The 144,179-nt window shown below is 42.6% G+C and overlaps 2 protein-coding genes and 3 long non-coding RNA genes across 7 annotated transcripts; 1 reads left to right on the forward strand and 4 right to left on the reverse strand.

Moving 5' to 3' along the window:
• Nucleotides 1-13,197: 13,197 nt before the first annotated feature.
• On the forward strand, nt 13,198-23,397 carry LOC146433061 (uncharacterized). The gene is made up of 3 exons (XR_014853911.1): nt 13,198-13,419; nt 20,447-20,598; nt 23,306-23,397. It is a non-coding gene; the product is annotated as an uncharacterized LOC146433061 (long non-coding RNA).
• Nucleotides 23,398-37,218: 13,821 nt separating this feature from the next.
• On the reverse strand, nt 37,219-80,329 carry SI (sucrase-isomaltase). The gene is made up of 48 exons (XM_085068956.1): nt 80,182-80,329; nt 78,678-78,798; nt 77,351-77,424; nt 73,563-73,683; nt 73,364-73,473; nt 72,556-72,707; nt 70,956-71,131; nt 69,474-69,569; nt 68,726-68,838; nt 68,060-68,185; nt 67,461-67,592; nt 67,183-67,302; nt 66,467-66,580; nt 66,160-66,244; nt 65,431-65,548; nt 64,876-65,047; nt 64,172-64,288; nt 63,561-63,715; nt 63,168-63,252; nt 62,365-62,421; nt 61,880-62,004; nt 61,419-61,507; nt 60,130-60,179; nt 58,565-58,735; nt 57,939-58,088; nt 56,439-56,648; nt 55,526-55,680; nt 54,348-54,516; nt 53,376-53,472; nt 52,867-52,979; nt 52,655-52,780; nt 51,811-51,939; nt 51,599-51,706; nt 51,437-51,499; nt 51,045-51,170; nt 50,320-50,404; nt 49,184-49,322; nt 45,692-45,825; nt 45,202-45,236; nt 44,994-45,110; nt 43,696-43,844; nt 42,915-42,999; nt 42,768-42,824; nt 42,015-42,139; nt 41,726-41,814; nt 40,427-40,476; nt 39,037-39,207; nt 37,219-37,877 (listed from the first exon to the last, which is right to left on the reverse strand). Exons 2-48 carry the CDS (start codon nt 78,796-78,798, stop codon nt 37,815-37,817), a joined length of 5,424 nt encoding a protein of 1,807 aa, XP_084925082.1. The 5' UTR covers nt 80,182-80,329; the 3' UTR covers nt 37,219-37,814.
• A 2,922-nt stretch (nt 80,330-83,251) lies between these two features.
• Nucleotides 83,252-94,736, reverse strand: LOC146433063 (uncharacterized). The gene is made up of 3 exons (XR_014853979.1): nt 94,367-94,736; nt 86,301-86,405; nt 83,252-83,927 (listed from the first exon to the last, which is right to left on the reverse strand). It is a non-coding gene; the product is annotated as an uncharacterized LOC146433063 (long non-coding RNA).
• A 15,371-nt stretch (nt 94,737-110,107) lies between these two features.
• On the reverse strand, nt 110,108-114,973 carry LOC146433064 (uncharacterized). The gene is made up of 2 exons (XR_014853980.1): nt 112,432-114,973; nt 110,108-111,809 (listed from the first exon to the last, which is right to left on the reverse strand). It is a non-coding gene; the product is annotated as an uncharacterized LOC146433064 (long non-coding RNA).
• A 4,537-nt stretch (nt 114,974-119,510) lies between these two features.
• SLITRK3 (SLIT and NTRK like family member 3) lies at nt 119,511-126,312 on the reverse strand. Of its 3 annotated transcripts, none has more exons than XM_085068959.1 (2): nt 125,762-126,312; nt 119,511-122,605 (listed from the first exon to the last, which is right to left on the reverse strand). In XM_085068959.1, exon 2 carries the CDS (start codon nt 122,585-122,587, stop codon nt 119,753-119,755), a length of 2,835 nt encoding a protein of 944 aa, XP_084925085.1. In that variant the 5' UTR covers nt 122,588-122,605; nt 125,762-126,312; the 3' UTR covers nt 119,511-119,752. The 3 variants fall into 3 exon arrangements, with proteins under 3 accessions (XP_084925085.1, XP_084925084.1, XP_084925083.1); XM_085068958.1 differs by lacking the exon at nt 125,762-126,312 and adding an exon at nt 124,236-124,643; XM_085068957.1 differs by lacking the exon at nt 125,762-126,312 and adding an exon at nt 123,537-124,229.
• Between the last annotated feature and the right edge of the window lie 17,867 nt (nt 126,313-144,179).

Genomic DNA, 144,179 nt, shown 5'->3' on the forward strand with positions numbered 1-144,179 from the left:
GCTCTGGGGACAATTCTGGAATAATTCGGGTTGGGAAAGCCCTGTGGACATCACCCAGTCCAAGGCAGGTTGTCGCTGTCGAACCGCTAGCGGAGTGAAGAAACCAGACAGAATCTCAGGTTGGCACAACTCTGAATTTATTATTTAATTTTAAAAGTTATATAGATTTTCACAGGTCGTCCGGATTGGGTCAATTCAAAACCTCCCCCTAGGCTGATTGGCCAGGCTTGAACCGCCGATCTTCCAAAGACCATTTCAATAACATCCAAATTTATCTTTGTTTATAAAAACACAGGGAGAAGAAAAGTTCCACAGGAAAGGTCTGTGCTGCCACAGCAGGTGACACAGGAATGTGTCCAGGTGGGGATGGGATTTCTCCACAGAAATAAACTCCTCAGCTCCCTGGGCAGCTGTTGCTGGGCTGTGTTGCTCTGAGGCTGTTGCATAACTTTGCCTAGACATGAAAAAAAAATTGCTTTTATGGGTGTTGTAGAATGGTTTCTTGGTTAACTGGGCAGCTGTTGCAGTGCTCTGCTACCATGGTGGAAAGAACTTTTTCCTCATGGTGAGGTGGAACTTGTGTTTTAAGGTTTTAAGTTAAGACGCCTTGTCCTGTTGCTGGGCACCATTGGAGAGCCTGGTGCCATCCTCTTGATATTCCTTAAAAATATATGCATGGATTGATGGGATCCCCTCTCGGTATTTTCCAGACCAACCAGGTCCTAAAATCTCTCCTCAAAAGGGATTCTCCAGACTCTCATCATCTCTGTGGCTTCCCCTGGATCCTCTCCAGCTCCTCCTTGGCCATCCTGAACTGTGGAGAGTAGAATTCAAAGTGATATCCCAGATGTACCTCAGCAGGGCAGAGCAGGGGGGGAGCAGACAGAGCCAAAAACAGCTCAAAAAAAAGAAGGGGAAGGAGAAAAACCTGATCCAAAGTGAGAAATAACCACCAAATTTCCCAGCAGGGAGAGATCCAGCACAGAGTTCTCCCAGCAGGGATGGTGGGGAAGCAGCTCTGCCCAGGCTGGCGAGGAGCTGATAGAGAAATAATGTGATTTTGCAATGATATTTTTAATACTGAGAAAGCATCACTTCAGAACCGAACCCTGAGCTGCATGATGAATGGTTGCAGTGATTCAGACACAGGTTAAGCACCTGATCATCCCAATTTCCAGGAGGAGTGATAGATGCCTGCTGACACAGCTGGCCATGGGATCTTCTCAGTGCTAATTATTGCACTAAACACGGGATAAGGAAGGCAATTTGTCTCTTTGTCTCACCCCTTCATGTGGGGCTGAATTCTGTCCCTGATGTGTAATCAGTGCAATTCTGTCAGATTGGAGCAATTCTGTCAGATTTATGTCTAAATAGGTGTTTCAAGGACATGATAAAATCACCTGCAGTGGTGGAAGCCATTTATAAACACCAGCTAATTAGGGAAACTTTATAAAATTTTATTTTTGCTCTAATTTTCTTGTACAGAGATGTCATCCCTCGTTTTTACCCCCATTTGAGTACCCTGAAGGAGATTTTTTTGGCTGTAATTCTGAGGTATCTACTCACAAAGGGTGTGAAAGATATCATGAAGTGAGAAAAAAGTATCTTCTCAATAATGAGTTTGTCTCTAATTGTGAATATAAAACTGGATTGGGTTCCAGTGATGTCCCAGGTAACTAAGAGAAATATGAAGTGTCACAAAGACTTCCTTGATATTTGAGAATCTTCCAAAAAGAATTGTTCATTTAAACCATGAGGCTTTTTTTTTTTAATTCTAGTTTAGGGATTGTTAGATGGAGATACACCAACTTTGCAAAAATGCTGGAAAGTAAGGCAGGATTTTAGTCACAAAATGCTGAAAAACTGCCAAAAAATCTATGTTACTTCAGCTTTCTGTTCCATCCAACACCTGATAATCCTAAGGTGTTTGGGGTTTTTTTCAGGGCTAATATCACACAAATAATTGTGTCATATTATTTATTGTGTAATATTATTGAAGCTCTCTTTTAGCTCCAATTAATCTATTTTATCCACTCTGAAAGGACTATGGAATAATTAAAAAACAGACAAACCAAATTGTTGAGTTTTCAGTGAGATGAGCTTCCTCCTGGATTCCAAAATGCTGATTCCAACCGAGATGTTCTCTTTCAAACCAGCTCAGGTTTTCCTGGCTGTTTTCTTTTTTAATCACATCTTTAGCAATAAAACCTTTGCTTGTTGACTCACTGCTGGCAATATTTGCAGCTCATAATGCCCAGGCTGGAGAAATCTCTGCCCTGCTTTTTATCTGGTTGTCATCACGGAATTTAGAATGGTAAGTAATGAAAATGTTCATATTTATGGATTTATTTGTTTACTTTTATTTTTATTTTATTTTATTTTATTTATCTTGCAATAATGGTAGAATTTGGCCCTGTTGTTCTGATGCTGTTGCATAACTTTGCCTGGAAATGAAACCAAAAAAAACCTGGTTTTATGGGAGTTGTAGGATTATTTCTTGAATTATGTATTAATAACTTTACCTGGAGGTGAGGTTCTTGCACTTAAATTGCAAAAGGACAGCAGCTGAAGGAAGGACTAGAATTAATAAGATGTCCAATGTGTTCACATGGTTCTTAGTGGATAATTAGTGCTTGGGAGCAGCAGGAAGATACCAGACAGTAAAAAAAAAAACTTTATTTTTTTTGCCACATTCACCCCAGGGTCAGGATGGGGTTTTTGGACAAATTCTTCAGACATCTGCTTTGAATACACCTGAGCTGGCAGGACCACCCTAAAAAGAAAAGCAAATATCAAACAATTTTCCCTTTTGACGTGAAATCTTCCTTTTTTCTTGCAAAACAAGACAAAACGAAACACCAGCCAGAACGAAACAACACAATTACACCCCGAAAAAGGGTGGAACAAGCAGAGTTTCCCCCTGGGGGTGGCAGAATTCCTCCCCAATCCCTGCAGCTCAGCTCTGCCTCCTCCAGAAAGGAAAATGCACTCTGGGTTGGTTGTTCACTCCCAGCCTGGCACCAGATGGCTTTGGGCTACCTGTGGCTAATTTTCCCTCCTGATATTGGGAATAAAACAGATTGGAGGATTCCTGGGAAGGAGCTGGGATGAGCAGAGCAGACCTTCTGCACCCCCTGAGCACGAGGTGTGCGCTGAGCTCTCTGCTTTCTCTCTTTTTTTGACTCATCCACAAGTCTGGTGTGATTTATCCCTTGATTTTCCCTGAAATCCCTCTGTGCTCGTGGGGAATTCCTGCAGGAATTCCTGCAGGACACCAATGGGTTCCCACTCCCTGCAGCTCTCAGGGTTGTTTCCTACACAACCATCCTACACAAGCATCACCCTCCATTAAATCCATCACCTCCCTTTGCCATAAAGCAGGGATTTATGATAATTTGCTTTTTTAATTTGAGATTTTAATGCCAGCAGTGTGTGGCTTTTGTGGGAAGAAAATGAGTTTATGGTGCTGAATTTGGGTTTGATGACTCTACCCAAAAAAACCCAAAAAAAACCCCCAAAAAAACCCCAAAAACCCCAAAAAAACCAAAAAAACCCCCAAAAAAGAGCATTGTTTGAGTGTGGATAATGTCAGGGTAGGGTTGGAACCAAAACCTTTCTGCCTGGAGCTCCTGCTTTGTTCCTTCAGCTCCACAAATGTCACAACTGTCAAGAAACACAAATGAAAGTCCTAAAAACGTGAGGTCACCCCGAACATGCCAGACTTCCTGTACCTTCAGCCAGCAGTGAATTGATGCTGTATAAAAATATAGCTCTTAAAATAAAAATATTAAATTTTCGACAATTTGTCCAAAACCTTTGGGCAGAAAGGGACTTACAGAAGTCAGGCTGAGAAAGGAAAGTCCTAAACTTTGCATTAAACTGTGAAAACTTTGTCTTTTCTGCTGTTGTTTGGCATCAGATTTGGTGTGAAAGGCAGAGAGTTGCAATTCCTGTTGTAAAATGAGCTCATTTTGCTCTTCCTGACCCTAAAGCCTGTGCTGGTTTGTGATGAGAGTAAAGAATTCTGTCCATATAAGATTTTTTACTCTTTTTCTGCCCTCACTTTCTGTTTCTTTCATCAGCTTTTTTTTTTTTTTTTAATTATTATTATTATCCTAGAAAGGAGATTTTTGTGGAAAACACTTTGGGCTGCTTTTGTGGGGATGGAGAGAGGGAAATGATGAGTTGTTTTGTTTTATTTTATTTTATTATTTTATTTTATTTTATTATTTTATTTTATTTTATTATTTTATTTTATTTTATTTTATTTTATCCTATTTCCACTTCTTAGCACAACCAAACTTTTAGCAGCAAATGGAGACTCCATGAGGATATAAATAGCTTTTTTTTTGAGAATTTGTTCTAACAGGAAGCACTGAGAGTGAAGGGAGGAGAGAGAATCCTTCCTGCTTTAAAGGTGAGGAGAATTGGCTGCAAAAGGGATAAGAAATTAAAAACAAGAGCTGAGGATACATCATTAGTTGAGAATTAGGTAATCTGCTGCATCCCAAGAGCTGCTCCAGGAGCTTTTCCTGCTCATTAATAATCCAAACTCCTGAAAAGATGGAAATATGGAGCATTTAACCCTTTGCCTCCCAGCATGGCAGTGCCCATGGCAGATCTGCTGCTGGGAGATGTTTTGTGGTGTTGAGACCTTGAAAAATCCTGAATTCAACTCAAAAATTCCCTCCTTCCTTAACGCCCTTCCTTTAATTACCCTGTAATCTCAGATTAAAAAACCTCCCAGGAAAATCTCTGGCTGCCCTGAGCTCTGAGCTGATCCAATCCTGAGCTGCAATTCATGAAACAGTTCTGTGGAAAAGGGGAGAAAGCCATCTGTAATCAGCTAAAACTGCTGACACAGTGCTCACAAGAGGTTCTTTCCCAGAGGTTTTTATTGCAGTTATATAAGAAATCATCGACTTAGGGAGTTCAAAGAAACTTTCCAAATAGATCTTTTTTTTTTTCTTTTTTTAGTTCTATTTTTGAGCAGTGTAGCAGGAGACCATGAAGGCATTGCTCATCATAATTAGAGCTGGGAAACCTTAGGAAAACATGCCTGGGGGAAAGGGAGACTGCTTTATTTACAGAAAGCTGGGAGAGTATTTTTTAAAAGGGAGGAAATGTTTAAAATCCGAGTTCAAGTGGCCACTGACTGAAAATCCTGGGAATTGGGGCTTTTATCATGAGAATGACTTATAGGGAATGATGGGCAGAGATGAAAGGTATTAAATTCCCACTTGCACAAGGGATAAATCTAGATTTTTGTGTTCTCTTCCAGCAGGAAATTCCAGGCTGGAAGCAGTGGGGTTTTGCCCTGGGTTGGACCAAAGAGCAGGGCTGTGGAAATGAGCTGGGAAATGGTTGTTTCAAAGCTCTTTTACCTTTCTTAGGGAGTGAGACATGGAGAAAACTCCACTTGGGAGGGACTTGAATTTGTTTTGTTATTCTTGTTGCAAAAATTATTTTATTATATATGATTATGGTATGATTATTATGTATTGTTATTATTTATCATTATATTATTATATTATATTAATTATTATATTATTATATTATATATTATTATATATTATATAATTATATCATTATATATTATTATATTATATATTATCTTATTATCTTATTACCTTATTATTATATTATTATATTCTATTATTATATATATTATTATATTCTATTATTATTTATTATTATATAATTATATTCTATATGCAAAAATTATTGAAATTATGTTATTCTTGGTGCGGCAAACACTTAAATAATATATTTTTTTTTTTTTAATTTTCTGTTGTTTTCCTGGCTCCAGCTCTGGTTCCTTTAATCCCAGCCTGTCCTGTGGCTCCTACATCTCTAAATATTCTATTTCTAACTGGAGCAATGCTCCTGCTCCATGGGCAGAAATGCCCTGAGACATGATTTCTTGCACAATACACCCCAAACGACATCCTGACCTGCAGAGCTGCAGATTCATTAATTTTGGCAGAAAATGGCAATTTCTGCTTTGAAAAGATTGATTTCCCCAGAAAACACTGAGATGTTGTCATTAACACCTATTTAGAGATCTACAGCAAGGTGCACCTGAGTTGTTGATACAGGATTAACTAATTAATGTTTTTTTAATTTGATTTTTATACAGGAGGCCCTGAGAGCACATCCACAATAACCACTGAACATCAGCTAATTTTTATTTTTTCCCCCCCAACCATCCATAAATAAAACTTTTAGCCTAAGGGGAAAAAATCCAATTTTCTCTGTTTCAGGGAAAGCTCTGACTACTCAATGAACCTTTGCAGAGTCAAGATCAGCTCAGCTCGTGGAAGGGTTGTATTTTTAATTTTATTTATTTTATTATTTTATTTTATTTCAGTTCTAGATGCAGAAACAACCTCACACGGAAGTCGGGAAGAATAAATATATTTTAAACATTGAAAAGACCCAGGATGAGCATTTCACAGGCTCATGGAATCCCAGAACGATGGAGCTGGAGGTTTTTATTCTGGTATAAACATCACTTTTTAATAGATCAGCTGCTCGAGGCTCTGTCCATACTCAGCAATCCTGCTGGGAATGCAGGAAATGATGGATTTAACCCCAATATTTATCATTCTGTAACAAGGAATTCTTTTTCAATCATGAACTCATTCGCAGCTCCTCTCTGTAAATATCAGGTAACTTAATTTTAAGAACGAAGCAACTCAGTTTCAACCAGATCCTTTTATTCCCCATCCAGGTTTAATTTTATCTACTTCTAGTTGAAATGTGACAATTTCAAATTTTGCTCAATTCTGGCGTTTCAGAGGTTTGAAATCTGCCAGCATTTAACAATTATGTGACAAGGAGTGAAACTCCTGTGCCTGTTGACTTATAACTGTGTTGGCATGAAGAATTCAGCTTTAAAACTCACACAGAGCTGCAAGAGGGTCAGAAATAACCTCAAGATTCAGTGTCAGTGTCAAGGACTGGCGTGATTATTCCGTAGATTAAAAATTCTTGGCGCTAATGTGGGGACATGAAAAGAGAATCTGTCTGATGGATGATTTATCTCCATTTTAGGCCTGTGTTCTGCTTAAATTTATAAATTTATAGAATTTATAAATGTGACTGTTGACATCAAGGGGATTCTTCAGAGTGCCTGGCATTTGCAGAGGTGAGGAATTCTGGAGAAATTGGAATTTCAGGGAGCAGTAAGGGGATGTTCTGTCACTCTCATGAGGAGCCAAGAGTGGAAGGACAATTTTTTTTATCTGGGACTCCAAAATTTATAAAAACTCTGCCATTTATCCATCCCAGCATCTCCACATCCCAACCTCTGGGAGAGAGGGAAGGTTCTTCCCATTCCACCTGTCCCACCTCAATGTGGGATTGCTCATGTTGGTAAAATCCTGGATTTGGGGATGGTTTTTCCTATTCCAGCTCTCCCACCGCCAAAATGAAATTATTCATGGTAAAATCCTGGATTTGGGGGAGATTCTTCCCATTCCATCTGTCCCACTTCCACATGGGATTGCTCATGTTTGGAAAATTGTGGATTTGGGGAAGGTTTTTCCTATTCCACCTGCCCCACCTCCAAAATGAAACTGCCCATGTTTGTAAAATAAACTATGGTTTTGGGGAAGGTTCTTCCTATTCCTCCTGTCCCACTTCCAATGGGATTGCTCATATTGGTAAAATAAATAATGGATTTAGGGAATTTTCCAATTCTAGTAGAATGGGAATAGAATATTTAGTAGAATTTTCCTATTCTACCTGTCCATCTCCAAAATTGAAACTGTTCATGTTTATAAAATCCTGGATTTGGGGAAGATTTTTCCTATTCCACCTCCAAAATAAATCTGCTCATGTTGGTAAAATCGTGGATTGCTCACATTGGTAAAATAAATAATGGATTTGGGGAAGATTCTTTCTATTCCACCTGCCCAACCTCCAAAATGACACTGCTCGTGTTGGTAAAATATGCCATGGATTTGGGGAAGGTTCTTCCTATTCTACCTGTCCACCTCCAAGATTCAAACTGTTCATGTTTATAAAATTGTGGATTTGGGGAAGATTTTTCCTATTCCACTTGCCCCACCTCCAAAATGAAACTGTTCATGTTGGTAAAATCATGAATTTGGGAATCTTTCCCACTTCTCTCACTTCCCTCCCCAGCTCAGAGCTGTAAAACCTCGATGGCTCTGGAAGGGATGCTCAGGACTTTGAAGAACCAAAATCTGGCTGATTCCACCTACATTTGGGGCATTAACCAGTGGGATAATTGCGATTATTCCTTCCCCAGTAATTCCTGAGGTGTATCAAAATAACAAACCCTCATTTCTGCAGGGGGAAGGTGAGGCTTTGGGAGGCTAGGGGTGTTGCAGGGGTGTGGGGTGAGGTGTCCTCCTGAGCAGAATTCCAGAGGTTTTCCTCCTCCATCCCGACAGAGATGATCTGTGGTGATGCCTCCTTGAAAAATCAACCCAAAAATCCCTGCAGCACATGCTAATGTGCTCTTCTAGCTACGTGTTTTTCATCAGAGATATTTTAGGAATACTTCAGCTGTTAAAACCCACTCCAGGTACCTGTGCTAAATATGTTTAACGAGCTCTGCTTGTTAAAATTCATTTGTGACAGAGATGGGGAGGAAGAAAGGAAAAGGATCTGTTAATTCTGGAGCGCTGTTGAAACAAAAAAAGAGCTTTTTTCCTAGAGGTTTTCTAATTGCTGAGTAAAAATGCTGTCAAGGTTGGTATTTTTAAAAAGGGTTGGCAGAATGCACAAGGATTATTGAAATGCAGGTAGATTTTCTGGATAAATGGAGATGGTTTGGATGGAAGGACAGGCGAGTGTCACATATTTTATTGGGTCACCAGTATTAACACAGCAACTTGCTACAGACAGAATATTCTGTCCTGCACAGAAATATTCTCACACTGAAGTGTGGCTATGAACTGAGCAAACCCCAAACTGTGGAGATCCTGGGTGGATGCAGGCGAGGAGAGCTGGGCAGAGAAATTGCTGTGTGAACTCTGCCAGCACCAAGCGCCCTGAAACTCCTCCCTGGAATAGAGGTCAGCACTCCCTGACAAAACTGCTTCATCATAATTTCCCTTACCCACTTCCCAGCCTTCTTGACAGGAAAGAGAATGAGGTTGGTGGCTCTGAGGGATTCTGAAATAGAGATGTCACTGCTTCGGGGCCACCTGATGGAGTCTGTGTGCAGCTCTGCAGTGACAGTGTTCATGCACATCACACTGCAGGCCATTCGTTAAATTCCATTTAAACACAGTGGATTTATGCCAAAAAAAGTGAATTCTGCTGGGAATGTGTATAGAGATGGGCAGAGCAGCAGGTTTGGGTTCTGGGAGTGGGAATGCCTGCTGGGGCTGGAGGCACAGCAAATGTCACCGAGGCCACTTCTCTTCAGAAGGAGCTCTTGGAGCATCCCCAGATGGCCTGGGGGCTCCTGGAGTCTCTCTTGCACCCTGAGCGCAGAAACTGAGGGCAGTGGTGATGTCTGAACAGTGGAATTACAGTGTGGCCCTCAAGAACAGCTCTGGAAAAATGAAAATAACGTCTCAGCGCTCCACTTTCCCACTTCAGTCCCATCAGCTGTGCAGATTAAAGGAGTTATTTCGCTCATCCCAGCTCTGCTAGCTCACATCTTGGGCTCACACGTGGGTCTGGAGGTCAGAGAGTTGCTGCTCTGGTGCTCTGTCAGCAGTAATGAATGTTCTGCAGCCCCTGCACTGCCCTGAGTGTTAGCAGATGTAATTAATGCACTCTGCAGCTGCCTAATGACGCAGCAGAAGGAATGGATTCTAGCTCAATCTCCTGCCTGCTTTGCCTCCGAAATCTTAACAGGATTAGAGCACCATTAAAGAAATCCAGGGAGTTGTGGGAGCAGGTGAAGGCAGGATTGCTCTGGATTTGTGTCTGGGGCTTGATTGGCTGTTTAACTGATTTATGTGGAGATTCTGTTCTCTCTCCATACACCTCAAATCCCTTTCTGCTGCATATTTTGGCAGCTCCGTGCTGCTTGCTGTAGAAATTCCCCGGTAGGATCAATAGTTATTAGGACAAAATTGCTCAAAACCTGGTTTCTCTTTTACCTCACCCCCTGGCTTTAGAAAAATTGAAATAGTTTCATTTTTTTTTTTCTTTGCATCTTTTCCTGCTGCATTTTGATGGGGGATGTGGTTATGAGCTTGATAAACCCTGATAGCGTCAAATAAAGGAGAGGCAAAAAAAAAAGTGAAATAAAGAGTAGGCTCTTCAGTGTAATTCACAGGACTGGGGGAATAAAAAGAAACAATCACAGAGCAATCTTGCAAACTGCCAAAAGGATAACAGCATTAGGAGGAAAATGTTTATGACTAAGATAAAATTGGTGGGAGGCAGAGCAGGGATTTGGGCGAGACAACGGCAGTTTGATTTTTACAAAACCTATTATTTTATAAACCTCTGGGAAATAGTTGTGCTTCGATGGCAGAGGAAGATTTGAGGTCATGAGTAGGGGATGAGTGTTGGTGTTCCCTCTTTTCTCTGAGCAGTCACGGGGAAAGAGTTCCTGGGTTTTTTTGGAGATCTCAGATTTGGGTCTGGATTGTCCCTAAGATCAGAAATATCAGAATATTTGTTGTCAGTTTGGGAAGGAGCTCAGAGCAGCCTGGCATGGGGGAAGGTGGAAGGCACTGGGTGATAAAAAGGATTTTAGTTCCTTTCCATCCCAACCCATTCCTGGACTCTGTGCCTCCAGGTCATCACTGCCTCAGTGCTGGGGATTCTTTATTGTGAGTAATTCTCTTTGTTTCTTCAACAGAAGGGTTTTGATAAGTTCTGCTTTGGATTGATTTCTCAGATGTTCATATCCACTCAGCTGATTGTGTTTGAAGTGTGCAGAATTACATATCACAAAATAATCTCACCAAAATGTATAGGTTCTAGGAAACTCTCTGATAACCTGGCTAAACTCCTACCCAGGGTGGCAAAAACTTTGTTAACTCTTTGTGGATTTGCCAGTTGCAGGAGTAGTGCATTTGTCATGCAGGAATATAATAAATCAGAGTTTAAACGTCATGTTCGCTCATTCAGCTTTAGAAAACTCAAACTACTTAAGTGGTTAAAAAAAATTATCATTTATGAAAGCTAAGAAACGGGGAATTCAGGGATAATTCCAGTTCCTGGGAATGAAATTTGCACATCTGAGTTCACACAGACAAGAAAAGGAATGACATTTGTGTGTTCGTGTGCTTTAGCTCTTTTAAAGAATTCTATTTTATTATGTTTTCCTGTGTTAAAAAGTTTGGGGAGGTTTCCTGATTTTTTCACAATTTTAGGACTTCTCTTAATCACCACTTCTCATATCTAACAATCCCAGGCCCTGCCTATTCCATAACTCACTCAAATCCCTCTCCAGGTGTAACCACAACTGCAAGGTTAACAATTTTAAAATAATATTATAATTTACTTTATTGTGCATGGCATGGACATTTCTTTACACCAATACTAACATTCAAACTACGAAAAAATAATTTGGGGAACATCATTTCTGCAGCCATGGCTGGGATTAGAACAGGCAGAGCTTGTTAAATTCCAAGTTATTTGTCCATTTTGCTGCTTCTGACTCTGCACCACAGGAGGAGTTCAGGTTGTACAAATGGGCTTTTTGTTCAGCTGCAGGAAAATTCATTAAAGAGCAAGTCAATAAAAATGGGTCATTTTCATCAAGGTGATGTATTTCTCCTCAGTTACCATATTCCAGGTCAATGGGAGGAAATCCATAGCTAGGAGTGGAACTTGCATAAGGGACTTCTCCAGTGACTGGAGAAAACTGCAGAAATGGAATAATCAAAATTCAATGGCTGAATCCTTCCGGGGAGAAGACAATTCCTGTTTCTTGTCCAAACCTGGGATTGATGCAGAAATGATCTGTAGGATTTTTTGCTTTAGCCCCTCAGTGTAATGAATTAATTTGCTCCTACCTGGTGGAATTCTCTGCCCCTGTTTTGAGTGGATTTTCCATAGGTGATTCCATTCTGGGAATGAAGATGATTCCATTCTGGGACTGAAATGCAGAGGCAGAATTTGGGGATTGAGGTGGGAGGTGAAGTGGCTGAGGATGGAGGTTGATGTCCTTTAACTCCTCTGCTTTGGGAAATTTTTCCTTCAGGAATCTCAGGAAAATAATCTCAGCATGTCCCAGCCAGCCAGAGAAGGATCTGAAGGCATCCTTCAAGATAAATATAAGTATGTAAAATTAAACCATTTGTTTTATCTACACGAAATGATTTCAGAGAACAAGTTGAGAGTATTTGTTTGCCTGATGGAAAGGATGAAACCTGAGGTGAAGCTGGGAGAGCAGAGCTTGACTCAAACACATCTCTGGCAGAGAATTTCCCTAATTAAATTGTAAAGTTGGCACCTTTGTCAGTCTGGAGCATGGAAAAGAGAATAATTTATGAATCATGGCAATCCCTGTTGAATGGTACAAGGCTCAGCTCGAGCATTTCCTGCACATTTGGGGTCAGATCTTCACAAATCTGGGATTTTTTTAAACACAAAGTTTATTTTGAGGTTGGCAGCTTTCAGTGAGGAAGGTCAGGACAGTTCCACTCCATTGGTGTTGCTCTCCAGGAAGCACAAAATGAGTTATTACAATTAAAAATTAAAATACGTTAAAAATTTGTTGTTTGTTACTCATTGCTCTTCCAGTGTGATTCTAATAAAATAACAGCCACATTCCCAGCTATCCTGAAAATATGGGAAAGTGAGATTTGATAAGGTTTAAATATAAAATTTTAAATTTAATTGTGTAAAATGGAACATATCCGAGTTTAATTCGTGTACTCACTTTATTCAGGACACAAAATGCACGTGGATATGGGAGATATGAGGTGTTTTCGAATTTTTTTACTCAATTCTTTAAAAATTTTGGAATAAACTCCAAACAATTTCTATACATTAGGAGGAATTTCCTATTTTCCCAGTGAATGAGCTCACCCAAGAGAATCAGAAATTACTGCTGATAATTAAAACAGGCAAAGAAACATTGGGGAGGAGGAAAAAAAGGGCACCAAAAAATTTAAATTAAATCAATTAGAAAATTGCAGGCCCTGGGAATTCAGTGGTGTTGGTTTATCTGTCTCAGCTGTGAGAGGAGACAACAAAGCTCCTCTCCACTATTAAAAGGAGACACCTGGGTTTCAGTAGCTGCCCAATATTTATCACTGAGACCAAGATTTTTCTTCTTGTAAGGGGGAAAAATCTTAAGATAAAGATTTTTCAACTTGTAATGGGGGAAATTCTTCAGAATTGCAGCTCCATCTGCCTTTAAATCCATAAAAAAATGAAAATTTAACCTCTCTTCTTCACCACCTTCAAAAAACTTAATCTGGACCTGGAGCTTTGCCTGCCTCAGTACAAGTAATCAAGTTGCAGGTATGGAAATATTTTTTGGCATTTCACAGAAGTGGGGAATTCACCAGATTCCAGGGAATTGGAGGGAGCAGGGCTTGGATGGTTGGTGACATTATTTCCCTGAGGCTTTGGGACAAACTCAGTCCTGCAGCTCAGTGCAGTGACTTTTACAAGGTTTTAATAGGGGATATGGTAGATGTAACCTTAGCAGAGTTCATGTCCTTTACAGCATCAATAAGTGACAATAATTTAATGGGGACCAATTAATTTATAATTAATATTTATTAATTAGAAATAAATATTGATATAAACCAATCCTGCTGGAATATAAAGCAGGATTTATATTTATTTAACCTGGTGGAGGAGGATTTTACTGACACCATCTTTTGGGGTTGTAGATCCTTTCTGGTTTCAGAGGAACACTAAATAACATCTCCATTATACTTTTATTATTGCACAAGAGGAAAACTTGTTCAACACTCTTTTTGGTGGAGAGAGTTGTTACATTTCACTTGCTTTTGTGTGAGGAGAACAATTTCTCATCTCTGGTCTGCTCCTGAAAAATTCCCAGTGTGGCTTGAACAGAGAAGCATTTAATAATTTATATAATATCTATTTTCAAGCGTGTGCCTGAAGAAGAGCTGCTGTGTTGCTCAGATAGTGTTCAGTAAAAACACCCAGAAAGAGTTCTAATCCTCCTCACATCCTCCACCCTCCTGAACCCAGAATATTTCTGGAGATTGCAGTAGAATTACATGGGCAGGACCAAAGTTGAGTTTTGATTTCAGAGTTGTCACATCATCCTTGATTTCTGAAGGACAAATAACCATTTCCTGTGTGGCTTTTGGCTCTCCCTCTGCCTTCCCCAGTTTGGAATCTCTTCATCGAGGTTGGTTCAAAGAGAGGTGGAGAGATCAGTGATGCTAAAAGTGAAAATCTAGAGAGAGGAGTGAAACCAAAATATCCCAGAAAGATTTGGGTTGGAAGGACCTTAAAACCCTCAAGTGCCACCCCAGCCATGGCAGGGACACCTTCCACTGTCCCAGGGTGATCCAAACCCCAATGTCCAGCCTGGCCTTGGACATTTCCAGGGATCCAGGGGCACCACAGCTTCTCTGGAATGCAGATCCTTTTATAAATCCCACTGTTTGTATTCACCCTCAGTTGTTCATCAGATATTCCAGATGGGAATCATCCTCAGGCAAACACTTGGAATTAGTTTGTGTTGTTTCTAGTATTCCTACATGGTCTGGCTTTAGGGTTCTCTTAATAACTCTTTTTAAAAAAAAGTAATGTACAAAAAAAAATGAGCAAAACATCTTCAATACTCATACTATCCTTATGATCCTTATCCTAAGGAACCTTATCCTTACTATTTCACATATATTGTGACCTATTTTGGAGCTTTTTCCTCAGCTTTGGCAAGAATTCAGTTTTCTCTAGATCCTACAGCCTGCCAGGAAGCTTTTTTTGGTGTTAATTCCCTCTGAAATCAGCTGAGTGTGGCTAGGGAGTTCTGCAGGTTAGAAACCCATCTCCAGCCTCCTGGAAATCACTCCATTTCCACTGTTGTTGCAAAGCTTTTTTTTCCTCCATCCCCATTACATAAGTTAAATTAAGAACATAGGTCTAGTCCTAGTCATAATCAATTTTCTGATTATGTAGAGGAGGAAGAAGTGCTGGAGCATTAACAATTTTTAAAAGTACATTTAAATCATTACTCATTTATAGGGTTGCATTAATTCCTGAATAATGCAGCACTGGGGATGGATGATTCACAGCCATGTAGAGCCTTTTGTAGTCGTTTAGAGCCTCATTATTTGAATCTATCACTCACTGTTTTCCACCCACAGACTCTTCTTGAAGCCATGAGGCAAAAATCATCCTGCTGCAGATAAAAGGGAGAGCCTGGCAAAACAAACACAGCAACAATTTTAATTAGGCTAATGTTGCTCAATTCCCACAAGGTTAGCAGAGTGCACTTGCAGCCATTTCGGGCACAGCTGGATCAGAACTCAGTTATTTCTGATGGAATGAGGGTTGAGTCCAGCTGCAGCTCCAAGTTGGGATCCCAGCTCTTCCCCCCAAAAATTGGTTCTCCAGCCCCAGGAGGGTTGAGTCCAGCTGCAGCTCCAAGTTGGGATTTCAGTTTTTCCCCAAAAATTGGTTCTCCAGCCCCAGGAGGGTTGAGTCCAGCTGCAGTTCCAGGTTGGGATTTCAGTTTTTCCCCAAAAATTTGGTTCTCCAGCCCCAGGAAAAGTGGCACATCCAGGTCTATGAGGGATTTGCTGACTTTTAGCACATCAGACACCAAAATGAACATGAAATGAACCCAAACCAGGGCGGTGGAGACAGAAAGGAGAGAAACCAGGAGACACCTGAGGAGCCAAAATCCCCAGAGGGAGGAGGGAGGTTAACTCCAACCTGCTGACTCAGGTTTTTTCTCACTTTATTTCCATTTCATTTGCAAAAAGGAGATTTTTTTTTTCCCCCTATTTATTTCCTCAGATCATGACACCTCTGCATCGATTTTTTTTTTTTTTAATTTTTTTTTAACTTCTTTGTTTTCTCTTTTGAAAAGACGATCTTTTGTCGGAGGTAGGGCTGAGTTATTAATATATATTCATATAAAATGTGAGGCTGCTGAGGGAGGCTGAAGTGCTTCATCAAGCCAGAACAATGCTCTGGGTTTCACTGACTTCCCCACGGGGAAGATGAGAGAGGTCAGCGAGTTCAGGTGAAGTACAACCAAGGGAAAAGAAAGAAAGGAAAAAAAATCTGCTAAATTTAATATGAAGATTTTTTTTTGTAGATCTTTATGAGTTATTTTAGGAAGCATTTTCTAACTGATTAATCTCCTTGCAGTTGCCAGTTTTCATATAGAAACTACAGGAAATAGGAGCATCTGTATAAATACCTGTGGGCAGCTCTTGCTTGGAGAAAATTTAATTTTGCAGGCTGAGATTTTTTTTTCCTTCCTACCTGCATTCATCATCCTAAAATGTGAAGGATTTTATTCTTTCATTTCAGACTTCATCAATCAGTTTACTGCAAGTTTATCATTTTCCCAGGAAGTGTTTTTTGGTTTTTGGTTTTTTTTGGCTTTTTCGTCCTTTTTGGGTTTTTTGGGGTTTTTTCGGGTTTTTTGGTGTTTTTTGGGTTTTTTTGAGTTTTTTTGGTGTTTTTTGGTGTTTTTTGGGTTTTTTGGTGGTTTTTTGGTGTTTTTTGGGTTTTTTGGGTTTTTTTGGGATTTTTTGGGTTTTTTTGGTTTTTTGGGGGGTTTTTGGTTTTGGGGTTTGGTTTTTTTTTTTTTGTTTTTGGGGTTTTTTTTTTGGTTTTTTGGTTTTTTTTAAGAAAAGCAAACAGATTTTTTGGCAGCTGGACTGAAGAGAATCCCGCCTGGCTTTGTGCATTCAGGAGGAACTTGGGAGGTTTTGTGGGATTTTTTTCCCCAAGGAAAAACAAGTCATGGAGAAGTTCTATTCCTATCATTTGCATGGAAATGTTTGCTTCCTGTGGGACTGCAGGTAGTGAGAGAGGGGGAAAAAAGAGGGAATGCAATGGTAAAACACCAGGATATCCTGATTATTCCTTCAAAGATGGAAAGGACTACTTGTTACAGCCATTTGTGGTGGTCATGATGGGGTCAGTAAAAGTGTCATCACCTCGGAGCAGTGCTTGTGATTTATCTGCTGCTCAGCAAAAATTGGTAATGGGTTGTGATGTATTAAAAAATAAAAAGCAAAAAAAAAAAACCCAAAAAAGGGGAAAAAAATCCACCAAAACAAAGGAAAAATACCACCATGTCCCTCTGCTGGTGTCCCTAGTAGGAGTTATTTCATGGGGGGTTAAAGTCTCATCATTGATCTGGGCTTGCTTAGCTCTAATTTGTAATTATTCCTGTTCTTTCCTAATTGCTCCTCAGCCTCTGGAGAGCTGGGATATTTCACAAACTCGGTGGGGATCAGGAGTTGGGTTGAGGGCAGCTGGAATTCAGGCCAGAGCACTCAGCAGTCTGTTTGCGGATGGGGAGAGGATGAATCCATCTCTCCATCCCATCCATCCATCCCATGAATTTCCTGAACTCTGCAATGTGCAAACATTGAGTCCTTCATGGACACAAAAACATCTTCTCCCTCATTGGAGAGACTCAGAAGAGAATATTTTCACCACAGTTTTTGTGGTGAGGACAGATTGCTTTCCCTTTTTGCATTCTCATTAAAGCCTCGGTCAGGGAGAAGCCCTTTGGAATTTTAATGCTTTATATTTCTTGTAATTCACCACCTTCGGGCTGGAAGGATCTGACCTTCCCTCTGCTCTGTCATTCGACTGACTGATGACTTCTCCCCCCCAAATCTCCACCCGTTTTTTGCCACGTTACAAAGAGAGGTAATTAGGGAAGATTTTTGCCTGTCTGCTCATCATTCCTTGCAGAGCTGCTGGTCAGATGTGTCCTATTGTTGTGGTGAATTTGGAGGGATTAATCACCTCGGGTGAACCTAAAAAGCATCCTTTTTTGGTGTTCATTGTTCTCAGGTGTGCTAAATGAGGAGAAAATATGCAAGACCGCTTTTCAGGCATGAAAATGAATGCTCGAGACAGAAATTCTCTCTAGCAGAGGCTTTGCATGGAGCCTGAGTGTTGGCTGGGATTCCAAAATAGCTGTTTGCCACAACTCCATGGGCTTTCCACTCCAGCAGCAGATTCCCTCACTCTGCTGAGGAACTCACAGGGAAATTTAATGTGTTTTATGAACACCTCCTAACAGAGTTTTCAATTTATTAGAGCTGCTCTCGGTGCCTCTCAGCCGTGGGTGGTTACATGGGCATTGCAGTGGCATTAAGGGAGAATCTCCACTGACAAATTGTCCTAACCTTGGAGCATTGCTCAGGTGAAATCCTCTCCCTCCATGACATTTAAATTAAGCTGTTTGCAGCCTGCATTCCTGAGGAAAAGTCCTGAATCAAATCCCATTCCCGTTTGGCTGCACAGCTTTGCAAACCACTGCCTGCTAATAAAAACCTATCCCTGAGAAAGGAGATGAAGGTTTACAGGCACCTGTTTCTGAGCTTGCCATGTTTGTTAGATCTGAGTGCTCTGGGTTAATGGGAAACACTCCAAACACTCTGCGTGGACAGAGATTTTATTCATGCAGGGAAAAATCTGTTGGGAAGTTTAGTTCATCTTGCATTTGCCTGATGCATCCTCTGTTCAGAGCTTTTTGCTGGGTGGAAAAACATTCTCGTGTAAAAAGGGTTCTGCCCTGTGTTTGACCAACCTGATTTTCACTGGCCAGAGGCATTTTACCTGTTTGTTTTTTAAATAATGGTTCTGGTAACGTTTTGGGGCTGACACAGCTGTGTGAGAATAACAGAAATGAATGTTGTCATTAATTAATGGTATCGTTAATTAATGTTATCATTCATTAATATTATCATCAGCAGCACCTCTGCCTTGGAGAGGGGAGAGAATCCAGTTCAGCCCCAAGGCTGAGAGTGAGACCAACATTTCCTGCTGCTTTTGAGGGAAATTTCGGGGTGTTGGGCTGCTAAAATTCAATGTTCAAAGTATCTCTGGATGGCTTCACACTCACCAGTCTGAACCAGCACCAAACTGTGCCTCAGTGGGGTTTTTGGTGGAAATGGCTCAATGGAGCTTCAACCTCTTCCAGCCTCACATCTTCAGCCAGGATTCCACCACGGAGCTGCTTCTGCTCTCTTCTTACCAGTTTTAATACTCAGTAGAGAGGTAAATTAATGGTTTTTGTATTAATTTGATTGGATCCTGTGTTGCTCTGCCGGGCTTGAAAACTGAATTTATTCCCATTTAGAAATGTTTTCAATCTTTCCTGCTCTTTTTCCCCCCAGAGTTCTCAGAGGGTTCCCTTGAGGTGGTGTTGTCCTGTTTGTTGCTCAACACCAACACTCTCCTGTGTTGGTACCAGTGCTGCTCCCAACATTTTCTTGTCTGTAAAACTCTGGAAAAGCAACTTTTCCACATGCAGAGGTAGGAAAATCCTCAGTGCTGCCATGCTGGAGGTTTGTAAAACTCTCTTAGTGCTGAGGCTCCATTGCTGATCTCTTGGCAAAGCTGCAGTGGTGAGGTGAAATCTCTTTTCTTGCAACAAAGATTTACTGCAGCTCATGCCAGGCACACAGAAAATTTGACCAGAAAAATTACCTGGATAATCATTAAATTTCTGGAGTGAATTCCTGAATGTCTCCATGCTCAGAGGAAATCCAGGCAGAAGGACTTCCTAACTGCTGCCATGCAGAGGAGAATTTCCACACCACACCAGTGGGACTCACCCTCACCATCACAGCCACGTTTTTAGTCACATATGAAAAAATGTGACTAAAAATGTGACTCTTACATGAAAAAATTCTCAATTTAACTCTGCCTGAATAGAACAGGAAGGAGCAGAGCTGCTCAGGCATTAAATGTGGGTGTGAAATGCTTGGGAAATTCAAATATTTTCTCATCAATGTATCTTAGGTCTTTGCTCTACAACACACAAGCCTTGGCACTTCAATACCTGTAAAATTGTCTAAAGTTCGAGGGAAAGCTGAAGTTTTTGTAATTTGGTCTTAAATCTGAACACTTCTAATTTAAATCACTTCATCTTTGGAATTTATTCACCCCATAACTGCTTTTCAAAATTCAGTGATGAAGCTCCGAGACAGATAACAAAACCAATCAATCAGCTTGTCAGGCTGGGAATGAAAATGCTCTTTAGAAAGTGAAATGTTGAGGAGAACAAATAGGAAATTATTCCATGAACTTATGGACTTTGTTACTGAAATAAAACAGTTCTGAGGGACCACCTTGGACACATGTGGTTTTGAAAAGTTGTTTTAATTCCTCACTGGCCTAAAAAGATAGGAAAAAACTGAATTAAAATACCCTTTTGGATAAGACATTCCCTTAGGTCAGAGATTTGTGTTGCTGTGTGAGTTACCTCCTAAAGGTGAAAATCTGGAAATAATTCAGAGAGAGTTTCCAATTCAAGTTTTGTGTGTTTAATTCATTTTCTCTCCGGTTTTTGCAGTGGTGATGAGAACTCCTCTTTGTGTTGTCCCAGCAAGGATGAAATTCTTCCGGGAAAAACTGCCTAGATGTGAAAATTCCCAAAGAATTCAGCCAAGTGAGATCTCTCCTGCTTTTCCTGAGGAAATTCCCAGTGGAACTGAACCGTGGCAGGTTTGTCCCTCACTTGCACTGAATCTTCCTGGGAATTTGAGGAATTTTTGTCTTCAAATTTGTCTTTAAATCCTGACTTATCGCTTTCATTTAACTCTCTGGGGTATCTGCAGAGCCTCAGACTAAACTGCAGAGGGAAAACTCTGCTGTGGGCAAGGGGAGAGCATGAAATACTGAATTAAAAAGGTGCAGCTTTGGGCAGGTGGAGTTTTCAGACACTTACAAAGTGACACTGAAATCCAACTTTTTTGTGAAATCAAGCCCAATCTGTATGATTTAATCCCCGCTGGGCTGCAGCAGCAGCTCCCTGCAAAACAGGGTAAAATTTAGTGTTTCATTGCTTTGCTTACAAATTTAAAGCAATTTATTTAAATGGCTGCAGCAAGCATCTCTTGTCCCCTGGCTGATATAATTCCCTTCAATTGCTGCCTGTTGGAGGAAACCTCTCTCTTTACATTTCCCTTCCCAAATTCCATTTCTAACAGAGGATAACCCATTTTTTTTCCCCCTGCAACTTGCAAATTTGCTGTGTGTGGATTCCTGTGAGCTCCAGCAAAAGGCCATTTCCCATTGAAATGAGTGAGAAAAGTCACTGCTGGAGATTTATTTCTGCTTCCCCATTTTTCTTATTTATTCCCAACGTTCATGAGCTTCTTCCCATTGCAGGAGCAGCTATTCTGCTGGGGGAGCAAATTGTGCTATTTGCCTTTTTCCTCAGAGGAAAATGATGGTTTATTGGGTGAAGTGTGCAGGACAATGAGGAGAACTGGAGCTGAGCTATTCCCAGCTGAGGAGATCCATCTCGAGGAAATTGTTCTCAGCTGAAATCTGGGGATGATTTATTCTCATTTTTATCCTGTGTTTTGTTTCTGTGGCGTCAGAGGCTGTGGGGAGGAGAGGGAAGGTGTGGGCATTGCTGAGTTTGCTGCTTTGGGGGGAAAAAGTGGCAAATGGGCTTTTATTTTATTTTTCAAATGCCATATTAAAGCATATTTTCCCTTTTGCTTTGAGAGGAGATGTTTCCCTCTTGGTTCCAAACACAGACAACAAATTTAAAGGGGAAAAAAACCCATGGAGTTTGAGTTTGCAAATATTTCTGTGCTTGGTCCCAAAGCTTAGACCCCACATTTCTCTGGTAATATCTGTGCTGTTTCAAGGTTTCATTTGTTTCAAAGTAAACAAAATCCAGGTTTTTTCCTGTTTTTTTTTCCCTTGGCTGGCTTTGCTCAGCACTCCAAAGCTGTGCTGACATTCCATGAGGACACTCAGTCCCTATGGAATGTAAGTATCCATACATGTGTCACTGAGCTTATTCCATTTTTTTAATTTTTTTTTTTTTTAATGGGAAAGAATCAGGGAATTGTTAAGATTGGTATTATCCATCCTGAAATTTTCTTTGCATAATTCCATGGGCCACTGGGGAATCCTGGTGAGAAATTTCCCATTTCCTTTTTTTTTTTTTTTTTTTTTTTAATTATAGGAATACATTGTGGATAACTGTGACCATAAAAACATTTCTCCCAGACAATTTCTGTTTGTTTCTCTTCCTTCCAACTTGCTTTGCAAGAGGAATAACCTCTGTGGCAAACAGAATTCTGTGCTTTGCCCTGAGCACATCCCCTGTAAGCCTCATGTGGATTGCCTGGACTTGAGGAGAGCCCAAGAAAAATTCATTTCCTAAATCCAAATAGGCTTCTGGGTGAGCTGTGCTATCACCCTGCATCTCTGAGAGAAGTCGAAAAGTGGAGGGGCTGAGTTTTAAAGTAAAAAAAAAAAATTAAAAAAATCAACTGGCTTTGCTGGGTGGATATTGAGAAAGGAGAAATTCCTTGTAGTTCTGCAGGAGTTGGATTTCCTGCCAGGGCAGCAGAGCAGGAGCTTCAGGAAATGGTTTGTGTACAATCCACAGTCCAGATTTTCATTAGCAGCCTTGAAAAAAGTTACAGAATACATAGAAAAGAAATCCAGATATATTTTTGGAATTTCCAGAGCCTGAGCCAGAAAAGTTCACGACATCAGATGCTCCACTTTCCCCTTAACATTTAAAAAACAAAATGCTCCTGAAAAGTAGTAAAACTGGAGTCTTTTAATTAAAGGTGTGAACTGTAATTATTTCAGTTCTCACAGCGTTTTTGGAGAGAGCTGCAGTGTGATATTTCTATATACACACATGTATTGCAGACATTCTACACTCTGTGCAATCCATCCTCTTGAATTCTTTACTTCTCAGCTCTGTCATCTCCAGAACATCATCCCACAGCAATTAAAAAAATGATCTTTGTTAGATCCTCAAGGAAATCTGTCCCAGTGAGTTGAGGAATTGAATCAAATAGCATCAAAATGTGAAGGTTCTGGTGTGGAATTGGGATTGTGATCCTTGCAGGGTTTGTGGGGTTGTTGGGGAAGTTTGGTGTCTCTCTGGAAATTTATCCTGGAAAATTCCCTTACAGCCTGTTTTTCCTTCTCACAGTAAATACAGTTGAGAAAATTGGTTTTATTTCCTTTCTTTCAGGTTTGAAGTGCTGCTTCTCCCAGTGAGCTTTCAGGATCTCTCCATAGCTGAATTTTGGGTTGAGGCTTTGTCCTGCTGTAAAAACCCACCTTTTTATTTAGGGTCTAATTCACATATCAAGACTTTAATTCTGTTCTTTATTTTTTCTCCTTGAGTGTAATCTCTGAATTTGATTTATATTTGTATTTATTTTAGGTTTTCAAAGGGATTGCACCCCCCTGGACTTTGCTCCATCCCTCTGCCCATCCTGGGGCAGCTCTGCAGGTGAGGTCTCACCTGGGTGGGGCAGAATTCCCAGATATCCCTGAATTTGCAATGTGTGGCTAAAAAGCCCAAAAAGATGGGGTTTGTGCCTCCCAGGAAGGTGTTCAGGGATGGTTTCTGGTGTCTGATGAGCTGCAGCCTCTCTGATCAAGCTGGCTTTGTTCGAGGCAGACAGGCAGGCAGCTCCTTCCCAGCAAACAGCAAATTCCTCAGCAAATAGGTCACAGAATCCTAAAATGAGGAGAGATCTCGAAAGGAAAGGGAAAAGAATGAAAAAAACATTTCATCTCTCAGGCTGTGCCACCTCCATTGGTGTGGCCAAGGCAGAGAAGGGAGCAGAAGCTTCAAAAATGCAGATTTTTTTTCTCCATACTTCAGTGTTGCTCTATCAAGACGTTTGTGTGAAGTGTCTGTAGTTATATAAAAATAAAAATTCATAGCAAATATGTATTTTAATGTTTAACATGAGTATATAAAATATAAAGTGCATAATAAATATTTAAATATTATATATATATATATAATTTTAATGCACGTGCCTAATACCAGAACCTGAAGTTTTCAACCAGCAGGTTGTTTGCATGGATTCCTGTTGACTTACATGATAATAACTCCATAAAACCAAAGTAAATTCACCCAAAACTTTATTAAAAATATAATTTGAGTGCTGGGGCCACATATGTGATAATAATTGATGACCATTTGAATGCATTTTGCTTCTCAGTGATGCTCTCTGGTTTCTCATATTTTTCTTATTTCATATTTTCTTATTTCAGTTCTGAAATAAGTCCTCAAATGCTGATTGCTTTGCCAGGTGAGCCCCAACTGCCTCAGACAGCTGCTGCCTTGTTTTCTGTCACTCTAAACTATTTTCATTAGCTCCTGTAGCAAAACAAAAATCTTCAAAATGTCCTCGTGTTCTCCTGTTTAAAAAAAGGAGTACTTTGAAATGAAACACGGAAAGTAAAAAATAGCGATAGTTTTGCTTTGAAATGTTGAAACAAACAAAAAAAACAAACCTCCTTTTGATGTTTGCTCAAACTTATTTTCCCCCTCAGATGAGACAATGGTGGGAATTAGATATAAATAGTTCTGGTGACCTGAATCTGCATTTTCCCACAAATGTGTTCTCACACCTGCATGTTGGGTGCTCAGCAGGGTTGAAAATCCCATCCTGCCCAGAGGGAATGGCAGAAAAGTTCATGAGATCCCAAATATTGCTATTAATGGATCACATCTTTAAATAGCTGTTTATATTTTCCAAATGTATCTAAACCGCTGAGTCTTCATGTTCACTGCTGATGAATTGGTTTCCTACTGGGAGTTAGACTTCAAATTTGTTTAAATTTGAAGTTCTTTTGATGAGTTCTCTGGAAATTTCTGAATGTCTAAAAGTCCTCTTCATTCCCATCATCAGTGTGGGAAATAATTGTGTTTTCACAATCCTTTTTAATAATGCAAACTGCAGGATTTCCAATCTAGTACTTCCAACAAAATAATTTTCCAGCTCATTTTGTGCCCAAATTTTTCCTTTGCTGGGGATTTCCTTCCCGAAAAGTCCCAGTTCTGAAATCAATTCCTGTGTCTGTCTGTCCTTCCTTTTCTGCCTCTTCTTCTCCCTTTTCCTTTTGCCATTCCTGTTGGGAGATCAGTCCAGGCTGATCAATCTTTGGTTGAGTTTTCCCAGGACAAAAGAACCAACCAGCTCCATGGATAATGAGGATTTGAGTCTACCAGAGTCCACCAGGATGGTAAAAATTATTCCACTTTGATGCTGCATGAAGTCAAGTAAGTGTCAAAATTATTTTAAGTAGATACAAAATAAATTATGGGAAAAAAATTACCATACAGAGAAGATACTCAAATGATCTCTCCATGAAATATTTGGTGCAGGATTGATGGAATTTTTTTTTTAATTTTAATTTGTTTTTAAGAACAACAGGTATAAATATGGAAGAGGTATTTGTTCTGCAGGAGGAATTGCTGCACCCAGAGGTTCTGTGCACCAATTCTGATGTACTTTGTGATCTCTATTGACAGATCCTCTGTAGTTTCTGGGAAATCCTGTACATTTCTAGCTCTAATTAAGGCTACACATGCCAGGATAAAAGACTCATTTGTATTTATGTATATGAAAGCAAATCTCTCCTTTCAAAGCCAGATATTTTGCTGGCTTTCTATTTTTTGGTTTATTTATTTCCTTCTATTTTTAAGAACGTTTTGGGCTTTATATAATGTAGGTATCTGACAGCAATCCCTGGCTGAGGCTAATTTAGTGGGAAAGGCAGACATCTTTATTTTTAGAGGCTTGATCTGAGTAAATGTTGAAAAATGGATGGTGAGCCAAAGTTTTCTTTCCTTTCCTCTCGCAGCATTTCTATTCTTATGCTCTTTCAGAGGGTTTTTGCCTTGTTGTGAAGCCAACACACCTCGACAAGTGACAGCTGGCAGGGTTTTCTTGTTGAGGGGACACCCAATGACAAAAATACACACTGGGATGTATCTCCCAGGCACTCCTTGTTGACCTCATGTCGCTATTGAGCCGCTAGCAGAGAAAAAGACCTGGATTCTCAGCGTGGCATGAAAAAGAGAGATTTTTATTATTTGATTTCAGCTTATATAGACTTTTCAGAGGTCACTCAGATTGGTCAGTCAGAAACCTCCCCCTAGGCCTGATTGGCCAGGTCTGAACTGTCCAAATCTCGAGACACTGTTTTTAATAACATCCAAACTTTATCTTTGTTTATAAAACACAGGAGAAAATTCTCGTGGGAAGGACCTGTGCTAGCCACAGACCTCACAAAATATATTTTTAATCTGTCATCGATTGCGTTGCAAGGTTTTGATTTGCTGGAATTCTTTTCCATAGATGCAAAATCTTTTCAAAAAGAGATTGGTCAAAATAACCCCAAGCAGGCAGAGCCACGTGTGGAAATGTTGATTTGAAGGGACAAAAGGCAAGGGATGTCAGTCCAGGCAGCTCCAGATTTGCACATTTTGTGGCACATTTTGTGGCACATTTTGTGGCACATCTGTTTCTGCACTGTCACACATTTCTGGCCCCACAATACCTGAATTGAAGAAGGATAAAATGGAATGACTGCAAGGAGAAGAATTTTAGACATTGAGGCAACAACTTGCAACAGCTCTGAGGAATCACATTGTTTGAAATTCAGCTGTCAACCAAATGGTAGTTATTCAATAGTAATATTCAAACAATATTTTAAAGTAGAGTTATAAAAAAAAATATTTCCATTAAGATATTTCCCTTTACAATGTTTTTTTTGTGCTTTGAAGGTCCTCAGCAAAGCCTATCTCATTTTTGTGTGTGTAGAAATGGAGAGGACAGAGGGGGAGCACAATGTTCTTAATATTTATTCTTTGCTATGTGCAAAAAATTTATTTCAAAGTGAATTGCAAGGCGTGGACAGAAATTTTTCTGCTTTCTCCACTTTGTTTGGTGATTTTGGCAGTCACAGCCACTGTGCTCTATTATTCTATTATTTTTCACAGTTTATAATAGAAACAGAATTTTAAATCCATTTGGGCATCATCAGTGTGAGCTACTCAACGTCACAATTTAGTGCAAAAGTAAAGAGAAAGAGAATAAATAAAATTCTTTTTCTCCATTCCTTTCCCAGGTTGGCATTTTTTATATCAGTTTGTTCAGAATATGATCCAGAGTTTAGAAAATTGCATGCAGATTGGATCCACTCCATCCCAGAGCTGCTGGAATGGGATGGATCTGAGGGATGGAGAGAAGAGAAGCCACCAGCAAGGAGAGGGAGCTCAGTGTTAGCTTGAGCCACTGATCAGTTCTAGATTTTAAAATTCCCATCCCACATGCACACCTAGACATCTGTGAGATGATCCTTTCCCCTCTTACTTGCTTTTATTTGCGCAGTTTCAGGTTACACGAATTAAATAATATTTTCACGTATTTAAACCACCTGTCAAATCCCAGCATTTCAAACTCTCCCTGCTCAACCTGCTGCCTTAGGTTTTTAATTTCCTTCAAATGTCCTTTTTTTTTTTTTTTCCTTCCTAACAGCGAGAATGTGCTAAAATGTTTATCAAGCCTCTCTCTTTTCCCTGAGAAACTCCAAGGATAATTACATTTCCTAATTATCCTCCGCTGCCTGGAAGAGCCTTGTTCACCCTCTGGACCTGTTGTTCTCTTGCTGCTCTATCTCGTGCAGCAAAATTCTCCTCAGCTCCCCGAAACAACATTAATCCCATCAAAAGTGGCTCTGATAATGTCATCAGCGGTGACATTGTGTTCTCAGCATTCCTGCCTGCTGCCGAGGTGTAATGTCCTCTTAGGTGTAATTCAATTATGTCGAGAGGATTTTCTTGGTGGGGATGGGAAGGGAATATTTAGGTGTGAGATTGTTTAATTCCAGCCTGAGCTGCTGTTGGGTGATTGTTTATCTCCACCTCGTTGTCTGGAGTGTTAGGAGAGATCTTCCTTCTCCAAACTGAATCCTGAAATGGTTTGGGTTGGGAGGAATCTTCAGGATCATCCAGTCCGTGGGCAGGGACACCTTCTGCTAGCCCAGATGGTTCCAAGCCCCATCCAGCCTGGCCTGGAATCCTTGGAATAATGAGGCATCTGCAAGTTCTTCAGGGCAACCCTTCAGCTCCAAATTCTTCCACCTTCTCATCCTGAGCCATATTCCTAAAGCAGAATCTGATTCTGGACAGCCTGTGGTGGTTTGTTCAGCTCAGAGCTGTGTCAGGAGAACCCCAGGGAGCCCCAGAACAGGTCACTTGAGTAGAATCATAGAATGGAATAGAATTGAATCAAATAATAGAATTGAATAATTGAATTATTGATGACGAAGGGGCTGATGTGGATCAGGCCAGGGAAAAGTGGCTGAGCTGGGGAGGGAGAAGGAATGCTCCCATGGGATCTGCTCTGGGAATAAATATCTGGTGCACAATTCCTACCAGCAAGCAGAATTTTAGCTCATATTTGGCGCTCCTATCCCAAATTTTGCTGCTGCCTTTCTCCTGGCAATAACCCCCAACCTCACCAGGAGGACATCACCAGTGAGGTGAGTAAAAACACCATAACTTGGTCATCTGTCCATTTGATTAGCACAGTAAATTATCCTGCCCTGAGCTGTTATTTACAGAGCTCAGAGTGCAGCAACTGCTGGATAGATCACCTCAGGTTGCTTCATTGCCTATTTCAGATGCAAAGCAAACCATTGTTTTTTTGCATTATCTTCGTCAGATTTTATTGCTCTCATCGCTGGCGAGAGCTTGAATGTTGTTCTGCCGTGTCTGTGTGAGCAATAATTCTCCACGTTCTTCCCAGCCATCTCCTGCTTTTTGGAAGCCTGAGAGCAGCAATACTTGTACTCACTAAATCATTCATTGGATCTAAAATATTATGGAAGGAATGGCTTCATTTTTCATGGAGCCGTTGTCTTTTTTTTTCCTGCCGTTGTCTTTTATTTTCTTGCTGTTGTCTTTTTTTTTTTTTCTCCTGCAGGCAGCTCCTGTTAAAAAGACTTTCAGGAAGGAAATGCACGTTGCTGAGAAATTGGATCTGTTTGAACTTTGCTCGGGTTGTCTTAAGAAAAAAGGGAGGAGGTGGTGTGATCTGGAGGTGACACAGAGCTGTCCATGGAATTCCAGGTGGGTCTGGAGGTTGAGTTCCTTCCTGTTGATATTACGTGAGAGGAATGAGTCTGTACCTGATGTGTTCACCTCCTCAAACACGATAACTTCTGCTAAAAGAGCTAAATTTGGGTTTTGTAGGGAAAGCAAGCAAGTTCCTGGCATATGACAGACTCTGCCCCTCCTTTATCCCAGCTCTGCATGAACTTCTGTGGGTGGCGTTTCACAACAACGCGCTCAAAGCTCAGGTGAGCTCTCCTTGCTGTTCATTTCCCTCCCACAGAACTTCTGAAATGGGTGAAATGAGTAAGAGAATGTCTGGTGTTTAGAAAAATAAAAGATTGACAAGATGCTTTTGGACCTGGAGAGCCCCAAATGTTCCTTTGTCAGTCTTGGGGATTTGCTCTCTGTTGTGATTTTCAGAATTTGGGACTCAGTTTTTCACTGCCAGTGCAATGTTTTCAGCTCCTCACAGCTCCATAATTCCTTCCTTGCAGAACAGTTTATCAGGATGATGGAAAACAGTCCAACGTTTCCCATCTTCTGACTCTGCATAGGGAAAAAACGATTAATATTTGATGATAATCTTTCTGCAGGAGAGCAAACGCACTTCTCAAAGTGGAATAAAACACAGCACTGCTCAGCCTGCAGAGGAAATTTGGAATTTTGGAAATTTGTGTGCCCAAAACTTGGCGCACAATTCTCATTATTTTTAATAATTTGTTAAACTGCATGATCGCTGTTCCAAATAACACTGAATGCTCCATACATCATTTTTTTGATGGAAAAATATAACTTTTTCTGGCCTTTTCCCTTCAAATTTCTCATCATCCTCACGGCAGGATCATCCAAAGTCCTCAGCCTAGCCGTGGCCATCTGAGATTGCAGAGACAAAAAAGAAATTGTCAGCTTTCCCTTAAACAAGGCAGATTTTATATCCCCTCTCACCAAGCCATGAGGGTGGGCTGTAGCATGAAATTCGGCACTAAAATCTCCATCAGTGCATTTTGTTTTCTCTTATTGCCCTCCGTGGTGATAAGTTCATGGAGGATTGGTTTTTATGGGAGAGAGGAATAAAAATGGGGGGAAAAAAAAGCCACCAGAGCAGTGTTCTTGCATGTAAAGGTACAATTTTAAGAGCCCTCTGGATACAGATAGACACAGGATTATTGCTAAGTTAAAGGGGAAAAAAGCAGCAGAGCGTCTAATCTAGATGTTACAGGATTTCTGATTCTAATAAAAATATCTGGTAGGAGACTGTTAAATGTCTTTTAGTGTGATTTGTAATCATTTCAGCTGAAATTTCCAGTATAAAGCCTAAGGCTGTCTCGTGATTGCATTGAGAATGAATTTTAAAAGGGTTAATAAAAGAAGCAATATTTTTGAGATTTTTGTGCCACATGAGGAAAAACTTTTGGCAGCTGAAATAGTGGAATTTATATATATAAATCTATATTGAATATATAGAGAGAGCTCTATAAGAAGCATAGCAAATAGTCACTGATCTCACAATGCTGAGAAGAGAGCAAAACACCCATTTTTAGGAGAAAATTTAGGATTTATTGCTAAAACAACTTTAAGATTTGTTTAAAGCCAATGAGTCAGCAGAATCACAGCATCATGGCATGGTTTGGGCTGGAAGGGATTTAAATCTCCTCTCATTCCATTCCTCCCATAGCCCAGGTTGCTCAGAGCTCAATCCAACCTGGCCTTGAACACTAAATAAGTCAAAATTTTGGGATTTTCCTCCAAACAGAACTCCAGGCTGCTGTCCATTGTCCTGAATCCAGAGTTAGTTGAGCTGCTGAGAGATTCCTCCACACCTCTCCCTCCCACCTTCCCCCCCTTGGCTGTAACACATAAGAAATAAACCACAGAGCGCTAAAAACTCTGCAATTTCTGCCTTTCCAGCTTCCCAGGCTGCTCTCTGCTGGCTCTCCCAGCCCACCTTGGGTGCCTCTCCAGCTCTTTGTGCCTCCAGCCCTCTCAGACACATTGCTGCTGCTCTCCCCGTGCTGCAGGAGATCAAACTGCAGCTCATTCCCAGCTCTGGAGGAGGCTGAGCCTCCCTGACAGCCTCCAGCCACCAGAGGAACTTCACAAAATCTCTTTTTTCGTGGCTTTGTTTCCCCAGTTGTCAATTAGCGGGAGGGAAAGTGTCACTCTCGCCAGCAGCTTTAGTTCTGAGCCCAGATTTTTTATTTTTTTGGGATTTTTTTTTTTATTTGGGAGCGTCGTTTGTCAAGAAGTGTCACTCGTGGATGCTTGCTGGGGGTTTTTATGTCTCTGGAAATATTCTTAAAAGATGTTCTTTCATTATCTGGTGTGTTCGTTTAAACCAAGGGCTTTTGAAGTGATGTTGTTAGGCTTCGGGAATTTCTGAAGTCGACAACAATAAAGAAGGCTGGGAAGTTGAAATTCTTTGGTTTCAACAACAATGTTCTTTCTCTTTTTTTTTTTCTCCCCTTATTAGAATATGTGACTTAGGATTTAGAAAAGAAGGGGGAAAAGAGAAGTTTTCCCAGTTTTCACATTTTTCATGTACTATGAACAAACTTTTTTTTTCCCATTTGCAGCTTTTGGTGCTGATTTGATTCTCATCTCGTCCTGGAGAAAATCCAGGGAAGGGAATGGAGCTGGGAAGGCTCTGGAGGAGAAGATGAGGGAACTGGAAAGGAGCTCAGCCTGGAGCAAAGGGGGTCAGGGGGACCTTGTGGCTCTGCAGGGGACAGCTGGGGGGTCAGGCTGTGCTCCAGGGAACAGGGACAGGAGGAGAGGAAATGGCTTCAAGTTGCACCAGGAGAGGTTTAGCTTGGATATTTGGGGAAATTCCTTCATGGAAAGGGTTGTAAGGCATTGGAAAGGCTGCTCAGGGCAGTGGTGGAGTCATCATCCCTAAAAATGTCCAAAAATGAATGGCTGTGTCACTTGGGGATGTGGATTGATGGTGCTGCTGTTCATGGATTGGATGATCCTCAAAATCCTTCCCAACACTAAAAGTCTACAATTCCACATTTTCCTGTCTGTGCTCTTCCAGTAGGATGGCAAAAATCCCTTTAATTGTCGTGCAGGTGGAACCCCTGGGTCACCCTGTGCTCCTCAGGTCCTGTTCAAATTAAATATTTATAAGGTACCTATAAAGTAAATAAGAGTACAAGTGTGATCCTTGCTGTAAAGGGGCTGAGGGACTAACGTGGCTTTTTCTCTCCGTGTAAAACATTTCTTCCTGCTGTTGGCTTGGAAAATGCTGTGGATTTGCTGCAGCAGAATCCCATTTGCAGTTGCTGCAGACACTCAGAGCTGCCTCTGGTGAGCACCTGAGGATGTTCTCAGACTCATTTTGTAACAAGTAATTTTTTTTTTTTTTACAGGATACTGAAAACAACTGAGGGGTCTGAGGGGTTTTTCTGTATTAAAAAAAAATTAAAAATTAACACAAAATTTTAAAAAAATCGGGCTGCAGGAAAAGAAGCATTTATTTTGTCCTCATTCTTGAAGATAATTACTCAAATATTCAGAATGTAGTGTTTTAACCTTGCTACTGCACGTGTGCTAGTTAGATTTATTTTAGCTTTAAATGTGGATTTATATGGTGTTTATGGATTTTCATTAGTATTTAAAGTTACCTCAAAAAAATAAAGGAAGCAAACTGCTTATATTGATCCTACCTGGGTGAACAGGTGGCTGAAATACATTTGTGTGAATTCAGGGCATGAATATCCATAAAAACAAATCTGCCCAGTCACTGAATTTTTACAGAGGAACTTTTTACAGAGTCCCCATGATATGAAAATAATGTTCTTCAAAGATTTAATATTGCAGTATTTTATATTTTATGTAATGGGTATTATATATATATTATTTTTAATAGAAAAGAAATGAGAAAAAGGAGGAAAGAAAAATGAAAAGTGATTTTTTTTTTTTTTTAATTTATTTTTTTTGCCAACTAACTAAATATTTTCCTTTGACATAACCAGTTCTGCAGGATATGGAAATGAATGTCTGCAGATGTAAATATTTCCCATAACAAACCCTTCCTCTATGGGTTGATGCTATAGGTGAGTGTGAAAACCACATTTCCAGCAGATTAAAATGTTTCCTCTCAAAAAAATATTCTGATTTAATCCTCAGTATGGACCTTTGAATGCTGGGAATACATAACCTCAACTTCGACATTTTCACTACATAGTCATTATTTAAAAAAGCTTCTTTTAGTTTTGCTTCCCCTTTATTTAAGGAAAAAAAAATTCATTCTGACCCATAGATGCATTTGTATTCTCATAAATCAGCTTTATGGGGTGGTGGGAAGTGAATTCACTGCCTGACATCTAGGAGTAATAAACACAAAAAATGCCACAGGAATTATCTTGCAGGAGGTGGAGAATTCCAGCTTTTGTTATTCCCCCGCGAGGAAATATTGAATAAAAGGAAAATATGAATTACCTCTCCGGAGCTCTAATGGAAGACTCAGTAAGAAGTGCATTAGAATGCATTATGAGAGGCAAAAAGCCTGACCCAAAATTATCCTCATAAGGTATTAATGGATGGTTCTATTTCCCAGGTACTGAGTGTTGAAATCATGGAATATCTGGAGTTGGAAAGGACTCAAGCTGGAGCAGGTGGGATCTCACCTGAGCACGGCAGAATCTCCTCCTTCACCCTGCTGGGGTCGATCTGTGAGTTCCTTTTTATATATATTCAGAAGAATTTTGAATTATTTGCAAATGAGTTTTATTAATGGAAGCATCAAAGCACAAGAAAGAGGCGCTGAGAGCTGGATTGTCTCATTAGAGCTGTGCAAATGTTTGTTTTGTCTCACAGATGATCATTTCCAGGGCTAGAAATTATCCCAGTGTGTCTCTGTGCTGGGGTTTGCTTTGGGGTTAATTAGTTATTTTGGGGTTAATTAGTTATCTGTGGTCAGAGGATCCAGGTGCCAAAATAAAAGAGATTCCTCTTTATCCTGCCCATGGCAAGAGCTTGGATTGAGATGATTTTTAAAGTCATTTCCAACTCAAACCGTTCTGGGAATTCCGTGATCCACGTGCTGTTCCTGGGAATTCACAGAGCCTGGAGAAAAAGACTTAAACATCCTATTTTTCATCTGAGAGAATAAAGTATAAAAATCAGAGGTATTTTTCAATATAACACAGGGGGAGCCATGGCCTGGCTCACCTTAGCACGTAGCTTTTGGTTTATTTCCCTTGTCACCAGGTGAGAAAATACTTATTTTCCATCTGGGATATGACAGTGAAAGAAGTGGGGTGGGATGTGGGATGAAAGGATATTTCCAAACAAAAAAGGGTAAAAAAGTTAAAAACCACCTTTGGATGTGCCCCAAGCCTGCAAGTGCCACAGGAATGATAAATCACTTAGATCACTTTAAATCACTTGAAACTATTTGGGGACAAAGGGATTGGTGAGAGTTTGTTTGTCTGTGCTCTCTGAATGCAGAAATTCACTGCTCTCTTTGGAATTCATTTAGGAACAAATATTAATAAGGAAGGTGTTTACCTGCATCACTGTGCAGCAACAAATCATTTAATGGGAGCTCTTGAAATGAGGTAATTGATCGTTGAGGACTAAGATATGTACTGCTGATATTAAAAAAATAATAATTTTAAAGATTTTTAAATGTTTTATTTATGCCGTTTTCCTTAATTAACATCGTTGGTGTAACCCCACATTCCCCCAGTGCTGAATTTTATTTAAAACTCTACAAATATCTTCATCATTGCATTGCAGATCTCCGTGGTGGTTGCATTAAAAAACAGCAGAACAAAGCCAAGCCATCCCTGTGAAGGAAAAAAACAAAAGTTACCTCGGCAAAGAGAGGATTTCATTTTGATTTCTGAGGGGCTGTTATGCAAGAGCTGCAGGAGAAGTGGGACGAGGAGAACAAGGAGGGTCGATATCCAGAGTTTAAAGGTAGGCAGCTGATCAAAGGTTAAACACAAGAAAAGAAATGATTCCATTCAAGTTAAATATAGGACGTCGTAACCTAAATAGGTGCTTGGCTTCAATTAAAACCCTTAGAAAAGGCTTTTGTGCTGGGGGGAAGTTCTCAAAGTCAGGCAAACTTTGTTTTTTTACTGCTTGGAAAGATCTGTGGGAAGGGATTAGGCTCTCCAAAGGATGGGAGATCTCAGTTTTCACTCCCGAATGTTTCTGGTTAGAAAGGGGAGAGGGCAGAGCTGATGAGATCCAGTTAGGGTTGCACCATGCAGAGGTGGCATGGAAATATTTATTTCCTTTCATGATTGAACATGGTGGGATTGTGTGGATCAAAACAGGGGAGAGGAGATTTTGTGGCTCTTATTTTAAAGGATGTCTTTAAAATGTCTTAAAAATCTTTATGCTGTTCTGAGGGCAGAAAGTATCACTACAGATAACATTTATTAAACACAGATCTGACGCTGTAAATACTGATAAGAGCTGCTGTTCAATTTCCCATTAATCTGTTAAAAACAACCAGCAGAATTAAATATATTGGTGAAAGCAATAACCAGAGGTTACAGAAGAGCCCAACTCTTCCCAGGCTTCCCTTTGCTGACTTTGTTCAAACACATCCCAGTTCATTGCTCTCCAGAACAATCTTTTCCAGGAGAAAATAACCCGAACCAGCGAAGTTCTGCCGTTTTTAGGCAGCAGCTCTTTTGGATTCAACCCAAATCCACAACTCCAGTCCTAGACTTCTATCCAAGCATCAAACCAAGATCCCAAGGCCAGGCTGGACAGGGCTGGGGACAAACTGGGACACTGGAAGGTGTCCCTGCCATGGCTGGGGTGGCACTGGGTGGGATTTGAGGTCCTTCCAACCCAACCATTCCACAATTCTACAAAAACCAGAGCTGAGGATGTTTTTCCCCATGGATCCATGGCATTGGAAAGCTGTTAGAGCAGCTCCTGGACACAAGGATTTCACCCCAGCTCCTGTGGCTGTGTCCTCACGAGGTGGTTTGGATATTTAATATTTTCTCTCTCACACAGCAGATCCTTCCAGCTGTTCCCATGCTGGCAAAGAAAACCACAGACCTGGGGAACCTCCTCTAGATCAGAGTCTTTGCTCTCCTCCATCCCTGGGGTACTTTCAACAGCCAGGTAATGGCAAATAATATTTTTAACAGATACTTTTTGGCCATCCTGCTTCAAATGTCACTTTTATTTGCCTTTCCTGCATTGGGTACTCAATGTCAATTTTATCCATTTTTAAAAAGAGCTGGAATATTTCAGTATCAGCTGTCTCCTGGCCTGACCCTGAGTGTAGGGTTTGTTTCAGGGGAGGAAATGGAGCTCTCTATCTGCCTGGAAGGTCTCCTGAGATTATTGAAAGGAACCCACTGGTCAGGGAGCATTTCTAAATCACTTATTCCATAATTATTATAATGTGCATAATGCCTCATATGCATTAAACATTCAACTGAAATGACTCTGAGTGTGAGAGCAACCATACAATAAGGGGGAAAAAACCTTTATTTTACATAACAGAATTTAAAATTTTAATAATGTGAGTAATACACGTAGTGTGTGTTTAAGTGCATGAATTATATATGTATGTGCAGCACATACCAAATGTGTATTTAAACACTTAAACTTTCCACACTGCCTAATTTGAAGTGCATCGCATCGAATTAGCTTTTAACATTGCAGTTGCAAATAATCATCATTCCAAAAGTCATATTGGAATGTATTCACATTGGTAATAGCAGTGAAAACACCACCAGGCTTGACTTTACCCTTGGAATCACATGAGATCTACATCTCCAGCAAATGTAAAGAGGAACTTTTAAAATCTTCATCATTTATCAAAGAGTTCCTGGAAATTTTATTTACCAAAATGGTAAAATTACTCCTAAATTATAATTTTCTCTGAATTGCCAACTTCATTATCATTTCACAGTGAAGTTTCAAGAAATTCACCCCTATAATTTGCATTAATCCACCTGTGAGATGTTGGCTATTGAGTTTTTTACCCCAAAATTTTAAAGCAAAAAAGGTAAAGAGTGCAAAGCACAGTCATTGGAGTTTGCCATTACCCCCAACAGCAGTTTATTTCCATCAAATTTAATTCTAAATATATTTTCCCAGTCTCTTTAGTTCATACGCTGCACTCTTGGGATAAAAAGATCCTTTTTATGCTGAATTACTCTTACAGCAAACACACAACAACATTTCCTTCAGTGAAATAAACACACAGAGACCAACATTGGTTAATTAACTTGAAACTTTAGGTTTTATTTTACAACTTCAGGTCAAAACATGGGAGACACAAATATCTGGCTGAAGTCATACAAAACCCTCCAGTTTCAAATTATTTTTTCAAGTATCTTGGAATTTTATCGATCAACAACTTGAAATATTGTATTTTGCTAAATCAGTCATCTGAAAATGTTTACTTTTACTTCATCTGGCCCTAAATTCTTCTCTATATTAGTGACTTGCATGGGTTTAATTAAAATTCAGAGGGAAGTTAAATAGAGGCAAAATTATGGCTTTAAATCCCTTCAGGTAATATCAACTGCATCTTATTTACAAACCTTGTCAGACATGAAGTCAGACAGGAATTCTGCTCATAGAAAACAGAGTTTTCCCTTCAATTCTCAGTTCTCAAAGATTATTTTTTCCTAAAGTGCTGCTGCTGCCACTTGACTGCTTTATGTACAAAATACCTGGATAGGAACTGACTGCACTGCTGTGGTTTTTAAGGTAAAAAAAAAAATACTCCAGGATGACAAAAAGGCACTTTGAAAATTGATAAATAGTTTTCAAAACGTGAGAAAATGCAGAGGTGTGGCGGATGGGATTTTCCATTTTAGCTCCACTGCAGCCTGTAGTTCTGACCCAGCTGCAGCTGAAGTCCAGTGATGGTCAGGAGCTGAGAATAAAACACAAAAAATGCACATTTAGATAAATCTGTTAGGAAGATCCGTGGTGTTTTCTGTGCTCCGTGGAGATATTGGCTTCTCATTTGAAACTACAGTAGTTTATTCCTCTTTTTTTTATGTTTGTATCACTGTAAACACAGTTTAACCAGCACAGATTGGGGAGTCTGACCATGACCCTCTGATCGCTTCTTTTATTCACAGACTCTCTTAGAACTGAGGTTCCTTTCATTTTTAAAATATGGCAATTTTTTAAAGGCAGCAAAACTTGAAATATACTGTAGCTCAACAGTGCTTGTGATTTTTTTTTTTCCATCAAAAAGTCAACAGCAGAATGAAACAATTCCGTTCTCTTTTATATTTTTAACTCTTTTTTTTTTTTTTTTTTGGTACAAACATTCCATAGTTCTGGCTTTCCCCTGAAAGAGAGGAAGAACTAAAACAGGAGAGAATGCCGAATTTCAAAGGAAAGGTAGGAAAATCTCTGAAACAAGAGGCTGGACACTCTCATTGCTGTCTGGGCAGGCAGGAGCTGGTGATTCCCTGGAAAGACACAATCCAGGGAGGTGCAAATCCTCTGAATTTGGTTGAAGGTTTCCCAATAACTTCAGGAAAAAGTGGGATTTACCTTCCACTTATAAAAACTGGGAGCTGCAATGCCCAGAGCTGAAATGGGACTTGACAGAGCAAAACATGGTGGGAGAAAATCAGGGCTGGGAAAGGGAAATGTTGTCAGACAAGAACAACAATGGGGTCATGGAGAGACCATGAAAATACTCAGAGGTGCTTTCCCACACCTCCCAGGCTGCAAGGAAGCTGGTAGGAAACAAAATCCACTTTTTTTCCAGTGCCAGAAGTGGTTTGGGTTCCCCAGCAGGGATTTCTGTGCTTCAAAACTCTACCACCCATTACATATATTCTATATGATAAATTGTATTGTAGGATCATTACCTGATGGCAGCTTGTGCATCTCTCTGAAATGGGGTATGTTTTGAAAATGGTAAGTATAGAAATATTTGAATATGGGAAATATAGAAATATTTTAAATATAGAACTATTTTAACTATTGTATTACAGCTGAGTCTCCATGGGTTTAAGAGCACAAATTCAGATGTGAAACCCTTTTTTTCCGCCCTGCCAGCAGCATCTCACCTTCTTGGCGCTGTCGTAGTTGGAGGCGTGGGGTGACTGGATTGTGGCTCCATTCTGGGACACTGTCACCTGCTGGACTCTGCTGGGCAGCCCCAGGACTTTGATGTCAGTGAACATCAGGTTGTTGGGGTCAGTGTATCTCTGGTGTGTCACTGTGATATCCAAAACGTTCTGAAAGGAGGAGGAGCAACAAATGTCAGACATTGGGATCAGGCTGGTGCCAGTCCAGAGAAGCTGTGGCTGTCCCTGGATTGCCCTGGAAATGTCCAAGGCTAGGTTGGACAGGGCTGGGAGCAGCCTGGGATGGTGGAAAATTTGGAACGAGATGATTTTTAATGTTCCTCCCAACCCAAACCACTCCATCATTCTGTGAAGTCCACTTGAGCTTTCCATTTGCTGTCCTCACTCCAGAATTTTTTCCAATGTTTGTTTTCTAATACCTCTGTGTTCTTATTCCTTTTTCAAATGCCGAAGGCTTTGCTTTTAATCACTTTGCTAACCTGGCCACACCCTGAGCTCTGCTGTCTGTAATTGTGTCTTTAAGGAGTGAAGCAGCAAGAAGTTCTCACCCCCTGAAGGCACAGCAAATGCTGCAGGACAAACCTCTCCTTCCCTGCCTCTCTCACCTTCCAGGTTCTGCTCCAGGCCCTGATTTTTGCCCTCCCAGAACACCTTCTGCCTCCCCATCACCTCCTTCAGGACTCACAGAACTCCTCATTACTGAGATTTCAAGTAGATTATGGATTTTTAGGATATACCCAGATCTCACAGATATGGGCTGTGCTGTAATTCTACATATTTAGTGCTCAGAGGGTGAGTATTTCTCATTGTTGGTTGATTCAAGACCTCCTTAATTAGGCTTTTCCTTACTGAGTTTTTGTGAGAGCAGGAAAAGGTGCATTTATTTTATAATCTCCTTACAACTGCAAATATTGAGTATTAGCAAAACAAACTTTCTTCCTTAGCAATTAACACCCTTTTATTTGACAAAGACAGAATTAAATGAGAAGAAAGAACAGTGTGGATAAAATTAGCAGACATTGTGGCACACTGGAAAATAATGAAATTAGAAAGTGTTTTCTCCTACAATAGAAAGAGCTTTCCTTTTAAACCAAAAGTCCCTATAATTAGAGCCTAATTTATTTCCAGATATTCAGCTGGTTATGGTAAGAAGTGAAATCTGACAATTGTACTTAACAATACACTTCAGAATCACTCCTGAATTCATTCTTAATCACATTTCTTGTAGTCTAATCAACTGTAAGCACAATTTAATGTCAGGCTGGGATATGTAGACATTAGGAAGACCCAAATTAAAATACCCTTAGTTAAGAACATAATAGAATCACCTAAAGTGACTATTAAATAAATATGAGCCAATGTGACTCACCTGATTAGCAGTAAATGATGTTAGGAGGTAAATACCATCTTCATATGCATCTGTTATAAAGGAAGAATAAAAGAAATTAAAAGGGATAAAATGTCATTGCTGTTCACCTTCTTTAAGACATCAAAAATTCAGTTCAGGAATTACGTCCATAGAGAACTTACAAATACAAGGTATGTATTTATATGTAAATAAGGAGAAGTTGTGCATTTCCAGAAGATCAATGCTATTAGACATAAGGTATTTTCGGTGTATTTAATCTTTAAAGGAGAACATTTTAGAGGTAAGGTATAAAAGCAGGCAAAGAAACAGCAGTGGGAAGATCAGGGGTGTTTAGATGAGGAGGAGAAAAAATGTTTCTGTTTCTCACTGAAGTCATTCCCCACATCCCACTCCATTCACTGCCCAATGCCAGGTGACACCTGGCCATGCTAAAGGCTGCTGCATCCCCAAAATCGCTGCTGGGGATTTTCCCAGCCCTATAATTCAGCTGCCAATGCCCTCAGAGCAGTGCTGAGATCTGAGCAGGGAGGCTCCTGCCTTGCCACACTCACTGTGTGAGATATTCCTTGTGATCCATGGAAATTCCATTCATCACCAGATTCCCTGAACGTGGCCATGATTTCTGAATCCCAGGCAGTGAGGGGTGGGAAATCCCTCCAGCTCCACCACCAGCCTCCTGCAAACTCTCCCCTTATCCTTCTATGCAAAGCACATTTCCTGCACTCCTTGCGGGAATCTCCATCTGGCTGTTATTACAAGGGTAAAGCACTCGGGATGGGGAGGATAAATGACATCTCAGCATCTCTTATCTGCAGACAATTTCAATTTAGCAATGCTGAGGAAATTAGCTAAAGCTCTCCCAAGATCTATGGTTATGTTTCCCATAGGTTTGAGGACAAATCTCTGTTATCAGCCTTGCCTCAGGCCCAGGGCACGATTTCATTTATACAACGTATTAATTCTATAAATCACGGCGTTGTGGGGTTTAAATCAGGAGCAATCATGTTGCTGTAATGCTGAGCTGTAGGTTTAATTCCAGTTTTGCCTCTGAAGGGGGGGGGTCAGATGTGTCCCCCAGAAATGGGTTGATTTTGGGCAGAGTCCATCCTTCCCCTCTCTTGATACTCTGACACCCCAAATTTGGGTTCATCTCTCTCTAATTCCCATCCTTGGATTTTATTTTGTCTGTTTTAATTTGGGCTTTGAGCATCTCCCTCTCTGGGCAGCCTGTTGCAGTGTCCAGCCATTCCCACAGCCAAAAAAAAAGGGTTTTAGGAAAGGAAGAAGACCTGGACGTACCAATGCGAACCCCATCATCCCAGTAGAGGTGTCCTTTGGCAGACAGATCATCATCCAGAGCCACCGTCAGTCCCATCGGGTTTTTCCGGCTGTGGAAAACACAATTTCCCCTCAATTTCCTCAGCTAATCTCATTCCATATTTCCCAAATGGTAATTTTTTTACAGAAACGCTGTCCACCACCCAGTTGGCCATCTTCCCATCCCATACTATTAAAGGAGACCATTGGGGAAAAAAAAAACCAACAACAAAAAAGACAGATTAAATGTAAATTTTTCAGCAAATCTTACCTGTAATGGGTTGTATTAGCAGGTCTTTGCCAAGGCAGGATGTATCCACCTCGGATGTGCAGGTTGATGTGATCCAGAGGAGCTGCTACATTTTGGTATTCTCTCCTAAAGCCAGTTTCTGTATCCTACGTACAAAAAAAAAGGAATTTTTACAGGGTTTTTTCTTCAGAGTGAACTGATAATATTTCTCTAGACGGGTTAATTAGGAGTTGCTGCTTCAGGAGGAACATTAATAAGAGAAACGCTGGAATTTTGGCTCTGTAAAAGGCTGGCCTGACCGTGGGTGATGGCAGCTGAACCAAAGGGGCCAAGCAGGTGAAACACAAACCTGTGATTAATAAAGGCAGATTTGATTCTGCTCTTCCCATTGCCAGATCTTTTATTGTTTTCTGGGAAAAAATTACACAGCTAAACCTGTTTTTTCTTTCTCTATTGGAGCATTCCATTACAAAAACCTTCTGCGTATCACTTGAGGGTTACAGAAAGTGAAAAGAAATGTAAATTAAAGATATTACTTCACCTTTTCATTTACTGTAACTCTGGTCATGTTATTATACATTATTATAAAGGAATGGAGGATTTTTACTATTTTTTTTTAATCAGCTATGCAGGTTTTATATTTCTAAGAACTTATATTAAATGCAAATTAGGCAGGAGAGGGTTCCCACCTCCCTGCCACCCTCAGCACCGTGAAAAGACATAAAATATAAGCTAAAATATGAGTTTTAACATCCAATTTTTGGGATGACTTACCGTGTGGTAATCGTACCAGCGGGCGTCGGGGAAATAAGCGTGCACTGTGCGCTCGTTCTGCAATGAAACACACCAATGTTAGGCACCTCCAATCAGAAAGTGGAGCTTAATTAAACTGATTTTAATAATAAATTCCTGAAGCCCCACCGGTGCCAGCACAGGGCTGATGAGCAGGCCAGGACCCCAGAGGAATTGCTGATCGATGTCCCACGTTGTTTTGTCATGCACAAACCTGGCAGGGGAAACAGCAAGAACTGAGCTTTTCCAGAGCTCCTTCTTGGAGAAAACTTTGTCAGTAATTTGACCTACTCTTTCTAATAGCTATTTCCTCATTATTGCTGTTAATAACTGATTGATCAATTAATGGTTGCCAGGAATGGTAAAAATTAATGTTATGGTGACAGAAATGTTAGTGCTTAGCTTTAGGATTTTTTCCATTTCTTTGCTTTTGCTTTCCGGTACCTTGAGACAAGGAAATTCTGAAGGTCTGTTGTGCTTGGCCAGTATTTGTAATAATAAAATAATAATATAATAAAAGACTAATAATATAATATACTATAGTATAATATACTATAATAGACTATACTATAATAGGCTAATGCTATACTATACTACACTGTACTATACCATAAACACTATATATTAATAATACATTATTAATGTCTTAATGTAATAGAATTGATATAAATATTGGTATCATAAAATTTGGGACACACTGGGACAAACTTTCTAATCTGAGCCACTATTTTCTTGGACAGTTGCTTTGGAAAAAAGCAAATCGCCCCATGCAAAAAACTCAGTTTTTCCCAGCCAAGGCTTGGAGTTTTTTACTGAAAGGAAAAATGCTGTAACTCTGTTGTCAGGGGGTCACAACTAAAGAAGTTTTAATGGGAATTCTTGGAAAGGAGAGCAGAGGAATTGCACTTACTCGTGGAGAACAGGGCGGATGACAGTGCTGCCCTGGGAGTGAGCATCGTGCATCAAGGTGTAGAGATAAGGCAGCAGGGTGTATCTGATGGTCAGCACGTCCCTGGACATGCCTTGGAACGTGGCGTTCCAGGCAGCAGGATCTTGCCTCTGAAGGAGGAGAGAGTGTTGTTAGAGAAGGTGGATTGTACTGTCTGGAAAAGCTAGGAAAAAATCTACACAGCAAGACAAAGCCAAGGAAATTTCTCCTCTGAAGTAGAGCATCTTCATTTACTTATTCTTCAGTTGAGGAGCAAGTAAAAACAGTGGCTGTCACTGTCAGCCCTAGTAGGGGAATTACAAAGGAAAAGCTGATAAAAACCCAGGGGAAACAGCAAAAAAAGTAGAATGCAAAGTGTCCCCAAGGTGTGACACATCCTCTGTGCCCAGACAGTCCCAGGCACTCAGCTCTGATGGCAGGAGAGCTCCCAGGCTCTGCCAAATGGATGGAACAATACCTTGGCAAATTGGGGAGGAGTGGGAGCACCACGATAACCCTGAATCTGCATTTTGAAGGCTTTCAGAGGCTCTGGAAGGTGTGTGCTGAGAGATAAAGCACCAGCCTTTGACAAGGAGACTTTAATCCATTAGATATTTGCCATCTAAATAGCTCCACTCTGCTAGACCTGAAGCTTTCCCTGAAACAGAAGTGCTGTTTCCTTTTTTTTAAATTTTTCCCAGTTATCTTGTTTTACAGCTTTCTCCACTCCAGTCCTCAGCCTGCATTTAGGCAATTATTTCCCTTTCCTTTGAACAGAAATACAATATCTGATGGTGGCAAATGTGCAAAGCACAGAAATTCCTGAGTCTCACTCCAGCATCTTATTACAGAGCCCCATTTTCTTGTTTGTTGTATAATTATGGGCAATTAGGGCTGAGAGCAGCGAGGTCACTTCTGCTCCTTGAAGTGTGTTTGCTGTAAAAACTCCATTGCTGTAGCACATGGAAACCAAAATGGCACAGAGGGGAAAATATGGAGAGTTTGGTTCAGTGAAAGCAAAGTCAGAAAGTGTTTCCTTCAAGTGTCCAAATCCCCTCAGGGGCAGAAAACCTCCCAGGTGAGGGGGAGACTTACCGCAGAGCCAGCATAGAAATAATGACAATTTTTATTCCAAAAAGAGCCAAAAGTGTTTTTCCTTCTCCATTTTACTTAGAATGTGGGTTTTTTTGAGCCAGGCCAGTTGTGCATTGTCCTGGCTGGTTTTGCCTGGGTGTTGCAAAGGCCCAGCTGCTTACAGCTATTAAAATATTGTCACTCACGTTTGTTCCCTTCTCGTTGTGATTCCTGGAATAGGGGTAGAATGCACCCAGCTGCATCCAGCGAATGCACATCTCATAGTCGGCGTTCTTGAAGAAGCCACAGATATCAGCTCCAGTCTGAAATTTTTAGAACAAACCAAATGGAAAATTGTATTATCATGTTCAGCATCGGGGTAATTAAATGTAAGTTAATAACTCATGGACTTACATAAGATATTCCGAAGAGACTGAACTCCATCATGCCTGAAAAGAGAAATAAATCAGTGTTACTGGCTGGGTTTTTTTACATTATGGTTACACAGACAATATTTATTATATTGCTGAGTGAGAAAAAACCAAATACAAGCTCCACAGTTTCTCTAATGTGTTATATTTTCCTGCTACAGGAAGAGATGGGATGTAGGTGGACAGGAGAAAAGAAGAAAAGGAGTGGCAGGCCACAGGGCATGGAGGGCAAGGGAATTAAAACAGTTCTCTGGTGCAGAAGGAAGTAAGAAGCAAAAAAATGGAATTGACCACAAATTCTGGCTGCTGAACCAGCTTTTTCAGCCAAAATCACGTGAATACCAAAAGCAAGGAGGTGAAGAGAAGCACAGCAGGTTGGAGCCAGCTGCTCAGTGAAGCTTTAAGGTTCCCCCAACCCCAACCATTCCCAATTCAGTGACCCCACCAATGCCACCCCTTCTGCTGCCACCTACCAATGATGGATTTGTGCAGCTGATCCCAGGCTGCTGTGTTGTCCCCAAGCCAGTGTCCTGCCCATCTGCCACTGCTGGGGTAGGTGGAGCGCGTGATGACCATTCCTCTCTCATTGGTGGCGAGGTGCAAACCCCTGGAGGGGAAATACACAGGGCAAAATGTCACAGGGGGAATATTGCAGGAGGATTTGTTGCATTAGAGCCTCTGAAAAGAATTATTCGGGATTATATTATCATATAATATAAATATTAATATAATATAATACTATAGAATGTAATAGAATACAATACAGTAGAATATAATAGACTAGAATAGAGTAGATTGGAATACAATAGAATAGAATGGAGTAGAATATGGTGGAATACAGTAGAATAGAATATATTATTATATGTAATAATAATGAATATATTAATGTTACATAAAATAATGGAATTATTATTATTACATACAATAATGTGATTATTATCCACTGCATTATAAACATCCAATCCATACTTTTTTTTTATGGCCATTCAGTATGAGCCACAGAAAATCTCAGCAATGTTTGCCAACCTGCAGCTGCAAGCAGAGCTGGCAAACAAGGAGGAGTTCAAACACACTTTTCCAGCTCAGGCTCACTCCTGTGTGGGAAAACAGGAATGGAGCAGAAGTTTTCTAAGCCCATTTTCTAAGGGCTCTGCAATGTGTTCCAGGGCACATCGTTCCTTTCTTAAAATGCCCAAAAGCTTGAAGCAACAGCTGAAAATAATTTAGCAAAAGTCAAACCAAAAGGCTCACAAGAGTGAAAACAGAGATAGCAGGAATATTGGGTCTCTCAGTATAAGTTTAGGTGACTAAAAGGTACTGGAATAAAAATTTAAAAAAAAAAACCCAGAGTTGGGGATTTGTAGTCACTTCAGAAAGACCAAGGTGACAGGATATCAATATGAATATTAGTCAGAAAATTGCCCTGATTAAACCCCACTGCTCTCCAACGTGAGCTTCACCATAATTGCCCAAACTGCTGCTCAATAAGGCACTGTTTACTTATTTTTCTATAGGATTTGCAGCTTTAGTGACACCATAATTACAGCAAAGATACACAAGTCACTTAAATTACTGCAGCAATTAAACCACACTAATGTGCCTCAATTATTTCCTCCAAGACAAACAGCAAGTTTTCTAGGATCCTTTCTTTCTTTGTGAGATGCCATCCAGCATTTTCATTCTCTGTTTGCTTTCCCTGTGTCAATAATGCCTTGGAAGGGGCAGCTAAAATTTGAATTTAATCACACGACTTGAGTGTTCTGTGACTGGAGGCTCAGGCCTGGAGCTCCATGGCTCTATCCATGAAAAACAATTATCCAGGTCACAAAGGCTGAATTTACCTCCAAACAGCTCCTGTATTCACTAATAAGGGTTCTGGCTATGCAAAAAACCTCATTACAGAAGAGCAGCAGCAAGGCAATATCCCAGAATTTCTGTGTTTAATGGACAGAGAACTGAAATGACATCAGGTTACATAAAATATTGAGGCTCACTTTTCAGCTGCAGTCTTTTGTGAGTTTTGTGTGCAAATAATCTTTCTGTTTGGATGGTTTAGTATCAAAGTGAATTATTACATTTCTTCAGTTTCGCAAGTACTCCTTCAGTTACTGCCAAAGAATAAATTTGGGGTTGAAATATATGTATATATATTTTGCAGATAACATTTTCTATAAATTTCCAGGGTGAGAATATCTGTGTAAGCTGTGAAATTTATTGCAGTGATTTCTGTTACGGTGCCTCGCAAAAGAGAGGGGAATATTTCAGTTCGTACTTTAAACACAGAAACGATGGTGATATTCCTTTCCCTGTCAAATCCTTGTCTGTCCCATTGGGTTTGCACAGCAAGGTTCTGATAGCAGGGGGGCTGCAGGGGTGACTCCAGTGAGACATTCCTGAAGCTTCCTCATTTTTGATAGAGCCAGTGCCATCTGGGTCTAAGAAGGACCATCTTGGCTGAGCCCACCAGCAGCACTGAGTGATTTTGGGATAAGAGGTGTAAAAAAAGGGAAAATGTTGCTCCCAGCATTAGAGGAGCTGGAGAGAGGAGTGAGGATATGTGGGAGCAGCAGCTCTGCAGACCCCAAGGGCAGAGCAGAAAGGCTGGGATTGTCCTGCAGCCCAGGGAGCTCCATGGGGAGCAGAGATCCACCTGCAGCCCCTGGAGGAGCCCAGGCAGGGCAGGAGGATGCCCAGGGAGGCTGTGATCCCATGGGATGGCTGAGGGAAGAGGAAGAGAGGGAGGAGGAAAGAGCAGCAGAGACAACAAGATGAACTGACTGCAATCCCTGTTCCCTGTCACTCACCTCTGCTGGGGAGGAGGTAGAAAACAGGGAATGAGTTAGAAAAGAAGTGAAGACTGGAGGGAGTGAAGGTTTGGTTTTAATTGTTGTTATCCTCCCTGATTTGATCGGTTGCAAATTAAACTGATTTCCACAATTGAGCTGTTTTGCCTGGGACACTAATTGGTGAGTGATCTCTCCCTGTCCTCATCTCCATCCACAAATCTCTCTCTATCCTTCTGAGGAAGTGAGAGCTGGAGGGGCTTTGGAGCCCAGCCAGGGCAAAACCCACCACGTTTTGTGACGCCCAAATGCCATGGGATTGGGCTGACAGCACAGGGATCAGACATTCATCCCCTCCTGTCCTGCCAGCAGTTTCATCCCTGCCTTGACTGGCAGGGCTGCACACTCTGCCATTGGAGCATCCCCTGACAAACCCCAGCAGCCCTGGGATTTCCTCCCTTTATGGTAATATCAAAGTTACCAAGGGCTTTGAGGTCGTTAAGACCTGAACAGAAGATCTGTGCCTTGCTCGCTGGTTGAATTGTAAATGCAACAGCCCAGCTCCATTATCATCACATCGGTGTTATCTCAAGCAGGCTGGGGGACAATTCTTGGGGACAGATAATGACGTTTGCCTTGGAATTGGGGACAGAAATTCTTCAAAGTAAAGCTTTACGCACACACTTTGCATTTTAAAAGCCACCCTTCCCCCTTCCCACTTCATTTTAAATAGAGAACATAATCCAGTCCTTCTGAAATTCACACGATTGAAAAACTCTCCTCATTTTCCCTGCTGTAAAGTGAAAAGGGAAAACCAGAATCACCCTGGAGTAAACCAGGCAGACCCAGCAAACCTAGGAACACCAATTACATTATGTTTTAATTACAGCAATCACGTGCAGAAGGGGATGATTGCAGTGGAACCATGGAAGCACAGACCTCCCTCACCCTCTCCTGCAGCTCAGGGAGATCCTGACTGGAACAATTCCAGGAGCTGCTCAGCCCTTGGAACATCCAACTCCTCTCAGAGCTGGGCTGAGAACCCAGAGAGATCAGAACGAAGAGAAAGATCACTCAGGCATCTTAAACAAACCAGTGGGAGGTTCAGCTGTAGAAATGCAGCCATGGAATATCCCTTTGGAACACGTTTTGGAGATAGCATGGAACATGCAGAGCACTTACTCCAGGCTGGGTTTGGCTTGGGACCATCCATACAGACTGTGGACATCGAAGTGTCTCACTGGGGTTCCATCTGCAAGGTGTTGTTGACCTTCCATGCATGGAGTTTTGATGATCATTCCTTCTGTCCTGAATCCCAAATCTTGTGGAGGGGGAAGAAATATATTTATTATTAATAACAAGCATGTATTAATCATTTGAGATACTTTTTCTTAATTTTCATAATCTGTTAGGCATTCAGTCTCTTTTAGGCGTCTATATTGTCACTAATTTATTTATAATTATAAAAATAGCATTTCCAAACTGGAATGTTGCCAGTATTCCTCTGTAAATATCTGGGTCTGTGGATGTTTTAATAGTTCAGTTGCAGATGCTGTTACTACACAAACTCAAAGAATAATCAGAATATACCAGAAAATATTTCAAATCTTTCTAAACACTGTCACAGCAACCACATAAACAGAAAAATGGTTTTTCTGTGGTGGGGGTATGGTCTGGGTCTGAATATTAATTTCCTGGAAATTCCTGAGAAACCACTCATAAAACCTGAATACAGCAGTAAGCAGCCAGAGTATGCTAATAAACCATTAATAAATAATTCCTAATTAGTACTACTTTACACCAGTACTTCAGGAAAGCCGAGCTAAGAAAGCGAAGCATTTCAAGCATTTGACTGCTCACATAAATACTAATGAGAGGAGACACATGGATATTTTCTAAATTTTTAATTAATTGCATTATTCATCTGAGAAAACTGCAAAACAGAGAGCTCAATTCTCTGCCATGCCTCAAGCAAAGCACTTACACACAAAATAGGGATCAAAATCCATATGCAGCGAGGAGCTGGAAATAACTTTATTTTTACAAAGTGCTGCACAGCTCCTGCTGACAGAGCTGGGCTTGGAGTGTTCCATAATCTCAGAAATAAAGGAGTGAGGTGTTGTGGGTTTATAAACCCATCTTTATTTAGGCTTTTACACCCCACATAGCTGGTAAGAATTAATGTATTAATATAACATAATTGATATAAATATTAGTATAATAAAATTTGGGACAGACTGGGACAAACTTTCTAAAAATCTAGAAAGTTTCAAGAAAAAGAAAAACCTAGAACTGTTTCAAGGAGGGATCAGACTTACGAGGCATGTAGGGTGGGTTGTTCAGCAGGGCGTTCCTACAGCCACCTATGGCGCCATTCATGAAAGCTGCTGGTTCATTCATGTCCTAAAAACACAGAGAAAAACCCCACTGTTTTTGCTTCGAGCCTACAGAACACCAGAAATCCTGAATTACACGCAAGCAGCGTTTGCAGGATTTCTCAGGATTCCCTGTGGCTGCAGTCTCAGTTGGACATCCAATGATCCATAAAGGGTTGGCAAAAAGGCAGGAGAGGAACTTTCCATGAGGGTTTGGAGTGACAGGAAAAGGGGGAACGGCCTTGAGCTGAAGAAGGGCAGGGATGGATGGGATGTTGGGAAGGAATTCCTCCCTGGGAGGGTGGGGAGGGGATGGAGTGAATTCCCAGAGAAGCTGTGGTGCCCCTGGATCCCTGGAATGTCCAAGGCCAGGCTGGACAGGCTTGGAGCAACCTGGGATGGTGGAAGGTGTTCCTGTCATGGCTGGGGTGGGAATAAAAGATTTTTAAGATCTCTTCCAACTCAAGCCATTCTGTGATCCAACAATTCTTTGTTTCAAGGGAAGAACCTCCAAGATCATCAAATCCAACGTTTCCTTGGTGGGAATTCAACACCAGATACCTCTGCCAGAGCGGTGCAGCTATTGTAGGAATTGGGAATTGTGGTGCTCTCCACCTGTGTCTGGCAGAGAAAACCAACCCAGAAATCAGATTTATTTCTACACTTACAGTCCACAGGCCATCAAACTTGATGCCTCTCGTGGGATGGTTGTAGGCCTCCACGATTTCCCTCTTCCACCACTCCTGCGTGGAATTGCGGAAGAAGTCTGGGTAGGCAGAATGTGCTCCGTAGAGCTGTGAAAATAGAAGGAAAACAAGACAGATAAGGGGATTGAAGGTATTCCACAGTTAAAATTTTGGGATTAAAAAAAAAATTAAAAGGACAAAAAATAACTACTTATTCACTAATTTTTTTGGCTCTTCGGAAGGTTTAACCAATTTCTGCAACTTATTCCTCCCATAAAATTTATCAAGGAGTTTGCTGCTATTTCCATCAATTAATTCATTTAGTTAATAAATGTCTATATTTGAGTCCAGAACCAAACCGTGTCAATATTTACCGTTTGTTGTGTTTGCTCAGGCAGCGACTCGTTGACTGTGATATTGGGAAGGAATGACCACACCTAACAGGAAAAAAAAAATAATTCAAATAATCAAACTACAGTGAATACAAACTGAACCCAAAACCCACACAGGTTTAAATATTCTTCCTTGGACAGTACCTTGGTGAATAAAATCTCCTTGCTATCAGGCCATGTCATGAAGACCTCCTGCTCCACACCTCTGGTGTAGGTAGGATAATCGGTTTCGTTGGCAGAAATGGCTGGATCCTACAATTAAAAACACTTTTACCCTCATGCTCAAAGTTCAGGTTGAATATACCCTCCATTCTGCAAAGCTACAGTGGAATTCAAAAGCAGTATTTGACACTGACCAGGATAAGGACAAATCTCATTCCTTCTGATTTGATTTTGTCGACCAGAGCTGGTAATCCAGCAAAATCCTTGTCGAGGGTGAAGTCCAATTGCCTCTCCATGTAGTCAATATCTGAATATTGGACATCCTGCAGTTAAAAAAAAAAACAAACAAAAAACCAAATTATATAAGATGATTTTCTCCCCTTTTTTGCCAAATATTGAAAATCTGCCAAAATTAGTAAAATACAGAGCTTTTGATGTGTAAAATTGGAAGCAGTGGTAACTTCAGGCTGAAGTTGCTAAATGAATATTACACGACCTATCAGCAAGTCCAAAACAAAATAAACCTTTCATTGCTGCATCTAATCTGAGGGCAGGAATTGATTCATGAGAGAGAAAAATTCCTGTGGATTTGTCCATAAGTACAGCATGCAAATGTATTTCCATATCTATAAGGAAACTGTGGAAACAGCTGCTCTGTATCGAAACATTGATATTACTCTATTTTAAAACTAATCACATTCAATTTACAGCATAATTTGTCAGATCTTTGTGTTGTTCCAACTATCCCAACAACAACCTGGGCCAAATCCCAGCTGCCTTGACACAGAGCATTACAACAAGGAAATGCTTCTGCTTCATTATTTCCCCTTCTTATTTTTCTTGAGCATTGCTGCTTCCTGTTTCTTTGGTGTGGATGATAAAATAAAGCAGCTTTTAACACAGCCCAGAGTCTGTGGCACGAAATCTGCTCATCTCCACCGCAGTGGGGTTTTTCTGCTGGTTTCTGGTTTGGTGTTTAAATGGATTTAGTCAATCCTACGAAGCCGAAAACGCAAATATTGATTGTTCCCAACGCACATAGGGGATCTGAGCTGCCTTCATTTCCTCCACCAGCTGGGCGATCTCCTGGTCGTTGGCATATCCATAGCGGCACAGCTGGAATCCCAGGGCCCAGTAGGCTGGCATGAACGGGCGCCCAATCAGCTGGAAACGAGGAAAAATATTTTTGGTGAGGAGGTGAGGAGGAACCAAACCAACCCACCAAAGCCCAGGATTGCTCAGGGCCTTACATCAGTGTACTGCTGGACCACGACTTCGGGAGTTGGGCCCAAAACCATGTAGAAGTCCAGAATTCCTCCGGTGGTGCGGTAGGTCAGGGCAGGGGTGGGCTGGAAGGTCACGTCTGGAAGGGGAGGGAAGGGAATGAGAAAAGGACGCCTGGATTTGCTGCTGGTGAAAAACGCTGATTGTGAGAATGGAACACACTGAGGAAGATGGAGAGAGGCGGTTTAGGAGGGATTGGAGTGAGAGAAGATGGGGAATGGCTTCAGACTGCCAGAGAGCAGGGATGGATGGGATTTTGGGAAGGAATTCCTCCCTGTGAGGGTGAGGAGGCCCTGGAATGTATTCCCAGAGAAGCTGTGGCTGCTCCTGGATCCCTGGAAGGCCAGGCTGGACAGGGCTGGGAGCAACCTGGGACAGTGGAAGGTGACCTTGCCCATGGCAGGGAGGAGCTCTAATGTCCCTTCCAACCCAGGCCACTTTATGCTTTTATGGAATAAAATGAAGGTTTCTTTACCCATTGCATTGCTGTTAAGCAGGAGAACTCCGTGGGCATTGCCATCCTCTTCAAGACCCATATAGAATGGGTGATAACCATAGGAATTCATCTTGTACTGCAAATAAAATAAAATAAAATACATTTTACTGGGGATACATTGCAAACATTTGCTTATTAACATTTAGCAACAAATTTAATAAAAGATGAGACAATTGACAAACATAGCAGATAAACTTTAAATTTATACACCTAAACCCTAGCTAACCACAAGACACACCTGCAGAAGGTCACTTTGAACCTCACATTTTGAGTCACTCTTGGCCAGACTGGTCAGGCAGGAAGGAAAGCAAAGGTATTGCTGCACTTAAATCTCACTAATGACAAGGTGTTTCCTTAGGACAAAACTTTCCCTGGAAAGTTTTCAAACTTTCTCTGAAAGTTTTCAAACAGAACCAGATCTGTGTGTGCTCTGGAGGTGCAGGTGACATTGTTATATTTTATTTTCTCCAAATGTTTTCAAGCCTGAACTGGAAGTTAGAGCTATAACAAGCTGCTGCTATTTGATTGGCCGTTCCCTGAAAATTGTAAATGTTATCTCGCAGGAAATAAGACAAATAAACAGAGATAAGATTCCTGATATACCTCTGTAAGTGCTAAATTAATCCCCAAGCAATAGGAATTGTTCTGACTCATGTCTCATTTTCAAAACAATGGGGTGAGAAGAATAATTTAAAAAAAAAGTGGAATGTGCTGTTATTCCTAAGGCATTTGTCACCTTCCAACATCTGACTGAGCTCCACACATTGCTCTTGCAGGTCACAAATTATGAGTTTGCAGAAGACCTTTGCCATGGAGACACCACCCAAATTATAAATCACCATAAACACCATCAGAGCCAAAGCCCAAAACCAGTGCGTTCTAAAGTTCTGCCAAACATTTCCGCACTCATCAGTCCAAAAAGTCACATTTTCTCCTTCTTTCCCTACTCACGGTGGGAGGCTGGTCCCTGGTGAACATCCCCCAGGTCTGCCAGTTCATCTCGTGTCGGAAGCTGTGGCGCTCAGCCTCTCCCAGCCCATAGATGTACTGCGACGCCAGGCGGGTGGAAATCTGGATGAACATGTCACTGAAGGTGAAGGTGGGCAGGGATGAATCCCAGCTGGAATGGGGAGAGGAGAGGGAATAATAAGAATAAAGTGTTTCTGGAAGGTAATTTTTTTAGCTTTCTCTCTTTAAAAATCTCACTCCTTGGTTAAAGCGGGCAAAAAATGTTGTGGTTATCAAAAAAATCTTAAAGCACATGAAATGGGCAAAAATCAGTCTGAGAACTGATGAGCAGTTTAGGACACAAAGTCTTCTGTGTGTCTCAGAGAGAAGAATTATGCACAGGCATCAGGCACTGCAAGTTGCATCGTATTTTAGCAATTTATAGAGAAAATGCGTTTCAGGACACTACAATCCTGTTTTCCTCCCAGACTGAGTGCTGGAGCCACATGGAATAGAGTAAATAAAGGGCTTTTTACAGTTCACTGAACTTTTTGTGCAGATTGCACTGAAATTGCATTCACAGGTCACATTTATTATAAATCAGCATCTTTACAGTTAGAAACCAAACTGCAGCCTGGTGGGCTCTGCCAGAGAATTACATTGTTCCAGGAGCTTGAATTGCAGGTTGAATTATTATTTTGGTTGGCAAAAAGGAGCTTGACTTGAAATTAAGGTTTGAGTACTTTAAGAAATTAAATAAAACTGGTTTTCTTTGAATAAAAAACATAACACACACCGCTGCTAATGTCATTGCTCTCTGGTTTTGAGCTCTGACTTAATCAAGCAAAAAAATGAAGCTTCTGCCAGACTCATCTGTCAAGTTCCCAAAACCCATCTGCAAGTCAGTTGGGACAATACTTCTTTCTATTTTTTTTTCCTAACTCTTCCTCCAAACGGACCCAAATGGTCAATTGTTAATCATCAGCACTGTGGTCACCTGAGGAATATTTTAGGATGAGTAGAAAATCATTTTTCCCTCCCAGAAAACTGGGAAGAGCACAAGGAAAAGCCTTCAGAGCTGTCGGCATTCCCCACTCCAGTGTGTGCATGGAGAGAAGGTTTGGCTGGAAAAGAGCTACAAGAATTGGGAAATCAAATCAGAGCAGGTGGCAGTGGCTTACATGACTGTGCCTGTGCTTCTGCGGCGGATTTGGATGCCGAAGGGTTTGTGCTGCAGTAACACCTCGTAGAGCCGATCCTGGCTGGTGCTCGTGGGGGTTTTGGGGACATTCAGGGGCACAGGGACCTCATACCGCCGGTGCTGGTAGTCGTAGATCTGGGAACCAAAAATCACTTTGTTTCAGTTCTCTGAACTCTGAATCTGATACCAATTTTAAAACACTTGCTGTGGTATTTTCTCTCAAATGCATATTCTTGCACTGATTCTTTCAAAGGATTTTTCTGGGGGAAAAAGTCCCAGTCAAAAACCCTTAAGGATCTGGATTGGTTCAGGAATGGCTCATCTTATTATCTATAATTTAAAGTACATACTTATATTTTCAATATAGGTGTATATTTGTAAGTGTGATAAATAGTCTTCTGGTTCATATTTTACTCAAGTTTTGGAGAAACTTTCTAATGTTTTCCGTATTCTGAGAGTTGAAAGTAGTTAGTTTTAGATACCTGACCACTTAGCTTAATATTACTAAACACATGGCTATAAATTACATTTAAACAGTGTATAGAATATTTTAGAATGAAGTATAATGATGGATGTAAAAATAAACTGTAGAGTCATGATAACACTTACAGATAAATTTGTCTGAATATTAACATTTTCAGTTTCAAAGCTCCTGGTTGACACTACACCTCTACACAGACATTACACCTTTGATTCACATAATTTCTTTATAAAATTGAGTACAAAATTCTTGGATAAAAAAAGATGCAAGCTAAGAGCAATAACAAATTATAGGTTAGAAGGAGAAACGCATTTAGACAAGGCTGCTGCTGTCTGTGAAATAGAAATATGACCATAAAAAGCCCTTTGAGTTCCGTAAATAAAACATTTGGGGAATTCTGGGGTGGCATTACCTTGAACTGCAGCATGTGGTTGTGGTGATATTTCACCTCCAGGCGCAGGGTGCTGATTGGGGTGGTGTAATTGTCAGTAGCTCTGACCTTGGACTTGTCCAAGCTGAGCGTGGCTTCCATCCCCTCCGAGGAGTAAGTTATGCTCTCAATGGAGTAAGGATTGTTGGAGGTGAAGTAGCAGGAAGGAACACTAGCGTTTGATGTCACCTCCTGCAAACAGGAAGGAGTTTCAGGTTAGTGAGACAGCCGGGTTTTTTATTGGGTATTAGCATGGAATCCTGTTTTTATCAGAAATCTGTCAAGTGTAGACTTTTGGGGGGGAATTATTGCAATCCTGAATAAAGAAATAGTGCAGAATAATCTCTGTGTTGACCCAGGTATAATAAAGCCAGGCAGTGAAGGCTGTGCAGATAGTTCAGTCAGGAAACTGAATCCTCGTGCAGTGAAGGTGGATTTAATTCCCCCATCTCTGTGATCTTCAGATCAGTGCCTCACCGTGGTTTAATCTTGGTTTGTGGAAATTCCTAAAGCTTCCTCCCTTTTAATCCCATTGCCCTCTGGCTGCCTTCAAGGGGTTGTGCCCAAAACCCATTTCATACTCAGGCAACATCAGAGAAGATCTTTCCACTGGCTTTATTCACACAGATTATCCTTAAAATATCCAGTGAAAATTACATCCTACTCATCTGAGATCTCCTGACATTTCCAAATATCCAAAATTGCAAAAAAGAAAAAAAACCCCAAATTCTTTTAACAGTGGAACAAAACCAGAGCAGTTCACCAAACTGCATCAGGTGCTGCTGGTTCAGGAGCAGCCAGCATAGAACTTTGGATTTCATCCCAATGGGAAAGGACCAAAATGGACATTTGAGATTTAGAAGAACATGGAATAATTTAGTTGCAGGGATCCTCTGAAGTTCAACCCCACCAGGCTACATTGCTCCCACATGTTTATTAATAATTAATCATATTAATAAATAATCCATATGTTAAAGAACTTCATGTCAGAGGTTATGGTTTGGAAACAACTCCTTGATGTGGATATAAGCAATTAAGTTCCCTAATACATCAAAATTTTTGTGGAATTGAAGGATTTCCTCTCAAGCTGAGATGCAGAGGAGCTGGTTGGGTTTCAATGTCCCTCAGTGGCTGCAAAGGTGACACAGAGGGCTGAGCCCTGCAGGCTGTGGTGCCACTGAGGCACAAGGGGCACCTGAAGATGTTCTTCTTCTTTTTCATAACTCTAATATTATTTCTTTCCATCTTTCAAAAAATACCACATTTTCCCTCAGCTCCTGATATAATTTGGTATAATTTACATGCTTGCCAACTGGTGAGGTGAATAAACTCCAGCATTGCAGGCCAGCTGAGACCTGAGCCCCATTTTATTTAAATCTGACAAATCTCCCAGACTACTTTTATTCTGTAACAACCACACAGGAAAACCTTTTATTCTGGATTTTTTTTTTGTCTAATTAGTTTAGAGAAATAGTCACTTACTTCCCAGATGCAGCCGAGTTGTTCACATTTCTGTTTGGTTGGATCCAGGTTGGGATAACAATTGAACCTCTCGTTGACACTCACTCCTTGTGTCCATTTGATTGTGTAAGACTTGCCCAGTTCAAGCTGAAGTCCTTTTATAACAGCAACCTTATAAATATTAAACAAACAATTATTAAATGTCACATCCCATCCAGCTTCCCTTCAGTCAGAAGAGGTGCTGCTGCTCAAGAATAATACACTTAAAAATTGATAACTCACCAAAAAAGTGTAATATTTGATACAATCCCACCATTACAAACACACACAACTGATATTTTTACAGATAAAATCTGACAAATTAAGACTTTTAAAAAATGGAGTTAATCCCACAGCTTCCTTGGAAGCAATCAGGAATAAATACATGAACAACTGCATAACTAAACTGTCTGCTGCACTGAGAGCATAACTTGGATGCACTTTTACTCAGCAGAGTCGAATGCAATTGCACTTTTATTCTGTAATAAAACTCCCATTGTATTTCATTGAGACAACATTGGCACCGAATACTGTCCTTTGCAATATCGAAAATAAAGGTGATGTAATTTTAAATATGTTTACTTTCCATTTTCCTGTTATTGCTTTACCTTTCTTGCAGGATCAGAGGAGATTTCAAGAGGATAATTTTGCACCACGTTGTTCTGAGTCACAGTAACTTCTTTGATTCCCTGGGACAATCCCAATATCTTGATCTCCTCAAACTTCAAGTTGTTTGGATCTTGGTAATTGCTGTGTGTAGCAGTCATTTGTAGAACATTCTGAAAAATAATATAGTGGTCACAATATTTTAAAAATCTGCCAAAAATCATCCTGACTTAACATTTTTTTTCTATGAAGATTTTCACACTGGAGCATAAATAAGCCAATATCTTTCCCCTCACATATTAATTATTGCTCTGCTTGTTGTTATCATCATAAACTTTTTCTACCATGTATGAAATATGTTTCAGAGTGATGTTTCAGCTTTTTGTTTTTTGCTTGCTAGGGAAATAAGGAAAGGCTGGGGAGTGTCTGTGGCAGGGCAGGTACACTCCACCTGTCTGGGATCTCCCTGGGTTCCAACAGCCAAAGGTTCTTACTCTTCTTGAGATAAAAATAAACTTTCTATTCCGTTTCAGTAATTATTTTTAGATGAAGAGTCCAAGCAGAGGAACTGCACCACGGCTGTCACACCTGTGCAGAACTTCCTTATTGCTCTCCATGGGAGCAGTTGGGTTAATTTTTAATTCAATGTCATCAGTCAAGTGATGATTTGGCTTCAGGAGTTTCAAACTCCAGCGGCAGCCGTCATCAGCAAATGGTTCTTTGATTAATTATGATTTTAAAAACTAGCTGATTCATGAGATTCACTCGTGTTCCTCTGCATTCTCTCACTTGTTTTGTGCTCTTTCATCATGGCAAAGGAATGAATACCTTTACCCGATATTAATATTATTATTATTATTATTATTATTATTATTATTGCACAAATGATATGTTATCACGCTGTTTGCAATCCCTGTTCTGTGGTAGTTTCTGTCAATATTGGATGCAAACACTCTCAGCACTCCACCCTGATGTCAATTAACTCTGCAAAGTCACTTTCAGCTTAAAATAGCACAATAAACTTAACCCTGACGTGGTTTCTGAGGGTTCAGACAAGGTGTGGGTCTTCCTCCCTCTTTGGAGACATTCAGCTATATTTTCCCAGTATAAAAATATATATATTTTACATTGCCAGAGTTTTGAGAGTCACAAACACTGCATGCTCCTCCTTTATTACTGTTTAAATGCCATTTATGCTTCAGAGTTCTCTTGTGCAATAAACATTGCTGCTGAGTTTATTAGGTGGAAGGAAATAGGAGTTATGTAATAGTTGTATTTACTAGCAGAAAAAAAAAGACAGCAGATTTCATTCCACTTACATGACAGAATTTTGAACATAATTCCTCCATGGCTTTGGCAAATATTTTTTGAAATATTTGAATATTTTTAATATTTTTTTATATTTATATTTTATATATTTTTATTTGAATATTTTAATATTTGAAACAAAATATTTTGTTTCCCAGTGAATCTTACATGAGAATAAGGAGAGAGAAAAGAATGCTCTTGGAAGAAACAGGATAAAAATAAAAAATGAACGTAAGATAATTTAAAAACAAATACTTACATTGGAAACTTTGAATTCATAGTAAATGTAGGCCTTGTTTGTAATTGTACCTGAAAGATAAAGAAAGAAGTTACACCTGGAGTGGGGAAAAGAATAAAATTAAAGTAGAGCTGTGCCCTTGCTAGAGACCAAAAAATTGTTAATTATCAGTATTGCATTCAAAGCAACTCAAATATTTACTAATGTTTCTTTGAGGAGCTGAAATGTCTCTTTTTCCTTTGGCAAACCTCCCAGGAGTTCTAATTTTTCCAAATTTTTCCAAAAATTCCTTGAAGTCATCTCTTCTAAAATGTAGTGACTTTTATTCTACCGTTATTCCTTCTTAGCTTGTCTTAAGTATAAAAGTTTGGATCAAAGGTAATCCTGTAAAATACCCTAAATAAAGATTCTTCATACAAAAAATGATGAAGATGATGACGAAGATGACAATGATGACAACAATATTACTAATAGTACTAATTATATTATTACTAATACTATTACTACTAATAATAATTATAATGATCATAATAATGCCATGGAACAATAAGAGAAGAAATAACACATGACCAGGAAAAAGAAATTCAAAGTGTGGTCAAGCTGGCATTTTTTTCCATGTACAAATCCTGTCACAACCAGCAAATTGTAAATGGTTTCCCTTAAAAACTACAACCTGTAAGTTTTGGGGAGGCCATAAAATGAAATGTTTCACTGCTTTGTTTGTCAGCAGCACTGAGGGCAGTAATGGCTTTGTTATTTGAGGCCAAAGGAGCACATGGAGCTGTCAGCCACACACTGCAGCCACCCAAGGCAGCAATCAGCAGCTCAATCTCTGCTCTGGTTCTTAAAAGCATCCCTAACTTTAGCTGAATTCCACAAAGCAGAGGCTTGGAAGTTTCCCTGGGAGATGGGATTGGTGTAGTGCACAGGAAAAAGGAGTTGTGCAAGTGGAATGTATGAAGTTTTCCAATGTTGGTGCTCAGATATCACCTGTGGATGAGCAGTGGTTTGGCTAAATGTGAAGGGAAAACTCTGTGACCTCCTGAATATCTAAAGATTTCTCCTGAAAATGAAAGGTTTGACCTTAAACTAGAGATTTGAGTCTTTCTTTTCCTTGTGTTGAATTAAGTCGTGACTTTAATCTTCTTAATAATAGCCACAGTTTTCTTCTTAAAAGTGATGCAAACCTTTTGTTTCATGAGCAAGCAGAAACAGTGTGTTACAATGTCTTCTTTTCAGCAGGAACATTGAAATTTGAACATATTAAAGCTCTGCTAATCGTGTTTATTTCACTGTTGAGGAGTGCTCACCTGTAGATTCTCCATCATCCCAGAACAAATCTCCAGAAGCTTCATTTTTGTCATTCAGGGCAATGATGAGTCCCATGGGATTCTTGCGGCTGTGGAAAGAGAGATTTATGCGTATAACAAACATCTAAACAGCCTTAAACATCCTCCAAATTCATGAAAGAATGGGACACCCAGCAGGGTCACAATACTTGGAGAATTGCCTTAATTAACTTTAATCCTTGGTTGCCCATTATTTTCAGGCAAATGGATTAAAATACACTGCGAGTTTACAAATTTCTATGCAAATAAACCCACAACTTATCACTAAAGGTGTGAAGTGAGATTTGGCTCACAGCAATTCCCACATTTTCGGGTGAAAATACCAAACACAGTGAGCTGCCACTTGTTTGTAACCTAAAAAACTCCTCAGCCCAGTTGTGGTGAAAACCAAAGCAATGTAAGGGTGCAGTTTGGGAGCTCACCTGGCCACCGTGGTGGTGCTCGGCTGTTGAGTAGGGAACACGTATCCTCCTCTCAGGTGCAGCCCCATTTTGTCTGCTGGGGTTCTTAAATTGTACCAGGATTTCCTCACGAGGCTTGGCTCACCCTTAGGGACAGGGATGGAAAAGAGGACAGGAATGTTGTGTTACTCACTGCTGGGAATGCTTTCTGAAGCCCTGAGTTTCACCAGATTGTTCATTTTAGAAAAAGCTTAGGTTGTGTAAATATCTGTGGGTTAATGAGCACTTAAAGGTAAAATAATTGCACATAATTGTGATTTAATGTTATAAATTTGAGTCTCTGTTGAGGGGCTGATTCTTGTTCTTATCCCACCACCCTCCATCCCTTGTCTCCAAAGTAACTCCTCTAGGTCTCTGTCCCCAAAGCAGGGCTGACAATCTTATTCCACCCCATTCCCATTTGGAAAACAATGTAATACCCCATAATATGCCCTGCATTTCCTTACCATGTCATAGTCATACCACACTGCATCAGGAAAGTACATACGAGTGTACTCCACACCCTAGAAAAGAATAAAGAAACAGCTGCCATAATTCAGCTTAATGAAACAAACTCCATCTTCCAATAAAGCTAAAGTCCACTGGGAGAAAATCAATGATATTCCTACTCTTTGCTGTTTGCTTTCCTGGTTTTTAGGTTGGTTTCCAGACAGGTAGAGCAGCCCAAGCACAATTTCTGCAAAGCTGCTGGAGTGGAACCGAATTGCTGCTCTGCAAAGTGGCAGCTCTTTGAAAGCCACCTGAAGTCACAATGCTTTAAACCCAGGGAACCAAATCATATCCACAACTATCTCTAGATATTCTTTATTTCCACTTTTCTGGGGGCTGGGAACCTTTCAGATATTTGCTTTCCCTTTCTGTATTTAGCAGATGTTTCATGTTTCTCCATGGCAAACGTGTTGCTGGCAGGAGGAATCATTATTTACAAGGTTCTGCCACAGAATAAGCCACAATCTCTTTGTTTCCTTGTCGCACCGCGGGGAAGCTGAAATGCAGCAAGAGAAGCTGACTCCAAAGGAAATTCAGAGACGATGTGAAGAGGAGGCAGAGCAGAATATCAGACCAGATGTGTTGGACTCCACAGAGGAGTGGAAAACAGGAGGGGGATTTAACTGCAAGGTTTTGCATTTCAGCAGGGATAAAAATGTGCTGTGGGCTCTCTTACTGGAAACAATAAATGAAGGAGAGGGAACTGGTGACTCAATATGGTTCATGATTATGCGATAAATCCCAAACCAGCCAAACCTACCGGCTCAAGAACAGGAGAAATCAGCAGCCCAGGGCCCCACAGGAACTGCCTGTCGATGTCCCATGTCGTCATATCAGAGTAGAACCTGAATAAAAGTGGAGGACAAAGCAGGAACTGGTTTTTTTGCGATCTACACCATCAGCAGCAATCCTAAAGTTTCAGGGTACTGATTGTCCACAATGACAATCAATTTTTATATGACTAAAAAATGTCATATAAAAATCACCTTGTGATGACACCAAAAGGGAATTTCATTAATGGGGAAGTCATCTACAGATAACTCAGAGTGCATTTTCACAGGACAGAGGTTTAGAAAGTCCCCTAACCATATCAAACATGGCTAATTTTCCTGTTGGCTATAAAACTGCCCCAAAGGCTGATGGACAAACTCACTCATGCACCAGTGGCCTGACGACTGTGGCTCCCTGGGTGTGAGCTTTGTAGAGCAGGGTGTACAGGTAGGGCAGCAAGGTGTAGCGAATGGTCAGGTAGTGCTTGGAGCTGTTCACCAGCACTGAGTCGGCTCCAAAATAAGCTGGATCTTGATCCTGGAAACAGAAATCAACCATTATCATCCCCAAGTTTGCCAAAAACCCTTTGCCAAAGGTGTGAAAAGCTGTTTCGGAGAGGCTGGGGCAGCTCTGCACTGGGTTTTCCTTTCTGGTGCTGTGAGATGATTCCCGCCCCTCCAGGCTCCCAGTCTGTGTTTGTCCTTCCTTGGCCACCAGGGTTATTCCAGAGCTCATGCCAAGGAATTTTGGAGATGATCTGGTGGCTCACACAGACCTCAGTGTTGGTGGTAGGAGTAACCAATATTCATAAAACTGCTGCCAAATAAGTGTATTCTCAATTAACCCTTACGAAACCCAACCTCTCTCATCTCAGATTTCATAAACAGAGCTCAAGGTTCTGTTTTCAAACAGTTACAGTGATGATTAGAGGTGATATTAAAGGAGATGTGGTTGTGCAACACAGAGCAGCTTGGAACAGAAAGCACAACTCACCTCGAAACCTTCGCAGTTGTGGTTCCTGGAGAATGGGTAAAATGCTCCCACCTGCATCCATCGTCTGCACAGCTCTTCTGTGGTGTTCTCGCTGAAACCACAAATATCTGCCCCAATCTTTAAAAAAAAAAAAAAAAAAAAAAGAAAAATCAGAACTTGTTGGATGTACAGTGTTCTGCATCTCAAAAGGTACAACGCATTTTAACATTTCTTCTTCCAAATCCATCTATGCTGTCCAAAATATTAGGCTGACACCTTGCTAACTCTGCCCATCATTCTGCTTCTCCCAAGTCTTTACCTTCCTGTTTGGTGATAATATGCATAGAATGGGAAAAAAGCTTCAAAGACATTCTAATTTAAATCATAAAAAGGAATTTGGCTATTTCCCTTCTAAATGGGTTTCTCCAATTTGAAATTGATAAGAAATCCAGGAATTGTTTCACCTCCCTGACTCATGCTGGAAAATTACTAAAATAAGAGACAGATTGGGATATCTAGGAGAACAAGTTTGTTACCACATTTGTCTCACCACAGCCACAAAAATCAAAACAAATGGCCTAAATCAAAAATCAATAATTGAAATGTTCAAAGGAGATTCCTAATAAGGGCTAATTTTGAGGTGACAGTGTAAGTGGTTATCTAGAGAGTGCTTGGTGAGACAATCTGTTCTCTCTTTTGAAAGGATGGTGAAACTGCTGTCGTACATAAGGAAATCCAAAGAGGTTGAACTCCAGCATTCCAGGGATTGCCCATTTCAGCTGATCCCACGTGGCTGCATTATCCCCCAGCCAGTGTCCTGAGTATTTTCCTCCTCCAGCAAAAGTAGACCTCGAAAGCATGAAGCTTCTCTTTCCAGGAAAGACCTTCTCGAGGGCTCTGGAAAGGAATGAGACTGGAGTTATGCAGGGGAAAAGGCAACTCAGACATTGCTAATTCTGTGTAAAACAGATTTATACAGATTGGCACTGATTATTCATCCCAGGGATGGGGACACCTTTGCAGATGTATTTTAGCAAAGTTCAAGATACTCATTTGAAATAATCTTTTCACACAGCTCTGACAACCAATCTGTGGTTTTTCCTACCAACTCCAAGCTGTTGATTTTGCTTGGCTTAATTGGCTTAAACTAAATGCAACATTTTCCAGGAATCTCGTTCCTTTACTAGTCAAGTCTTGTGGTGCTTTGGGAAATGCAGGTCATGCACTGCTCTGAAATATTTCTGTAGGATTTTAGGAGGATTTTAGGATGCATTCCTTACTTCTGAGTGGCCAAGATCATGGAATATCCATAAAGGTTGTGGACATCATACTGCTTCCCCCAGTTCTGCACTGCATCCAGGCAAAGTGTCTTGGAAAACATGACCCTGTCAAGAATGCCTTGAAGAAAGGGAAAAAAATAGCACTGTTAAAGTACATTTTTATTATTAATATTTCCAATCTCTTCTTTAATGCACATTTATGATATCCAAGCCCCTTTTTTATCTTTTTCTTTTTTCTCTTTTTCTTGCACTCAAGGGGTTTAATGACTCCAAACCCAAAATGCTGCTCTTGGCTGTTGGTTTGATTAATCTTTGCTCTGTGATATTTCTGATATTTCCTGAGCTTTGCACCCATGCAGGGAACTGAGAACCTGAATCACCATCTGACAACACTCTGCCAAAGGTTACTTCAACCTGCCATTAATACAAACTATGAACTCCATTTCAGTTCTGCAAATACCTCACAGACTGCTGACAGTGCAAGAGGATTGTTACATTATGGGGCATAATTAAAGCAATGGCAATATCGGGTAATTATTTCTCTAGGGAAACGAGGCAGTTCTATAAACCACACCTCAACTATACAAACACAAGAATATAAAAATATTATCTTCTGCCAATAGGAATATCCAAACCCCACACATAAGAACTTCACAAAAATCACGGTGTACCCTTGAAGGCAATTAATATTTGATGTTTTATTATTCAGATGAAAGCAGCTGGACTTACGGGGAGTGTAAGGAGGGTAGTTGAACTCATTTGGGGCACAACCACTTTTTGAGCCTTGAACAAAGTTGCTTACTTCATTCATGTCCTGGAAAGGAAAGATGCAGGATGTAATAAAATTGATTTAAGTACACTTTCCTAAAAAAAATGTTCCATTCTATTCGGTTATCCTTTAAGGAATTGTTAATAGCTATTCTTAAACAGGCAGTAAAAACACCTTTCAATTCAATATCAATTTAACGTGATGAACATCTGCTATCACCTGTCCTTTGAAAATAAAAATGAAAAATGGAAGTTGAGCATTACTCACAATCCAGAGCCCATCATAGGGCGCCTCATCGTGGTACATTTTGCACTCATCTGCCCACCAGCTGACACACTGTGGGTTGGTGAAGTCTGGGAACACAGTTTCTCCTGGCCACACCTGGAAAATTCAAAGGGAAACCATTAATTAGGCTTTGAGGGAGAAGAAAAAGAGTTTGCAGGATCATAGATCTGCTCAGGTTAGGCACAGAAAGAGTAAGAGTTTAACTCTGGATTTTTCAATTCCTTTTCTTATGTGTCCTACAAGGAGCAATGCACAGCTGAGAAAATTCTCAATAGCAGATTATAAATTAAAAGGACAATGTGGGATCAGGCTCCTCAGTTGTTACTGGAAATAAATAGGAGCTGGCTGATGAAATGGCCCTTGAGCCTTCTAATTACCCTTTAAAGTAAAAAAAACCTTAGTGTTCATGTAAACAAAATTTAAGGTTTAATGTAAACAAATGTAATCTTAATTGCAATTTTAATTCTAGTTTCTTTTTTAAAAAATCAAATTTAAAAAAATTACTTTTAATGTGGAATTAATGGAAAATACCTTTCTAATGTAAAAAATTGGAAAAAAAAGTTAAGAAAGGTTGAGGATTACCATATGCTACAAGAGACCTTACAAACTTTGCTCTCACTGGTAGATAAGTCCCCTGAGCTAAATCAAGTCCTAACAGTGACAACAGATCAAGCTGAAATGTGTGAAACCACAATTACCTCCCCAGTCAGTGCTGTTTTTCCATCTGCTTCCTTAACCCAGATGTTTTTGTCCCTTCCCCTGACGTAGGTTCCATAGGGACTTCCATCAGCCAAAGGTTGGGTGCTAATAGCAGGATCCTAAAGAAATTGGAAACCAGCAAAGAAAAGATCAGGATGTTCCATCAATCATTTCAGGCTATGAATGCAATTATTACATAGAATAAACGAAGAAGAATAATAAATAACTGTAATGGAGGTGTTTTACAAAGGAAAAAAAGGAATAATTAAAGGCTTACCAGAATGATGATGTATTTTTGTCCATTTTTATGCAAATCAGATGCAAAGTTAGGGAGGTCTCCAAACTTCTCTTTGTCATAGGTAAAGTCTTTCCTTCTTTCCATGTAATCAATATCAATGACTTGGGTATCCTGAAAGAGAAGGGAGTTCAGCTTTTCCATGAGAAGTGATGGGTAAAGATTGTTGTTAGTCCATTTTTTTCCCAAATATTAGCTTAATATTAGGGTATTTTTTTTTTCTATTGAAGACGACAGGTTCATGTAATTTTAATTTAAAAAATCTAATTTTAAATGTTAATTGCACGTTACCTTTAGCTGTCAAATAAGAATAATATATGGCTCCATAACTGTCCAGAGGACATTAAAAAATAAGTTTCATGAGAAGAAAAATTGATAGAATTGGAAAGAATAGAAGAAATATGTATTGTAATGAAGTGTTTGAACAAATCTTACTGCGCTTAAGCCTCACCACGTTGTGATAATGGGTCAAACATCAGAATTAACCTTTGACACCACACATTCCCTAATCCAAACAGATGGAAAATGAACCCTTTGTGGGACAGCAGGACCTCTGGCTGCTCCCCAAACCCCATACTCACGTAGGGCAGTCCAATAGCTCTGTTCCTCTCCACGAGTTCCTTCACCTCATCCAGGGAGTTGAATCCCCAGCGGCTGATCTGGAATCCCAGGCTCCAGTAGGAGGGCAGGGCTGGCAATCCCACCAACTGCCAGGGGAGAGAAAAACCCCACGTGCTGCTGGACACTGTGTGTCACCTCAGCGTCCCTTCCCTGCATCCACACTCCTCAAACCCACGGGAGTGCACACCCTGAAGGAGCAGCCCACCCCCAAACACAGTATTTTCCCCCTATTATTTATTAATTTTAGGAATTGCCAGTATTTGGGGACAATGCCCATTTTTGGAAGTGTCACTGGAACCTAAGCAGATCTCAAGAAATGCAGAAGACACCCAGTGATGTGTGATGATCATAAAATACAAACACCCTACAAACACACTCTCTATCCCATAATATTGTCATATGGGCAGGAATTTATCCTTATGACATGAGCAAGGAAACATAAATTATTCTAAAGACCATCTCCAGCCCTAATTTACCATGGTGTAAATTACAGATTAATAACTTTTGGAGCTCTTGGGCTTCCAGCATGGTCTCCTCTCCAGCATCCAGAGAAAAAAATAAAATAAAATAAATCCCAAGCATTTAACAAAAGTCTGTTCAATGCCTAATCCCTGCAGTAAAATTACCTGCAGGTACTCCTGGACTACTTGCTCTGGAGTATTCCCCACGAAGACGTAGAAATCCAGGATTCCCCCGATGGTCCTGTAGGTCACTGCTGGAGCAGGCTGCACCACAAACTCTGCCAGACAAGAGGGCACAAAAACGGGTCTGAGGAACAGGAAATCCTGAAATAACTTTGTCATTTTCAAATTGATGATCAGAGAGTTTAATGAAGTAGAAAACACAAAATGCCTAAAGAACACAAAACCATTAACTGAACTTGCAAATCAGACAACTTTTTATGTGTCCATATTTCCATTCCTTTATATCCTACAGAGAAGAGAATCAGAATAAAACCCAATGGTTGAACCTTTTATCTCTTAATTTTTAGTTCAACTTTCCAGCCTCAAGGTGTGCAGATCTCTGTAAATGCAAATATGCTTATAGAGAGGGGGCTATAGAGAGGGGGCTAAATGACATTTCCTTCCAAGTGTTTTTCACTACAGATTCAATCCTTTATTCCAGTGCTGACCTGTACAGACTTTGGATAAGTTTCTGACCCTCCGATTTCCATCAAAATCTTCCAATTAATGGGGAGCTACTCCCTGCTTAATAGTGAAATACCATTAAACACAGGGTTATGATGCCCTCAGATATCTGGGGCTGTTTTTAACAAGAGACATCTCCATCAGCTCACTTTTGATCACGATCCAACATATCAGTTTAAAAGAAATTTTACTGCACTGCTCAGAGCTGCAGGGAAAACTTCCTTACCCATGGCATTGCTATTCATCAGGAAAACACCAAAGGAGGCTCCACTGTTGTCTTCCAGACACAGGAAGAAAGTGTGTGTTCCATACAAGTTATCCACTGTCTAAAATAATGAAGGGAACAGGTGAGCTGATTAAAATCTTGTAACAGCATCTGTTCTGGAATATTTCAAAATATGCAACAGGTGGAACTTGAAGCTTCTCAAAATAGAGCAAATAACAAAGATTTAAATCCTGACACCTCCCTGTTTTATATGTTCTATTTTTCCTGGTGTTATTCTCCTTTATTTCCCGTTAAAAGAAGAGTTTCCCCAATAAACAGATAACAGATCTGATGGATCTCCAGGCAAGCTGGCAGATATTGCAGCTCTATTTCTGGGGAATAAATGTTCATCAAGGAGAATTTGAGAGTTGCTTCCATCCCCTTTCACCATAGATTAAATTTTACATCTAATCTACATTTTTATTAATCCTGCAAGGTAATAATTTTGGTGTCGAATCTATGGAAAGAGGAGAGTGCCTTGCTGCTTTTTCATTCCCTTTCTTTTTTTTTTTTTAATTTCTGTTATTATTAGTAACAAAATCCCTTAGAGATGTTAACCATTGTTGCAATAGTTTTGCTTTTTCTCCCAAAAAAGCAAATTCAGTTCAAATGAAGAAACAGAACCTGAGCAATTTGAAATCAGCCTAACTTGGTTCTGTTCACTGTTATTTTATCTTAGTAAATCTAAATAAATGTCTACACTCAGTGGAGCCATTCAGTCAAAAACTATCTCCAAACCAGAGAAAAGAATGAGAAAGAATCTCAAGGCAATGGGTGCAAATTCCAGATTATTAATTAACTACATGCAGTCATCTCACCCTCTAGTTTCTGTCAATATAGCTCCTACTGCAGGAGAACAAAAGGTCTTTCTCAAAGCAGGGAATTGCTTTATGAAGCTGAGGTCATGGTGAGAATAAAATTACAATTGTCATTAAATGGGTGCCACAGAAATTGTTTCATAAAGGGACACCCAGAAAAACTCTGGAAACCAAGAACAGCTGACAGACACATTTTTTGTTGGAAATATGTGCATGTTAATGAGAATTTTTCCATGATTTGAGCTCCAAGGATGTTGCTGAAGCAGCCTGGGCCATCTGAACTGAACTGTACACACCAAAGCACTGTGGCACATTGTTATTAGCATGTTATTTATTGTATAAACAACATCTAATATGTACATAAGATATGTGTACATATTAGTATGTTATTTATTCTGATTATCAGTACAAGCTGAAGATTCATCTACTAAGGTTTATCCACTGGTTTTCCACTGCACACCAACCCAAAAACTGGGGAACATCCACCACTGCCATGGAGCTTTCAGCAACAACATTCAGTGCCTCGAAAATCTTCAGGGAAAACTCAGTGGATACATGAATTTATTCACTGCCTGAGAGGTTTGGGTTGCAGAGCTGCCAAGAAAAAGGGGAAATAACCCCAAACTCACCGCGGAGGGGCCGGTGTCCCTGGCGAAGATGGGCCAGGTTTTCCAGTTGACATCGTGTCTGTACTGTTTGTGCACATGCTCTCCCACCCCGTAGATGTTGCTGCTGGGCAGTTTGATGGAGAGCTGCAGGAACTGGTCAGCGTACTGCAGCGGGCCGATGGTCGTGTCAAACCTGGTGGGAAACGGCAGAAAATGTGAGGGAAAAGGAAGGATTTAAACAAGGGGTGTTGCAAGAGATGTTTGGGCTCCTGTTGGCTGGAGCTGGAGGGCAGTCAGGTCTCCAGCCAGGTCTTTTAGGTTTTTGTCCAATTGTTGGTGGAATCAGAAGTCTCTTTTGGGGCCTCAGGTGGAACAAACGGTGATGGAAGGTCACAGACTTTATCAGAGTAGTCAGGAGTTTGGTAATGAACTGTAACAACACATTGGTGCCCTTTTGTTCTCTCATAAAGAGATCTCTCTTTTCCTGTTTAAGAATTGGGGAAAATCAATAATCCTATGCAAACAAATTTATCAGGGATTTATCTCTGAGGGGCTTCTCTTATCCTGTAGCAGCAACAACATCCTTTGAGATACTCAAAGCCCAACACCCCTGGCATTTTTTCTCTAGACACCCAAACGCAAACACTTTTATTAAATTAGACAAAAGTCTAAGGAAAATTTAGACAATATTCCAGAGAATTGTTTCAACATGGTTCCACAGGTGTCTTAATCTTCCTCCCTGTACCTGTTTAATCAGTCAGGCACCACTGACTGCCAAGTCCATCTCCTGTGCTCTCTATAATTGCAAATCAATCATTACACAGAACTCCAAGCAAGAAAACAATACTAATAAGATTAAAAAGTAACCCCTAATTAATTAAACTCAAAGCCTCCATACTCCACGTGGCCCAGCCCTGTGACAGGTAATCATTCCTGGCTGGTTTAATGAGAATGTTCATGCTGACACTTCCCCTCTCTGAGGGCACCTGGACACCTGGAGGTCGGTGGGTTTGGTTTACTTATTCATTTTTAGAGTCTAAATGGGATAAGAGATTTCAATGTTCAAGCTCATTAAATATTTTACACACAGCCTTACAGGAGCAGCTGTCCTTGGCTACCACAGGTCGAAAGGGCAGCCTGGTTTTGGTGATTCTGGAGGGCAATCTGATTTTTAGTGATTATTCTAAAGTGCAGCCTGATTTTGGCATTCTAAAGGGCAATCTGATTTTTGGTGACTACTCTAAAGGGCAATCTGATTTTGGTGATTCTAAAGGGCAATCTGATCTTTGATGGTTCAGGGCCTCAGCACGATGGTAGCAAAGATAAAACGTGCAATGAGGAGTTTCCCCACGTGGCTTGAAGCATTGGCAGAGAGTCCCTCAGGTAATAAAACTTGCACTCATTGAGATTTCCCCAGCCCTGAGGGAAAGTGATCAGAGAGCCACACCTCAAACAGACAGAGCTTCCCACATCCCAGACTTTGCTCCCCAGAGTCCTTGAGGGACATCCAGCAGCCCAACGAGGGGAGAAGGGCACTCTGTGTCCCCGAGGACACCAAGGTGACATTCCCAGCCCTCAGGGAGCCCCAGAGCCCGGCAGGGACCCAGCAGGACTCACAGCACTCTGCCATTGCTGGCTCTGGACACCACAATGCCAAAGGGGTTCTCCTTCAGCTCCACCCTGTAGTTGCGGCTGGCGGCTGCAGATCCTGTGAATGCCTTCACGTGCTCGTGGGGAACCTCGAACCTTTGGGATTTCGGGTCAGTGATCTGCACAGAGGGACAAACACAAGCGTTGGGACTTTGCTAACTAATCCCTCATTCGGGTATTTTACAGCAATAACAGGTGTTTCTGACTCAGGGTATTTCCACCCCTTTTCCAGTCACCTCTTCTGCTTTTATTGTTGTTCACTTCCAATTTAAATTACTAATTTTCAGCCCTTTTCCTCAGAATATTTAATTCTGTGTTTCCCTGGCTCACCAGGACCCCACCACAGCCCAAAGCCTCCCGCAGTAGTTGCCCAATCCCACAAACCCCTGACCCCACATTCATGGCAAGGACTCTCGAGCTTTCCATAGAAAACACAAATCATTGGAAAAGCTAATGTTGTCTGTCAAAATGATTGAGAGATGTTACCGGGCCATAAATAAAAAGTAAGTAAATACATTTATCCCCCAAATCTTCCCGTGATGAGGACAAATGGCAGATAACAGAAAAGCTGAGCTTTTCAAAGGCCTCAGTGATTTTTCCTGCAGAATTCCCACTGTGCCAAATGCCCGCTAACCTGAGGCGCTGCAACAGCACAGAGGACAGCAAAAGGACTTCAGTGGGAATCATGAGAGGGATAACCCAGCCCTCCCACCCTCCCTGCACAGCCAGCCTTGCAGAGAAGACGAGCCTCGAAGCAGAAAGGACAAAGGCTGACCTTGAAGTGGAAGCGGTTGGCTGTCTGGTACTCCGCCGAGAGCAGCACCGTGTCGATGTCGTTCCCAAAGAGGGACGGCGATGGCAGCCTCTTCAAGGTGGCCTCGAACCCTGGGGACAAAACCACGGGCTGTTGTGTGGAACGGGACACCAAAGGGGGTGGGATTTGGGGGAATGTGGGGGCCCAGCCCGGAGCTCACCTGCCTTGGTGGATTTTTGGGAGCCCTGCACTTTGTAGCCGTGTTTCTGGGAGAAGAAGCACCAGGGCACGTTGGCGTCGTTCTGGGGGTCCCAGCAGCAGCCTCGGAGGGAGCAGGTGGTCTGAGCAAGGACAGGAGGGACACAAATCAGCTGGGGCCACACAGATAAATCCATTCTGAACCAGTCAGAGTGCACACAGGGTTTATTGCACCCCAAACACCAGAAACCTTAATAACATCTGCAATCAGATCAAGTCCTCCTTTGGAAAACTCTATCGAGTGAGTTCAGTGGCACAGAACAGCTAGAGGGGATTTTTTCTGGGTTGAGAGTAAACTTGATTATTGGACATTCATTCTTAAAACCACAAGATCCACAGGTAAAATAAACATTTTTTAAAAATTATTGAAATATTAAATCTGTGATAAGTGCAGCATAGCCTGGCCAAAAGTCACACACTGGAGAGGAGGTAAAACTTATTGTTACATATAAACATAATATATAATATATATAACTTATCATTATACATAAACATCTATATGTGTATAATTGAACATTGTGTATCATATCTACATTTTAATGTAATTTTCCAATATAAGAAACACTCAGACTGCTTCTGCAGAGCCTCAGATTGACATAAATCAATTTTAAAAGAAGAATAAACCAGTTGTTCCAAGGCTCTGTCTCCGTTTAGTGACACCAACCTTTACACTCCCATTCATCAGTTCAATAAGCTGAAATTTCTTTGCTTCACTGTTAGATATTAACTTGCTCACATGCTGTGTGCTGTGTGTGTGAGGTTTATGTTTGGAGATAAGATTTGGAGCATTTATCAGTAAGTTTCCACACGTTTTCTCACCTTAAACCCACGTTTATTACTCAGGGTAAAGGGCAGTGATAATACAACAACTCTCACTGAGGGCAAAGGGAAATGTTCATCAGTGATCTCAGGTGTCCAAATCCAACAGGGACGCCTTCAAACCTCACCTTCCATGTGTCCACTGCTCTTTCTGCCTTCATCTGACTGTGCTCAAATGTTTTTGGTGTTTGTGATAAATATTCAAATAATGAAAATATTCTATAGCTTGAAACAGGTGACTGTGACCCAAAATCCTCCCTGCTGCTGTCCTTGTTTTGGGGTTGGAGAGCCCAGCCTGGTCAGGGCAGGTCAAATTATTTTCAGAGCCTCTGAATGGGTAAAAGATCAGGCAGCTCCAGCCCAGCAATCAGGCAAGAGCTGAAGGAAGCCCAGAGGGAGCTGAGAGCCCCTGGCTTGGGGATCTCAGTGCATTTATTCGATAGCACAGAGCACAGAAATCACTCCAAACCGCCCCAGATAAACCCAGACTCACCAAAGAGAAATGCTTGTCTCTCACTGCCCACCTTCCCATGTTCCCATTTCCCATTTAATGAACTGTTGCAGACTAAAGGAGAGGAAGCACCAACCCTTCCAAGGCTGCAGAGATCACAGCTTTATTCCCGTACTTCATTTCCCTCATATATAGGGGAATATCCTAAATATAAGAACAGATTTGCTACCTCCATCCTCTCCTCCCTTGCTAGACCAGTCACTATCCCACAAAAAGCAGAATAACTTGAACTGATTTTCCTAAAACCTGGCAGTTCAAGCATCCACATTCTCACCTCCCTAAGCATCTTTTTCTTTCCTCAGCCATTTCTCCTGAATATTTCTCCCGAATATTTCTTAGCTATTTTCAGCAGTTACTTCACAGTCCATTGATATTTTTCCAGCTGGATCTTATCCTGGCAGATCTGTACTTCTGTGGCACATTGAGCTTTCAGCACGAGGCAGCAAACACGGGAATTGAGGATTGGTTTCTCCTGGCACAGGGAGAGGGGCAGAGTTCACCACAGACAGTGGGGAGGCTGCTGTAAAAGCTATCCTCTGCCATAAATGCAGATGTGATCCCAGCCTCGGGGCTGTAAAAGCAGCACAGGAGATACCAACACCCAGGGAAGCCAAACTTCCCTGGGAATAACCCTGGAAAGTGTTGGCACTGGGGTGCAGCATGAGCTCAGCACCAAGGACTCGGTGAAGAGCTTGGCCACGTGCTGAGCTCAAATCTGCATCCACACTGACCTCTCCCAGCAGGATGTTTGGGAAGAAAAGCGTAAAAACCAAACCCAAGCCAGCAATTCTCCTTCCCTGAGCTTGCAGAGGTGTCAGCCTGGCCTACACCAGCTCTGCTCTGTGGGATTCACGTTTTACTGCTGTGTTCTGCTTGTCTGATCAAACCTCCTGGCAGCTTTCCACAGCGGTGAATAATTAATAAATATCTTGCTTCTTTCAGCATCTCTGTCTTCACCAACCACATAATCAGACAGAAAAGAAATGGATATTTTCTTTCTTCCTTTCTGTTCTCTACAATTCTATTAATTTTCTGGCCCCATCCTGGACATCTTCAGTGACTAAGGAAATCCAGGCAGATGCTAAACTTTCTGGATCAGCTTAGCCAACTGATAATTTTCCCAGCTGCTGTTTATTCTGAAAACCATCAGCACAAAGCACTGCAGAAAAGTGGTGCAGGTACCTGCAGTTTTACAGGTTGCTACATTAGTGCAGCCTAACCAAATCAAGTCACTTCCAGGGAAAAATGTGCCCAGGAGTGAATGGAATCACTGGGATGGGACTCTGCTTTCCTCATGGAGAGAAGGTGACATTTATCTCTAATCCTGTGAAATTTCTGCCTGATCTTCACTGATATTCAGGAATGATTTATTTTCCCTCTAATTCCAGATCAGGCACCCTCAGCATTCCAATCCTCATCTATTTTTCTGCTGGGATCCATGATTTGATTGTTTTTAATTCTTTCCCACCTTGCAGCTGCAAACCAGAGCAGCACTGCTCCCCTCTTTTTGAGCAGTGCAGCACTTAACGAGGGGTGATTGCTTCCAAGGCAGTAATTACAGATTTCAATGACCTGCCTGGCTTCTCCTGCAGTGCTGTGCACATTCCTGGGGCACGGGAGGAAGCCGAGGAGCTGAGGAGGAGGCTGTGATTTGAACCTTTCCTAACCTGGCCCCTGCAGGACTTTATTGAGCTACACATCATAACAAAACCCAGGCAGGAGAGGCTCTAACAACAGGCAGCTCTGGAATGAGATGGGAATTTCCTCAGAGGCTCAGACAGCTGGTTAACAATTTTTATACCTCTGTGACAGAAATAACCCTCATCACACTGGTTTTTTTCTCCTAAGCTGCTCCTCCCAACCAGAGGAAGAAGCCAGGTATCCACCAGAAAATAAGAGTATCCATAATAAAGATAAAAAATAATGATAATTATTATTGAAGTAATAATAGTGTTTCAAGGCTAACTATTACAGAGAGGTTGTGGTTGTGAGAGCACTGAAAAATAAGGGTCACAATAAAATCATGGAATGGTTTGGGTTGGAAAGGACCTTAAAAATAATCTCATTCCACCCCCTGCCATGGACAGGGAACCTTCCACTAGACCAGGTTGCTCCAAGCCTCATCCAGCCTGAGCTGAAGCTTTTCAATGGGAATTTTAACTCAGAGATTCTTAAATCAAAACTCTGCCAGGGATCTTCAGCCTCTGACAGCAAAATAATCCCATGGCCAGAGAATTCAGACCTTCTGTCAATGGGCTGAAATGGCTGCACAGGAGTTGAACTGCCCTGCAAAGCATTGGGGCAATCACAGATTTAAAAAGGTTAAGAAAATGTCTGATCTAGTAGAGAGACAAGTTACATTTTTAAAAATAAACAGGAGGTTTTATGGGATAAAGTCTATTTTCTATCAGTTTCCAGACCTTTGTTGCTATTTGATCCGGGATGCAGTCAATTCTCTGGTTCACTGGTGTCTTCTGACATTGTGGGTTAAAGTCTGTCAGGGAAATAAAGGAACAGTTATTAACTGATCTCTGCACTGCAGGAATAACTTGATTCCCTCTTAACTCAGTCCGTGTTTCTCACCATCTGCAACCTCCAGCAACAACATGGATTCAAATCATTATAAACCATTGCTTGCCTGATTTAATTTTACCTTTGAAAAATGGCACAGAGATATAACACCTTCACTTTAAGGTTTTAAATATTTGATGATATTGATAATTTTATTCCATTAGTCCTGTTTTCAGTAACTCCTGGGGGTCAGTGTGCTTTGCTTCATGTGAAAATATGTGATTAAAAGTTAAAATTAAAAAAAATTATAAAATTTAAAATTAAAAATTGGAAGAACTTCTCTTCCATAAACTGAGCTATCATGGTTCTCCTTCCTCTGAGCCACAGTTTGCCACAGGAGTTTGAATTAGAGCATGAGGTAAAAGCACCTTAAAGCTCTATTAGGATATTCCCTTAGATTTCAATTTTTTGGGAAGGTGGGCAGCTTTAGCTGATTGAAAGGAACATTGTTTATATTTAGAACAAGGACTGAAGTGCAGAGATGTGCCCTGGGGTGGGATGGACACACAAACACCCAGATTTGCCTCTTTGCATCATCTGCACTTTTTGCTCAGGGAAATTCCTGCTCAGAAACAGGGAAAAATATGCAGCTGTTAGTCTGGATGGCAGTTTTACTGAAACACCAAGGTGTTTGCCTTGTATGAGCAATTCTTGTTATTTTTCTGCCATTTTCTCCTCCAAGCTTTTTGCTTCAGTCCCTGTGTGTGAATGGAATTACACTAAATGGGACTGGAAGCAAAGCAGGTGCTCTGTGTCACATCCCTGGAAAACAAGAGGTTCCTGATGTATCAATTAGCAAGAAACACTGTGGGATTTTAGGATTAAAATGTATGTTCCACACAACTTGGCTGACCCCACACAGAGAAGCGATCAGAGAAACTTTTTTTTCAACATTACCTTGTTTTATACTCAAAAAATTTTGAAATGATCTGAGCTCTGTGCTCCTAAAGAAAGTCCAGTCATGTCAGGGAGAGATAAAAGTTTTCCATGACAATAACTCCTGACTCACACCATTTATTACACCCCTGGATGATAATTTTGATCGCATTATCCCTCTGAAGCACCGGCCACGATTCACCTTTGGATGACGATAAGAGCAGAGCAGCAGCACTGAGTCAGAGCTGAGCAGATGCCACTCGGGGTTCTGCTCCTCCAGCAGCCACGGGAAGCTCTTACCTGCATTTTTGACTCCAGGCTGCCCTGTTGCCAGCAGCCCGATGAGGACACAGAGGATCACAGTCACCAGGGAGAAGAGGGCTATCAGGCTGAGCTCCAGCCCACTGAACTTCCTGCCCATCTAGAAAAACCAGAAAAAACTCCATGGGTAAAAGCCAAACACAAATAACACAGCTTTGAAACTCTATGAATTTACTAATTTATTCAATTAGCAATGTGTGTAAGTTATTCGGGTTTTAAACCACGTCACCTAAATGGGAGGTTTAAATAAAATGCTCCTTAAAGATTATGGCAATTAATCTCCTGTTCAGGGGAACTCAGCCAGTGCAGGTTATGAAATTATGACACTGAGAAATGTATTTTGCTCCCTGCAAACCACTTCACACACAGAACCATTTACTCCTCAGATTAAGCACGGAGTTTACTACAGGTTACTAAAATTCCTGAAACGGAAAGCAAATAAAACCTTCTTCCCCTTCTTTCCTTTTCTAAGCTTTCTTTTGTCCTTTAGAGTAAACACAAGTCAGTTCTTTTTTTTACAGAGGAGGAACTTGGTTTGATAAAAACACACCTGAGGAAAGCTCTGATAGCTCTGAGAACGTGTCCAGGACACGTGGGGAAGGCAAGACAGGTAAATTGGTTTTTTGTACAGTGGGAGAACAGGTTGTTTACAGGCTCATGGTACAGTGGCTGCTGCTGAAACCACAACTGAAATATGGGAGAAGAACTCAATGGAGTCAGTGCCTTAAAAAGCTGTGGAAAACACGAGGTTTTCCCAAATTCCTTTTAAATTTTTTTGGTGAGCAAGGTGTGCTGTGCCCAGCAGGCTGTGCTGGCTGAGAGAACAACCCAGAACCATTAACACTGAACTGTTCACCAGCAATCAAACTGATCAAAATTAATTAAAACTAACCTCAGCATCCAGATCAATACACACTGGCAGCTATCACTGCATTTAGCTTTTGGTTAAGAGCATTTAACCTCATCAAACAGAGTTAAATACAGATAAATTGGCTCTTTGCAGTTCAGAAAGTGTGGGAGCACATGGGCATTGCCCTGTATTGCATCAGAACACTTTTACACGTTTTAATGGTGACCCACAGGAGTCAAAAATACTTTAGAAGAAACTATTTTGTGCATGAAATAACAGTTCAAGTCATTGTATGCTCCTGCTGCCATTTGTAACCCATCACTCTCTCTCTATCCCAAACCAAAATTCACTTTTGCTCTGTTGCCCCATAGGAGAACATCAGAAACCCTAAAAAACATGAGGATCATTTTTCTGAATAGCAAGATTTCATTCAGGTTCTTGTCTTTAAGGCCTTCCCCCTCCCCAGCTATATAATTGAATTTCAGATCTTTCTTCTCATAGTCTCCCTCCAAACCCAAAAACATTGGATATAAGATTTTATAATTTATAAATTCAAGTTCTGTTGCATGATGAGCATTCACCAGCAAGATGAAGCTCTCCAGAACCCTGGAAGCAATAGAAGGAATGCCATACCTTAAAGCCTCTGTTGTTCCCTCATCTGCTGACTGTGAAATTCAACATGAAGCCTGGGGCTTTATGTGGTGCTGTTATCAGTTCTCAGCTGTGTTTGCAGAGCTCTGGGCCAATGGCAGCACAGGCAGATTGCAGTCACGCTTTGCACTAAACGCTGGGGTTATTACAGCCAAGGAATTGCTGATTAATTGGTGATATTTAGGTTCAATGGGAAGCATCGGATTCTGGACAGGAGAGAAAAGCAGCCATAAAACGCCAATCAGCTCATCCAGTTGCATGACTGGACTTTTTTAATATCTTTTTTTTTTTTTCATATCTTTGTTACTTTAACCTTCATGGAACACTCATAATTCTTTGTCAATTATTTCTACTTTAATCACCACAAGGAGTCGTTAAACATTCCCAAATGAGGGACAGAGCTGTTGGACTCTTTGCAGGAGCGAATTGAATTTACGACCATTAAAATTTTTATTGGAATTAACTATAAATTATTAATCTTAAATCAATAAAAACAGATTTCATGGGATACTAATACTAAATGTCAAAAGCAGATGACAAAGAAGAAAGATTATCACAGAAATGTTAAAGAAGTTAAAATTTTATAGCAAAGAGGTTTCAATCATAACCTTAATATGAATCCTTCACCCCTAACAGATAGCTGTGATTTTAGCATTAAATCCCTATTTTCCACAGGAATGCTTTCCATTTATATTATTAAAGCATTTACAAGTAATTTTTCAATAATAAAGAAATGGCTGGGAAGTGCTACTTGCATTTTTTGAACTGCTCACGAATTCATGCCAATTCCTCCATCCCTCAGCTCTGCCTGTGAAGCCCAGGAATGAGAAATTTGGAATGTTTCCTGTCAGAGCACAGAGGGGATTTGTCCCTTTTCCTCAGTCAGAACTTAAAGGAAGGAAAATCAATGCAGAGAGCACTGGAGCTCTCCTGCATCCATCCATCATCCATGGATCCATCCATCCATCCATCATCCATCTATCCATGACCCATCCATCCCTGGATCCATCCATACATGGATCTATCCATCCCTCCATCCATCCATCATCTATCTGTCCCTGTGTCCATCCGTCTGTCCATCCATCAATCGTCCATCTATCCATCCATCCATCCCTGGATCCCATCCATCCATCCATCCCTCCCTCCATCCCCACTCAGACCAATGCCACCACTCCCAGTGACTCAGGTGAACAACAGGCAGCATTTCCAAGCCAATCTCATCCCTCCTTTCCATGAGAACAACACCCCTGTCTGAGTAAACTCTGGAAACATTGCTAAAAATTGTTAAATATGCTGCTTTACGAGTGTCTATTGAGACAAAATAATGGTTGAGTGTGGATTATGAGGATGATAAAGGTTAGGGAAGCCTGAGGGGTTTGTTTGATGAGTATCTCTTTCCCAAAGTGGTTTGTTTGGTGGATATTCGCTTTCCAAAGTTTCTATATTCCATTTACCAGGAAAGCCCTCAGCCCAGCACAGCATATTCCATGTGTTTGATTGCACAATCTCCCTGCCATCAATAAAACCATTTGCTTAAGTGCCTCCCTGAACTCGTGGTGCCCCAAACCTCTGCTATCCATCACCCTGGGAACACAAAGGTCTCCAGGGAGGCTTTACCAGCAGGTTTCCCAGCTGAGTGTGTTCCCATTACTCCCCAGAGGAGATCAGGATTTCCAGGGCAAGCTGTGAGATCCAAGCCCAAGGAGGAGGAATCAGGAAGGCTCCTCACTCAGGGACACTGAGAGGCCATAAAGACAACAAGAACTCCATGAAATCAAGAGCTGGAGCAGTGTGGTCTCTGCTTTGATTTCCAGGAATTCAGAGCTGATTCCCTTCTGGCAGGTGGGAAGAAAAATTATTAGAAGCTCAGGGGTACAGGCTGGACTGGAGAGAATGGCGCAGGAAAGCTATCTAGGAAATTAGGTACTGTTAAAAATGTAGTAATTTAAAAAGAGACATTTATCTCTTCACTTTGAACAGGTCCATTTTTAATTAAATCACACTCAACTTGCAAAGCTCGTTAGCTGGGCAGGGTGAGCTCCCTGGTTGTATTCCCTCACTCAGCTCTGCTAATAATTGGGGTTTCAGCCAAGGGACCATGCTAAGAGATAGAAATAGGAATAGAAATGGCTTATGCTTTGTCTACAGTTAAATAAGATTTGTTTTTTCACTGTTTCAGTATCAAATATTTAATATAAGTTGCAGTTGCAGCCCTTAATTCCTGTAGGAATCTGTTTTCAGTGACCAGTCCAGCCAGAAACATAACTATTACTAGTTATTACTAATAATTATTATTCTTAATTATTATTATGCAAGAACATGTGGCTCAGATCCAGAGGGAGCACACTCCTGCCACCCACACATTCCACCTTTGCCCTGGGCTGAGCCACCCTGCAATCCCAGAGCTCCAACCTGGGAGCTGTCCAGGGTAGCTCTGCTCACATCCAGGGAAGGAAAAAAGCTGAGCTGTTCTGAGAGGCCTGGAGTCTCCTCCAGACTTTCAACTGAGCAAGGCAAGGAGCTTTAAAGCCTCACAAATACACTGAAAACAGATTTTCCCCCAACGAGACTCTGGAGAGAATGAATTTGGATTCATCCCATGTTGTGTCATTTTCCCAAAGCACATCACAATTCAGGATCAGATGCTGTGAGCTCCGTCTGAGACAAAAGCAGTTTTCATTTTATAGCAATTGACAACCAAAATATTTTGATTTTGTTTACCAAACAGACAGAGGAATAATATCAACTGAGTCATTTCATTGCAACGGAGAAGCAGAACATATTGAAGTTCATTTTCGAAGTATGTGCAGTTCTTCTAAAACAAATGCAAATAGACATAGTATAGAAACTATTTTTTGTAGATAAATATACTTCTTTATGTCTAAACAATGGATCTTTATCCTCATTCCAATACCACTTTTGATCCAACAAATTATGGCAGACGTAATGAACATTAAAATTGAATCCCAGTGTCATTTATGAATTTTTATTAGGTCAAATTAGAAACCAGTGCTAGTCACGATAATGATTACAAAATAAGGATTCCAATGGATCTATGGTGTACAGAAAGAGGAATAAATTTTGCACTTCTCAGTGCAAATGAGGAAGTGACTTGCTGTGAACCTCTAAAATCCAACAATAATTACAGAAAGTCAGTGCAGAACACACTGCTCAGGTGATGACTCAGTGGGTAAGACCTGAAATCAGAGGAGAAATGTTATAACAATACTCCTAAAAAACCCCCAAACCCTCTCATTCTTATTTAATCGCTGCTGAACACAAAAAGCACGAAGCGAGAAGGCGTCTGATGTGGAAGGAACAAGTGTCAGGATGGTTTGAACCATAATCATGAATATAAATCACTTGATTATGTCTGAAAATTAATAACTGCTGCTGTTCAAGATAGCAAGGGTAGCTCTTCGTGGAGCCAAGTCTTATGTATTGCCAATATTTATTATCTGCCTTCTCAACTGACAAAGAAATTACAAGTTGCACAAAAAAAAAAAGAATATTTTTCCTTTGGCCATTCATGCATAAATACGTGGAAATATCAAAATGTGCCTGACATTATTGCTTGATCAAAATCTATTATCTGCTTTCTGATTTTTTTTTTAAGCTGTAATGAGACAACATCGGGGATATTCCAAAATGGAAAGCGTCCTGCAAGCAAGAGATTTGAACCTGGCATTTGTAGCTGACAATGCTCACTTCAGGATAGACTTCACTGCCTGCAAATGAAGGGGAAAAGGAGAATTAATATTTGCTTCCAGCTAATTGCTGGCTCCTGATCATGCACCGAGTTGAAAGTGACTCTCAGCTGCATCCTCCCAGCTCTGGAAAAACGCAGAGCAGAGAAAGGAATTCTGCACTTGCAGTTGGGTGAAAACACCATCCATAGCAAACTGGAAAAAAAAGTTTTTTTTCACTTACTCATTTGTACTTCTCCCTCCTCCTCAAATATCTGAATTCACAATTTGTTGACTTTGCACACTGTGGTGTTGGTTTTGGGGTCTTTCTGCTGGGAACAATTGTCGGGTTTTACCCTCAAATTTATCCTCTCTCAGCTTCTTCAGCTTTATGTGATTTTTTTTTCCCTCATGCTCCTTCCTACCTGGAATGTACCAGGAAGGAATTTTCACTCGTGCTGGCAGACCTAGACACATCAGAGGAATTATCTGATTGTGAACGTGTTTAGGTTAACATTCCAGTTAAATATGATTGTTTTGAATTTAAAAAAATAGGCATTGCTTCCCATGAAACCTAGTTGGTGAAAAGCTGAAGAACTGGTTTCAGGGGGGAAAAGTCCATATCAGGTTTTAAATCCCTTTAAAAAGACTGTCCTTCCTTCTCCTTTGATTCCTTAAAAATGGGGAAAACTCTTAAACCTCCCAAGGCAGGTCATTAATTCTGTGCCTTCCAGACAGGGATGAATTCACATCTGATGCCCTCAAATAAGGCAGATACTCCTTAATAATTCAACTATGGGCAAATGAAATTCTCAGATTTAAGACCCCAAATCGCCCCTCTGTGTTTAGGCTGTCCAAAGGCTCAAAAAATAAAATAAATATTGACTCAAGCACCTCTTTATGCCAGTTTGGAGACACATATGCACAGACCACCAGGAAGCCCAGGAATCTGCCAGCTCCAAAGATCCTTGAGTCATACATCAGGCAGATCCAAAATAGCCTTTGATGGATTTTCTAATGCTATTTAAGAGAAAAACCCAATAAACTGGGGACTCTTACTTTCTTGGCTTGTAAATATTAATATATTTTAAGCCAGGAAGTACAGGAACTTTAGTTATTTTCTTTTAAAGCGAGGTTAATATCTAGGTTAATAATGACAATAATAATAATTAAAAGAAAGCATTTTAAGGCGAAATTACAGAGCTGCAATAATGACAACAACCTAAAAGGAATAAAAGCCTCCAGTTAGTAAATAACACTCAAGATACACCTTATTAAATCCTAACTTCTTTATCCACCACTCCTAACCCATCACACTGGGTTTTTTCATGTTTTTGTTGAACAAAAGCTGAAACGACAGATTATGCCCCAGCTTTTGGAGTGAGGAAAAGATAATTCAGAACAGAGCTGCTTAATGAAATCAGGGCTTTGACCCTTTGCAGTTTTTTTTGTCAGAGCTCATTGCTTCTCCCATGACTTTCCCTGTCCTTGCTGCAGATGGTCCTGCAGCCAATTCCTGTGTTCCTTGCTGCTCCCGAGCAGGAAACAAAGCAAAGCCACCATTATTATCTTTTTGATTCCCTGCCAGCTCTTTGCTTATTTAGACATGATACTGCTGGATATTATTCAGCTTTGCGTTTCTCACCGGCGGAAAATAATAGATGGCTATTGTCAGAAAACAAAAGGATTAAAGGCTTAGGAGCTTGGGGTGAATGTTTAATATTCAGATATTTGTAGCAACAACCGAGAGATGTGAGCAACGCCAGTGCCAAGAAAGTAATTTCCTTACACCTGTTTTTGTGTGGTAATTCAGGGAGCTCTGCCCAGGTCTGGGAAGGAATATTCCTGGGGCAGGATCCGTTGGTGAATCCTGACACCATCCAAGCTGCGGGAAACTCGAAAACTCATTACAACCTTCGTTGCCACTCTCACCTCCAGGTGATTTCAGCTTCCAGTGACCTCTAAACTTACACCCCTGGGTTATTTTTGTACCTCTGGGATGAAGGATTCAGATGTTCCAATGTGAAATATGCCCGTCGAGGTTTCACTCAGGCATTCGCGTGACGCAGGAGTGGCCAGGGAGCAATGATAAAGTTTTTCCATAAGTGCAGCATAAAGTTGATGATAAGGAGTTTAGGAGCTAAGGTTGGAGTTAGGAGTGTCTGCACCACCCTGGGGCAAACAGGAAAACTGTGGATTATCCCAAGGGTGTGTTGGGAATGACCTTCACAGTGAAATGAAAATGAATGAATGAAAATGAATGAAATGAAAAGCAACAACCTCCCATGAAATACTCCTGGAATTACCAACCCAACAGCAGGAGCTCTGCAGAGCCTTGGGAAATATTTATCCTTACAGCTAATATTGAACTCCATTCTCAAGGAAATGGGGATAAGGAAGGAATTTTTTACTTACTCCACAGAGTTCCCAGTGCATCACTCACTCCAGGAAAAATGTGCTCCAAGGAAGGAAGAGCTGGTTGCCAGAGTGACCTTGTGCTGCCCAGGAATTTTACTAGAGCTGAATAAGGAATTTCATTTCAGTTGCTAATAGCCACATAATTAACCCAAATTAATACTAAAATTAATCAATAAATTGGGAAATGAAGTCATTACCACTGCAATAAAAAACTTCACATAACAGTGCAGATTTATTGGGAAGGAAATGTGAAATCCAGTGAAAGTCGTGATGGAGGGATATTGTTACAGACTGTTGGCTCTAAATTAATGTTAAATAAGCACCTTGTTAAATGAAACATTTTTCTGTGTGATTTGGAAGATGTGAAGCTGGTGGAACAGGTCCAAAAGGAATGGGAGGCAATACCAATGATAAAATAAAAATAAATGCAAAAACTGGAGTGATAATATTGACAGAAATAATTATTTTTCACCCACAAGAAAGCGTCTCAGGATTATCAAAAATGAGCTGGCCATGAGTGTTCAGGTGGAGGTGCAGAGGTGAAAAATAAGAAAGAGAAAATAATATTATGGCACAAAACTGTCTGAGATAGACATAAATGTCCCAAAAATTTGATGAAGAGGGTTACTTAATGCCATTAAAACATGGAATAATAATAAAGCAAAGGGCAATTGGACACTGTTAGACAGTGATGAGTCATGGATGGAAGGAATTTTTGATCCTCTTTTGTTAGAAAAATTGCAGTGCACCTATTTTAAAAGATAAAGTTATCTGGCATAGGTATTTGTACCAGGTAGAAGCAATAATGTGATAGACATTTAATTGCATAATTTAAGCTTTACTGTCTGAGTCAAAAAATTGAGATGTTGTCAAATCAATACCTGGTGATTCATGCAATTGGAATGTGAGGAATGCTCCAAAGAAAATGGCTAAACTCAGGATCAAGCAACTTGAAAACTATTCTTTCCCATCCAAAAGCCAACTTTCATTCTCTTCTTAATTTTTTTTTTTTTAATTCTATACAAAACTATAATTCTGGGTTTCCGTTGAAGGAGAGGAAGAAGAAGACTTAAGAGAATTCTGAATTTCAGAGGAAGGGCAGAAACACCCCAGGAACAGAAGAGCTGAGGAACTCTCCCTCTGTCAGGAAACCAGGAAGGCTGAACAGTTCTGTTCCTATTTGGAATATTCTCCACGGCAGTGACACCCTGAACAGCAAAACTTCCACAAACTCATCTCAGCTGCCTTCAGGAGTCCTTGGCTGCCCCAGTCAGGCATCAACCACGAGGGTGGAAATCCATGCAGAGAACTTTGGAACTGTGACTATCAAAATGTCAGCTCAACAAATCATTTATGCATTTCCATTGATTTATTCCTCAATCATGGAGCAAGCAACACTAGAAAAGATAGGAAGGGAACAAAAAAAGGGAAAAACTGATAAAAACCCAGGGGAAACACTGCAAAAAATGTTGAATGCATGTGGCAAGCACAGACTCTTTCCCATGGGAATTTTTCTCTTCTTCTTCCTGTGTTCCATAAACAACGATAAAGTTTGGATGTTATTGAAACGGTCTCTGGAAAGATAGGCAGTTCAAGCCTGGCCAATCGGCCTGGGGGGAGGTTTTGAATTGACCCAATCTGGATGATCTTTGAAAGTCTATATAAGTTTTAGAATTAAATAATAAAATCAGAAATTCGCCACATTGGACACGGCTTGGTTCTTGCACTCTGCTAGCGGTTCAACAGCGAAAAACTGCAAAGTGTCCCCAAGGGGTGACACATCCCAGTGCCCACCATCCCTCAGCCCTCTGTGCCCAGACAGTCCCAGGCACTCAGCTCTGATGGCAGGAGAGCTCCCAGGCTCTGCTAAATGGATGGAACAATACCTTGGCAAATTGGGGAGGAGTGGGAGCACCACGATAACCCTGAATCTGCATTTTGAAGGCTTTCAGAGGCTCTGGAAGGTGTGTGCTGAGAGATAAAGCACCAGCCTCTGACAAGGAGACTTTAATCCATTAGATATTTGCCACCTAAATAGCTCCACTCTGCTAGACCTGAAGCTTTCCCTGAAACAGAAGTGCTGTTTCCTTTTTTTTAAATTTTTCCCAGTTATCTTGTTTTACAGCTTTCTCCACTCCAGTCCTCAGCCTGCATTTAGGCAATTATTTCCCATTCCTTTGAACAGAAATACAATATCTGATGGTGGCAAATGTGCAAAGCACAGAAATTCCTGAGTCTCACTCCAGCATCTTATTACAGAGCCCCATTTCCTCGTTTGTTGTATAATTATGGGCAATTAGGGCTGAGAGCAGCGAGGTCACTTCTGCTCCTTGAAGTGTGTTTGACACAAAAACTCCATTGCTGTAGTACATGGAAACCAAAATGGCACAGAGGAGAGCTTGATTTAGTGAAAGCAAAGTCAGAAAGTGTTTCCTTCAAGTGTCCAAATCCCAGAGCAGCCCCTCTGGGGGCAGAAAACCATCACTGGGATTCATCCTCATTCCTTTCCCATTGTGATTCTGGGAATGTGGGGGAAACACATGCAGTGAAGACACAGCTCATGATCTGAGTGTTGAAGGAGTCACAGGTATCAACTTCTGTCTGAAAGTTTAAAGATTTTCTGATTGGAATAAAATCACGTGCAGGATAAAGGTAAATCAGTATAATGTAATAACTCATTAGCTTATAAGATGTTCCAGAGAGACTGAACTCCATCACACCTGGAAGGAAAAATAATTCCTTACCTATTCCCTCCCTTTGGTGTGCTGATGGCCACAGGGATAATGAACATTCAACAATTAACTCCATTCCTCAAATAATTGAATATATCAGTCAATTCACAGGAATTTGTGCTTCTTGGTTGCTCCACCAAGGACACAATTCTTCTTAATCGGAACAATCCCTTTGCACCCTGAATCACCACAGCAAAAACCAAACACTAAACGTGCCAGAAAATTGCCCTGATTAAACCCCACTGCTCTCCAACGTGAGCTTCACCATAATTGCCCAAACTGCTGCTTCAATAAGGCACTATTTACTTATTTTTCTATAGGATTTGCAGCTTTAGTGACACCATAATTACAGCAAAGATACACAAGTCACTTAAATTACTGCAGCAATTAAACCACACTAATGTGCCCCAATTATTTCCTCCAAGACAAACAGCACGTTTTCTAGGATCCTTTATTTCTTTGTGAGATGCCATCCAGCATTTTCATTCTCTGTTTGGTTTCCCTTTGTCAATAATGCTTTGGAAGTGGCAGCTAAAATTTCACAAGTGAATGGGACATGTAGGACTGCTCAGGGATGAGCACAGCTCAAGGGTTTGGATGTTGAGGTGGCAGCTCTGTGCTCCAGGACTGAGCCCAAATATCCATGGAAAGGAATTATTCATGTTAAAAAGCTTGAATTGACCTCCAAATGGCTCCTGTGTTCAGAGTTCTGGCTATGCAAAAACCTCATTACAAAGGAGCAGCAGCAAGGCAATGTCCTGAAGTTTCTGTGTTTAACGGACAGAGAACTGAAATGACATCAGGTTACATAAAATATTGATGCTCACTTTTCACTTACAGCCTTTTATGTGTTTTGCATGCAAAAGGTCTTCCTGCTTGGAAGGTTTTCTACTGGAATAAATTATTATCACAACATGTCTTCGTTTGCACAAGTGTTTCTTCAGCCAGCAGCAAAGAATAACTCGGGAGCTGATATAGAGACATTTTTTAAAAACTCACATTTTTCTAGGAAATTTTAGGGCAAGAATATCTGTATTTATCACGGTGCTTTCTGTTCTGGTGCCTCTGCAAACAGGAGAGAGTTTTTCACCACATTTCAGTTCATACATACCACACAGCAAAGCTGGTAATATTCCTCAGTGTTAAATTATTTCCCACTTGCAATGTCCAAATCCCATGGGATTGGGCTGACGGCACAGGGATCAGACATTCATCCCCTCCTGTCCTGTAGGGCTGCACACTCTGCCATTGGAGCACCCACTGACAAACCCCAGCAGCACTGAGATTTCCTTTGCAGTAATATTGAACTTACCAAGGGCTACAGAGCTGTTAAGAGCAGCAAAAAAAATCTGCTCCTTGCTCCCAGGTTGAATTGTGAATTGAAAATGCAACAGCCCAGCTCCATTATCATCACATCGGTGTTATCTCAGGCAGGCTGGGGGACAATTCTTGGGGACAGATAATGAGTTTGCCCTGGAATTGGGGACAGAAATGCTTCAAAGTAAAGCTTTATGCACACATTTTGCATTTTAAAAATCACCCTTCCCCCTTCCCACTGGTGCTTGATTTGTTTTAAATAGAGAGCAGAGTTTTTCAATCATGGGAATTTCAGAAGGGCTCAATTATCTTCATTTTCCCTCGCTGCAGGTGAAGTGTAAAGGAAAACCAATATCAACCCTGGGAACAAACCAGGCAGTCCAGGCAACAGCTAGAAACAATAAGTATGTTATACTTTAATTACAGTAATTATGTGAGACTCTCATTGAGCAATTACTGCTCCCAACAGCTGATCCAAGCCCTGCTCTCTGCTCTGCCCTGGGAATGAACCTGGGAATTCCCTGGATCTCCTGCTCTCCTCGGCAATGCAGAGCATCCCTGGGGTGCCTCATCCCAGACACCTCTGCTGGAAAGGCAACTGGAATGTGTCAGGACAGGAAAATGCTCAATAATCATAATTAAACCCAAATTAAAGGATCACTGGGGCCACCTCATTTCAGAATGTGAGTCAGCAATTAAACTTTTCCAACAGAAGATTAATAAGGATGAAGCCCTCAGAACTGAAATTCCAAGAATTCCGTCCCAGCTGGGGGAGAAATCAGTGTCTTTAGGACAAGACTTGGGTGAACTGACTTTCAAATGCACCTTGTAAATGGTGTCTGTGCAGGATCAGTGGTTTTAAAGCTGCTAAACTCAAAATGAAGTATTTTCCTGCTTGTCCTGAGCTGAAGAACCAGAGGGAAAAGAAAGATTGCTCAGACATCTTAAATAAACCAGTGCAAGTTTTGGCTGTAGGAATGCAGGCATGGAATATTCATTTAGTATGTATTATGGGAATATCAAGATGATATAAACAGAGTATTTGCTTGCTTAGAAGACACTGCAAATCTTTTCAAACAAAGCCACATCATCCATCACATAAAAACCAGGATGGGGCAGGGAAAGTTCATGTCTGAATGACTTCCTGACAATTCCTGAGAAAATGTTCTTAATAATGGAATACAACAGTGAGGAATAGAAGTACTTTAATAAACCATTAATAAATAATTGCTAATTAGTATTTTACACTGGTACTTAAATAAAGCCAACCGAGGAAGAGAGCTATTTAAATTATTTTAGTCTATAGATAAATGCTAATGAAAGGATAATAAAGGGATGTACCCCAAACCCCTTAGATACCCAGGCAGCATAAAATGAAACCTCTCCATTGGCTTTATTCATACAAATTACCCTAAAAACACCCGCTGAGAATCACATCCTATTTATCTGAGATCTCCTGACAGCAAGATCAAAGTGCCTTTCAGTTTCCTGCTGGAGCTGAACAGCAACACTCACACGAGCTGTCCTGGGGTTAGCTGAGCTGCTGTAGGTTAATCCATTAGCCTTCCACCTCTGGATGCTTCCCATCAATCCTGCCTCGTTCTCCAAGTGAATCTGGGCTTGTTCCACACAGCTTAATTGCTAGGGAATGTTTATTGCTCTGCTGTCACCAAAACCAGAGCAGTTCATCAAACACCTCAGCTGCTGCTGGTTCAAGGGCAGCCAGTGTGGAATTTTGGTGTCCATTTCTAGGGGAAAGGTCCCAAATGGACATTTTAGATTTAGGAGAACATGGAATAACTTAGTTGGAGGGATACTCTGAAGTTCAGCCTCACCAGGCTACATTGCTCCCACATGTTTATTAATAATTAATAATATGAATAAATAAACAAACCACGTGTTAAAGAACTTCATGTCAGAGATTATGGTTTGGAAATAACTCCTTGATGGGGATATAAGCAATTAAGTTTACTATTGCATCAAAACTTTTGTGGAATTGAAGGATTTCCTCTCAGGCTGAGATGCAGAGGAGCTGGTTGGGTTTCAATGTCCCTCAGTGGCTGCAAAGGTGACACAGAGGGCTGAGCCCTGCAGGCTGTGGTGCCACTGAGGCACAAGGGGCACCTGAAGATGTTCTTCCCCTTTTTCATAAATCTAACATGATTTCTTTCCATCTTTCAAAAAATATCAAATTTTTCCTCAACTTGTGCTATACTTTAGAGGAGTTTACCTTGTTGTCAGCTCTACTAACAGTTCATTACTCACCACCTTAACCCTTGAGCAGAGGATCTCCCTTTCCTAACAGAAACCAATTAAAGCTTTTCCTTTCTCTTTCTGTATGGGACTGTGGGAGGTTATTTGCCACTGGAATATTTGAAATGTAACATTGTCAGACCCTCTTCAATATTTCCTCTCTTCTCCTGTGATTCAGATAACACATTTTATAGACCTTGAGCTGCTCTCCCTGCTCTCCTGATGTTCAATTTACCCAAATCTGTGCAGAGCAGTGACATCTTTCAACAGATTGGGCTCTCCAGATAAGGCTCATCAAAGTCAAGAGGAAAGATTGTTCATTGCTTTGCCACTCTAACCCTAAGAAGAAATTTTCTGGCCAGAAACCCTCTTTGCACAGGAATGAAGAATGTAAATTACACCTAAATTTACAGAGGTTAAGTATATGTCAGAGTAACTCAAGGTGGTTCTGCTCACACCATTATTTCTCTGAAGAACTGACAGTTCTTTTACACTCCTTTTTTTCCCTTAGGTCCAAAAATCCAAGTTTTCCACCTGTTTTCCAAAATAAATGAACGATCTAAGCTTTTTTAAAATGTACTAATTGCTCATTTTATGGCTATTCCTTCTTAAAAGTATATACACAACTCAAACTTAATCCTTTAAAATACCCTAAATAAGGACTTTTCACACCATAACACTAAATAATCATCTATGCCATAAGGGAGGAAATAACACAGCAGTGGGAAACACAAACACAAAGTCAGGTCAAGCCATCTGTCATTTTTTCCCATGTACGAAAAGACAAATCCTGTCACCACGAGTAAATTGCAAACGTTTTCCCTGAAAAGACCATAACCTGTAAGTTTTGGGGAGGCCATGAAAGGATCAAATGTTTCACTGCTTTGTTTGTCAGCAGCACTGAGGGCAGTAATGGCTTTGTTATTTGAGGCCAAAGGAGCACATGGAGCTGTCAGCCACACACTGCAGCCACCCAAGGCAGCAATCAGCAGCTCAATCTCTGCTCTGGTTCTTAAAAGCATCCCTAACTTTAGCTGAATTCCACAAAGCAGAGGCTTGGAAGTTTTCCTGGGAGATGGGATTGGTGTAGTGCACAGGAAAAAGGAGTTGTGCAAGTGGAATGTATGAAGTTTTCCAAGGTTGGTGCTCAGATATCATCTGTGGATGAGCAGTGGTTTGGCTAAATGTGAAGGGAAAACTCTGTCATCTCCTGAATATCAAAAGATTTCTCCTGAAAATGAAAGGTTTGACCTTAAACTAGAGGTTTGACCTTAAACTAGAGGTTTATATCTCTTTTCTTTACCTGTGTTGAATCAGGTTTTGACTTTAATCTTACTTTAATAAGAGTCGCAGTTTTCTGCTTAAAAGCGATGAAAACTTTTTGATTTATGAGCAAGCAGCAGCAGTGTGTTACAATCTGGCCACCCAAGGCTGCTGTATTTATGGCAGCAATCAGCAGCTCAATCTCTGCTCTATTTCTTAAAAGCATCCCTAACTTTCACTGAATTCCACAAAGCAGAGGCTTGGAAGTTTTCCTGGGAGCAAATTCTGCATAAAACAACTGCTAAGCCTCTAAGGGATGTGGAGTTGGTGTTGAAAATGGATTCAGAGATGAGTGTGAATCTCTGTACAGACATTGTTCATATCTGTGAAACCAGAGCAGATCAATATTCCTCTTTACATCTGTTAGCAAAACACACAGCAAGAGTCAATTTCATTAATAACATTAATAACAAGTTGATTTAACTTTGCATCTCTTACCTTTCCCATCCGTTGGAGACAAACAATTCCTCTTCCAAATAAGCATTACAAGGGCTTTGAATATTTAATCCAAACTTAATTTCACTCCTTGTTCCCGTGGGAAGGACTGGGGAAAGCTGTAAGAGAGACTCAGGCTCTAGGCTGAGTCCATCAAAGTTTCAGGTGTGACTCCACCTGTGGTCCCTGCTGGTGCCAAAAAGGCTTCCCTGGGCATCTCCTCCTGAAGGATGGTGGGGAAATCCCCAGGGATCTTTCCCACAGCTGACTGAGTGCCCACAGCACCACCAAAACGGGGCATTTTCTCTCAGCTGATCAGAATAATGGGATTTTGGTCATGTTTTACTTGGTGATATAATCAAATCAACCCTGACGAAGCCAAGTGCACCAGGATGGTTGAAGCATTTTGCATTTCCCAAGCAGCATCAAATATCCTGGGGAAGTGTCTCCTACAACTCATGGAACCAATCAAAACATTATATTTAATTTTTCACTTGAAAATGCTCATTTCCCTCTTAGAGTTTGAATATTTCCACTTGGCAAATGTATCAAAGCTGGGAGTGGCTCGAGGTTCCATCAGCCATCACTTTTTAAATGAAACAATCCTAAACAGAATGCAATTGTGAGTTAAAGCAGATTTAAAGCAGGGAGCGACTGCAATGGAGCTGATCCTCAGATTGGAAGGTTATTTTCAGCTTCATTAAACCCAAAGCTTACAGGGATCTGTAGGAATGCAGCCTTTCCCTGAAAGCAGAGAAAATTACTTAATTTCAGATCCAAAATACCTTGGTGTTTATAAACATCAGACACAATTTCAAAGGAACATCATTTTATCCACTTACTTGGTGTAGTTTTAAGTGGAAAATCTTTTTTTTGCCATATTTTTGTGTGATATTTGTGACATTCAACAGCCATGACACTCACACAGGGAGAGGAGCACAAGTTTTTCTCAACTTTACACAAACTCAGACAATAATTTTAAGGGCCTTTATCACTTCAGATTATACAACTGCAGATAGCTATTAATATATAATTAGGTAATGTATGATTATTTGTACTTTATTGATCACTACATCATCTCATCACCACTAAAATTTTTATGCCTAAAGAGGTCCTTAAATAAATGAATAGACAGAGAATTAGACTGACCCTCTTTTGGGGCCTCAAGTGTGACAAATAACGATGGAAGCTCACAGGCTTTCTAATTACCTGGATAATTCAGGGGTTTGGTGCACCATTGTCATTCTTTTCTCCAGAGACCACAACGAAAATACTTATGATATTAACTGAACCCTAAGGAAAATTTAGACAATATTCCAGAGAATTGTTTCAACATGGTTCCACAGGTGTCTTAATCTTCCTCCCTGTACCTGTTTAATCAGTCAGGCACCACTGACTGCCAAGTCCATCTCCTGTGCTCTCTATAATTGCAAATCAATCATTACACAGGACTCCAAGCAAGAAAACAATACTAATAAGATTAAAAAGTAACCCCTAATTAATTAAACTCAAAGCCTCCATACTCCACGTGGCCCAGCCCTGTGACAGGTAATCATTCCTGGCTGGTTTAATGAGAATGTTCATGCTGACACTTCCCCTCTCTGAGGGCACCTGGACACCTGGAGGTTGGTGGGTTTGGCTTATTTATTCATTTTTTACAACCTAAACGGGATGAAAGAATTCAGTGTACAAGTCTGCCGAGTATTTTACTTATAGAGAATTTACAGTGAAATTCACTTTATGTATTTGGGAATTGTTTATGTCTGGAGCTGTGAAGTGCAGAGATGTGCCCTGGGGTGGGATGGACACACAAACACCCACATTTGCCTCTTTGCATCATCTGCACTTCTGCTTTTTGCTCAGGGAAACTCCTGCTCATGACAGAAACAGGAAGAAAACATGCAGCTATTAGTCTGGATGGCAGTTTTACTGAAACACCAAGGTGTTTGCCTTGTGTGAGCAATTCTTGTTATTTTTCTGCCATTTTCTCCTCCAAGCTTTTTGCTTCAGTCCGTGTGTGTGAATGGAATTGCTCACAGAAAATGGGACTGGAAGCAAAGCAGGTGCTCTGTGTCACATCCCTGGCAGGCAGTGCTTCCTGAGCCACCAAAACAGGGGGTTATGGCTTTAGGGATTTCCCACACAGTTCTGCTGCTGGATCAGGAGTGTCCTGATGCCAAAAGCACCATGAGGACACAGACTGTGACTGTCACCAGGCAGAAGAGGATGATCAGGGGGAACTCCTTCCCTCTAAATTCTTCTTGGCCATCCACACCCAGAGAAATCCCACTGGGGAAAGGCAAACACAAGGAACAGCTTTGAAAACTCTATAAATTACATCACTCATTTATTACATTAGCGACATTTATCAATTATTCAGGTTTTAAATCATGCCTCCTAATCCCAGGGTTTAAATCAAACACTCTTTAAGGGCTGTGTGAAACAAATCTCCAATTCAGGACAATTTACCCTGCACGAATTACAGCATTATTACACCAGTGGGCAAGCACTGGCAAATGTGTTTTATTCCTTGCAAACCGCTTTACACACAGAGAACAATTTTCTCCTGAGATTCAGTGCTGAATTTCTCACAGGTGACTAAGATTCCTGAAAAGGAAAAGAATCAAAATGATGGGAGATTTTTTGGTTGGTTTCTTTTTTTTTTTCCTTACATTTTTTTTTCTCTTTGAGGTTGTTGATTTGTTAAAAATGTTCTTGCCACAGCCTCTGAGGAGTTCTCTGACATGCTGAGGGATGTGTGAGAAAGGCAAGGCAGAGGTTACAGGGTGCATTTCTTACTTGTCCAGAGGAAAAGCAGATCTTGTGCAGCCCCTGGGATGTCACCAGAGGTGCAGCTCAGTAACAGCACAAGGAGCTAGATCACAAGAGCTACCCTGGCTGCTGCTGAAATCAAAACTAAAATATGTCAGCATCTTTAGGTGGATTCCAGCCTTCAACTGTTGTAAAACCTCATGGTTTTCCCAGAATTTATGTGAATTTCCTCACTTTTTTCAGTGAGGCAGAGTGGAGCAAGGTGTGCTGTGCCCAGCAGGCTGTGCTGGCTGAGAGAACAACCCAGAACCATTTACACTGAACTGTTCACCAGCAATCAAACTGATCAAAATTAATTAAAACCAATTAAAACTCATCTCAGCATCCAGATCAATACACACTGGCAGCTATCACTGCATTTAGCTTTCGGTTAAGAGCATTTAACCTCATCAAACTGAGTTAAATACAGACAAATTGGCTTTTCTATTTAAGAAAGTTTGGGGATATCTGAGCACAGGTTTTCCAGAGAAGCTGTGGCTGTTCCTGGATCCCTGGAATGTCCAAGGCCAGGCTGGACAGGGCTTGGAAGGTGTTGGGGGAAGAACTAGATGGGCTTTAAGGTCCTTTCCAACCCAAACCATTCTCTGATTCTATGGAATAGTTGTAAGACAATCAAATTTATGACAAAGGAATGAACAATGAGTTATTAATTTTAATATTTATGTGAACAGATGGAAAGGCACTTTAAAAATAAATGTCAAATGCATAAGGAGAAAAGGTGAAGGATTATCACGGAAAAAGAGTTTGCAGGGGAGAAGTTTCAGTGATAATTGAAACATGAAATCTTTATATGTCACTGGGTTTTGTCTTCTCCTCACAACAGACTTAAGCTTCAAATTAAATATTTATTTTTCAAAGCATAAGGTTTTGTCTTCTCCTGACAGGAGAACTAATCCTAAATTAGATATTTTCCAAGGCTGCAATATGCAGGAGCTCCAGGTGATATCTCCATTCCCACACCATTTAATTCCCAGTGACCTCGAGGCTGTGCCTGGCAGGCAGGGGATGTTTGCCTTGCTCTGGTGCAGGATTCACACCCTGAAATGTGAAATAATGCCCTGAAGATGCTTCTGGTTTACACAGGAATTCCTCAGAAATCCTTACAGACGCTGATCATGCTCACTTCAAGGTTTTCTCTTCAAACACAACATCTGGGAGCTTTTATTTTTTTAATTAAACAAAAAAAGCAAACCACCAAAACTGGATATTTTTACTGTCCCTTGCCAATATTTGATGGTAAATAGTCTTACAGTGCACAACGTGCAAGAAGCACCCTAAAAAATGTCCTTAAAATTCCCAAAGAAGCAGAGGAGCTCTGTGGGAACTCAGTTATCCCTGCAGCTGACGCAGCCTCCTCATCCACCCTTCCCTAAAAACATGGTTCAATCTCTTATCAACTCCATGAATTTAACAATTCACCCCTCACATTCATGGGAAACTTTCCTTCACAAAGGCTTTACTTCTCCTTTTCACTAAAGCTTTACTCCTGGTGTAACCCTGTAGTGGAGATCTCTGGCTGCCTCTGATGAATTCCTCTGGAGCAGATGGACCAAAATCCCTCTAGAAAGAGGAGAATATTACAGAATCCTTTATTCCAGCTCTGCCATTACTCAAGCAGGTTGTTTTTATGCTCGATGTGACACTGCTTTCAATGAAATATTATGCTAATATCCGAAGAGACATTTCTGTAAAATGCTCCTAGAATGCTGCTTAAATTCCTTAAGGGCAATTTTTCAGGAAATGTATGACTATATATATATTTTTTTCCCCCATTCAACTGCTGTCTGTTTGCAGCAGAACTGCCAAAATATCACAGAAGCCCTTTAGACTGCAATGACTTAAACAAGAAATTAATCATAATAAACAGAAATGGGTAAATCCCATCTAAATGAGTCTACTTACAGCTTTATCAAAACCAAGCATTGACCAAATTTTCGTTCATTCCATTGACATTGAAATTGATATTAATGCAGTGAGACCTAACCCTTGAACAGAAATCCTCAGATGTCCCTCTTCCCAACTCTAAGGAAAAAAAATAAGCAAAACATAAAGGAGATTTAATCAGGATTTATGGGGATAAGACAGATATTCCCTCTTTTTGCAAGAGAAAGAAAAGCCAAACCAAACACATCCTCCTTTTCGAGGCCTTGGATAGGCAGCAGATAAAAATTGCAATTTTTAAAATTAAACATCTTTAAAATTCAAGGTAATTAAAATGAAACAGCAAACCACAGGCTGTTTTATTTAGTCCCTCTGGTTTTTAAGATATCATTTTTTAAGATATCATTTGATATGGAAACCACTGGTTCTGCCTATTAACATGAATCTTGCTCTGAGAGAGGAAAGCATTATGCAATTGAAAATTATTTTTAGACAATGAACTGTTGGTTTTAACATGTAATTTTTCCTCTCTGAAGACTAACACAGACACTTTTTTTTCTAGTTTTCTAAAATAAATCTTACCCCAAGAGTGGAAGTCCGAGCTGGTTAGATGCACTGTCAGAGAGGAGAGGCAGCATGCCTGATGAATTTAAATTAATTTCATTTACCCTCCATGCTCCCATGGTTGAAGTGGAGAATCAGTGGGTCATGGGACAAAACTCTCGTTTTTCTCATGTGACATCCAGGAGACGACAAAACTTCTCCTCAGCAAATCCCATCTTAGCTACTTTTATTTTATTGATGTTTCCCTTGGGCCAACTCACAGTTTTGGGGAGGAATTCCTCCCTGGGAGGGTGGGGAGGCCCTGGAATGAATTCCCAGAGAAGCTGTGGTGCCCCTGGATCCCTGGAATGTCCAAGGCCAGGCTGGACAGGGTTTGGAGCAGCCTGGGACAGTGGAAGGTGTCCCTGCCATGGCAGGGGTGGCACTGGATAGGATTTAAGGTCCTTCCAACCCAAACCATTCTGGGGTTCTCTGCCAGTTCCAGTTTGTGCAGTGATAACCTCTTGGTGAGGCTTTGACTTTCACCCACACTTCATTCAGGACTGTGTGGTCACAGACGCTGTGTTTAAAGCTCAAATAATACTGAAAACAAGTCTTGGAGTTATCTGAAATCATTCCTTCACCTTGCTTTTAAAGTTTCCATCACCAGACTTGAGCAGCCCCTGTCACCCATGTGGATGACATTGAGCTGGGATTGTTCTCCTTGAGATCTCTGCCTGCCTTTGCACTGTCGATCCAAAACTGAGATTGTGTCATTCTGAACTGAGCCTTTTCTCCCTAACAGGGAACATGCCAGGAGCTCCTCAAGGATGGTGGCTGTCCTGACCTGCAGGAGCTTCCTCTCCTGGCTCCCTGGCATCAGTCCTGGAGAAGGAAGAGATTCCTGGCACGTGTGATTTGCGGCAGAATCGCAGCTCTTCCCCCGCAGGAATCGCTGCTGGTAGCAAGAGGAGCAACCAAGCCTTGCTTGGAGCCTTGGAGCAACACCAAGTCTGCTCCTCAGCTGGCGTTTGAAGTGTTTGGAAGGATGAGAAAACAGCAGATGCAAACAGAGAAGCACAGTCTGTAGCCTGGGGATGGAGAGTCATTTCTGCTGATTTAATAAGTGGCTGCTCGGTCAGCTCCTGCTCTCAATGAGGTTCCATTTTTCAGGTGTATAATGTTAGTGTTCAGGAAATCATGTGAAGTTTAGCTGGGAACATTGCTGGAGATCTACTCTGGAAATTACCATAACTCCTGGGGATCTATTAGACGCCAGAATGAAGAAAATAATTGATAGAAATGCAAATAGTTGGGTCTTATGTTAATTTAAAAAAATATTGTTAGTACAAAAAGGGTTAAGTTCTTGCTGTCTCTTTAAAAAAATGTATATATTTCATCTTCTGGTGAAAAAGGAAGACGAAGAAATGTTTGCAACATGGAAGAATCAGTTATTTTTCTAAGTCAGGAGGACTCCCTGACTGAGACACTGGAATACAATTTTTGGAGAATTTCACTGCCTGCCCTGATGTTTTTCAATTCCCTGTCCAGATCCACATCTTCAGTTTGAAACTGGAAACTGCAGAAATCTTTTGGTCTCGGGGCTTCTTTTTTTTTGTGTTTTTGGGATCCCCCAAAAGTTCTTACTGCAGCTGGAAAAGCCCCACAGAGGCCCCTGTCTCAATCCATCTTTACTTGCACAAATTTTCCACTGCTGGAGTGTTTTATTGCATGAAATATCTGATTCTTGTGCTTTGGAACCTCATTTACATTCACTTTTGTGCTTGTGTGGCACTTACACAAAATTCAGAGAGTTCTCAAGCAAATGACTGTTGGTACTTAAATACAGAATATGCTTTTTAAACATATAATTAAACCCAAGATATCTCCAACGAGTGCATTGAAATCCATGTGCCCAAATTCAAAGCTACATCCCTGCCATGTTTTAAATTCATGTTAAAACCAATTTTTGACTAAAAATCTCGGGTTTATCCTGGTACATTCTATGCATGCTTTTCTTGCATAAAAGGTGGAGATTTTGAGGTGTTTCCTGCAGATAATTTTCAAGTGGGGGATCAGATTTCCTCCTCACTCCAATCTATTTCTGACAAACCACAGCTGAACATATGTTCATATCCCAGGAAAAAATGTTAAAACAACAACACAAGGTTGTAAATGGAATGAGAATCCGATGGAAAAAATGGTTGTTTATAAAGCAGGACTGTACATTGGGAATATTCTCCTGACAGTTCTGAGCTCTGCATCAAAGACACATCTGAAAATTAACATCAAAATAACTCAGCTCGTTGGGGTGGTGATTCAGCAAAGTGTGCTACATGTCTATAAATTAACATGGAATCACTGTTATCAATTTTATATTGACTATATCACAATTATATTGTATGCAATGCAATCCAATGGGGAGAAATGTTGAAGGAATTGAAAAATAAATCTGTCTTAAAAAGAAATTAAGTTGGTTTTGCTTTCCTGTTGTGATATTTAAGAAAGAGTAAAACCACCATGAGGATTTTCCTTTCAGGAAAATACAGAGTGCACAGTTTGGTTCTGAAGGCAATAAAACAGGACATGATCAGCCCCAGACAGGATTTTATTTAATGAGACAAAATCCCCAGTCAGAGAGTTCATGAAACAATGACAAATCTCATCAGAGGCCAACGAGCACAGTTTGTGTCTTTGTGGTTACGATGAGCCAGACGATATTTTTAACAGATTTGGATCATTCTGGAGAAGAGTTCAAGACCCACAGACCTCTGAAAGTCCTGAGGACATCTCAAAAATGATTGCACTGTGTATGTTTTATATCTAATAATAGCCGTGCATATATAAGTGAAATTACTGGGGCTTTTATACATGGTTCACATATGAAAATGAGGGAATTTGGAGAGGTGACTTCTTATTTGTTTAAAAACTGCTGCTGATATGGTCTGGAGTTTATGAGGTTTCTTTTCTAGCTGATTTTTGCATATTTTTCTGTTGAGTTGCATCAAAAACCAAGAGTTGCCCATCAATCCTAGTGGAGATTCTCATCCCTAGGTCAGCAAGGTCTTCTCAATTCAGTCGTGACCTCCCAGTCACAGCCTTGATTTGACCATTTTTGTAATCTTGGGCTTATTTTATGATTTGCAAACCAATCTCAAACTGTAAACAGAAGCATGACTCATTTTATAGGCAGATTCTCCAAAAGATGCTTACCCAGGGTTTTTAAATGCTTGCTAGTTTATGCTTCTGTTTCCTGGAGATATTTAGAGAAGTAATTATAACTGGGAAGATGCAAAGCTACAACTTTTATTAATAATGCACAAACTCGTGACATCCAACAACTTGTAAACAGTCACTTGGAGCATCCAAATGCTCCAAAAGGACTCCATAGATTTCACAGTGATGTTGTTTTCTCAGATTTTCTGGATTTTCAAGTCAAGGTCAAGTCAATCAAGTTGTCTCAATTTTTTATTTGAACTCAGATAAAAATTTTAGCAAATGTGGGGATTGTGCATGAGCTAAAATTTTTTTTCTTCCCTATTTTGTACATGTCTATACACTTTTCTGTTGAATACATGCCTTGAATCACAGTATATTTTCTATTCTAGCTTCTAAAATAAAACCTTCATGATCGATGCAGCATCAGCCTTTCCTCTGGCTCGAGTTACCCTCATTGGAATTTCTGATCACACACAAATCCACCTCCTCTACTGAGATTTTCCAACCCAGCAGATGGGAAACTCTATTGAATAATACTAAATACTCTCACAAAAGAGACAAACCCAGCTGAAACCTGACTTTTTGGACTTTTAGCCTTTAAAAGACAGCGAGGAATTGTGAGGATTTTTTGCCTACATAACTTTCGGGAGCTTTTTTTACTTTTCATCAGGAACATGCACAATCTGGCACAACATGATAAAATGGTGAGGGAGTCCACCAGGAAATCATTTCAGTGCTTTTACTTAGTGTTGCAAACTGCTTTACTGGCTGGAAAGAAACTTCTTTCATTGAAAGGATCTTTCTGCTTCCATGAATTTCTATCAGCAGCCAGCTCGCTTTGCTGGGCTCTGTGTGTCCACAGGGAAATGCCCACACAAAGTCATGTGAGGAGCCATGCCCTGGAACAGCAATCAGAAGAATTATTTCCCAACCTTAGGTGGTTATTTTTCCCCAAATAAACACAAAAAGAGGCAACGCATTATATTTTCGTTCCTCTTGTTAAAGGCTATCCTTGCGATTTTTCAGTTCAGATTTGCCTGCACAAAATATTCAAAATAAAACACATTATCCATAATCCCTTCTGGCCTAATTCCGTTCCGAGTTTACTGATGATGCAAGCTGACATTCCCAGTAACTGAGGACTAAGTTTAGCCTCCAAACATGCATGTTGCATGCAGCTTGCTCAGTGCTCCCTGCAGACACAGATCTGCCCTGACTCAGAGGGATGGAGTGATTGCTCTGAGATGAGCAGAGCTGCACTGTGCTGGGGCAAAGCAGATCCTCTGTGGCAGCAGCCCCAGGCCATGGGGCATATCCCTGTGTCCAGCCTTGTCCCCTGGCCATGGAGAGCCTTGTCCCCAGGCCATGGGGCATATCCCTGTGTCCAGCCTTGTCCCCTGGCCGTGGAGAGCCTTGTCCCCAGGCCATGGGGCACATCCCTGTGTCCAGCCTTGTCCCCTGGCCATGGAGCATGTCCCTGTGTCCAGCCTTGTCCCCAGCCCATGAATCAGCTCCATGCCTTGTCCCCAAGCTGTGGAACAGCTCTCTGTGTCCAGCCTTGTCCCCAGGCCATGAATCACATCCCTGTGTCCAGCCTTGTCCCCATGTCTGTGCTGGCCCAGCCCTTCTCTCTAACACCTAAAACCCCACACAGTTCTGCACAGATAAATCCCATAGCGTGGGAGAAGTTGGGGAAGCTGATGCAGAAATATTGGCCCAAATACAAATTGCACTCAGGGTGGGGGGAATCATTTTGACCCTGAATTAATTTTAGGCTGGAGAACAGGGATTTTTCATGTCTGACCATTGCACCTCAACATAATTCAAACCCCTAAAGAGAGGCAAAAAATGGACCCAAAGCATTGTTCCCTGTTTAATTTCCCACTCCAGCTGGTTTGAATAGAAACCCCCATCCTGTTTGTTTACTGGGGGACATTTCCCAGCATTTCTGCAGAGCCACCACAGCCTCAGTGTCACCAGTCCCTGCTGGGGTTTTTCCCTCCCTGCTCCCCATTGCATTCCCTGCTCTTCAGCAGCACTCAACCCACAGGATCTCTGGCTTTGGCTCTTGGGGACAAATGTGTCCCTTTCAGGGAAAATGGGACTAATTCCCAGCTTTCACATTATGCTTTCATACATTACATTGTGCTTTTTTTGGTGTTAATAGATAAGGAGAGGGAGACGTGCAAAAAATAAAGAGTTTTCCCAGCTGGCTGCTGCAGCCTGAGACCCAGAGCTCCAAAATTCAAGTAACCCACTCCAGCTTGCCCAAACTGCTCTGCCGTCTTTTGTTTCCCTTCTTGCAAAACATCTTTATTCCTATTTGCAGACTAAAAGTGACGAGCTATTGACTGCAAAAAAGCCAGTGGCTGGAATAGTAAATAAATCTTGCCTGCCACACTGCTGCCTCCGCAGTGAGAAACTCAGGCTGACACGTCTCTCATTACTCCGTGTTGTTTCCTGTATAATTTATGAATCTCCATTGCATGTGTTTGGAGTTGTAAATGTGATCTGCAGCTGCAGCTGACATCAAGCATGCAAAGGACAGCTCCCAATAATGCTGTTAGTCCTTTATGGGCAGAGTTACAGTAAATAACACTTAATGTGAAATGTGTAGAGTCATAATAAACATGACAGTGGCCAAGGTTACTTCTGCTGAGGATGCTGAGGCTGCTGGCAGCGCAGGGAAGGAGCTACAGCAAGGACAGAGTCCACAGGTTCTTTGCAGACTCCTCCCTTCTTGCTGCCGAGGCAAAACACTACAGCAAATGCGTTTTGATACTTCTGTTACAGCAAATTCTAACAGCTCTGTCTAGATTAAAATACATCTGGTCTTCATTCCATTAAAGCAGCTCCAGGTGATCCAACACCAATTAATCTCCAGTTCATCTCCCTGTTTGGGCTCTCTCCAACCAGCTCACCACAGCACCGGCAAACTTGGAAAACACAGAGCATCTTAATTTTAAGTTTTCCTCATGCTCTGATTAAGCTGTGGAAAGAAACAGGGGAATGTAAAGAGATCCACCCACTCCAGGCACATTAATTACAGGGACTGAAAGTCAGCCAATAATGGAGGTAAGACAGAAATTCAGTGCTTTAACAACTTAACAATGCCCATTGTTCTCTCGTTTACCCACAGCTGCAGGTGTGTACAGCACAGCCTTTGTCTTCCCAGGGGCTAATTTGAGCGTTCTGAGCCTGTGACATTGCCAGCAAGAATTCCTTTCTCCGTGAATATCGAGCTGCCAGCCCTGTCCTAGGCACACACACAGTTTCAGCCCCTCTGCACATTTTTTTGTTTCACGCACAAATAAACAGATGAAAACCTGTTTGTTTGCCCTCCTTCAAGGACCACGGGGTTATTCGGGACAAGAGTTGTGGCACAAAAGCTAAGATAGATATAAATTAGACCACTGAGACCATTCTCCTCATATTGCAGTGAGATTTTCCTGTGGAAAGAAAGAGGATGTGTAAAAGGGTCAAATTTCAGGAAAAAACATTTCTGATGTTAATCAGGCCCAGCAGTCAAGGACTTGTCCATACACAGCTGAATGCTGCAGTGCCAACTAGAAACACACATTTGGCCTTTTCCCCCCGTTCTCTCCACCATTAATCATTCAATTTTACAGTTACTTCATTAATTTGGTTATGCATAGTACAACTTGGGAGTGCAGTGTTGCCTGCCACTGAAAATACAAAGTAATTTCAATTTTCTCTGGGTTTTCCTATTCTCAGTTTTTCATTTGCTACAAATATCACTTTTAGTAATGACACGGTGGCAGCAACAAAGATCATGAACTCAGTCATAGTTTGCATTTGGATTAATGTAACACCAGAAGTGAGAAAATTATTGGATATTAATTCCAAAGGATTAGGCATTCACAAGCCCCTGTTGATTACACCCACACTTTTGGCAGTGGAAACCCAGTTTTTTTTAATTTTAAGCCCTTTGCCAGCAATACTTTAATTATTCTTCCCTTCTATGCTTCACTCCTTTTGTTTATCCTTAATATCAGAGAATCCCAGGATGGTTTGGGTTGGAAGGGACTTTAAAACTCATCCAGTGCCACCCCTGCCATGGCAGGGACACCTTTCCCTATCCCAGGTTGCTCCAAGTCCCACCCAACCTGGCCTTGGACACTTCTAGGGATATATACTTCATTTTTTCCTTTAAGCAGTCAAGGACTGAAGTTTAAGATGTGTAAAATCTTTTAGGAAAAAAAATATGCAAGAAGAAAATAATTTTTGGAGTCCAAAAAACAAAGCCTTCATGTGTCTGAGTAGGTTTTTAATCCTTAGTATCATTTTTTTCCTTATAGACAAAACTGACCCAAACCAAAGCACATAAAAGTTTGGTAATAAAGGAGAAAAAAAAATTGCTCTTTCTAGAAGTAGAAAGGTTTTTTAAAAACGTATTTTCTTCCATATTAGTAGTATTTTCAGAAAGCTTCTCCAGGCTTCAAAAGGGAGCTTTCTTCAGATGAAAAATGTGGGATTTTTCTTAAGATGAAAACAATTTTGAAAAAGTTTTTGTTTGAAGTAATATTCAAGGAGTCACATTTTTTTCAGCTACCAATTCATCACAAAAAGTCAGTCTGAGGATTTTGTTTTCCAATTAGAAGCAGACATTTTTCAATGGAGAATTTTTGAAGATGAAAAATCTTCACCAACTTAATCACTGCCTTAAGTGTTCAGAACTTAACCCTAACACAAAAATATCCAGATTTGTCGGTGATTTATTACCATAGTAAGTATTTTCATATGTTAATAATTATTGTGATATTAATAATGTAACTTCCTGTTTGATTTTTACTTAATTCCTAACATCCTTTCCTATAGAAAGAAATACCAACAACAAACTTTTCCCCTTTTTTTGTATATATGCAAAATTCCATTGAATAGAGGATCTGGTCATTTAATAACATATTCATAATATTTTTATGAGATAAGAAATTTTCACTGTCTTCCCCATGGAGACAGCAAATTGGGAATATAACTTTAATTCCAGTTAAACTCTAATTAATTTTAAATATCTCAATGTTTAGATACAACACAATCCCCCAAAGCTCCAGGTAGGATTAGTGGGTGGGAGAAGCCTCTCCCTGGGAATATTTTGCTCTCCTTGAGACACAAACCTCTTTCCTTTCCCACTTGCTGCTTTGGGAACAAATTTGATCTCATTAAAGTTGGATGACTCTGCACTAAAATGATTTACAGGGGGGAAGAGGAGGAAAAAGAAAGACTTTGTCAGAGGAAAAATCAGGAGTTGTGTTTTATACTCCAGACAAGCCTTGCTCATCAGTACCTGCTTATTTATTAATAAAATGTGTTCTGTAAATCTTTATCATTATTATTACAGTGAAATACCTTTGTTTGGTCTAAGCAGGATTTGGTAAAGGGAGATTTCCCTAGGGATGGTTTCCCAGCACACAAGGACAGGAGCAGGTTTCAGGTGGGTGCAGAAGCTCGTGCAGAGGTTGAAAACTCTGAAACCCCCTTGTCCTTGGGGATGAACAGCCTGTCCAGGGGTCTGGGGACACTGGTGCCACCAAAGGTCATCCCCCAGCAGTGACTTCAGCTCTCTGCATTCCCATGGGTGAAAGGGAGAAAAATGACTGTACAGAGTGAAGCAGCCCAAGAGCTTTGCTGGCTGACATGAGCTGAGAAGTTGGGCTGATTCATCTTGATTTCTAAGCTTATTTAAAGAAATTCTAACGGCTGATCAGAAAGTCCCTCAGAGCAACTGCTCCAGCAGGTACCAAACATCTTGAGCGATCAGAGCACAGGGACAGCAGCACTGCTCTGCTGGGAGCAGTGGAGCTCCAAGGATTCACAGCAGGGCAGCCTCAGGCACCTACAGGCTCTGGGTAATGTCATCTCTTTGGTTATTCATCTCTAGCATCCACTTGGTTTGTACATCTGAGCCTAAAATCCACTGTTCCCTTCCCAAACATATGGTGGAATGGCAAAATTCAACTTTCCAGAGGCAGGGTGGGTTTGTGGCTTCTTTAGAGCAGCAGTGCGAGGAGCCCAGGGTCATTTCAGATGAAATTCATCCTGCGAGGAAGAAAATGCTGCAGAGTATAAGGAGATTTGCAAAGCTCCTCACTCCTCTGCTGGCTCCAGCTTGGGGGTTCCTTGTGTGAATGGCTGCTTCCCTGAGGACATCCAGGCATTTTCTTTAACAAGTGACATCAGAAACAAACTTCTTTCCCCAAGTCTCCAGACGCTCAGCAAAGCAGAGGCTTTGTGATTCACTGTGCTCAAAGTCTGATGCTTCTTGCTCAAAAGAAAAATTAGCCATTGGAGGATGATATTCCTGTGTGTGCCCCAGAGACATTGCACTCAAGTGCTTAGTCTGACATTAGGCCTGCATCAGTTAATTAAAAAATAATCATTTTTTCTGCTCCTCTTCTGGTTGTCTCCAGTCAGGCAAATATGCTGAAATCACAAAACCAGCAAAGGGATTGCTTTAACTAGAAGATAGGGTATGAATTCAGCATATTTTCTGCATAGAAATATGACATTTGTATGGAAATGACCCATTTTCTTGAACAGGCAGCTATACATCACAGCAGTTTTGCTGTAACATTTATGCAAAAGAGATTGGGAAGTGCTTTCCCATAAAGTGCTGATTTCCCCCAGATGAAATAATAAGGCAAAGCACAATCCAGAAGCCCAGGAGAACCATTTCACTCGATGTCATATGTTTTGGGTGTTTGTTTTGGTTTCCATGATGATTTCATGTTTGTTTGTCTTCTCCCCTAAAGGAAGCAAAGGATTTAGGACGGAATAATCCATTTTCTCTTTTTTCTAATCCCATCAGAGCTTCCAAATGAAGGCAGAAGGGCAGCAGGACAGCTCCACCCTGCTCCAAGGACCAGGACAGGCTGGGAATGGTCAGGCTGGAGGCACAAGGAGGATTTCTGCAGCACTGGACACAGGCTCTGCCACAGGGAGCCAAAATCCCCGTGACAAATCCACGCTAGCGTGACCTACATTTAGCGGAATATTTGCACAATGCATGTGGCAATTCAGCAATCAGCCACCACTCCAGGCTCACAGCTCAAGGAATGCTGAGGGATCATTACTTTGCAGATTTCCTTTCAAATGCAGTGTGTTATGGTCTGTTATTCCAGGGGCTGAGCTGCTTCTGGCTCCACTCGGGGCCAAATTCCCAGTAAGGATCAGCAACACAAAATCAAAACCAACTCCAACACAGCTTATCCACAGAAAGGTGCTATGGTCATAGAATACATAACTAGAAAATCATTTTTAGGCTGCTTTTATTACAAAATTACATCTTTAATTAATAGTTGCACAACTACAAGATTGCTCTTATGCCGTTGCTGAATGAAACGCTCTGACCTCGTTCAACCCCACCGAAGCCAAGTGCAAAATTCACTCTGATATGAAGGAGAAATTCTTGGAGCTTATCATGAATTAAGGTGTAGAATGTTCTGATGATGAATTGAAATTATTTAAAATCAATTGGAACATAAAAGACACATCCCAAACTAGATGTTCACTGAGCTAAGGTTCTTGATTTACAGCTCAACATCCTGACCCTAAATGGAAATCCATACATCACTGAGGCAACATAATCAGACTTCAGATAACTTACTTTAGAGCAGGAAATTCATCTTTTTTTTCCCTGTTCAAGCCAATAGCTGGGAAATTAACAGCACCCAGACTAATTATCAGTGCAGATGTCTCACCATCAAAACTCTGAGAGCATAACAGAGGTTTCGAATAAACAAACAGTCAACAACCCTTTTCCTTTGCCTATAAAACCAGCCCTGAGTCATTTTGGCCACCACTTTATTTCACAAATGTGGAACAGCTGTGGAGCAACTCACGATTTACTGGAAGTCCTCTGGAAGAGCACAAACCATCCAGGCTTGTGCTCAGCCACGAAGCACCACTCCTTTCTCAACAGAAAAGGAAACTTAAGACATTTGTGCAATACGACATTAATGGAAGCAGCTTTTTTTGGGGGGCGTGGGGGGTGTTACAGAAAAGGACACGCCGCGGAAATGTGATTTCCCATAGTTGCATGACTATTTATATAGAGAAATATAAATTCATATAAATGTATACATTTCTATAGATACACATATTGTACATTGTAGGCATATACATACATACATATATACACAGGGTGTTATATACACATCCAGATTTGTATCTACATATATATAAATATATATATACACAAAAATGCACACACAGCTTGCTTTGGAGAGAGCTAGAGTTATAAATTCTCCCTCCCCCACAGAGCCAAGATGATCTGAGCTGCCTCTGCTCAACACCCCACGGTTGCCACTCCAGCCCGAATTAAATATAATCCTCATTATTCTGCCTCTCTGATGCCTGAGAAACTTGGCAACCTCTCTGGATGACTCGAGATGCAGCAATTCCTCCTGCCTTGCCTCCCCTAACCTATTCTAGGAGATGCAATATGCTGCTAAGATTAAGTGTCCAAAATGCTAATACGTCTGAGAAATGCCTCCACTGACCTACATCGGGAATGTAGGTCGGAAAGGAGCTATTTTTAACCAAAATGCCCATATCTTAATTACAGTCCAAAGCAAGCCACATTCCTGAATCTCCCAGAAGTTTCCAAAGATTGAATTTTACACTTTAACAACATAGCTATAGGTACATACTTAGATATACACACAGTACATACTGCACATTCTCTGCATTTCCATGACACACGAGGCACTCACTCCTGCTTGGAGCTGACAGCAACTAATTTTAGGAGCATCTCCTCCTTATCCCTGCTGCGTACCTGTTAGAGATCCATCTTATCAGGGCTTTGTGCTCTGAAGGCTTGGACAGACTCTGGTTGGCTCAGAGGGGCTGGCAAAGGCCTGTGACACCACCACGGCCAACCTGGCCAGGCTGCCACCAAGCTGAGGGCACTCCAGGCGGGGCACAGGGAAGTCTTGAGGTGCAATACACCACTCTACAGAAAAACCCAACAGAGAGAACCGTGTTTTCAGTTGGTCTCCACTCCAGGCACAATCAGAGGGGTTAGGGTGTGTCCTCAGCCCAAGGAAGGTCTGTGCATGCAGACAGGAAAAAGCAGTGCTGGGAGTGCCAGCGAGCTGCAGGCTGTTGAGAGCTTGGGCCAAATGCAAGAAAAAGTCAGGTTTGTGAGCTGTTTGTTACCTGCTCTAAAACAAGGGTTTTCAACAAGAATTTCATGTAGTTATTGGCTGTCTCTAAGCCAGCAAGAGGCACTTGACTTTCAGGTGCTGTTCTCACTGTCAGCCTTGGCAAAATTCCCTCTTGTCACAGCTTAACCATTGCCATTCCTTCCATCAGCCTTCCTGGCTGTAGTGTCACAGCCCCCCACTGCTAACTGGAGGAATATATATTAAAATATACATCTATATAAATTAGATCCATCTACAGCTCTTACTTTATTGGTTTAAAACTGAAGGGGAAATTAAGCACGGATTGAACAACGACTCTTTGCTTCAATCAGTGCCTTTACCCCTCCTCAGGAGCCCAGAGCTGTGACTTGCCCTTTCTTTGGAGAAAACACTGACATCAACTGGATCTAAAAAAAGATTTTTACTTGCCATATTTCTTTGCTTGCCAATACTATCCACTTTCCAAAGCAGCCAGGTTTTTGGGTCACTGCAAGAAAACATAACAGAAGTGATGCCACAGGAAATTGCTCTCTGATTAAGAATGCATTTAGCCACACATCTATTCCAGCAGGGATTGGGGGATGACTGATCAGACCTGTCCTTGCATGGCAGTTTAACAGTACCAGAGAAACCTGGATGTGTTCCCTAAAAAAGGCAGACAAACTTCACTGGCCAGCATCCATTACGAATGTCTAATTTTTGTAAAGCTCATTTTTCACCAAAATATCTCAAACATGAGTTTTCCAAGGGCTCCCTGTGCACACTGGGCCAGTACCTGCAGTGGTGCAGGATCCCAAGGAATGGATTTCTCAGGGTGCAAAGGATTAGCTGCTCCCATCCAACCCTGAAATCTCACTAATGGGAATTTCTAGCCTCTCCCTTTGAGTCGGAGTGTCTTGGGCACTCTCAGGACACAGCAGAGTGAACACATTTCAGCTCTGAGTGGCAGTTCCTGTGCTCTTTGGAGCACAGCTCCTTCATTCTCCAAAGAAAAGAAGCAAAAAGAATTGAATTTAAAAGTCCTATTAAAAAACATGACTTGATGAGAATTTTCACACTGCATTGTTTCCCTCTCTCTGGTCATACTTGTGATAAAACCAAACAATCACAGAACAAAAGAAAACCTCAAACCATTAATTAACTTTGATTTGCAAAGCCACAGCCTCCAAAGTTCAGTGACAGACTTTGGTTCAAGGGTTATTCAGATAATGGACATTTTATAGAGATATTTATACACACAAAATAACTTAGAGACCAAGTACGAAACCAAAGGTTTACGCAGCTTTCTAGAAAACTCAATTTAGTGCAGTTACTGTTGCGACTGACTTTGTTTTAAACAAGTACAGCCTGGAAAAAAGAGCAACAAATACATTCCTAAAATTCTTTAATGTGTAAAGCAGCTTCTTTCTATGGAAAAGCAAAGTAAAGCTGAGGAAAGCAAGAAAAAAACATAAAAATCCCATAAGCAGTATATTAATGCCAATGTAACACTTGGGGAAAGTCATTAACTCCAGAGAAGATTGTTCCTGTTGGATAAAGACTCCCAAATTTTTCTTCTGCTTTTTTTTTGGGTTGGTTGGGGCTTTTTTAGGGTAACTGTTACAGGAGTCCCTCCTCGGCAATGGTGCCAGGTGCCACCACCAGCAGCAGGGATGGCAGTGCCACCAGAAACAACAGCAGCACAACTGAGGTCTTTTCCATCCCAACAGTGATTTATCACAATTCAGGAATTCCTGCTTGGAATCATTCAAGCCCTACTGCAAAATCTCATCAGCCCAGAGAGCCTCCCTCACTGGCACCGTGCTCCAAGAACAAGCCAAATTTCTGTGCCACATGCCATGGGCAGGATATTCCTCCACAGGCATTTGCTGGAATTCCCAAGTACAGAGAGAGTCAGCCCTTGGCTAGCCTGAAATATCTCTTCAGGATCCATAGAATTTACGAGATATTCTTGAGAGATTTAGAAAATTCTAGTGGAAAAATAAAGACGTTAGGAAGGGTAAATGGACATCAAAGATTCAGAATAGGACATAGGACTTGGCCATGAATATTTTATATTGTGCTCTGCCCTCCGTTAGTATCTGTTCTTTTTAAGGCCACCAACAGCTGAGCATTGCATGTCCACACCTCTTCATAATGCCTAAAAATATCCCCAAACTTCAGATTAACATCCTTAATATTCAAAAATATAAGGATTGATGCAACATCCACCCTACAGAGACCACCCAGCATGAACGAGGGACAGAGCATTCCTACAGCTCTGCTCTTTGAGTCTTTTCCTCTCATTTCCCACAAAAATGATCCATCTGACACCATTGTGAAAACCACCACAATACTGACCAATTTTGCAGAGAAAATGCCACCACAGGGACGTGTTTCCAAATACTTCCACAGTGATCAAAGATAACCTACAAGTGTCACCCCAGCAGCCTCCTGGGGAGCTCTGTGTTTAGCAAAGTCAATGCTTTCATAGAAACCCCCCAAACTGCCCCAAAAACCCAAACAAAAATGAGATAATGACAGAATTTTACATCTGGGAAACCATAAGGATCAAGGAAAAAACATTTTAAAGAAGTTATATGAAACACAGTTGTCACTGCCTGTCAATCATAGAAACACCCTGGGTTGGAAGGGACTTTCACAGTCTTGTTTTCAAAGAAAATGGTAATACTAATAAAGTATTTCCAAATAACGTGCGATTGCCACATTAATAATCTTCTTAGCTAGTTGGTCATCAATGACATTAAGTCTAAACTAATTTGTCTTGATGCAAATGTTCTTATTTTAAAATCAAAGGCCTTAAAGATTGTTCAGTTAATTTATGAGCGAGGTCAATCAGAGAAATTACTACACTGGTGGCAAACCCATTTTCTCTGTGCCATGATTCATTTTATTCTGAAACTGTCCCATGGAGTACTTGTCTCAAAATACTTGAATCCACTTAATACACGTTGTAATTTCTGAGAACAGATTTTGCTCTTCATTCAAGTCTGTTGACTAAAACTGAGCATAATGTGGTGCTGCAACATTGGCTTCCAAGGGAGCAGAATTGGGCCTCCAGTCCATTCCCGCTCAAGGGTTTTTTCCAAGAACATTCCAACGTTTCCACTGGCTCAAACAGACTTCAAACTGGCACAAAGCTACACTTGTCCAATCCACCCAGAAATATTTCAAGAATTGGAAAATAGAGATGTAGTTCCACTCACACCAGAATTAAAAAATAGGAATTTTTATACAAAGAGCTGTTGTGAGCTACATCCTGGGTGGATTTGCATTTCTTCCACGGAGAACAACTGTGTTGTACTGTGTAACTCACATAAATGCACACATACATAAATTCACTGAGAAACTCAGCTACGAGGAAGAGACTGAAAACCAAGCCTTGGAAAAACTCAGAAAATAGGAATATGCAGCACACAGCAACCTGACTTCCAAGTGTCCATAAATCCATGTTGTAAAAGCATATGCCTTTGGAAGAAGGGCAATCCTGGAACAAGTTCACACCAAAGTAGCTGGAGTGCTGCCAGAAGTCAAACCCCATGGTTGAGTAATGCCCTGAGCAATGAACTGCCGCACTAAAGGCCAAATTCTACCCACTTTCCCTCCACGTGAACACTCTGTTAAACCTAAACCCAAACCATCCCATCATCGCAGCTCCTCCACGTGAAGTGGATACTTGAAGCAAGTGGAAGCAGCGCAGAGCTCATGAAGTGCTGCTGGCACACACGAAACGCTGCCTCACGTTTTGGAGAGACCTCTCCCTCCGGGTGCTCTCAAAGTTCACAGAGAGAGCACAAGTTGAATGAAACCATTGAACTCTTGAATGAATTGAAACCATTCATTGTTGAATGGAACATTGCTGTCCTAAAACTGGATTGTCTGTGATGCCACACTCAAAGGTGTTTTGTCTGGAAAGGTCTCTGACAAAATCTGGAGCTGCCACAGCTTAAATCATGTTCACTGAATCTCCTAAGAAATGAGATTCTCACTCTCCAATATCCGTATAACCAGAGCAGCAGGCAACAGGCTTTCCAAAATTCAGATTATTATTCGTACCATTACAGTTAACATATTTCTCTCACTGTTGATACATTCAAAAGATCCATGAAGCCATTTTCAAACAAATCCTCTAACCCAGGGTACAATATGATGGTGACATCAATGACAACATCTAGGGAATACAAAAAGCACCAATAATTGAGCACCAGGATCATCCTTTCCATCTCCCTGTGTGCAGTTGTTGCCTGGGACTGGGACTTACCTGGCCTTGCTGTTCTTTTCCACCTGTAGGAAGAATTTCAATGAGTAAATAAACCAAACACTTGCTGAAGGCTTTTCTACCACAAGCTGATACCAGGTACGACAATGAAATCCGCTAAAAAAATATTTATTTAAAATAGCATCCCTTCAAACAGCTCTAATGCAACTGCAGATAATTTATTTCATTCCTTCCCAGTAGCATTAATGCTACAAAGATACTGCTGATAAAGACAGAATTAGCATTAATACTCCCTATGAAATAGGAAGAACCCAGGCTGAAGCATGCAGAGTCAACCATTGCAGGTCTGAGATGATGAATCCACTTTTGTTTCCTGCAGTGGAAAGGAATGCTGCCACCCACTCAGCCTCAGCTCAACACAATGAAAAAGCAAAATAAAAGTCATCAAAACACCCTTTAGATATCACACTTAGACGCTGTCAACACTTCCAGAGCAAATCATCCCCAAAGCATCTTGGTACACAAGGGAAAGGAAGTTTCCTACGCAAGGAAAGAAAAATAACTCAACGTAAGCCAAAAATTATCTCTTTTAATACAAAATTCCATTCTCATAGAACAAATTTATTTCCACTGAATAAATAGATCTGCTCACTGTCTGCGGGTGAGATTACTGCCTATAGTCAGGATGAAATTCTCTTGCCTTTCTGCAGTTTAATTAAAATATAAACATTATTTGCGACCGGCTTTACTCTATTTGGATACAAGTATGAACACTTGGGGCTTTGAGGACATTGCCAAATGTATACAGCACCACTCTCACTGGGGGTTGTACTTTAACCTGATTTATACAGCTCCACACATCACTTGCATGTACGCTTATCAACGTCATTATTACAATTATGATAAGAAGGATCTGGCCTTTGCACTTGCATGTTGAATACTCTTAGCACATGCATGCTCTTCCACTGTCCATCAAGAACCCAGCAAAACAAACCCAAGAGCAAACCCCAATGGGGCAGAGCTGAAGGCAGCAGTGAGAAAACACAACCTCAACTCAACGGAGGAAATCCCAAAGTGTAGTATTTTTACTGATGGCAGATTTACAGCCGTTCGGAGCTGTCCCTCCATCTCCAGACACACACAGCTGCCACCAAGGCTGGGGACATGACTCTCCGAGACAGATGGACCCAAAAAAGCTCACCATGAGCATCCTGGCTGGAGCTGTAAATAGCGACATTGGGGGGGAAAACCAAGTATTGATGGGTTTATCTCTGTTAAAACACGTTGTGAGGGGTGAAACCGAGCTGCTCCCCAGAGGAAAGGGGGCAGGTGGTGGGGAGGGTGACCTTGGGGATGTCACCCTTCGCCGGGAGGTGACACAGCCCTGTCCCCTCGGGAGAGCTCCGAGCAGCACCTCCGTGGGGCAATAACCTCAATTCACCTCGAGAAACAGCCCTGTTGGCTGTTCAGACAAATTCTACCGATGGACACGTTGGATATTTCCGGATAAACCCGCTCTCTGAGGGATCTCAGCGCTCCCCGCTGAGGCAGCTGCCCTTGGCGGCCCGCCCCGGGATAAGGCGCCCGGGGTACATTCGGCGGGGCGGGCGGGCCCGGCAGCGGGGTCAGCACTGGGATGGCGTCCGGGATGGCATGGAGGGCCGGGTCCGGGATCAGTCCCGGATCAATCCCGGATCAATGCCGGATCAATCCCGGATCGGCTCCAGGATCAGGCCCGGCTCTCCGGCCCGCCGCGCCCTCAGCGCCGGGGCTGTGGCGCCACCTGGCGGCCGCGCGGGGCGCGCTCCCGGCAGGGACCGCGGGGACACCGCGGGGACACCGCGGGGACAGAGACACCAACGGGGACAAGATACCAACCGGGACCTGCCCGCACAGCCAAATCCGATCCGCTTTGCTCTCGCTCCGCTTTCAGCGGCAGCGGGGAGAAGCGCGGGGCGGCCGCTGGGTGCTTTCCCAGCTCGCATTATTGCAAACTGGCAATGCGGTTTCAATCCGCGCTCCGCAGGGCTGTGACCCTCTGACTGCTCACCCACCGCTATCTCCCCTTCCAGCCCTCCCGGCGCCTCCGGGAAACAGCATTCCGGGAGGATGCGCTCCCCATTTTCCCGATATTTTAAACAGTGCGGCAGGGATAGGGATCGCAAATCGGATTTGTGACAGTCTCGGGTGGTATCTTGGCAAGAGACGCTGTACAGGGTTTTTTTCCTCTGTTAACATCACAGTGCATCGAACTGTTATTAATAAAATAGCGTTCAAGGTTATGGGGGGGGAAGGAAATCTCTGTGGGGGAAGCTGAAGTTTCAGGTTCAAGCCTTGTATTCCTATATATATATATATATTTGAGGGTATATATATATATATAGATATCTATATCTGCATTTTTTTTTCAAAACGTTTTATTAGGAAAGCTATACCAGACGCATCACTGTACAATGATTAAACATTACCTTTACAATTTATATTCACTTGAAATTACAGAATAAATATATGCACATTGTTGTACCTTTGTGTGTGTGCGTGTGTGCGTGTATGGGAGCATGAGAGAAAACATTAAAAGTGCTTCCTACAAAGCTGTTAGTGAGAGGTGCCCATCAGCTTTTTTTTTTTTTTCTGCTTTTTTTTTTTATCTTTTTCCTGTATATTTGCATGTCGCTTTTATTAGGAAAGTGCGGATGTCCTCCAAAAAACCATGGCGTCATGATGAAGTGTCACTGAGCATCCCCTAGGTGTGTGCGCCACGTGGTGCCACCCTTCGGGCTGCTCGGCTCCGGGTGGCTTCCCCCAGGCCCCGGGATTCCCCCCGCGACCCCCGGGCCCCGGGGAGGGGTCGGGCCGGCGGAGGGTGCGCGGAGGGTGTGGGTGAGGGTGAGTGTGCGTGCGAGGGAGGGAGAGAGACAAGAGTGAGACATTCGAGCAAGACCCTCCCCTCCCTTCCCTCTTGCAGTTTCCAGGCATGCAGCAAACTGCGCTCGTTTGCTTCTTTGCATTTTTTTTTTTTTCTCTTTTAAATAAATGTACAGGATCTGTGCCATGATGGGCAAGAAGAAAGCAAGCCACAAAATGCCATCTTCCCTCCCCCTCCCCTCCGAGGGAAAATATCGAGGAAGTTTACTGCCAACGGAAAAAAGAAAAAAAAAAAAAAAAAAAAGGGAACAAAAAAAAGAGCCAACGAACAAAACAAACAACAAGAACACAGAAAATAAAAATGAAAATAAAAAAGAGAGAGACACACATAGAATTTACTCAATCAGGATCAATATAAAGATCCTCGATAATAATAATAATATAATAATAATAATATACCTTTAGACATGGCACAGTCAAAGTCTCAGTTTCAGTATAAAAAATAATGATTGATTAACATCTGCTGGCAAAAGTCTGCGAAGGCACTTCGTCGATTACTGATCTGAGAAGGGCCCTGCCCCGCAGCGCGCACATCTGGCGGGGCAGAGCGCACAGCTGTATCCTCTGCTCGAGGGCGGCGGGGCCGGGCGGGCGGCGGGGCGGCGGTCAGAACCGGTACGTGGTCTTCTCCAGGACTTCGAGGTAATCCGGCTTGGTTTGGAGTTTGGCCCTTAACTCGAGGTATTCGCTTGTGGGGGTTTGGTGGTCCGGGAAGCCCTTGCCGGCCGCGAAGAGCAGGGTCTCCTTCAGCCTGGCGTCCTGCTGCAGGTCCGGGTATTGCATGCCGGGGGGGTGGACGTGCAGTTCCTTCAGCTTGGGCACGGTGCCGTACAGGCAGTCCACGAAGCCCACGGCGCAGGGCGGCGGGCGGTCGCGGTCCCGCGGGGCTGCCCCCGCCGCCGCCGCCGCCGCCCCGAGCGCGCCCGCCGCCAGCCCTCCGCCCGCGGGGTGCTGGGGGTGCACGGCCACGATGGTGTTGAGCTGCGAGCTGGACACGGCCAGGCTCCACTCCTGCTCCTTCTCCAGCAAGGTGCGGTAGCTGCTGCCCTGCTCCTGCGCGGCGGCGGGGGCGGCGGGGTGGGAAAAGCCGCGCTCGCCGCCGCCCCGCAGCAGCTCGGCCGCCTCGCCGCCGCCGCCGCCGCCCGCCGCCTCCTCCTCCTCCCGCGGCTTGTAGATGGGGTTGTTGCACATCTGGGTCACCGGGTGCGGGATGTAGTCGTAGACGTGGCCCGCCGGGGGCGCCTTCTCCGGGGACCGCTCCCCGGGGCCCCCCCCGCCGCCGCCGCCCCCGCCGCCGCCGCCGCCCTCGGGGAAGAGCCGCGGGCAGCGCAGCGGCACCGCGCCCAGGTCCGCCGCCTCCGCCCGCGGGCCGCGGAACGGCAGCTTCCGCCGGCGGCGGCGCAGCACGAAGGCGAAGAGCCCGGCGGCCACCAGCACGGCGGAGAAGAAGAGCACGAGGAGGCTGAGGATGAGCACGGAGAGCGGCACGGCCGCGGCCGCGGCGGCCGGAGGCAGCTCGTAGGCGGCCGCGCCGGTGGCGGCGGGAGGCGGCGGGGCGGCGGCGGGGGGCGAGGCGGCGGCGGCGGCGGGGCGCAGGGCGGCGGGGCACAGCGCGGCCAGCTCCAGCGAGCGCAGGTCGCGCCGGGCCAGCGGCTCGGGGCTGGCGCACTGCACCTCGCCCACCACGCTGACGGAGCTGAGCGCCTCCAGCCACTGCTTCAGCGGCACCAGCTCGCAGGTGCAGTCCCAGGGGTTGAGCTTCAGGTCGATCTGCACGATGGCGTGCAGGTGCTCCAGCACCCCGGCCACCGGCAGCGCCAGGAAGTGGTTGTTGCGCAGGTTGAGGCGCGCCAGGGAGGTGCCGGCGAAGGCGTCGGTGGGCAGCGTGCGGAGCAGGTTGTCGTTGAGGAAGAGGAGCTTCAGGTTGGGCATGAGGCTGAAGGCCGCCGGCTGGATTTCCCTGATCAGGTTGTACTCGAAGTACAGGTAATGCAAACTCTGCAGGCCCCGGAACATGCCCGGGGTGAGCCGCTCGATGTCGTTCCCGTTCAGGTACAGGCTCTTGAGGTTCGGCAGGTTGATGAACGCCCCGTCCTGCACGTAGGAGATCCGGTTGTTCCCCAGGTGTAAGAGATCCAAGGAGGAAAAATTCCAGAAATCGGAGCGGTAGATTCTCTGGATCAAATTCCCACTCAGGTACAGCTTCTTGGCGTTCAAGGGCCTGGGGAGGAGCTCGGAGATGTTGTGGAACCCCCGCTCCTTGCAGTTGACCGTCAGGCCCAGGTCGTTGATGTGCAAACTGCAAGAGCAGCCGGTGGGGCAGATGATGGGGATGGGGGGCCGGGTCTGGTAGGCAGCCACGGGCGGCTGGTTGGGCCCGGGGTACAGGCCCCGGGGGGTCGGGGGAGGCCGGGGCGCCCGGGGCTGCTTGGTGGGCTTGGGCTGCTTGTTGGACGTTTTGTACTCAACAGAGGAAGCGGTGAAATGGAAGGAGGACAGCATGGAGGAAGGCTTCGTAGGCCACGCGTTCTCCTTGCTGGAGGACAGCTGAGGGATGCCCAGGCTGGCTTCCACCTCGGAGTCGGACAGCATGGGGCAGAGCTTGCTTCTTTTGATCTCCCGCAGGTCCTTCCCGTGGAAGTGGAAGGGGGTCTCGCAGGTGATGTCCCCCACCAGAGCGGTGTAGGGGATGCGCTCCAGCCAGCTCTTGAGCTGCACGATCTCACACGTACAGTTCCACGGGTTCTCCTCCAGCTGGATCTCCATCAGGCTCCTGCCAATGTGGTCCAACATCCCGCGGTACGAAAGGACTTTTAGGCGGTTCCCGCGCAAGTCCAAGTGGGTTAAGGACACGGACTTAAATAAATTGGTGGGAAGCATGGGGATAAGATTGTCATTTAGGATAAGGACCCTCAATTTACTTAGGTTTCGAAATGCCCCGCTTTCAATCCGCTTAATGACATTGTAATCTGCCTGCAGATATTCCAGACTTTCCAAACCCAGGAAAGTGTCGTTCCTGAAAATGTCCAATTTGTTTTCGTGCAAATACAACCTCTTCAGAACTCGGAGCCCGTTAAAAGCCCCAGTCTGAATGTCCTGCAGTGCATTGTTCCCAAGGTTAATAGATACAGCATTGTTCAAGTGAAGAAAACTGTTGGTGTACAATTTCCTCATGGAATTCCTCTGCAGATAAAGTTTAAAAGGTCTCGACCACGACTCTGTTATCTGACTAATATTTATAAATCCCTTGTTGTCACAATGTATATGGAAAAGGCTCTCCTTCACTTCACAGTAACATGGATCAAAGCAGGGCTCATCCAGTTCCTCCGAGTCCTCTATCAAGGGAATAGGTGTAGTCCATGCTAGAGCAATTGTGCTTAGAAGAATTATCCACAACATCCTTCCTTTATGAAGCGTCTCTGCCGCGGAAGGTTTCATCATTTGTTGATGTTTACAAAACTGCAACGGGAAGAGAAACGCAGATTTCAGTATTTCTGCCCTGCCCCTCTCCTCCTCCTAAGCCCCTACCTGCTGGACTCATGTCGGGCTGCTGGAAAGTTCAGCAGTTGTTGGGCAGACGTTCCCAACCAACTCCAGGGGTGTCGGCTGGGCGAGCCTTGCCCTGATTTATACTTAAGAGATGTTAGACGGCTCCATCACGCGATAGCAGCCTGCCTTCCTCCCCTCCCCGTGGTAAATGCCACCTATAAAGAGGACAGCACATGCAGCCCCACACAGCACCACGAGCACACCGAACGTGTTGCGTCTCTCCGCGTTTCCCAGGCTTCGGAGCTGCCCGGATCTCATCCCCGTGTGCAATTTTTGCCCAGGAGCCATCACAGCCCGCCTCGACTCCAGGGGGTGAAACACACCGAGTGGGCAGATCTCACCGGTGTCGCACCACATCCTTCATCCATGCAAACTCCCAAAGTTATTGAACCTCCACCCTCGGATCTGCCTCCCTCCCGGCTCGATACATTCCACACGCGAGTTCCGAGGAATGTGCGAGGTTTGCTGATGTCCCTGGCAGAACGGTTCCCCTCAGAAATCCCCACAGTATCTCTAACGGAGTAAATGGTTAACGACCCTGATTGGGAAGGAAATCTTCCCCTTGCAAATGCGCCGGTGAATTAATGCAACTGGTATATTATCAGATAAATACACAGCACATATTAGTCATTTTAGCTGATTAAAGCATTTAGAGATGATTAATCTTTCTAAAGCACATGCCCATGCGATCAGCAGATCTAAAGGGAAGTGACAGCTGAAGAGGCACCTAGGATTGAAACGCTCAGCCTGCCTTGGATTAGGGCATTTTGTGCCCCCAGGACCAAGCAGGAGACCCGGTTAAAAAGCTGAGAGTGGAAGAAAAAAATACCTTGACACTTACCAGCCGATAAATTCTCTATCCTACTATACACGATTCCGAATGAAGACACCATTCTTCTCCAATCAGATGAAAATAATACTGCCCTAATGAGATGCAGCTCCTTCAACATATGGTTTCACCCTTCCTTTCACCAGATATTTTAAATGTATGGGCACAGAGGAACGCTAAGGATGGGAATAATACCGGCGGTGATGCAGCCTTCCTTGAATCCCTGAAATGCCCATTAGAATGATTCGGAGCGATCATTGCTTTTAGTCTCAATCTCCCAATAAAAAGGTCCTTTTTGCCTTCCTCGTGTAAGAACTAGAAAAAATTGCCCCCCATCCGCAAACTTAAGAGCAGAAAGATGCATTTAGGGGAGAGAAATGCCAGAGGAACAGAAATCCTTAGGATCAACTTGCAAATGAAACCCTCCCCTGTGGGAAAGAGGAGATGGTTGAAAGCACGAAAAGAGAAATACCCTCTGCAATTAAAACCAGCATCTAATTGGGGAGAAAGGAGAGAGATGAGAGCTATATTGCAGTATCAATCTCTCCGTCTCCTTTGCAATATATTAGCCACTTAAGTTCTTTCTCTTCTGCAAGGGCTGTAATAAAAATAAAAAAATAAATAAAGAGGATTATTGTATCTTCTTTTTGGAAGAGGGGGGTGTCTTTGACCCTAGGCGGAAACAAAAGGATCCAGAAAGGTTGTACTTACCGGTTTGCAGGAGAGATTTTAGCACATCGTTACCAAAAAAAAAAAAATTAAAAAAATAAGGCAAAAGAAAGGAAGGGAGGGAAAAAAAAAAGCTCGAGTTTAAAGATTGCTGGTTTCTCTCTGCCTCTCCCTCTCTGTGGCTCTCTCTCCCTCTCTCTCTACTCCTGCTGAAGCTGAGGCAAAAGGAAAAAAAAAAAAAAAAGGAGAGGGAAAAAAAAAAAAAAAAAGAAGCAAGCCTGAAACGTGCTGGGAATGCAATGAGCCCCTCAATGATCTTCTTTAGGATGCAGAGCTGCTGTTTGGCACACTCAATGGAGGAGGGAGGAGAGGGGCTGCTGCAGGCTCCAGCGCCGCCGCCGCCTTCTCCGGGCAGCGGCAGCGCGGAGCGGGCGCTGGGGCGCGGCGGCGGAGCGCGGGTGCGCGGCGTGCGCGGGTGTGCGCGGGTGTGCGCGGGTGCGGGGCGGGTGCGGGGCTCTGTGTGTGTGTGTGTGTGCGCGCTGTGTGCGCCGCTCCTGCCCTGGATCAGGCTGCTGCACGTCATGAAAATGAGCTTCAAGAAGGGGAACAAACGAAGGGGGCGCGCTCGGCTCCAGGTCGGGGGCGCGCATTTGGGAAGCCCTGACTACACAGTTTTTTTTCCCTTGCCTTTTTTTTTTTTTCCTATCTTTTTTTTTTTTTTTAAGAGGGAAGGAGGGGGCTGGTTGGAGGAGAGGAAGGGAAGTGGGAAACGAGCAGATGGGGGAGGAAAAATCCTGAGAAGAATCAGAGAGGAAAAAGCCGCCGGGATGGGGAAGAATTTGCACACCCCCCCTCCCCTTTCCTAAAAAAAAAAAAAAAAAAAAAGAAAAAAAAGAAAAAAAGAAAAGGAGGGGGAAAGGGAACAAAAAGCCCAAGTCTGGAGGAAATCAAAGCTGCTGTGACTGCGAGTGCCAGCCGAGGGCTGCGGCGGGGAGCAGCCCGGGGGTCCCGCTCCGGTCGCCGCGCTCCCCCGCCGCCAGCGCCTCCTCCGCCCGGTGCGCTGCCCGCCCGTCCCGGGGCCGTGCCGCCCCCGCCCGCAGCCTCGCCAGGAGCCCGCAGCTTCCCGCCGAGCCAAAATCCTCGGTGACACGCCCGGCGCCTCCCGCATCCTCCCGGTGCGCGCCCGCCCCGGGAGCCGCCGCAGGTAACGGGGCTGCGCGGGGCGCGGAGGATCCGCGGAGCGGCGCGCAGCGGGAGGACTGCGCGGGTTCGCCCGCGGGGGAAAGTTGGAGGGTGAGAAGCGCCGGGGGGGTCGGGAGGGACGGGCTGCGGGCAGGGCAGGACAGGAGGTGAGCCCCGCGCTGCCCCGCGCATCCCGCTGTCCGCACCCGCGCACAGCCCTGCGCATCGCTGCGCGCACAGACCGGGCACGGCGCACAGCCCATCCCCGCGCTCACATCCGCGCCTATCTCCGCGTAACTCCCGGGGCATCCCGCACCCCGCGCTCCGCGCTGAGCCCCAATTCCCCTCCCGCACCCCGCGGAGGCTCGGCCGGGAGGACACTTAACTGGAACCGCGGCTGGCTAGCGGAAAGTTGAGCGGCAGAGCTGCGGGCGCGGGCGGGAGGTCCCGGGGGGCCCGCGGGGTCCCGGCGCCGCTCTGCGCGGGCAGGAGCGCAGCCTCCGCGCCCGCGGACACGCACCATCTTCCCGCGGCTCCCCAGCTCTCCTCCGCCGGTGCAATATGGACGCACCGCTCCCTCCTAATTAAATTGCTGCATCATTCATTTTCTGACGCGGGAGCGACATGGGGTACGGGCAGGCTCCGCGCTCCGACACCCCCCGTTCCGAATGGAGGGGAGGCGGAGAAAAAGGGCCGAAGGGGCGATCACAACACTCTGTTCTCGCAACAAGCTCGCACAGCGGCTTCGGCAGCAACTCGGCAAAGCGACCTGTGGGAGCGAACCCCGCTGGGGCTGGGGGCAGCCCCCCTTCCCCAGGGATGCTGCCCGAGGGGCAGGGGCGGAGCGCACAGCGGGGCAGCCCTGACCTTGCAACTTTCTCAAATGCCACCGAATATCTCTCGTTAGCCTTGCCGGGTTGTGCGGAGGGGCTGGAAGAGGGGAGGGATGGGGGGCGCTGGGGAGGGATGGACTGCAGACCGAGGAGCGCTGCGGGGATGGACGGACATCCCGCCGGGTCCCCCCGCAGGCAGGGCCGGCTCCGGGACACTCCAGTGTCCCCTGCCCGGTTGTGACACGGGGCAACCCCGCGAGATGCCCCGGGGAAGGAGGAGGAGGATCAGCCCGCACCTCCCTCTCCATCCTTCATGCCCCGCAGTTTCCCGGAGGGGTGAGGACACTCAAATGGACACAGAAACGCGGCTCTCCCAGGCTTTGTGCAGGTCGTGTCCCCTTGTCCCCTCAGCCAGGAGGCAGAAGTCACCGCGGGCCATCGCTGCCCTGCATCTCCCTCCAGCCACAGCAGCTCCTGGCCCTTCTGTCTGTGCTCCACACGCCCTGCTGGGGACAGGACCGCTGTGAGTGTGACTGGCAGCAGCTCCAGCCAAGGGTATGGCTGATGTAACCAAGATCAGGACGTCACTCGGTTATTAATGATAATTATTATTATTGGCAAGCGAGCTGTTTCCTTGCCAGAGCCCATCCTGGAGCTGTGGGGATGCGTGGCAGCGGTGGGAGCTGGCAGGTGCCCTTCGGCTGCCTCTTCCAAGCCTCAGTTTTCATCACTAAAATGCTCCTTGTTCCCCTGGCAGCCTTGTGGGAAAAAGGCAGAGAGACCCAACTTGGAGAAAGATACTTGGGCAATTATTGTACCTTGCAGAAATATCCTTAAATCGTTCAGTTTCCCCCGGAGGAGAGCATTCCCCCCTCTGCAGTCGCTGCTCAGCAGGCTCTGAACGCTCCAGGCAGCCTGCAGTGTGAACCAAAGCCATCCTTTCCCTCCCCTTCCCAGCAGAAGAGGCGATGGTGGAGAGAAAAGAGGGAGTTTTCTCCCAAAACTCGCCCTGCCTGTCCAGAAGGAAATATTCCGAGCTTTAATAATCTCTCTGCCTCCATCAACCTATGGCAAGGGCAAAAGCAATAAATAGTGCAAGGGCAAGGGAAGCTCTCTTGTAATTACTACAGATGGGAGCTGCTCCCTGGCTCGCTGTGTTTTGGTGGAGTAGGGAGTGTTGGGAGGTGCTGGATCTGAGCGTTCAGAGGGTTTGGACACTGCTCCAGCTGCATTTCTGCCCAAAGCCCTGTCCCCCCAGCTCCCCGGGGCTGGGATGGGCTCCAGCGGGCAGCTCTGGGGGCAGCAGGACATGCGGGAAGCCGAGGGTGGAGGGGAGCAGGGAGGCACGGGGATGTGCTGCTGGTTAATCCCTGACGCAAACCCCACACACACTGGTGGGAGAGCTGCCAGCCGGCTGCTCCAGGGAGAGATGCTCCAGGGGCAGGGCAAGGCCCGGGCTGGGAGGGAACATCCCATGGCTCCCCCTGCCTTGGGGAAGGAAATTCCCTGCCTTTCCTCAGTGGAAATCCTGGAATTTTGGGAAGGCTGGAGCGCTGGGCTGTGCAGAACACAGTGCTGAGCTCTCCAGCACGGAGTGGTCCAGGCTGGAGCTGCAAGAGGCAGGCGTCTGATCACACCATTAGTGTGGGCTCAAAGCTCAGCTTAAAATTCCTTCCCTGCTCATCAGACCCTTCTGCTTGTCCCCCTGACATTTCTGCTTGCCTGGTGTCTTCATGTTCAGTATTGAGGTTCCCCTCCCCCTTTTATTTTTAGGGAACCTTTCAAATATTCTTGGGTTTCTATATTATAAATTATTCAAGAAGAAGAAATTTTACTGTTTTTGAAAATGTTGATAGAGGGAAATTCTGAGAGTCTTCTCTGTGCAGCAGTTAGTGAAGCAGTTTATGAGGCTTCACTTTTCTTATTCCCTCTCTGTTCCTTAATTAATTTCTCAAACATGGACTGAGAGTATTTATGAGAAACATAATCATCAGCTGGAATATACCTGTGGTCCTTCTTAGGAAGAGACTGATTTTGTTCAGCCTATGTCCCACTGTCCCAGTGGTGTTTTAGGGACCACGACCTCTCTTGCTGCAGTCTCAACAGCTCAGCCTCACTTCAAGGGTCCCCAGACTGGATGCAGGGGTTGTTCTGTCCCCATCCAGCCACCATAGAGCTTTCCCTGACTGCTGGGGGTTCCTGTCCCAAAGTCTGAGGTCCCTTCACGCCGTTCTGGCAGCTCTGCTGAAGCCTGGATCCTTTTTTCCATACACTGCTGGCATTTGACACGCCATATATAAAGTACAGGCACAGATTATTTCAGCTGCATGAGCACTGGGGAATGCATGGGAAATGGAGGAAGTGTAAGGATTTGAAACTGGGCTTTTCCAGCTGGAATCCTTCAGCCTGGAGAAGCTTATATCAAACTGGTGCTCCTGGCTACAATTTTTCTTAGTCACCTCATTATCAGTTATTTATTAAGCTATGGAATAGCTGTTGATTTGGTTTTTTTGTCAGGATAGTTGTACTCTTTCCAGATGAGGTTAGGAAATAACAATGTACCAAATTATATTAACATGGATTATTTCTAATCTAAAAGTGTCCTCAGGTACTTGAAACTCAATGGGACACTGCAGCTGTGCAGAAAGCCCAGCCATGCCCTCAGCAGTAAGTTATTTGTAATTGGTTTACACTCGTGGGTTTGGTTTTTTTTTCCAGCAGGCAAATTTTGCCCAGCATTTGATGATATGTGTAAATATTAAAAGGAAAGGAGGGAAGAACTCACAGACAGCATTAAAACAGAACAGCAAATACCAGCAAATTGCGAGTGCAGCATTTTTAATGGGTAGTTATTAAAAATAAAAGAGAAAAGTAGGCAAAATAAACGGGAGGTTTTATTGGACAGAATTGACAGTTCTGTCATCCTCAGTGATTCCTGACATTTCAAGATCAGTTTTTTATCTAATGTTTCAACAGCCTTGGCTATTTCCTCCCAGTGAACCAAACTCAGCTGTAGCTTTTTTCTCACTTCAGGCACGCAAGGCCACAAATTTTTTTCTAAACGCACTGATATTTATTATAGCCAGTGTCAAAAAAACTCCAGACTCCACTTATATACGAGCTTCTCCCTGGCCTTTCTTGGGCTGATTCACAGCCTGCTGGGGCATGCAGAGCTTCCTCAGGCAGCAGCTGAAGTTTCCTGCACGGATCCAAGGGGAATAATGGCCTTGGGGGGATGTGTTCCCAGCACAGGGAGAGTTATGAGCCCTCCAGCTCTGAGGGCTCTTCCAGCCTCCCCATCCTTCACTTCTGCAGCCACAGAAGGTTCCCAGAAGCATGGAATCGTTGAGGATGAAGAAGATCTCTAAGAGCATCGAGTTGAGCCGCTAACCCAGCGCTAAGCCATGTCACTAATGGACACCAAGATATTTTTTGATCATTCCCAGGGGTGGTGATGCCACCACTTCCCTGAACAGCCTGTTCTGGTGTTTGAGAGCCCTTTTGGTGAAGAAATTTTCCATGGTATCCAATCTAAACCTCTCCTGGCACAACTAAAATCTGTTTCTTCTTGTTCTGTCACCTTGGAGAAGAGTCCAACCTCCACCTGTCCACAACTACCTGTCCTCCATCACAACAACGTCCTGCTTATTTTCTAACCCTTTTCATTCAGTGGAAAGGCTTCTCGTCACCTGGGAGCCCAAGTGATGGCAAGGTTTTAATGTCCCAAATAAGGCTGAACGTGGACCACAGGAGGGAAGAGCATGGATTTGGAACTGTGTCTTCTGAATGTCTCCATCCACTGCCCACAGACCCTGGGACAGGACACACCTTGGGATGACAACTTCATTGCTCCTGTTGGAAACACCTTGGATAATGCAAAAACACTGTTTGAATTCTCTTAGCCCAAACATTTGTCATGGAATGATGGTTGTGGTTTATTTTGACGCCTCCACACTCTGCATGGGAACATTTGCTATTGCAGTTTCTCCCTGGATTTTCTTTCCTGTTCACCTTGTGGGCTAATCTTCCATACATCCCAATTCCTGTATTTTGCCTGGATGCACAGAAATGGAGATTAGCCTCCAGTATGTGCTGTAAGCAACAGCCTGGATTTGCAGGGCGTCTGGATTTAGAGTTGCCAGATTTAGCAACAGGAGCCAGACGAGATCATGCTAGGGCAATTCCCCAGGACTGGGCCATAAAGCCAATCAATTTAAAATGTAATCGAAAGCCCCTAGTTCTGGGTGAAGGAAGGCACTTACTGCTCATTTGGAGAGAAAAGCTCATATTCTAAATTGCTTTTCAGATGAAACTCGAGCCTACTCTTAGTGATGTCAGTGGTGGCACTTCCGTTCAGGCCAGTGATGCCAGAATTTTCTGTTTGCTGCTGTTGCTTCTCCACTTCCCTCCTCTCCTCCAGGAGGAGCAGAGGGATGGAGCAGCTCTGCTGGGAGGGAAGGCTGGGAGAGTTGGGATTGTTCAGCCTGGAGAGGAGAAGCTTTGGGGTGACCTCATTGTGGCCTTGCAGAGCCTGAAGGAGCTGCAGGAAAGATGGAGAGAGATTTTACAGGGGATGGAGGGATAGGACAAGGGGGAATGGCTTCAGAATGAGGGAGGGCAGGGTTGGATGGGATATTGGGAAGGAATTCCTCCCTGTGAGGGTGGGGAGGAGCTGGGATGGAATTCCCAGAGAAGCTGTGGCTGCCCCTGGATCCCTGGCAGTGTCCAAGGCCAGGTTGGACAGGGCTTGGAACAACCTGGGATGGTGCAAGGTGTCCCTGCCATGGCAGGGGTGGCACTGGATGGGCTTTAAGATCCTTCCAACCCAAACCATTCCATGATTCAGTGATTGTTCCTCAAGGACAGTTAGGACATGGAGACAAACCTGATGGTTCAGAGGCACAGAGATGAAGAGTCAATTTAATCTCTTAGAAAAAGGACTTCCCCACTCATGGACAGGATGGTGACAGTGATGTCTGCTCTGCTCTTGTGAGTTTTGCCCTCTTGTCTTTCTGCTCCCAATGGCACAAGTTTTACAGCAGCCCCAAGCTGGGAGAAGAGGTGACCTTTCATCCGAAATGGGCTCAGCTGGGAAGTTCAGGAGGAGCTGACTCACTCCATCCCACTCATCCCTAATGGAAGGTGTGGACTAATGCAGCTCTAGAATTGGCCAAAGAGATTTGGGTCCTGAACTCGTGGGTCTCTGCTAACATCAAATACTGCAGTTCTTGGGTTTCCTGTGCTTGGTGCATTAACACATTAACAGGCACTTAAGATCTCATTTTTCTTATGCTAAAATTATGAACTGGTGAGAGGCAGAAAGAGCTGAGGCACCTGAGTGTTTCCTCAGCCTCCAGCTCTAAATGACCTCTGGAAGAGCACTGCTTCCCTCTTTCCTGCCAGCCAGGAATCCTTCTGGAAATTGCCATCAGAAATCAAACAGAATGGCTGCTTTACATGCAGGAGTTCCCTGTTTCCATGGCTCATATAACTTTTCTCAAGAAGAAAATTGCTGCTTATAATTTTTCAGATTCCGAGGGGTTTTGCCATCTTACAAAATACCAAATTTCTTATACCAGGAACTTCGGGATTTTTGATCACTGCATCCCTGCAATCATTACATGGGGATGTACAAGGAGGATCAGAGGTCTAGGAGGTCAGACCTGTCAGGAAAGAGTAAATTAGGATTGTTCTGAATGGAAGAGTAGAGGGAACATGACAATACTTTTGAATTTAAAAAAAATATATTGAAATATATTGAAAAATAAAGGAAATACTTTGTTCTCTACAAATATCATCAGAGAGAGGACAAGAAATTGGTCAATAATTTGTAACTAGAAAGATTGAAATCAACTATTAGGAGGATGTTTGTGGTGGAGAGGATGGCAGAGAAGGGCTAAGGAGGTCACAACCCCACATTCCTGTGACTGTTCATGTTGAGGGACAAATTGTTTGTGGTCATATACAGCACTACTTAAAATAAATATATTGTCCATAAATACAGTAGGAAAGGTCAACACAAACCAGATCTGCAACCAGATTCCAATAGAAACAATGACATAAAAAACATGACATGGAGGAACTGAAGGTTTGTAGATCAGCTTGGCTAAGTCTTGTACTGGGCATTGTATATCCAGGTTCTGAATCCTTGGGATTGGCTAAAATCATCATCTTGGAAGTATAAACATAGCTATATGGATATATGGACAAACACCCACAGGCCTGCAAACCTACATTGTTGGGTGATTTTGCACATCTTCAATTTTTCAAGGTTCTTATGTTTATTTTCTATTAATTTTCATTTTCTCTCTTTCTGCACCATCCATCTCTCTGGTTGGCTGGGTAGCTGGAAAATCCCACCTCCTTGGGAAGTCACCTTCCAGAAACTGGAACTTGAGGTTTAAAAATCTCAAATAAGCAGATTTACAAAAAGCCCTGAGCGCTGGGATTCCTGAATAGAGATAAAATCTCAGGCGTGAGCGTAATGTTGGAATGCAAATCCGTAACAATTTCCTCCCCACTTCCACAGCACCAAATATTTGCAGTTCCAGGGACTCTGAGCGAGGCTTCCCTTTAGCTGCTGGTTTAACTGGGCTTAAAATCCAATGAATAAATTGTCCATAGTTCATCAGCTTGGGGGGTGCTCAGTGCCTACACACCAAATCATCAGCTCCACGTCCCACTGCCAGCAGTTTACGGCCAGGAGACGGCGGGAACTCCTCGGCAGAGCTGTCAGAATAAAACATGCAGAGGGCTCATAAATGGAATGAGGGGATATTGGTTTAAAATCGAGCCCGTAAATACGTGTCACACCTGTCCTCTGGGTGGTCAGCAGCCATCAGGCTGCTGAATTTGGAGTGAATTTTCGAGCTGGTGATGTCTGATTTGTCCTTCCCTCCTTCCTAGGGGTAAAATGAGAAGCAGTAGTTAAATGATACCACCACAGCCAAGGTGATGTTAATGTTTCGAGCTAAATATACAACGGAAAATTCAAGGCTAATTATGTTTTGTCGTGTTAACCATTTTAGGGAGAAAAAAAAAATCAATGAAAATAGGTTTACAGCAGCTGTTTTCACCACCCAGCAAGCTTCTGCACTTTCCCACAGAGGTTACTCTGAAGGTGGAAATATTCTAACTTAAGGATTAATAATAATAATAATAATTAACACCACAGGAGTGCCAAGGATTGCCTCCATGCAGCCTACTGGAGAAGCAAAAACTTTGCACAGAAAAGCTTCCCAGCAGTGACCAAAGTGTGAATCTACTTGGGATTGTCCCTCTCCACACCTACAACTCCATGTCAGTAATAAATTCAGCTCAGTTCCTACATGGTTCTCCCAAAGGTTACTAATTTTAACAGGCCATTTTCACTGTTTTTCCAAAGAAGCCATGGAGGCAGATCCAACATTTGGTGTTTGATATTTGTTCCTAATAATAATAATAATAATAATAATAAATGGTTTCGAGGTTGTACCCCCTCTGCTAAATCCAATACTTGCTTCAGCAACTGCTTAAGGACTTATGTTGATTTTTAGTGCCAAACCTTTTTTCTTGCTTATTTAATTTTTAGAGGTAGCATTGTTGTGAAATTGCACTGTTGAAAATGTAATCTTTCATTTTGCCATTTAAGCAGTAGTTTATTCGGGGGAGAATCCATTCCTGATGGAGACATTTGGGGCCAGTGGCATGAAAATACTATGGGAAATCCCTCAAACTTGAGTGATTTTCCAGCGTAAATACACAGGGTGGAGGAAGTCCTTTGGAATTCCCTGCCAGGGCTCCATTCCCATCTCTCCTTGCTCTTCTGCATCCTGAAAACCCTGTAGATGTTGACGTTTCCAGGTGGCCAAAGGGACACCAGGACTGTCCAGGGGGAGACTCATTTCTTTATTTTAAATCCACCACTAAAACACATTGCACTGTTAAGCTGGATCCAAAAAAACCCAAACAGCAGAATGGCAAAACTGCTGCAAAACCCTTGAAAACACAGCATTGTGTGATTTGTTGGTGTGCAGTGCAGATGCAAACAGCACCATTTTTTTGCCTCCATTTGCATATCTGTAAATGACTGCAAGGCAGAGTAGAAGGAGGCCAGCTGGATTCAATTACAGAGAAAGGTAAAAGCCTTTTGCTTCTGGTTTTCCTTTTGCAGTTTAGAGCAGGGGCACGTTTTGAATTTCTTCCCAGACTGTTAAAAAAAACAAGTGAAGTTCCCACTGGTGCATCCCGAGTGGAGAAGCTCATGTTTGTTGGGATTATAAAAAGAAATTCTATTTTTGCACTAATAATTAAATTTTTGTCTCGTGCAGCCTTCCCAGTGATCCACAGCAAGCACTTTTTGGGGTGTTAAAGCTGCTTAGGGAGATTTCAGGGGATGCTGAGATTTCACCGAGCTGCCAGGTCTGGGGTACCCAGGATGCTGCACTTCTTTAGGTTAGATGTGGGATTTTTGGTGTGCCAGGATTATTTCTATTTTTTTTTTTCAGAACAAATTGAGGCACCAGGTAATGACAGAGCTGCCTCCTAGCCCAGGATGAGGTGCAAACCTCTGTGTGATTTTCACTTTCTTCTTCTTCTTCTTCTTCTTCTTCTTCTTCTCCTTCTTCTTCTCCTTCTTCTTCTCCTTCCTCTTCTCCTTCCTCTTCTCCTTCCTCTTCTCCTTCTCCTTCTCCTTCTCCTTCTCCTTCTCCTTCTCCTTCTCCTTCTCCTTCTCCTTCTCCTTCTCCTTCTCCTTCTCCTTCTCCTTCATTATAATAATAATAATAATAACAACAATAATAATAGTGATAATGATAACAAAAATCATCATCACCACCAAGAACAACAACTACAACAACAATAATTACAATAACAACATTATTGTCATTTCACTAGCTCCTCATAAGCTTTGATCATTATTTTATGCATCTTAGGCTTTTTTTTCCATCCACTTCAAGCTGCAGCAGCTCCTGGCAGTGCCATAATTGCTGCCATCCAGGCACATCCAGCAAGGCAAGGGTGGTAAAACTGGGACACAAACCCAGAGGAGTAGGTGGACAGTCAGTAATTATTATTCTTTACAGCCATTTGTACCTTATAGAGGTCTCCAGTTTGTTGTCACTCTGAATTATTGGCCTTTGCTGGTGAACATAATCCTGTGAGTTACTTACAGACAGTTCTTTTGTACTTGGTGCAACGTGAAATTAAAATAAACCTTCCCTCTGCCTTCATTGCCTGATTTCTCAGCCAAGCAGAGGATTTCCCAGGTACCAGGTGATGCTCAAATGCCCTAAAATCAGAGGGGGATAAAGGCAGAGCCCAGAAATAGAGCAGAGAATTCTCGGGGTTAGGATGACAGACAGGTTAAGATGACAGACATTGTTCCCCCTCCTTCTTAGTCAGCTGTATTTACTTTTTCAGTGGATTTTCTCCCTCTCAGAGTCTCTCTGTACCCTGTGGTGTCTGGGAAATGTGTTCACAAAGCTCTGCACCCAGGGAAGGGCATGGTCTGAGGGGAGCAGAGAGGGAAATTTGGAGTTTATGGGCAGCTTTAGGAATTCGAGGGAGAGCTGGAAAATCTGTCAGTCATGCTAGGGATGGAGACTCCTTCCACTCCCAGCCTGTGGCACAGGTGCTCCGGCAGCAAAAGCCATAATCCCTGGAATTTTGGGACTACTGAGGGGTTGGAGTTCCTCATGCAGTCCCAGGAGGGCTGCTGGTGGTTATTTCAGTCCTAACCTCGTCTCCCATTAGCACCTTGGGGAGGAATGCCGACATCTCCTGGCGGTGTGGGAACGATCAGCCCCGGCGAGGGAGGCGGGAGGTGTGTGAGTTTCCATCCTGCCTGCAGGGAATTATAGCAGGTTTTGGAGAGACTGTGATTCTTACAGGACTGGAGAAGGTTCCCACCTCCTCCAGCCTCTCTTGTGTAACCTGAGGACTGGATCAGAGCCCTGGCTGCTCGGGTTGGAAGGTGGTGTCAGTCTAAGGCTCCTGGAAGTCCATTTGTTCTCACCAAAATGCCATTTTTTCCTTCTTCCTCCCATGAAGGTAAGCTGGCTCTGACAGAAAGTTGTCCCTCAAAGAATCCTTGGCTAATTTTAGCAATCCAAGGGTAACTTGCCCCATTTATTGCAGGTGGAAGGAGTGAAAAAGCCTTTCTGCACCAAGCCCTTTTTTCCCTGTTTGTGCCAGTGAGGCAAGAGCCTGACTTTAACAGAACAGATAAAAATAAACCCAGCCATGGACAAAGCCAATTATGTTCTCCATTGCCTAGGGATGGGCAGCCTAATTTGCAGCTGACAGTGATTTGATGGACTGAACCATCCTTCTTCTGATCCAGCATTTGAAGTAATTTTTATTGTAAACCAATCATTACGATGTAGGACTCTCCGTACCGCCAGTGTCACCGTGACAAATTCCCTGTCGCTGCTGCTGCTGGGGTTTTTCCTCCCATCCCTCACTGCCCTGACGTGTTCTGGGAAGTGCTGGCCGTGGCACACCGTGGCCCTGTCCCCAGCAGAGCCCTGGGCAGAGCTGCTCTTGGGTGGTGTGACAGGGACAGTGCCAAACACATCAACTGGGGGACACGGTTCCAATCTCCTCGCTGTAATTTTGGCAGGGATGCTAAATTTAGTCCTCCAGTTCGGAACACACAGGCAGCACATTAGGCTGGGAGTTTAGCAGTGCACGTTTGCTCCCTCTTCATCCGCAATGGCCTCTGATTTTGCTCTTTTATGTGGTTTATGGGTCATAAAATGATTTCCCCCTCCCCGAGGACATTGTAGTGGTTTGTGTGTGACATCTGTGCAATCCGCTAAGTCCTAAGCTGTCGTGTAGCATCCTTCTGTTCCCTGAATGGACACGCAGGCACAGCTCCTGCCCAGCATTGTTGGACAGAGCACCACTTCATTACAACCAGCTGCAATTTGTTTCCACCAGAGCTTCAGCAATTCCTCTTGGAAGCAGCCAGAGTTGTTGGAATTTACTTGTCTGCACCAGAAAAAACCTTCCCGCTGGGCCATGGGAGCTGTGGGCTGCAGAGGTACGAGGAAATCTGGAGAGGATACGTGGAGGATGAAGATCTGTTGCTTCTGCAGAGGTGGTGTGACCTACATTCCCTTTCCAGGTCCAGGAGAGCTCAGGATAGACCCAGCAGGCTCCATCCACACATTTCCCCCTATTTCTGCTTTGCTGTGAAATGTGCAATTTCTTCCTTTCCACTGTGGTATCCAGTACAGACTGATTAACAAATGACAGACAGCCACTGTTGCTAACAGGAGCGATAAAACCCTGTAATTTTCATAAGACAGGTCACCAAGACTTCCCTCTAATCCTGCATGGTTCTAGCAACACCTCCACTCCTGCAAAGTCTTGAGGGAAAGGAGGGTTATCAGGGCTGTGACACGGAGCACAGAGATGGTGAGACGGGCCAGGTCAGGGTGGTTTGTGCACCTCAACTTCTGCTCCTTCCACTCACCCAGGTGTGCAAAGGAACTTGTGTGCTGAAGAGCTGTGAGGAGCAAACTCTATTTTCTACTCATATTCTTTGTGCCTTATAAATTCCATTGATTACATGTTTGTATTGGCAAAACATACATACATACATATATATATATATATATATATATATATATAAAATTAGGTCAAAAAGTCAGAGGGGAGGAGAAATGTATTTCATCATTTCAGAAGAATTTGAAGGTGGTTATTTCAGAATCAAATCTGACCAGGGGGTGTCCTGGCAGGAAGACTTCTGGTAGCAGCAAGGCACAGAGATGCTCTGCCACAGAGGGGACCTCGTGCCTTTCCATCCCAAGGTCCTTCAGGCTTGAGTTCTACACCTGCAGGGACTCAGGTGTGGCTCCTGCCCTTAGTTTTGGGGTGGGATTTGGGGCTGGAGAGGTGTAGGATCTGCAGTGAGCATTGAGAAGAGCTCAGGTAGGATTGGCAGAGCTCAGGATGGGGTTGGCAGAGCTCAGGATGGGGTTGGCAGAGCTCAGGATGGGGTTGGCAGAGCTCAGAGTGGGTCCCACCATCCCATGGGAAGGGCAGAGAGGTTGGGACATGCAGGAGCGATGGGACTGCAGCATCCCCCAGAGTTTCTGGGATCTCTGCACGGATCTGGGGTGAGAACTGTGCCCTCCTCGCCCATGGGAAGTGCTAAGAACAGCCCTGCTTGCTGAGCAATCCTGTGAAAGGAAACAGATTGCCTCAGGCAAGACATTTAGAGGGTCTTACACTTGTCTTGATGCTTTTAAAGCTCCTGTGTGAAGCGCTGCCTCCCCAGAATGGAGCTGGACAGGACATGCTGAGTGCTGAGCACACCTGCCGGGAGCTGCTGGGCTCATCCTTACTCAGGGAAATCAGGGAAATCCAGGGAAATTCAGGGACATCAGTGAGCATCCAGGTATTGCTGCTTATCTGCTTCGCATCAGAGGATCCTGGAGCAGCCTGGATTGGAAGGAGCCTTAAAGCTCTTCTCATTCCAGCCCCTGCCATGGGCACTGCTTCAGCTCTGTGCTGAGGAGATTCCCAACCTCAGGAATATCACAGAATCATGAAACAGGATCAGAGGATGGTTTGGATTGGATGGGACCATCCAGTGCCACACCTTCCACTGTCCCAGGTTGCTCCAAGCCCATCCAAGCTGGCCTTGGACACTTCCAGGGCTCCAGGGCAGCCACAGCCACACCCCAATACCCTCCTACAGCTGTTTACAGTAGATAAATACATTTTTATCAGTGTAGATGCTGGTCAAGGGCTGCTAAAATTGAGGCTAAAATTGAGGTTTCCAAACTCCTGTTCAAGCCCACAGGGTTAGGAGTTTCTCTGCACGTTTCCCAGTGATTTCCAAAGGCCTGGTCCTCCCACCTGTTTAAAATAAGCTCTAAGACTATTCGCCTCGCAGCACTCTATGTTTAGACACTTATTTTTAAGATTTTTCGTTTTATTTTTAATGTATTCCCTCTTTTTGGAAATCAAAAGAAAGCTTGCTAGGAAAATAATTTAAATTTCCATTTCCCCCCTCCACATTTTTCCACGTTGATTAGTCACAGGTATCTTTTATTCTTTTGCAAGTTCTCTGAGTCATGGATTCTTCCCCAACAGCCACTGCCATGCTCAGCCTTCCCACCCAGCACAGGCCACAGAGCAGGACAAACGAATTTTTTCAATTAAATTTTATATTTTGAATTAAATTTTCAAACCCTAATTTATCTTTTCATGAGGTAAACAGTTGAGACAACAGGCAGAAGTCTCATGGCAGCAAATTCCTGCAAATAGTCATCCATTCTAATTCTGTTCTTTGCTATATGGCAAATCAATATGTTGATTTTTAAGTATCCTCAAGGTTTGATCTCATTTTAATTGGTGCAAAAGTTGATCAATAATTGTTATTACATGATCAGTTTGCCTCAAAGTCTGTCCCCTGTATAGATTTTAATATATCTATGTAACCTAAATCAGTTTTCTGAAAGGGGAAAATAACATTATAACTCATTCTGGGGATTATAAAAGGAGTAATTTTCTTGAAACTGGTCCTTAATGTAGCTAATAGCTCTTGGCTTCACCTCAAGATGCTTAACAAGCCCATCATTAAGTGTGGCTAATGAAAAATTAATTAAACTTTTTATAATCTAATACCAGATGACAAATCATTATAAATCATGCCCTTGGTTATTCATGTCACTAAAGCCAACACATGAGTTTGAAAGTTCGCATATATGTATAAACCTGTAAGCAAATATCCAATCAATTGTGCTGGTTGCCAATAGTTTTGATTTTTTTTTCAGAAGCTTTTAAAATTTCTCCTTAACATTCCCAGAATTCTCTCTGAGGGATGACCCTGCGTGTAATTTTGGGAAGATTTAATAGGAAACCTTAACACTGCATCTGATCAGAGGCTCCTGGCATCTGCACCAGGATTAGCCACACCAGCCTGGCAGGGAATTAGCAAAACTGGGGAGATTTAGGAGAAGGGCAGAATTATTACAAAGTCTGGCAGGACATTATTAAAAAAAAAAAAATATATATATATATATATATATATATTTCACTGGATTTGAAACTCTTACAACAAAACCAAGGAAATTTCCTTTCTGTTTGGAATTTGCCTGAGTGGCTCAATGAAGCAACAGAAGCAAGATCAATAAATTGTGTCTGAAAAGCAGTTTAAAGGGAGCAGCCCCATGTCTCAGATGTGCAGCACTAATGGGGGAAAACCCTGAGAGCTCCAAGGGCCTTCCACAAGGCAGGTCAGAACCCACCTGGGAAATCCCACGGATGTTTCCAAGGCTCCAGGATTAGCTCACAACCCCAAACAGTGCCATATATGACAAATATCAGCTGTAGCTCCTGAGGTGAAGCAGTGTCAGGGTTGGCACTGTTGAGGGGCAGAATACCCTTGCTGCCCTTGTAAAATCCTCACTCACTTCTGTTCCTTTGGCTAACTAGAAAAGCATTCTGGGAGTGACTCAGCTGAACTAGAGGCGAAGAACAAGTTGCAGAATTGTAAAACAGTTATTAGCACCAATCAGTGCTCACAGTGGGGCTGTGGTTGGTTGTACGTGATGCTGTTCCTATCTGGTCTGTGGTGGTTAGTTAAGCACATTTGTTGTTCTCACAAGTGTGTAAACTCAGAACAAACTAACAGTTTAAGAAGTCTGGATTTTTGCACTAAAATGTCCTCGCCATACCATCACAGAAATCATGTTTAACACCTCCTGATATCACCTAACCCTTCCCAGCAGCCCAATATTCTCTGTGTGGATGAGGGCAGCCCAGGTGAGCCAGGTGAGGAGCTGGACTGAGGATGCTCCAGGAGCAGCAGGGAGGTGTGGAGGAGAGTGGGGCAGGACAGCAGTGACCTCGTGCCCAGATCCTGTCCCCTTCCATCAGCTTCCCTTTGGATGCTGCACACACACAGAGCCTTTTGTCGGGAGGAGTGGAGAGGCTTTGCTTTGAAGTAACTGCTGCTCTGTGCGTGCTGTGCTCCCTGTCCTTTGTTCAGCTGCTCTTTCAACACCTCCCAGCCCTCCCCTGCTCCTCCTCAGGGCCACAGGACTCGACCTCCAGCCCTGTGATTCCTTTGGTGTTTTTCCTTCCCCTGCCATAAGGGGAAAGGAAAAAACTTTCCCTCCCTGCGCCGCGCTCTCTGCGTGTTTCCTCCGGGCTGAGCATCCAGCTCCAGTTCCACCTTGTGATCCCTCAGGCTGCATCCCTGGTGGATCTATAAATACCCTGAGAAAGGCATGGCTCAGCAGCACATCCACATCCTGGGGAATTGCCTTCCTTGTGGCCCATTTGGCCTGTTTTTCGGGGACACTCGTGCTCGGGGACAAAACCCTTCTAAGCGAAGTTATTGAAGCCCCAAAAGTTGCTGATGTACTCAAGTGATTACTGTAGCCCAACACAGACATATTTTCTGCCTCTCCCTCTTGCTTGCAAAAGCCCAAATTGATTTATTTTCCAACTCAAGCATCAGTTTGCCAAGCGCAAGAATATGTAATGCAGCAATTATGGGCATTCCCCAAAAGCTGCTTTTATGTATTTATGAGGAAAGCTCCCATGGGTAACACTTCATCTCAAATATTTGACTTGGAAATGCTTTTATTTTTCCAAGTTCCTTTCAGATTTCTCTTCTGAAAGCTGATGTGATATTTTTCATCTCATGTAACGTTTCTTTGAAAGGCCACATTCTAGTAGCTGTGGTTTTGCCATGAAGGATACTCAGGCAGTGAACAAACTTTTGTGGTGACATGAAAAGTCCTTTTACAAAAGAGATCACAGCACCACATTTATTTTTTTCCCCCAAAACCACATTTAAACTGATTTTTTTTAAAAATAATCTGCAATTCAGATATACCTAAAATGTAATTAATTTCCATTACAGTTCTGTTCTGGTGCAGAATATGATACCAGTGTTATAATCCAGAAACTGCTTCTAGCGTGTGAAATGTGCAATTATAACAAGCAAATATTGAACTCACGCTATGCTCTTGGGACCACAATATCAGTGGGAGACTGAAAAAAATTAATTCTTTCATCAAGCAGAAGCATCTGAGGAAGGTCCATAGCCAAGGTGGTTTGCCAGGGAACCCCCAGAGTGCAGAGCTGGCTTGAGGAGGAAGCTGGGGATGATATTTGTAAGAAATGAAGGCTGGGATCTGCTTTGGGATCAAAATATTGAGCATAAAATTAATAATCATGCGGTTATGACAGCAATAAATGCCAGTGGCACTAAGTTTGATGGGAATGTCAGTGGAAAATAGGAGTGTCCTGCATGAGTGTGGAGTTAGTTCCCTGTGTGACACACAGCTGTGAATGTCACCAAGGGCTGCTCAGGGGGAATTCACCTCAAGAACTGACCCCAGGGGCACAAAACTGTGCTCACAGCCACAAAAGGTGTCAGTGCTGCCTGGCTGTGGCTCTGAGATGGGAAAAAAAGATTTCTTTGTGACCTTTAATATTCCTTCAAGTGCTCGGGACAATCCTGAGGATGCCCCTGATACGAAATGAAAATAAACATGGAATTTCTCTCCCTTCAGAGCCTCCTGCCTTCCCCACAGGGCTGGAGCCACTCGGGGCTGGCTGGGGCCATTATCCATGAGCATTTCCAGCAGGAGCCAGATGTATGAATGCTCATTTTCTGGGGAAGATTTCTTCTGGAGCCAGCATTGCCGAGCAATGATTAGATAAGATGACACCATGGGAAGTTTCAGATGGAGGAAAAGCCGGAGCAGGGATGCTGCAGAGCTGGAATGTTATCTGCCCCTCACTGAAGGGCCTTCATCTGGGGTGCTCACAGGGATCCTTTGAAAGGCAGCAGCTCTCTAATGAAGCTCAATAATTTGGATTTGACAATACCTCAGAGCAGCAGCTGCCTGGATGCTTGAGAACAGTGGGATCTTCTCCTGCCAGCCTCTTTGCTCTGCAGCAGGATCCGTGGCCTTGCATTCTTCAGGCTGAAACAGAGATATTTGTATTTACTGAAATGATTTACCTTTGTATTCCGGATCTCTGCATTTATCCATTTCATTCTTTTTTTTCAAGGCAGGATTTCCTCTGACTAACACCATGGGAAATTTAGGATGAGCCAGAGCCAGTTAGAGCAGAGCTGAGAATTCTTCTGCTGCAGTTCCAGGGCTGTTTAATGGAAATCAGGTCTCTAATGAGGAGCTGTTTGTGGTCACTTTGTGGAGAAATGGAGTCTTTAATTGCAAACCCACCAGTGGGATCTCGGAATGTGGATGTGGTGTGTGTATCCATGGGAAGCTGGTGAAGGAATGAGATGTGCAGGGGCTGCCACAGGGAAAAAATACAAATTCTGAAAGGAATTGAAAAGTAAAAGGTGGTTTTAAAGGAAAGGCAACAATAATCTACAAAAAAGGGGAAATGGAGATAAGAATCAAACGCTAGATATCCCATATTATTTCAAACACTATCTACAGAAAGCTGCCGTAAATTACAATTCATTGCATTCTATAAAAACTTGGGGATTTTTGGGGTTCCCATCCCTAACCCCTGGTGTTTAACCTGAGCCCCAACAGGGGCAGTGGCACGATGAGTACAGCTGGGAAGGGATGCTCCAGAGGGGCTTCAGATGCTGCTGAAAGGCTCTTGTCCCATGGAAGCTTTGATCCTCAAATTCTCCATATTAATTTGGATTTATTTAACAGTTTCAAATGGATTGTGATGAAGTAACGCAAACAGAAGCAATTTTTGTGGAAGAAATACTGGAAATACTGGCTTTTCCAGCAGAGCAGAGGAGAAAAAAATCTCTGTTGGATCTTGAGCAGCTCTTCCAGCAACTTTGATAGTGATGTAACCTTAAAAAAAGCAATGAATCAGGCTGTCAAATAACCTGAGCAGCAATCTGTATGTATAGATATATATATATCAATCTGAAGTGTTACATAAAAGAGGAATTTTAGTATATTATAAAAACTGGTAACACGACGGCAAGAAATCTGTTAATTAGCACGTCTGCCATCCA

The sequence above is a fragment of the Lichenostomus cassidix genome, chromosome 9 (genome assembly GCF_008360975.1).
Source record: "Lichenostomus cassidix isolate B80296 chromosome 9, HeHo_3.0, whole genome shotgun sequence".
In the NCBI taxonomy this organism is placed as follows: Eukaryota; Metazoa; Chordata; class Aves; order Passeriformes; family Meliphagidae; genus Lichenostomus; species Lichenostomus cassidix.

Excerpts from the sequence above, each read along its gene's own strand:
- SLITRK3 (XM_085068959.1), bottom strand. The coding sequence starts at position 122,587 with ATGATGAAACCTTCCGCGGCAGAGACGCTTCATAAAGGAAGGATGTTG.
- SI (XM_085068956.1), bottom strand. The coding sequence starts at position 78,798 with ATGGGCAGGAAGTTCAGTGGGCTGGAGCTCAGCCTGATAGCCCTCTTC. Across the intron at positions 65,549-66,159 it reads CTACCCTCCTTACACTCCCC|GCATTCTTGACAGGGTCATG; the intron begins GTAAGTCCAGCT and ends CCTTTCTTCAAG. Across the intron at positions 50,405-51,044 it reads AGTTTGATGGCCTGTGGACT|GACATGAATGAACCAGCAGC; the intron begins GTAAGTGTAGAA and ends CTGTGTTTTTAG.